Below are 113808 nucleotides of genomic sequence, written 5' to 3'. Positions count from 1 at the left end.
TAGCAGAATTAAACATTTTAACATATTACTAGGGTAATATATTTTATATATTGTATATTTTATATACATACACACACACACACACACACACTATATATATATATATATATATATATATATATATATATATATATATATATATATATATATATATATTGCCTTGGAACACATTAAAGATGTCCTGGTGTCCTGGTCAGCATTGTAGTCAGTATGGACAGGATCTGTAGAGCTGCAGGGGTCAGCATTGTCACCATAATGAGCCACATTGGTGGTTGTAACATTAGGTCCAGTTGTTATCTTCGTGCTGATTTCCAGATAACTGATGTTGGCACTTGGCGGTGCAGGGAGCTAGGTACTGTACAATCATCAACAGTTTCTGCACCTTTTAGGTGCTTTCTAGTTATCTAGTCATTTTTGCATTTTATCATAAATTGCTGATCTAATGCGTTTTAGTCTAGAGCAAGGGTCTCCAACCTTTTTGTGAGTGAGGGCTCCCTGAAGGGATAAAATAGTCTAGAGGGCTACTTTGTTTGATATACTCAAAAATATATAATTTGTTATAAATATAAACACAATGGTGCTTTTTTTTTTTTTTTTTAAACTTTCATTAACAACATTATGTCACGGGGATAATAAAAATATCTTGATATCCTGGCATTAAAAAAATGCTAATGATTTCTCACAAGCTGTTTTAATATTTTTTTATTAAACAATCATCCTGGAAAATATTCCAAGAAAATGTATGGAAATTTTGGCTTCGCCCTAAGTTGAACATCGGAGAATGCAGAAATGATTTCATCTCCATTCTTGTGATCTTTAAACAGTGTGTTCGCTATCACAGTAATTGCTCACTTGACAATTTCGATTCAATTAAATATTATTTGTATAGCACTTTTAACAATGGGCATTGTCTCAAAGGAGCTTTACAGAAACGTATAAACACAGGATACAGATTTTAAGTGTGTGAATTTATCCCTAATGAGCAAGCCGGTGGCGAGGAAAATCTCCCTAAGATGATATGAGGAAGAAACCTTGAGAGGAACCAGACTCAGAAGGGAACCCATCTTCATCTGGGTAACAACGGATAGTGTGAAAGTAAAGGAAAGTTCATTATGGTTTTCATATGAAGTCTGTTTGTTGAACTAGTCCACTGTTCACTAAAGGAGACGTGAGTGCAAAATTGCATGTGGTAATTGCAGTCCATAAGGCCATAGCAGCAACCATAGTCATAGCAACCACAGTGAAAATGTCCATGTGAAATTGAGGTCCAAAATCATTTCCATGGTACTTCAAGCAGCACCATCCTCAGCAATTTCCAGGCTGCACTGCTTGAGGTCATCCTCAGTGGCAGAATGTAGCCTCCAGTTGATGAAAGCTCCATCCAGAGGTAGGGCATCAGGATGGATCAGGCAGGTCCGGAGAGCAGAAAGCAGAGCAGAATTTCACCATCCGAGAACGATTTTTTGTGTTTTGTCAAAAAATTAGCAACCCTAAATGAAGCTTGGGTTGCAGCCTGTGACTTCTTAGTGGGTCTGGGAGAATAAATTATTGCTGCCTGCTTAATGTTGCTTTCAACTCGTTAACTTTTGCTTTTCTAAGTGATGTACCTGGTAGATAACTGCTGTTGAAGGTATCGTGGATTGTGGTGAAATGTCTCGCCGCGATGGATACCGCGGTGATAGCCCCACAGATGAGGCATACACTTTTGCCTTCAGCATTTGTGTAAAGAAATTCCTTCTCCCACTCCTCGTTAAAGTAATGTCTTTCTCTTTTTTGCAGGACCTGGTGCACCATCGGTCATAATTTATCCTTTGTTGTTTTTTTTGTTATAGTTGATTTCACCTTGTTTATGCCATCAGCTCGCTACCACCTCAACTCGCAGAATATCCTACGTCACAAAAAAACGTACGCTACATACGTTAACAATATCAGGCGTAAACTTTTACATTTTTTTCTTTTTTTAATGATGATTTTATTTGATGTTTTAATGTTATATGGAATGTTAACGGGCGCATGGTGGCTTAGTGGTTAGCACGTTTGCCTCACACCTCCAGGGTCTGGGGCTCGAGTCCTGCCGGGGCCGTGTGTGCGGAGTTTGCACGTTCTCCCTGTGCAGCGGGGGTTTCCTCCTCCAGTCCAAAGACATGCATGGTAGGCTGATTGGCGTGTCTAAAGTGTCCGTAGTGTACGAATGGTTGTGTGAGTGTGTATGTGATTGTGCCCTGTGATGGACTCGCACCCTGTCCAGGGTGTACTCCGCCTTGTGCCCGATGCTCCCTGGGATAGGTTCCAGGTTCCCCGTGACCCTGAAAAGGAGTAAGCGGTAGAAGATGGATGGATGAAATGTTGACACTTCTTCATTTTTTGTAAGTATAAATAGAAAAAAATATCAATCATTAAAATTTAGCCTATTTATAGGACGTGCTTGGCGGCCAACTCACAGACTACATGCGGGCTACCAGGTGCCCATGGGCATCATGTTGGGGACAACTGGTCTAGAGGGTGCAATTGCAAATTTTATACTACACAATCATCTCAGGTGTCCCCCAAAGCACACAGCATCATTACCAGTGCTGCAAAAACAACAAAAGGAACGAATAACTTGAGTTTGGTTATGCTATACAGTCATTAACTGCCTTTTAGCTGCCTAATGACTGACATTTCCGTCAATAAGAAGGCAGAAAAAATTGTATTCTGGACCAAGAAGCCGAATGGCTAATTTAGGAAACTACAGAGGAGAACACACACACACACACACACACACACACACTCTCACACACACACACACTCTCTCTCTCTCTCACACACACACACACACACACACACGAGGTCTGTGGCTGTTTCAAAACTGTTTACATGTTCATTCAGCCGCTCTAATGGAAATTTCAGTCATTTGACAACAACTTGGTCTAAAGCAAGGAGAGAGGAAACACGCCCTCGACAGTCAGATAGACTGAACACGGGGCAGATCGGAGAGATCCTGGAGCACATCACTGTGTCAGGGGGGCAGATCGGGCAGGTACCGGGGCAGATAAGGGCAGATTGGACTGATACCGGGGCATATTAGGGCAGATTGGACTGATACCGGGGCAAATAAGGGCAGATTGGACTGATACCGGGGCATATATGGGAAGATTGCACTGATACCGGGGCATAAACGGGCACATTGGACTGATACCGGGGCAAATAAGGGCACATTGGACTGATACCGGGGCATATAAGGGCAGATTCGACTGATACCAGTGCAGATAAGGGCAGATTGGACGGATACCGGGACAGATAAGGGCAGATTGGACGGATACCGGGACAGATAAGGGCAGATTGGACTGATACCGGGACAGATAAGGGCAGACTGGACTAATACCGGGACAGATAAGGGCAGATTGGACTAAAACCTGCAGGAACGTTGCGCTGCAGTTTGGACAGACAGACTCCGAGCAGATCAGTGCGACAGATTGGATTTATAGCGGGTCGGTGTGTCGTGGTGCAGATTGGCATCGGATGTGTCTGGATGCTGTGAGACTGACTACTCCAAGGGTCTTATTTCACACTGAATCATGGGCGATGTCTCTGCTACGTGTCCCGTCCCGGAATCGGCGGTGGTGGTGGTGGACCCGGCGGCGGGGAGCGGGACTGAGAGAGACCGGGAGATGAACATCACTGACACCGTGGAGGGAGAAGGTAAGTCCGTCAGTCTAAGACTGTATCTGTGTTTACTTTCAGGAATAATTAGGATAAAGTCGTACCTCCAGATGACTGAAGCATCACGCACACCCTTCCCAAGCTTTCTTTAACGCACAGTCTCCAGGTGAACCCTAATGTCACCTTCATTTCAGTTATTTAAACGACATAACAGCTCATTTAAGAGGACACAGAGCAGGGAGATTCACAGAAGTAGGTGTGGGTGTCTGGAAGAAATCTGCTCTTTAACTCTGCAGCTGAAATGTCACCCAACATTAATCCCCCAAATGTTTAGGAAACCTAATATTTTACTTCTCATTGAAGATGTCAATCTTTGCATGCTATTGATAAAAAGTAGTAGGTGCCATGTTGAGCCAGAAAATCTGTCTAAAAAAAAACTTGTTATAAATATCTTCATGTTTCAGGCACCATGTATATACTGCACGTTCTATTCCTTAAATTATAATTCCTGATTTACATGTTGCATGGTTACTCCACTTTGTTAGGAAGCACATGCCGACATATCAGGGTGGAAACTGCAAGGTAAACTTAGCTGTGGTATCAGCAAGTCATTGTACATAGAACAAGCGTCGACCTTGAACATATTTTGCATCTCACATATCTGAAACTTAGCCAATTTTATTGTTTTCCTGTTTAATTCTGCCTAATAGTGGAATGTGTGAGAGTGAAACATGCAGGCAAGCGTTATAAAACATAAAACGGATAAAAAATTAAGGTATTAAGGTGTTTTTAACATACAATACAAATCAAATGTGATGTCTGTTCATTACAGCGCTGTGATTGCAGGCCGGGTTAATTTTATAAAGCAAAAGTACTATAGACTGACAGATTAAATAGGAGTATTGGAGACAGACCCAAAACCATGAACGTGTGAGATTGGGCTAATTCATATACTCTATTTATCTTTTTAAATATTGCACATTATTATCACATTCATTCATCTTAAGTAACTGCTTTGAGTTTCATCAAAGAAAGCATCATCGGTAACACTGACAAACACATATGCACTATACATGTTTAAAAAAGGACAGCAGTGCATAAAATACATTTTTATGTTATTATTTACTTGTGTATAAACAAACAATAAAATATATAGTAGAAATTGAATATTTTAAAGCAGTCTAAACCACATACAAGGAACGACCTGTATCCAAAAATCTCTGGCACTAAATGTCAGGAGTGCTAACATTTCAGGCAACGATAACCCAAGTTTAACCCTTCAACTTTCTTAAGCATATTGGAATCACTTTTAATTTTGTTATTTTTCACTAATATACACTATATGGCCAAAGTTTGTGGACACCTTATCATCACACCCATATGTGTTCTTTCCCCAAACTGCTGTCACAAATTTGGAAGCACACAATTGCATAGAATGTCTTTGTATTCTGTAGCTTTACAATTTCCCTTCGCTGGAACTAAGAGGCCCAAACCTGTTCTAGTATGACAATGTCCCTGTGCACAAAGCGAGCACCATGAAGACATGGTTTGCCAAAGTTGGAATAGAAGACCTCAACCCCACTGAACATCTTTGGGATGAACTGGAACACTGACTGCACCCCAGACCTCCTCACCCAACATCAGTGCCTGACCTCACTAACGCTCTTGTAGCTGAATGAACAAAATTCCCCACAACCACGCTCCAAAATCTAGTGGAAAGCCTTCCCAGAAGAGTGGAGATTATTATAACAGCGAAAAGGGAACTAAATCTGGAATGTGATGTTCAACAGGCACATTTGGGTTTGATGGTCAGGTGTCCCCAAACTTTTGGTATTACAATACAAATACTCACATGTAATCACAATGCACAGTTACCAGAGCAGATTCATACAGTATTCTTTTCATCTGAGTCACAGTCCATGACGGTCAGCTCTCTCATTCATACTCAATGCCATGCTCTGCTTATGAGTGCGTCTGGCAACATTCTGTTTATCCTGCCTCGAGCTACTTGATTTGTCCCAGCTAATATAATTTAGAGTCTGTAAATGTAACATCAAAGGAATAGTATGACAGAGCCTGCTCTCCAAGGCCTTATATTTTAATGGCATTGCTGTCTCATTAGCATGGCTCTGTAGGCACTAGAGTCAGTCTGAGCCAGCCAAGGAGAAGATAAGAGGAAGATGAGAGTAGGACACAGCAGGAGCTCTGGCATATGAACTGGTAGAAAGCCATTTGTGGTAGAAAGCCATTTAAATAGAATAATGTGGTGTACTGAGAATAAGGTAACGACCACGACTGACATATCCAAGATGTCATTTACTGAGAACATTGGATTCATTTCCTTTTTATGACCCAAACTCATCACTGGACTGATCTTTAACCATCTTTGCTATCTTAACGTACAGCTTATGCAGATAGAGTCACTTACTTATGCAGGCAGAAATCGGGATTCCTGATCACCACCACTAAATGACCATCTCATCATCCTCCACAGCCTACATTAGTATTCCATGACCATGAGCACTGTGCTACAGTGTTGCTCTGTGGCACATGAAATCACCCCAAGCAATCAATTTGTGCCAATGAATAATTTATAAAGGTTTTTCATTTGCTGCTGATGTCTGGGCTACATGGTTAGAGGCGTCAGAATGGTAACATGACTGCGAGCCCTGTTGTTCGTGCATTTCAGAAGAGTGGCTGGTACAGGCAGGAGTGAAATCTTGTTTGAGAAACAATGTTAAGCAGATGTAACTGCAAATAAGACGTATAACAAAACTGCACTGTTCTGACATTTTCTGAAATGGAGATAAACTTGTTTGTACAACTGTGGAAAATTAATGCATCAGCGATCTGGAATCTGTTTTGTTTAGTTTTCTTTTCTTCAATGTCAAACCATATCAAGCTTAGGATAATTTCGAGGTGAATTAAGTCATGTGAATGATTTGAGCTTCTACCTGACTAACAAGCAGACCTAGGGAGTAGGGAATTAACTCTCAGAGTGGTTTCACACTAGGTCCAAATACATAAGTCTGCACCCAGAAACGATTCTGGGCTCATTATCTCAGGTTTGCATTCACGATGAAGAATTCCTTCCTAACTGTAGTTTCATTGTGCAGTTCCATACATCATATTCGTGCACACACAGGATTGTAAAATGGCAGGAGATTCATCTGTTTATTGTGTATTATTCTTTTCATTTGGTCCTTTGGCGATATTCTTTGTGCAACAGTCACACCACAAAAGTTATTACATCCTATGGACATGTGTTTTATTGCTGATACTCTTATTGATACATACTAGTGATGCATCATTTCTTCTGTTGAGTCTTGTCTTTCTCACTGAATCACATGCATTCCAATACTGCTAAGGTGTTTATTTTTTTAATTTTTTTTTTACTTTAGCTTGACACTGATCAACCTTGAGGCCTTTGAGTTGAAGCTGAAGCTACTCTCATATATATATATATATATATATATATATATATATATATATATATATATATATATATATATAAATAGTATCTCACAAAAGTGAGTACACCCCTCACAGTTTTGTAAATATTTGATTATATCTTTTCATGTGACAACACCGAAGAAATGACACTTTGCTACAATGTAAAGTAGTGAATGTACAGCTTGTGTAACAGTGTAAATTTGCTGTCCCCTTAAAAAAAAACTCAACACACAGCCATTAATGTCTAAACCGCTGGCAACAAAAATGAGTACACCCCTAAGTGAAAATGTCCAAATTAGGCCCAAATTGTCAATATTTTGTGTGGCCACCATTATTTTCTAGCACTGCCTTAACTTTCTTGGGCATGGAGTTCATCAGAGCTTCACAGGTTGCCACTGGAGTCCTCTTCCACTCCTCCATGACGACATCACGGAGCTGGTGGATGTTAGAGACCTTGTGCTCCTCCACCTTCCGTTTGAGGATGCATCACAGATGCTCAATAGGGTTTAGTCCATCACCTTCACCCTCAGCTTCTTTAGCACGGCAGTGGTCGTCTTGGAGGTGTTTTTGGGGTCGTTATCATGCTGGAATACTGCCCTGCGGCCCAGTCTCTGAAAGGAGGCTTCAGTATGTCACAGTACATGTTGGCATTCATGGTTCCCTCAATGAACTGTAGCTCCCCAGTGCTGGCAGCACTCATGCAGCCCCAGACCATGACACTCCCACCACAATGCTTGAATGTAGGCAAGACACACTCGTCTTTGTACTCCTCACCTGGTTGCCACCACACATGCTTGACACCATCTGAACCAAATAAGTTTATCTTGGTCTCATCAGACCACAGGACATGGTTCCAGTAATCCATGTCCATAGTCTGCTTGTCTTCAGCAAACTGTTTGCGAGCTTTCTTATGCATCATCTTCCTTCTGGAACGACAGCCATGCAGACCAATTTGATGCAGTGTGTTGTGTATAGTCTGAGCACTGACAGGCTGACCCCCCACCCCTTCAACCTCTGCAGCAATGCTGGCAGCACTCGTACGTCTATTTCCCAAACACAACATCTGGATATGACGCTGAGCACATGCACTCAGCTTCTTTGGTCGACCATGGTGAGGCCTGTTCTGAGTGGAACCTGTCCTGTTAAACCACTGTATGGTCTTGGCCACCGTGTTGCAGCTCAGTGTCAGGGTCTTGGCAATCTTCTTATAGCCTAGGCCATCTTTATGTAGAGCAATAATAATTTTTTTCAGATCCTCAGAGAGTTCTTTGGCATGAGGTGCCATGTTGAACTTCCAGTGACCAGTATGAGGGAGTGTGAGAGCGATGACACCAAATTTAACACACCTGCTCCCCATTCACACCTGAGACCTTGTAACAGGTCACATGACACCGGGGAGGGAAAATGGCTAATTGGGCCCAATTTGGACATTTTCACTTAGGGGTGTACTCACTTTTGTTGCCAGCGGTTTAGACATTAATGGCTGTGTGTTGAGTTATTTTGAGGGGACAGCAAATTTACACTGTTACACAAGCTGTACACTCACTACTTTACATTGTAGCAAAGTGTCATTTCTTCAGTGTTGTCACATGAAAAGAGATAATCAAATATTTACAAAAATGTGAGGGGTGTACTCACTTTTGTGAGATATTGTATATATATATATATATATATATATATATATATATATATATATATATATATATATATACATATATATATATATATATACCAGAGTGTTTATGAGTTGTGGCCCCTGTGTTTGAATGCATTCTTGACGCAAGAAGTAATGTGGCAAGTTAAACCAACACGTCCCATTTACATTTATTAATTTAGCAGACGCTTTTATCCAAAGCGACTTACAATTGAGGAAATACAAGCAAAGGAAATACAAGCAGAAAACGGTGAAGACTGTTCCCAGGTTCAAAAACAGCTTTCACACTTCTTCATGGTCCCAGATTCGAATAAACCTTAAGTGAGAAAATGATCTCAGATTTATAGCTTTGTCTTTAAGAGTTTGCCAGTTAATATTTTGTATAGGAGTGTTTCAATTTACCTTGTCAGGATTAGTAACGGATTTTCACCAATTAAACTATAATCTTATGTTGCTTTAGACACCTATATGTTAGCCTTGACTTTTGACTTGTTGGCGAGGAATAAGTATGTGCTTGTGTTCCAGGCGAGTTAGATCATGTGAGATGGGGAAGGAAGACGGGGGTAATAAGAGAAGGGGAGGGATCACATTCCTGAGTTTTCTTTTTCCATTTCATTCATTAAAAAAGTGCCAGCATTATGGTGTCATACTAATCCCAAGCCCCCTTAAGCATGTGACCACTACATATTTAATGCAGCTAGGGAGGAGAAATATACAGCTACCCAAACATCCATTAACAAGTCTGCTGCTGGGACAAAGAAGAGGCTTTGCATAGATAGTGGGCAATGTGTAGCTTGTTTTCTGTGGTTTCATTGCTCCACAGTTTATTGGATCACATCCCTTCGTTAACGTCTGTATGGAGAAACAGAGTGGATTGTTTGGCATTTTGGGCATCATTTGGAAATTACAGATTGCCTCAAAAAAGTGCCATTCGTTAGTTTTGTGTGGAATTTTAAAATGCTTTAATTGACTTGGACGTAGACTTGGAATTCTCATCTCTAGACATACCTTCCTATGATCGACTGACTTGGACTTTGCTAAACAGATGGAATGTTCTTCTATATGCCTGGGTTGTTGCTTTTGCTGTAAGTCACAGTTTTTTTTTAACCTTTCTGTTCTGGTCTGGTAAAATTACCCGTAAAAGTGGAACTGTATTAGATATATTACATTTCTACAAAACAACTTTTCCATTGTTACACTTTATGTGCATTAGGTACTTTTGTGTTCATACAAGATATTAGAGTCCATCTCATTTTGTCAATGTTCAGCTCATCTGATCCTAAGGGTAACAAAGTAAACTACTGTAAATATAGGAAAAAAGCTGCTACCAAGGGGGATCCCCAAAGAGTAGTGCTTTGCAACAGAACAAATTTCTGTTTTAGGCACAAACACAAATCAAGAAGCCCTAAATTTTGTAGCCGACCGCACGTTTCAGCTGATTTAACAGATCCATTTTGCTCCTGCCATGTTCTTCACCTCTGAGTTTACTCTTCACATCCCTCATTGAGTAGTGTAGACTTTCTTGGCTCAATCATGGGCCAGGGGATTGAGAATAAGCCCTTTACTTCTGTTGTGGAAAAAAAAAAGGGCAGGTTATTTTTAATGGATTTTTTTCACCTTTTGTTACAGGTTTATTGGAGAGCAGCATGCGTCTAAAGCCCCATGAAGCTCAGAGTTATAGGAAGAAGGCATTATGGGTATCATGGCTCTCCATTGTTGTGACACTCATCCTGGCAGTGGCGGCCTTCAGTAAGTTGATTCTTTTTGTTTCATCACTTTGCTTTTTGTGGTAATGGAAAGTTGATTGAGCACTGAAGACTGATTTGAATGTTCCTTAGACTGGGAATGGTAATTTATTTACTTGAGGAAGTATGAAGTCACTGGACTTCATTTATCAAGCTTGTGTCCTGAGTAAATTTATGCATAAAGGGTCACTAATGTTAACCTCAATTGTTCCTGCAATTTCATATAAAGATGATATAAATTTCATAATGACTTAAAAGTACACAATCCAAAAGAAATCCATAAATGAAAAAAAAAAAAAGACTAGCTATTTAATTATGACAAAAGTGAGTGTTCTATAACAGAAGGAAGAGATAGTGTGTTTCTATGATAACCAATGTGCTGCAGTGTGTGTGCTGCATCACTGGAAGATTTAGCATATGCAGCACTGAGGAGATGCTTTCTTCTCACCATTTAGTTGTCATTTTGTACTTTCAGCTCACTGAACCTTGGCTTTTACAGAGATTTGTGGGTGTCGTCAAATGTAAATCAGTACCTTGAACACTCCTGTGACTTTATGGGTGATTGGCATTCACTGTATCAATGTATGGGTTAATGTAACATTTGTAAATTTGGTGAGAATTTTTAGTTTGGTGTGGCCTTTGAAAACATTTACACACAACTTTACTGGAAGATTCATAAACGAGGCCCATTCGTTGTGCCTTCTCTCAAGCATACATTTCTTTTTAAAGAACTAGGCTAGACCAACTGTGTTTTGTTCTTGAAAACCATCTGTGTTTCCTCAAGATTACGTTTATGTAATAGTTCTTTTTGTAGATATGTTGTTGTTCAGGATAGCAGTTGGGAAAGATGAAAGGGGCTGTCCCATGAGATATGGGAAATCTTGTGGGTTGGAGACAAGGTTCTTTATCTTGTTAGTCAAGGACAAGCAGAAGCAGTGTATGCAGAAGTAGTGAATGGAGGCTTCTCAGTTGCTGGAAATGAAGCCCGGGTCACATTGGTGCATTATCTATCTCTCACTACAGGTCACATTGTTCCTTCCTAAATTGGCATAATCTTGAACATCTCACCATAATATTGTTATTTAACCAGGGGTTAAACTGAGGGAAGGCTCAAGGATTGCAGAGCTCCCCCAGCTTTAGTTTATGTAAGATATATAATCTGATGGAAATCTACATTACCAGATACAAGTTTAGGCACACTGTAGTCATGTATCAATTTCCTTCTTAATGTATTTGTTTAACAAATAGATTTTACTTAAAATGAGAAGTTTAAAAAAATAAATCGCTTCCCCAAATAATTAGATTTCATTTAAAATCCCTATTTGTTAACTTCTAGGTGAAGCTCCTCATGAAGCTGGTAAAGAAAATAAGAGTGAGAAATAAGAGGGTGAAAAGCTTCATCCATAATATTGTTAATTCTGTTAAATATAAAATAATTTTGATTTGTTCAACACTTTTTCTTGGTCTCTTATTGGTCTTGGTCTTGGTCTTATTGTGCGAGGGTGCATGGTGGCTTAGTGGTTATCACATTCACCTCACACCTCCAGGGTCGGGGGTTCGATTCCCACCGTGGCCCTGTGTGTGCGGAGTTTGCATGTTCTCCCCGTGCTGCGTGGGTTTCCTCCGGGTATTCCGGTTTCCTCCCCCAGGCCAAAGACATGCATGGTAGGCTGATTGGCATGTCCAAAGGTGTTCGTAGTGTATGAATGGGTGTGATGGGTGTCCTGCGATGGATTGGCACCCTGTCCAGGGTGTACCCCGCCTCGTGCCTGATGCTCCCTGGGATAGGCTCCAGGTTTCCCCGTGACCCTGAAAAGGATAAAGTGGTATAGAAGATGGATGGATGGATAAAATTGTGCAAATGAAGAAACCCCTTCTGTGTGCAGGTCCAAATCATGGTATAATTGTCACATGTCAGAGACGTTGATAGTTGCAGGTTAAGTTTCTTTAGTTTTACACATGCAAACAAATTCAAAATGTAGAGCAGAATCAGGGTTAAGAAACTGGCAGAAGTCAGAGTTACAAACGATAAAGACATAAACCAGGAACCAGAAATGGAGTCATAACCATAAACACAATAGCAGGCAAACATAAGGCTTGGTATAGACAGGTACCGGATGATAAGCATATATACTTTGCAATTAACTGGTACGAAGAGAGTCCTTAAATACAGCGTGCATGGAATTGAGTCCAGGTATGTGCAATCACAGTAGAGGTGAATGCGAACATGAGAGAGTATGTGATGGCTGTCAGGTGCTGTTGGCCTCAGCAGCCGTGATTGTAGGCCGCTCTGTGGTCTGGGAGTTGTAGTCGGCAGCCATTTTTGTAGGTCTTTCTATGTTACCTGACGTCTGAAGCAACGCAATATCCAGGGGAGAATTGACAATAATATTAATGGTGACACTTATGAACAGCTGTGTACAAAAATCGTTTGTTTTGCAAATTTATAGACAGGAGCAAAAGAATTAGGAAATATTTTAGATTATTTTCCTGCAAAAGTGACAAACAAGGAACACACAAATACCGTAATTTCCGGACTATAAGCCGCGACTTTTTTCACACGCTTTGAACACTGCGGCTTAAACAATGATGCGGCTAATTTATGGATTTTTATGGGCTAACGAGCTTCATGCCGCCAAAACATTTAGCCTCGTCACATCAGACCAATGAAATTACCGAACAGGTCACAGTGGACCAATGAAACTGTTCAAATTAAATCAAATGCACTCACACTAAATTCTTCAGAGCAGTCATTTTGCGCTTCATGCACACCCCCTCATCATGGAAAACACACAAAGAAATGGATATGATGCAACTTTCAAGTTAAAGGCGATCGATCTGGCTGTCGAAGAAGGAAATAGCATGCGAAGAGCAACTTTTGCTCAAGTCTGCCAGTGGATCCTAACAGCGTGGAGCAGTGTCAAAAAATCTACGATCACCAACGGGTTTCGAAAGGCTGGACTGCTGTGTGATGAAGAGGACAGCACAAGCTCAAGGGCGAATTTGCCTCGAGACGTAATTGACATTGAGAGTGACAACGAAAGAGAGACTGAGGAAGTGTGTGACGAAGTACCAGTAATTCTGTGGCTGTTCAATTCCAACACCGAAGATGACGACTTTAGTGGTTTTAGTGCGCAGGAGGAAGATGAAGATAGCGATCAATGACTTTTCCTGGTAGGCAACTGTATATTTTTTTTTTAACCAGCCGTGTTACAGGCACTGTTCAGAAAAAAGCATTTACGGTACGTATTTAATTAAAAGTTTAAAAAAAGCTTTCTGTGTAACATCTTTCTGTGTAAATATCTCATGTTACAACGTGGACACCTGCGGCTTATAGACAAGTGCGGCCTATATATGTACAATTTTTTTTTTCTTTTTAAAGTTAGTGGGTGCGGCTTATATTCAGGTGCGCTCAATAGTCCGAAAATTACGGTACTAAAAAGCTAAGATCTGGACAGTCAATTGTAGTTAGCTAAATTAAGTCATCAAAGAGCTTCCCCACCTCCTAAATCTGATTTAGCCTCCTAAATCATTATTGCAGCCAAACGATCAGCTGGAATGAGTCCTCAGACCAATCCTATAGTGTGTGCATGCCAATGTTTCTTCTGTTCCCCACTCACAACTTTATTTTCTACCTTCAGTGATTCCCATTTGCTGTTTTACTCACAAAATTGGAAGAAAAAATTTCTCATCCTGATATACATGTCTTATCTTTAACCCTTTCTTTTAGTGCACTGCCGTTAAATTTTGCTGGCAGAATGGAAATCAAAGTATCAGATTTTCAATCAGTGTATTCAAATGAATTGTTTTATTGCCTCATGTCCGTTATAAGATTAGGACACTGTTGGGTTTCTGCGTATAGAGTTTCGTGAATCTGTGTTTAGCTGCTGATGATCTCGGCGATGACAAAGTGGTGTGGTGTGAGCTCCATGCTGCGCAAGCAATTCACACCTCTCCACAATAATTCAAACATAATTTTTTGGCCTCTGGTAAAGAGTTAAATGTGGATAACATAAATCTCTGAAGGAAGTATTAGAGATCATTGGTGGGTCCGGTGACTGTATACACAGCACATGTATATAACACATTCCTAAATGTATTGTGGTACTTTGTAGTTTTATAACCAATCATCGATTTAAATTATATGAATTATTATGAAATGAGTCATAATATGTTCTGGCACATATGTAAATATGTTGTGATTGCTACTGTGTTTAAAGAGAATCTTATTTCTTTTTCTGCTGACTTCTATGAAGACGCTTCACGAGACTAATAATAAATGGATTACAAATGTGTTACTATTTAACAAAGAAAAATATCTAATTGTTGATCTGGTGAGGTTTTCTGTTTCAGGACATGTTTATATAGCATTTGATTTCTTGTAATTTAATTTCTTAACCAGGAACCACATTTTTTGAAAAAATTTCAGTCAGCCTTTAAACCAACACTATACTATATAAACATGTAGAATCTGCCCTCCTCAAGGTAGCCAACGATTTATTGCTGACTTCTGATTTTGGAAACTGTGCTGCTTACCAAGATCTTAGTGTGGCCTTTGATACGGTTGACCACAGAATACTTCTGTATCGTCTAAAGCGTGGTGTAGGCATCCAGGGCACAGCTTTAAAATGGTTTGTCTCCTACCTTAATAACAGGACTTTCTCAGTTAAGCCAGTTTTACACTGTGTGATTCCAGCGGTCTTTTACGATTATTACTTGTCACACTGTACGAGATGATCCTAATAAAAATCCTGTCGCAGATTGTATGATTACGTGTTCATGTAATTGTCAGGAGACATTATTAGGGCTGCAACTAACGATTATTTTCATAATCGATTAGTTGGCAGATTATTTTTTTTCGATTAATCGAATGGGGCGGGGCAAAGTTTCAGTGCCTTTTTTTTTAGTTTATTTAAAATAAAATCACAAACTGAGTGTTACAAATATAAATTCAGACTAAAACCTTACACAACTGTTTGTCACAAAGAGAAAAGAACCCAACACACACACACACACACACACACACACACAAGAATATATATTATTAATTTAGGACTGTAGTTTAATTCGGTGCTTTTTGTGAATCCATCAAGAAATAATGCATAAGTAACCGCTGACAACAAAAGTGAGTACACCCCTAAGTGAAAATGTCCAAATTGGGCCCAAAGTGTCAATATTTTGTGTGACCACCATTATTGTGTGGCCAGCACTGCCTTAACCCTCTTGGGCAATGAGTTCACCAGAGCTTCACAGGTTGCCATTGGAGTCCTCTTCCACTCCTCCATGACGACATCACGGAGCTGGTGGATGTTCGAGACCTTGTGCTCCTCCACCTTCTGTTTGAGGATGCCCCACAGATGCTCAATAGGGTTTAGGTCTGGAGACATGCTTGGCCAGTCCATCACCTTCACCCTCAGCTTCTTTAGCAAGGCAGTGGTCGTCTTGGAGGTGTGTTTGGGGTCGTTATCATGCTGGAATACAGCATACTGATCAAGCTCTGCTTCAGTACGTCACAGTACATGTTGGCATTCATGGTTCCCTCAGTGAACTGTAGCTCTCCAGTGCCGGCAGCACTCATGCAGCAACAGACCATGGCACTCCCACCACCATGCTTGACTGTAGGCAAGACACATTTGCCTTTGTACTCCTCACCTGGTTGCCGCCACACACGCTTGACAGCATCTGAACCAAATAAGGTTATCTTATTTATTATTATTTTTATTTATTTATTTTATTTGTATAGCGCTTTTTACAATAGACATTGTCTCAAAGCAGCTTTACAGAAATATCAACATGGTATACAGATATTAAAGGTGCAAATTTATCCCAACTGAGCAAGCCACTGAGTGGCGACGGTGGCAAGGAAAAACTCCCTAAGATGTTTTAAGAGGAAGAAACCTTGAGAGGAACCCGACTCAGAAGGGAACCCATCCTCATCTGGGTAACAACAGATAGTGTGAAAAAGTTCATTATGGATTTATATGAAGTCTGTATGGCCTTAGGAGCAGCCGTAGTCCCAGCAGTCTGGAATTAGAGAAGATTTGAGCTCCATCCAGAGGCAGAAAGGATCTGGATCTCTAGTATCTCCATAAATTCATGTGGGGCTCGGCGAAAGGAGAGAGGGAGAAAAAAGATTATTATGACTGCGAAGTAGTAGAACAGAATCTAGTCAGGGTAGGCTTGAGTAAACAAATACGTTTTAAGCCTAGACTTAAACACTGAGACTGTGTCTGAGTCCCGAACACTAATAGGAAGACTGTTCCATAACTGTGGGGCTCTATAAGAGAAAGCTCTTCCCCCTGCTGTAGCCTTCACTATTCGAGGTACCGTCAAATAGCCTGCATCTTTTGATCTAAGTAGGCGTGGCGGATTATATAAAACCAAAAGGTCGCTTAGATATTGTGGCGCGAGACCATTTAGTGCTTTATAGGTTAATAAAAGTATTTTATAGTTAATGCGAGATTTTACTGGGAGCCAATGCAGTATTGATAATATCGGTGTGATATGGTCGTACCTTCTAGTTCTAGTTAGGACTCTAGCAGCTGCATTCTGGACTAACTGGAGCTTATTTATATTCCTACTGGAACATCCAGACAGTAAGGCATTACAGTAATCTAATCTAGAGGTGACGAATGCATGAACTAGTATTTCCGCATCATGTAGTGACAATATGTTTCTTATTTTAGAAATATTTCTGAGATGAAAGAAGGCTATCCTAGTAATATTATCTACATGAGCATCAAATGATAGGCTGGAGTCAATAATCACTCCAAGGTCTTTAACTGCTGCATATGATGAAACAGAAAGACCATCCAGAGTAACCATGTGATCAGAAAGATTACTTCTAGCTACACGTGGGCCTAATAAAAGTATTTCTGTTTTATCAGAATTAAGTAGAAGGAAGTTAGTTAACATCCAATGTCTAATGTCCTTTACACAATCCTCAGCTTTACTAAGCTTCTGTCTGTCCTCTGGCTTCGCTGAAACATACAACTGTGTATCATCAGCATAACAGTGGAAGCTAATTCCATGTTTACGAATAATTTGACCTAGGGGTAGCATATATAAAGTAAAGAGCAGTGGGCCTAAAACAGAACCCTGTGGAACTCCAAAAGTAACCTCAGTACGCATGGAGAAATCTTGGTCTCATCAGACCTCAGGACATGGTTCCAGTAATCCATGTCCTTAGTCTGCTTGTCTTCAGCAAATTGTTTGCGAGCTTTCTTATGCATCATCTTTAGAAGAGGCTTCCTTCTGGGACGACAGTCATGCAGACCAATTTGATGCAGTGTGTGGCGTATGGTCTGAGCACTGACAGGCTGACCCCCCACCCCTTCAACCTCTGCAGCAATGCTGGCAGCACTCATACGTCTATTTCCCAAAGACAACCTCTGGATATGACGCTGAGCACATGCACTCAACTTCTTTGGTCGACCATGGCGAGGCCTGTTCTGAGTGGAACCTGTCCTGTTAAACCACTGTATGGTCTTGGCCACCGTGCTGCAGCTCAGTGTCAGGGTCTTGGCAATCTTCTTATAGCCTAGGCCATCTTACCATGTAGAGCAACAATTCTTTTTTTCAGATCCTCAGAGAGTTCTTTGCCATGAGGTGCCATGTTGAACATCCAGTGACCAGTATGAGGGAGTGTGAGAGCGATGACACCAAATTTAACACACCTGCTCTCCATTCACACCTGAGATTTTTTTTAAGGGGACAGCAAATTTACACTGTTACACAAGCTGTACACTCACTACTTTACATTGTAGCAAAGTGTCATTTCTTCAGTGTTGTCACATGAAAAGATATAATCAAATATTTCCAAAAATGTGAGGGGTGTACTCACTTTTGTGAGATACTGTAAATATAAACTAAATAAATAAGATATATATATATATATATATATATATATATATATATATATATATATATATATATATATATAGATAGATAGATAGATAGATAGATAGATAGCATTATTTTTTATGGATGCACAAAAAGCACTGAATTAAACTACAGTCCTAAATTAATAATAAAAACTCCCTTTCACTCCACTTTGTGGTTTCTGTTACTCACTGCCTTTAGACATATTATTTTACTTTTGATCATAGTGTTTTAAATAGACATCTTAGACAGATCTTACTCATCTAATCAGCAGCTTTGAACCATTCCATGCTCATAAAGGAAGTTCAGCAGTGGCTGGACCTTTTCTGTTGCTGCTCCGATATTGTGGAATAGATTACCATTGTTTATATAGTCATCCCCTACAACAGACGTTTCTAAATCTAATTTGAAAACATTTTTATTCCCCAAGGCATCTGAGACCTTGTAAGGTCTCCATCATCCTGCGTTCTGTTTTTGTCTTGTTATTGATGGTCTTGGTTTTGCTGTCTCCCTGTAGTATTATTTAATCTATTAGATTTCTTAATTGTGTTGTTTTTATTATATTTTATTCTGTCTTAATCTTATACTAATTTGATTTTACTTTGGTTGACACTTGCTTTTTTAATGTGCTAAATATTTTAAATGTGCTATAGAAATAAACAACATGACTTAATGATTAATTAATTAACTGAAACAAATTATGACATCATACTTTAATAAATAAAGACGTCATTTTTTTCAGCAAATTGTACAGTCACTTAATCAACTTTGTCATTACACCACTCAGTCGTTGAGTATTTTCCTATAACTACACATCCCGTGTGTGTTTTGCTCCTTACATATTAGACCTCATCAATGAGATCAATATACTAAGCATAAGAACCATCAAGCCAGTGGTGTTTATTTAGGTGACCGTTGGTGACTGTTTGGATAGTCATATTTTCAATTACTCAAATTTGTAAAACCATGGGCCATGGTCTACAGCATACCTGATGATATAGTGTAAAATTAAGCCATTGATTTGGGTGACATTCAGTTTCATTGGTGTCTTGTGCCCTCGCTGAAACTTAAACTTTGCCACCTGTAGGAATTTATGAATAGATATCAGTGTTTTATGTAAATATGTACCTCAAATGCTGTGATCTTTGGTGAACTTAACATTTTTCTTGCTTCCTTGCTTTGTTATGGCAGATGTTTATGATAGATGTTTATACTTTACTGGTACTATTGGTGCCTGGCTGTTTGTACTTGGTGACCATCTTCAGATTAAGTCAAGCCCAGCTGCTAATAAATATTCCATACAGCTATACTCTCGGTGTTCAGGATGCTATCTTTCTTATGCGTATCATCTTTGATTGATGAATAAATAAGAGCTATTTGTCTTTCTATTCATCGTCTAACATTTGCTGATGCAGCCAAAAGCTGCAAAAGATAAGACCTGACTCGAAAATATTTTAGAGTAGCAAGTAAAAAAGATTGAAGAAAAAAGCTGATCCAAGCAGTGGTTCCCAAGATCTAAGATCTAAGATAGTGCTTCACACCAGTTTGTTTATTTATAGTGGATTTTTACATTATAATTGAACACACCCATTTGCGGAGAAAACTAGGCCAGCTCAGTTGTCACATCCGTGTGAAATCAGCATCAGTCAAACACCCTCATGGCACAATGCCCAGGCATCTTGCTGTGTTCAAGTGCTTAGTCATTCTTCAGCCGTAACGTCACATGAGTAGATGGTGGGGGCTTGTGACTCCTCACCCTTCCCTCCAGTCTCGAGACGATGAACACCCTGCTTTGTTCTCCCCTTTTCCATGTTTCTACGCAAAGACTGTCATGAAGTTTTGAGGAAGTCATGTGATAGGAACTGCATCATCGGCAGACGTGATGGCATTCAGACACTAGTCTTGGCAAATCCGTTCTTAGTGGGTAACTCACGTGGAGGAGAAAACAACAAAGATGGAGTCAAAGAGAAAAAAAGTTGTCACAATATTTCAATACATTTATAGAAGCAGACAAGGGAGACACGCAGGCCAAAGTGCCTTGAACTGCATTCATCAGTGTAATGATTTCACCTGGATACATCAGTGTAATGACTTCAAGTCCTAAAAATCTTAGAGTGCTTATTGTTAGTTTAACATTCTTCTTCTTTTTCTTCTTGTATCATTTTCCCCTTCCAATTTTGATTCCTGATCCTTAAGTGTCTGCTAATACCTATTTCCAATCTCTTTCTCACATTCGAAATGTGCCAAACCCTGGTAATTATACCAATTAAGCTTTTCTTTTTTTCATTTTTGTTAAGGTCGTGTTTCATATTGCAAACTGACACTAGGCTTTAAGTTTACAATTGAATTTGAATTTCTGAGACATGAAAAATAATGACAAATAAAAATGGCTACAGTGTGAAAGCAAATGTTTATACAGCATTTTAACATTCATGTGTTAAGTCCAAATTTAACTAAAATGTTCTTAAGAAAAAGCAGCATTTCCTCTGGTTCCACCAGCATACCATTCCTCTTTTCGTCTACAATAAGAAAGGCTGAACTTAAAAGTTGGTTTGCTTTCAGTATTAGTGCATGGGGCACTGACGAATCAGGATTCCAGAGGAATCTAGAGTAGGTTTTTCAGTACTCCAATGGATTGCTTGATTGAGGAACTGCTGCCTCAGAACGATATACACACAGCACTAATGCTTGTATATCTGGATTCAGATTCAAATTCCACCAAGATAGATTATCTTTTTTTTCTGAATTATCACAGATTTATTTTAGCCATGTCAAACTGGACTATGACAGGATATTAATTCTCTAATATATTAGGTAATGTATGCTTGTTGCAAAGTATCTGAGTTGTGGAGTACTAAAAAAACAAATAAATCTACATTAATATACCTGATAATAATGAATTATGAGTCAAACACTGAAGTAGGCTATATATAGGTGCATCTCAAAAAATTTTAATATCATGGAAAAGTTATTTTTTTTCCCGGAATTTAATTCAAAAAGTGGAACTTTCATGTATTCTAGATTCATTACACATAAAGTGAAATATTTCAAGCCTATTTTTTGTTTTAATCTTTTAATCATGAAACGAAAAACGTTTCATGCTGAGCTGTGTATATAACAACTTAAACTATGTATTTTCCTATTTGTAGAGTTCTTAGCGGAAAAATAACATGTTAATCATTTCATTCCATGTTATAGATCAATAGGTACCTTGAATAAGAGTTTGTATCTGACCTCATTAAACGCACACTAATAATTTGATTAATAATACAATGGTTAAATTAGAATTTTCTATATTTCTGCATAAATATGACCTAAAACATCATCAGATTTTCACACAAGTCCTAAAAGCAGACAACAAGAACCCAATTAAACAAATGAGACAAAAATATCATACTTGGTCATTTATTTATTGAGGAAAATAATTAAGCACCACTGTATGCTTGCATAAGTGGGTTAATAACTGACCTGTCTTTATATCTTGACTCCAGTGGAGATGCATCAGCAGTGCGTAATCTTCTGTTCATCTCTTGATCGACATCTCTCTCGTTAATAAGAAGGCGCCTGAGAACAGTGACCTTGGGCTGTTCTAAAACCTAACCTCATGAGTAACTCCTCAAACGGCGGTAAAACAGAGAGGGTTTTTTCGAGCTAGATCTATTAATTTGCACTGGTACATCATGGTCTGCTGCGTAAGCACACACAGGTCATTTCAGCTCAAGTTGACTTTATATTCTGTGAAATGTACTGTTCCACATGGTATGCCTATCCTGTAGTCAATTAACTGGCATTTTTAGGGTTCAAATCCTTCATGGCCTTGTCTATATTCTATATTTCATCTCAGAATACTACATGGACTACCTAAACATGGTTCTTTGGAGTATTCCGTGTGTTCAAAAGTTGCCTCAATAGCCTCTGCAGCACATTTATGAGGAACTCATCCTCATCTGAGTGACACCAGAGAGTGGGTTTATAAATCAGTGTGGTTGTTGTGGAAGAGTTAGGACAAGTTTTTGTAAGGATGTTAAGCATACAGTGAATAAGAGTAGAGGCCTGGGATGAGCACAGGACAGTCTTTATGATTATAGCAGCAAGTCTATAGTATGCAGGTGAGATGATCCATTGAAGAAAACGTGAGACTTGGGCATAAACTGTTTTTCGGAATGTGAGACCATTCACAGCAAAAGAAGGTGAGTCACAAGAAAGCCCCATGCAGGTCCATGAAATGGTTTAGCTTCCAATACTGAGCGTTTCAAAGAGAAATATTCATCCACCAATGTAGTAAATGTAATAGTGCTCTAGACACATATCCAAACTCCAATAACAGCGATATCCTTCAGGCACTCCTTTATGTGTTTCCTACAGCCAAGGTAAAGCCGTTTGAAAGACAGATGGCTCATCAAGGACAACAAGCCAGATTTTAAGAATAAATGGGGATGGCATTGTGAATCCGGTCCTGAATGATTCCTCTTATTTTAGCCCCATTAAAAATACCAGGTTGATACATGGATACTAACACAATTTTTTGACCTATGAAGTACCTGTGAGGGTTTTCTTTTTTTAGGCCAAATGGTAGAAAGTTCTTCACCAGTAAAAACTATTAGAATAAGACCAAAGGCAAAAAAAAAAAAAGTCCCTGAAACAAATAGGAATTAAAATGGCTGCAGTCCTGACCGAGCCTCACAAGAGAATACACCCACATCTACTCATCTGTATAAGCTGTCGTCTTCAGTAAGTGGTTGATTAAGGATATAAAGCAAAATACTAAATTCACCACCTTATAAACTATAATAATTTGCATACAGTTTTCTGAAATGAGAACCAGGCACCACCATTAAGCTTGACAAACACCTCCTCTAAGATACATAACGAGCACATGCTTCATAATACGGCTGTCATTTGAACAATAAGCAAGACTTACTAATAAAGCACATGTGACATTTGTTCCATCTAATGAATTTTTATGAATGATTTGTATTTCTGGTAGTAGTAACACACCCATCAGCAAGAACCACAGGAGTCTCTGCCTACTGGTTTGTTAATCAATGTCACCATAGCAGTGCTATAGAGAGCACAGAGTGTAATCACTGTCATTTGGGATACATTTGTAATTGTTTTATCAATCAGTTTATGTATATGCTTTGTCTGTATTTAATTACACCAGAGAATTCTACTTCTTATTACAACCCCAATTCCAAAAAAGTTTGGACACTGTGTAAAATGTAAATAAATGTAAACACAAACGGAATGCAATGATTTGCAAATCTCATAAACCCATATGTTATTCACAATAGAACATAGAAAACACATCAAATGTTTAAACGGAGTAAATGTACCATTTTAAGAAAAAAATAATGGCCGCACCACGTCTCAAAAAATTTGGGACGGGGGCAACAAAAGGCTGGAAAAGTAAGTGTTACTAAAAAGAAACAGCTGGAGGTTAATTGGCAACAGGTCAGTAACATGATTTGGTATAAAAAGAGTATCTTAGAGAGGCAGAGTCTTTCGGAAGTAAAGATGGGCAGAGGTTCACCAAGCTGTGAAAAACTGCGTCTACAATTTGTGGAACAATTTCAGAATAATGTTCCTCAGCGAAAAATTGCTAAGACTATGAATATCTCATCATCTACAATGCATAATATCATCAAAAGGTTCTGAGAATCTGGAGAAATCTGTGTGCGCAAGGGACAAGGGTGAAAATCAATATTGCATGTCCGTGATCTTTGGGCCCTCAGATGGCACTGCATTAAAAACAGGCCTGATTCTGTAATGGAAATCACTGCATGGGCTCAGAAACACCTCCAGAAATCAGTGTCTGTGAACACAGTTCACCGTGCCATCCACAAATGCTGGTTAAAGCTCTATCATGCAAAGAAGAAGCCATATGTGAACACGTTCTATAGTGAATAACATATGTGTTTATGAGATTTGCAAATCATTGCATTCTGTTTTTATTTACATTTTACACAGCGTCCCAACATTTTTGGACTTGGGTTGTAGAAATGTATCAGACTCTACAATTTAATGTGTGTCATATGGTTTAAGGCTTAAACTTTAAGCTCTGATGTCAATCAGTAAGCTCAGAAAATCTACTGTAAGGATATCGAATAAGGTCTACAAATTTTTTCAGTTTTTCCTTAGGCTGTTTTTCATTCCAGTAATAAACTAATGAACAGTATGTCAGTTTTTTCTTCATCTCGATAATAAATTACATTATATGCTTGCGCCAATTACGTGGCATTAATGTGCAGCGGTAAATATGTATAAGTTACAGATCCATTTAATTGATCAGTATAGGGGGCTATGGAATTATCTTTCATTATAGTAAAGTGTATGTCTTTATGTAATCATGGAAACCGTATTTTTTTATTAGAAAATGCAAAATATTCAATAGGCTAAATATGCTAGAATGTTTGCCTATATAGATAATACATGTATAATAACAAGTCAGAATGGTTCCCATTTTTCATAAATGCTCTGTTTAGCAATCAAATTAATCAATAAGGAACCCCCCCCACCCCACCCCCACGCCCGCCCAAGTTTTCTGCTTGTAAGAAGCCGATAAAGTTAACTGCACTGCGACAGAAGGCAATTAAAGGCAAGTTATCCCAGTATTAAAAAGCAAAAAAGGATTAATGCTGGAATTTGACAGCAATCTGGATACTGGCAGACAGATTGAAAGAGCTTGTGGTGTCTGTAGATTTCTAATGACCACAGCCTTGGTGTTTCTAGAGGCACAAAAAACCCCAACCCTGACAGGATTGATATCTTCTCCAAAAGAGCAACCTTTTAAATGAGCTCCCATAGGAAATAGAAAGGGGACAAAGCTTCTCTGCCAAGCAGCAGATTGCTATACTGGGTAGATAAAACCATTTTGCTCATGTGGGAACATTATGATATTCATGTTTCTATAGTTATTTAAAATCTGGTTAATACAATACTAGCTTCTGAGACACGCAAATCCAACATCCACACACTTGTTAGGCTTGTGTCAGATTGGAAAGTTCTGCCTGGATAAAAATAGTCTGCAGAATAAAATCATGAATTTTTCAAAACTGTTGCATGCAACAGCATTGAGTGATAGGGACACAGTGATAATCTAATTAGGTAAGCTATCTAGGTGTCTTACCACACTAGAAACTCTAGGGAACATTATTTGTCCAATAAAAAAAAGAAACATTTGACCAATGACCTTTTATCAGATGTCAGTATGCAGTATGGTACTATATACAGGTCTTTAGGCAATATATATATATAGTTGCAATCAAAATTGTCCAACCCCCACTGCAAATCAGGTGTATTGTTAAATTTTACAGACTTTCAGCTGTTTGCAATGAACAAATCAAACAAAAGCAGTTGAAATGGTTCAACACAATGAATGCTTCAAGTGGTTTCCCCAAATTCAGCTGAAAATGCAACTTATAATGATTTCTCCAGTTTCAAAATTATACAACCTCTTCATGGAAAGCATATTTAGTACTAAGTAGAGCACCCTTTTGCTGTTATTTGACCTGCTGCAAACGAGATGCATAGCTTCTGGCAGCGTTCCTGAGGAATCTTAGTCCATTCCTCATGAGCAATGTCCTCCAGTTCAGTAGGCCTGCCAACTGCCTTCTTCAAATCCTAACAGAGATTGTCTATGGGGTACATTATTATACAATTTTGATTGCAACTATATATATATATATATATATATATATATATATATATATATATATATATATATATTCCTCATGAGCAATGGTCTCCAGTAATAATCTTGGGTTTGCATGCTGATTAGTTACATCGGGTGTGCTTGAGACAACACCTGTTTTGCATATTTGTGCTGTTGTGTGAGATTCTATTCAGGGGGTTTAATAATTTTGAGTATAATTTTGAGTAATAATTTTGCATTTTCAGTTGAATTTGGGGAAACCACTTGAAGCATTCGTTGTGTTGAACTACTTCAATTGCTTTAGTTTGATTTGTTCATTGCAAACAGCTGAAAGTCTGTAAAATTTGCTATTTGCAGTGAGGGTTGAATAATTTGATTGCAACTGATTTCATATTTATTTCACCTACATTTCTAAATAGGATTCAAAATGTAACGAACATGCCACAGGATATTGCCATGATAACAACATGAGAAAGGAACTCCAAATCTATACATATGGGCTACATGCAATCAATTTATATTCTTGGCATATTTGTTATATAGCCATTGGCAATTGTTTACAATTGACAATAGCATTATGATAAGCAAGTCACCAAACATACATAAAGGAAATATTATTTTAATCTTAAACTTCTATAATTCTTGGAGTATATATATAATTTTTTTATTAATTATTAACTAATACCATATTAAATCCATTGGCAACCAAAAACAAGCCTAGTGGAAACTAACTTATAGAATATTTCCTGTTGCAGTTTGCCAAGTATATATATATATATATATATATATATATATATATATATATATATATATATATACAGTGAGGGAAAAAAGTATTTGATCCCCTGCTGATTTTGTATGTTTACCCACTGACAAAGAAATGATCAGTCTATAACTTTAATGGTAGATTTATTTGAACAGTAAGAGACAGAATAACAACAAAAAAATCCAGAAAAACGCACATCAAAAATGTTATAAATTGATTTGCATTTTAATGAGGGAAATAAGTATTTGACCCCTCTGCAAAACATGACTTAGTACTTGGTTTAAAAACCCTTGTTGGCAATCACAGAGGTCAGACGTTTCTTGTAGTTGGCCACCAGGTTTGCACACATCTCAGGAGGGATTTTGTCCCACTCCTCTTTGCAGATCTTCTCCAAATCATTAAGGTTTCGAGGCTGACGTTTGGCAACTCGAACCTTCAGCTCTCTCCACAGATTTTCTATGGGATTAAGGTCTGGAGACTGCCTAGGTCACTCCAGGACCTTAATGTGCTTCTTCTTGAGCCACTCCTTTGTTGCCTTGGCCGTGTGTTTTGGGTCATTGTCATGCTGGAATATCCATCCACGACCCATTTTCAATGCCCTGTCTGAGGGAAGGAGGTTTTCACCCAAGATTTGACAGTACATGGCCCCGTCCATCGTCCCTTTGATGCGGTGAAGTTGTCCTGTCCCCTTAGCAGAAAAAAAACCCCAAAGCATAATGTTTCCACCTCCATGTTTGACGGTGGGGATGGTGTTCCAGGGGTCATAGGCAGCATTCCTCCTCCTCCAAACACGGCGAGTTGAGTTGATGCCAAAGAGCTCCATTTTGTTCTCATCTGACCTCAACGCTTTCACCCAGTTGTCCTCAGAATCATTCAGATGTTCATTGGCAAACTTCAGACGGGCATGTATATGTGTTTTCTTGAGCAGCGGACCTTGCGCGCGCTGCAGGATTTCAGTCCTTCACGGCGTAGTGTGTTACCAATTGTTTTCTTGGTGACTATGGTCCCAGCTGCCTTGAGATCATTGACAAGATCCTCCCGTGTAGTTCTGGGCTGATTCCTCACTGTTCTCATGATCAATGCAACTCCACGAGGTGAGATCTTGCATGGAGCCCCAGGCCGAGGGAGATTGACAGTTCTTTTGTGCTTCTTCCATTTGCGAATAATCGCACCAACTGTTGTCCCCTTCTCACCAAGCTGCTTGGCAATGGTCTTGTAGCCCATTCCAGACTTGTGTAGGTCTACAGTCTTGTCCCTGACATCCTTGGAGAGCTCTTTGGTCTTGGCCATGGTGGAGAGTTTGGAATATGACTGATTGATTGCTTCTGTGGACAGGTATCTTTTATACAGGTAACAAACTGATATTAGGAGCACTCCCAATGTGTGTGTGCTCCTAATCTCAGCTCGTTACCTGTATAAAAGACACCTGGGAGCCAGAAATCTTTCTGATTGAGAGGGGGTCAAATACTTTTTTCCCTCATTAAAATGCAAATTAATTTATAAAATTTTTGACATGCGTTTTTCTGGATTTTTTTGTTGTTATTCTGTCTCTCACTGTTCAAATACAACTACCATTAAAATTATAGACTGATCATTTCTTTGTCAGTGGGCAAACGTACAAAATCAGCAGGGGATCAAATACTTTTTTCCCTCACTGTATATATATATATATATATATATGGATTTTCTTTTTTTTTCTTATTTTACTTCTCTTGAAACAATTTCACTTGCTAACATGAGTACACTAGCTTAACTATGCTAGATGGGAATGGTTGGTGTTATCCTTACTAGGTAGTTAATAATCTTTTGTGTTTGAGCAAATAAAAAGCTTAACTAAAAGGTTTGAAAAAAAAAAAAAAGTTGACAATTCTCTTTATCTCTGCTAGGAAATACAGTGCCCTCCACTAACATTGACACCCTTGGTAAATATGAGCAAAGAAGGCTGTGAAAAATTGTCTTTATTGTTGAACCTTTGGATCTTTTGTTTAAAAAAAATCACAAAAATACTCTTCTCTCATGGATATCAAACAATTGCAAAGACAATGCAGGTTTATCCAAAAATAAATATCTTTGTTAAATATATTTATAATATAATATACCAAGGGTGCCAATATTAGTGCAGGGCACTCTATCCTACTTTACCCTGTTATGCTGTTAGAATGAAATCACTCATAGCTAGTGTGCTCATGTTAGCAAGTGAAAGTGTTTCAACAAAATGAAAACAAACAACAACAACCAAAAAAAATTCCAAGAAAATCTATACATGCTTTTGTACTTGGCAAACCACAAATCTACTTAGCTAGCTATTAAACATGATATTAGGGACTGATCCATCCACTAACCTATCTGTAAGTTAAAATAAATACAAAAATTAGTAAACACAAGTTAATAATTATTATAATTGTGTATAAGTGATTAGTTTGAGAATAGCAAGCATCTTTATGGCAGCTGCGTAGTGTTGAATTAGACATCACACTGAAACCATACTGACAGAGTTATCAGAGAAAAATGATTAGTAATTACTTGTATCTATAAGTAAAGGTTGCAAGGCTACAACCTCAATTTGATCTCATGCATGTGATATTACATTCATTTTGAATACATGCAATAAGACAGACCATAATTTATTACTGCATCAAACAGCATATTTGTCTTCCTGAAATAATAATTAAAGTGTAGTATAACTTAATCTAACAAAGGAAAAATCATCCAAGCATATACTGTATATAGTCCCAATTCTACGAGGACCCCATTATGAATTGTATGAATGGCAGTTGTTATGTCATTAATGTCACTCATTAAGGCACATTTATTGAAGGCTGTTTGCCTCGTTTGTTTCCGTGTCATTAAACATGCACAATCTTCATTTATTCCATTGTCTAATCAGTTATCATCATGATGTGCACTATAAGCTGTTTGCTTCACAGCACAACATCCTATACCCATTCATGCCATTCTAACTGAAGGAAAAAAATTTATTGACCCCAGATGATCACCTTTGGCTGACAAGGGTCTTATCTCAATATTAAGCAATTGATCTACTGTTAAGAATTAGATTTGTTGGCTTCTGAGTGGTGAAACATAAAATAAAAACGTTCATCCTGTTGTCTTGAAAGCGCGAGTTTGAATTCCAACAATGCTACAGCCATGCATGGCCAGGAGCCAAGGGAGCAAAACTGGCTTTGCTTGCTAACTGGGAGGTGTGGCATACTCTCTGTATCCAGTCAATCACAGTGACATTAGCCAATCATGGGTGCCTGTTAGTTCATGTATACAGAAGAGTGTAGATAGTGATTTCCTCTAAGTGTGTTATGTGGTTGACTAGCTTTATGTGTCTCAGAGGAAGCACATGTTAGCCTTTACGCTCCCTGGTTGGTAGCTGTCATATGATAAGGGAGAGCTTTGGTTGGGATTGGCAGGTGACAAAATTAGGGAAAAAAAATATTTTAAAAAATGGAAACAGATGTATTATTTCTGGTAAAATGTTTTTGCACAAATTCTGTAGTGCACTTCAAAACATCTTTAAATCTCCATCCTCAAATACAAAAATTATGCCAAGGTGACTACATTATACAGTTTCTCTTCAGTGGCCTAAACACTTTTCATTTCATTCACTTACCTTTTTTTCCTGCATCCCTTTTCACTTCTGTCAGATCAATACTTTTAAAACTATGCAACTTCTTGCTTGACACATTTCATTATACAACCTTAGTCCTCTATTGACACTGCATTGAGTTTTGGTCCTAATTATAAAGTGAAGTTTGAAAAACATTAAAACCTAAAGAGTGGATCAAGATTCAATTTATCTTTACAATTATCCTACAAGCTATAATCTGTCTTCTGTCTATCTGTTGAGGAGAATCTCAATGTATTCTGATTTATGTTACCAAAAGCTTAATTTGCCTTTATCCTAACATCCTAACCCACTCAATATCTATGCAGAAGGTGGGGGCAACACAAGCGCAATGCTAAGAGTTCCATCTAGGATAGTTCCTTTCACCTAGGACTGGAGAATGAGAGTCGATCTTGGCAGGAAGTTCCAGTTCCCTAGTGAGATCACCAACACAAGTCTCTGCCCTGATATAGTGATGTGGTCCAATGGCACCAAGACTGTGCTCCTCATTGAGCTAACTGTACCATGGGAGGAAGGAGTAGAAGCTGCTTTTGAGAGGAAGAGTCTGAAGTACTTAGATCTCATTGCTGAGTGTAAGGAGGCTGGCTGGAGAACCATCATCTACCTGGTAGAAGTAGGATAATACGGCTTTGTTGGAACATAAACTGTTCGCCTCCTGATGGATATGGGAGTAACTGGAGCAAACCAGTGGAAGGCCCTGAAAGACCTGGCTGAAGAGGCCAAGAAAAGCAGCAATTGGCCCTACGTGAGGAATTAGTTGTAATAGGCGGAAACCATATGGAACCAGTGGCACTGAGCATGCATTAACGGTGACAGTGGGGCTTGCTACAGCCTTAGTCACTGGGGAGGTTGTATGGTTTTGGTTGTGATAGGCATGGTGGCAAGGCTGAAGGAAGAGTGTTAATCCTATGGGCACCAGAGGAGTTGCAACACAGTAATTAAAACAATCGTTTTAATTATTTTTGTTGTTTTAATTAATTACCAATTGTTTGTAAAACAATTACCCCCCACATTTCCTCATCTTGCTTTTGTCTAGTTCTTTGTTATTGTTTTTCTAGTTTTTTGGGGGTCTTTCCCTGCATTGTTTTTTATGTTTCATTTAATAAAGAATCATCTGTATTCGCGTTTTCCTCCTGGAAGTGTTACATAATTCGAGGGCGGGTGCACTCTGGTGTTCTGGAGGGGAAATGTCCAGGATGGATGTTGTAGTTGCTTGTAAAAGCCTCATTTTAATATTCACAACACACACACAATAAACGCCTGAACAAAATCACATTTACATTCCAGTGATGACTGAAACCCGAATTTACTTCCGTCACATGATGTAACTTGTTTGGAACAAATCAGCATTAAATCCTCTAGGCCACTTCTAGCCTCTTTTACTTAGTTATTTATTTATCCATCCATCCATCCATCCTTTCTCTGTACCACTTATCCTACATAAGGCTGTGGGGAGCCTGGAGCCTGTCCCAGAGAACTAGGTTCACAAGGCAGGGGACACCCTGGACAGGGTGCAAATCCATCACAGGGCACAATCACACACCCATTCACACATCATGGACAATTTGGAAATGCCAGTCAGCCTACAATGCATGACTTTGGACTGGGGGAGGAAACTGGAGTACCCAGAGGAAACCCCTGAAGCACGGGAGAACATATTAACTCTTTACCAAGCCTGAACATGTGTTTTATAGCATGAGCGGGTTAAAATGTTTGTCCACTGTAGTTCAAGACTTTTCCTGAATGTTATTGAAAATGACCTCTTATTTTAACAGACCACATGGTCCTAAGAAAGTCTTGGAAGCTCCTCAAACTCACACATCAAACTCACACATCATCAAATAATGCATTAACAATGCATCAGTGAGAGAGTTTTTTCTCATTGACTTCCTCTGGGTGTAGGGTGTAATGAATACTTAAATAGAGAATTCTATATTTAAGTACTGGTTCCTCAAATGGTTAAGGTATTCAAATACTCTTGCACATTGTTATCATGACATCTCACTCTATCTATGTCACCTTAATTAAAATGCAAATTAGTATGGCTGAATAGGTATAAATGAGAGCTCATCCAGCAAGGTCTCATATTTATGACAAGTCATATATATATATATATATACACACTGTATACTCAGCAAAAAAGAAATGTTCTCTTAGATTCTTCTCAATCATCCTCTCACACTGCTTTTATTTACAGCAAATGTATTAACATGTGTAAATATTTGCATTAACATGAAAACATGTTAATGGGGACACATGGTTACATGTAATTTTCCCCTGCAAGGATGAGCAGCTGTCCTTCTTGTCTCCGTGTAGCACTGTCTTAGGCTTCTTACATTGCAGACATTGCAGTTTATTGCTCTGGACACATCTGCAGTCCTCATGTCTCCCTGCAGCAGGCCTATGGCATGTTCACACTGGTGAGCAGGAACCCTAGACATCTTTCTTCTGGTGTTTTTCAGAGTCAGTAGAAAGGTCTCTTTAACGTCCTAAGCTATTGTAACTGCGACCTTAATTGAGCTACCGCCTGTAAACTGTTAGTGTCTAAAGGAGCATATGCAATAATTGTTTATGGATCATTGAACAAGCATAAAAAACATTGTTTAAACCCTTTCTGATAAAGATCTGCAAATCTTATTTGGATTTTACAAAATTATCTTTAAAATACAGTCTCCTGTCACTTTAAAATACTATAGTTATTATAAAAGCTCCATAGTAAGACACAGCAGTACTAAAAATACTGTATATATTTAATATACACAACCCTGTAACTTTGCAGAGATTTTTTTTAGGAATATGGTGGTGGTTGAGACAGAGACAACTATGTTTTTAATTATTATTTTTCTTTTTATTAATGTTTAACTTATTGATTCACTCTTCTATTTAAGGTTTAATTTTGTGAAGAAAATATGCATCATAAAACTGTTTTCTGAGACATGGCTTAGCATTGTCTATACAGTAAATAAGCTGGTCCTATTATAAAACAATACCAGTGCTATACTGGTTATCTGCATCACTTTTTTCCCCATCGATTCAGTATTTATGTTATCCCTGGGATCAGCACAGCACTCAGAAAGCACCTCATTTCAAATAAAACTTTGAACATGTCTTTGTGAATTAGCAAATGACCAATAACTTGCTTTCCTGAATTTCCAATACCTGATAGCAAGTTATGATTTCTGTTTCCTTAGACTGGGTGTGTATGTCTATACTCACTCTATTTACATCATCATCATCATCATCATCATCATCATTGATGTACATAAAGTATTGAAAGTATTGAAACAGCAAGGCCAATTTTTTTATTTTTTATTTTTTTTTTTGCCATACAAGGAAGACATTTCAGTTTGAGATTAAAAGATGAGTATGAGACGATATATCAGAATTTCAGCTTTTATTTCTTGATATTTACATCTAGATGTGTTAAACAACTTAGAACATGGCACCTTTTGCTTGAACCCACCCATTTTTCAAGTGATCAAAAATATTGGACTGACAGGTGTTTCTTGACAAGAGTTAGTGACATCACCAACAACCTCAAAAGGGCATGGGTGAAGGAATCACAATCCAAGTTCAGAGAAGACTTCGAGAGCAGAAATATAGAGGCCATACCACAAGATGCAAACCACTCATCAGCAGTTAGAATCAGAAAGCCAGATTAGAATTCACAACGAAATACAGCGATTAGCCACAAATGTTCTGGAATCAAGATTAACCTCTACCAAAGTGATGGAAAGGCCAAAGTGTGGTGAAAGAAAGGATCATGATCCAAAACATATGAGCTCATCGGTCAAGCATGGTGGAGGTAGTGTCATAGCTTGGGCTTGCATGGCTGCTTCTGGAACAGTCTCACTAATCTTTTGATGATGTAACTCATGATGGTAGCAGCAGAATGAATTCAGAAGTTTACAGAAACATTCTGTCTTCCAATTTACAGAGAAATGCATCCAATCTAATTGGGAGGAACTTCATCATCCAATGACCCAAAACACAACTCCAACTCAACTAAGGATTTTATCAGGGGAGAAAAGTGGAAGGTTTTAGACTGGCCAAGTCAAATGCCAGACCTTAACCTTGTTTAGAATGCATTTCACCTCCTGAAGAGGAGACTGAAGGAAGAAACCCCCCAAAAGAAACAACAAATGAAAGAAGCTGCAGTAAAAGCCTGGAAAAGCATCACAAAAGAAAAATGCAACAGTTTGGTGATGTCAGTGGGTCACTGGTTGGATGCAGTTATTGCAATCAAGGGATATGCAACCAAATATTACGTGTTATTTACTTTAATTTACTTTAAGACTTATCTGCTCCAATACTTTTGCTCATCTAAAAATGGGTGGTCTGCCACCAAAGGTGCCATGATCTAAGTTGTTTAACACATCTAGATATAAATATAAGGAAATGAAAGCTGAAATATCTGATCTATCGTCTCATATTCAGCTTTTAATATCAGAAATGTCTTCAGTCCACAAAAGAATTAGCCTTGCTATTCCAATACTTTTGGAGGGGATAAAGTGAATTGTGGCACATAATAATGGAGAGTGTTACTGTACAATTAAAATTTTCTTTCTGTGTATCTCTTTCATTTATACCCTCAGCAAGAGTTCCGAATGGTTCCGACCTTAAGCATTAAGTTTGTGTTTTTTTCATAGATAGATAGATAGATAGATACAAATTTATTGTCATTGCACAGTACAAGTACTCAGCAACAATATGCAGTTTAGCATCAAGTATTCAGAGACACTAGGTCTTTAGGTGAGCAAAAATGCTGAGTCAGATGCTGCAGAGACCACATTTAAGAAAACATGGCTAAGGTTTCATGTTAACTTTAACCTGTAATATTAAGCTCAATTTTTAAAAGAAAAAGTTAGCAGTTGTGTATGGTTTGTTTCTTTGCATCGTGACAACTTTCATTGACTTTATTCTGCAAAACGACAACCCAACAGCTTGATACTTAGAAGCTACTGACTCTCAAGAGGTCTTCGTTGGCATCTTGAGATAGAGTAGCAGAGTGAATATAAAGAGATGAGAGCCGCACGTCACATGCAGGAGAGAAGAATTTGTTGCCCAGCTGAACAAATTCAAGTTTCAAATTCAAGTTTCCTTCACTGTAGCAGATAACAGAAAGGTCAAGGAGACCAGTGCTTAGCAGTGAATGTGAAGATTTTTTTTTTTTTAATATCCTTCAAAATATAAAGGAAATCAACAACAAGACAGCAACAGTGCAGCAACGGTTAGTTACTGTAAAACTGCAGGGCAAAGCCGCTCCACATCTGTTAACATTATGAATAGAATAAATGAATATTTACTCTCTTGTAGCAGACTGTATTATGAAGATATACACTCACCGGCCACTTTATTAATAGACTGTTATGTGATAATTGATGTAATTATTTAATCAGCCAATTATGTGGCAGCAGTGCAATGCAGAAAATTATGCGGATAAGGGTCAAGAGCTTCAGTTTATGTTCACATCAAATATCAGAATGGGGGAAATTGTGGGCTCTGACTTTGACCATGGCATGGTTGTCAGTGTGGGCTGGTTTGAATATTTCAGAAACTGCTAATCTTCTGGGATTTTCACCCACAACTCTCTCAAGTGTTTACACAGAATGGTGTGGAAAAAAAAAAACATCCAGAGAGAGGCAGATGATGCCAGAAATGCCTTGCTGATGACAGAGTTCAGAGGAGAATCGCCAAACTGGTTTAGTTAAATAATGGTAACTCAAATAACCGCTCTTTACAGCCGTGGTGAGCAGTAAAGCATCTCAGAACACAGTACATGTTGAACTTTGAGATGGGTGGCCTGCAACAGCTGAAGACCACACAATCCACAAGTATAATAAAAAATAATGATAATAATACTTTTACAGATACTGATTACAATACGATGCTCCAGTGTAACAATGAATAATTGAGTTTGTGTTTTTGTGAGACATCCAGATTAAAAAGTAAGGCAGCACAAACATTCAAAGCACATTAGCAAATATAATATTTTTAAAGACTAATCCATTTAGCAAATCCTTATTTCAGTCCTTAAAGCCATATTACCATAACTATGGATGAGAATGTATTGCGAGAAAACTCAAAAGTTCCCTTTCAAAGGGAACTTTGACGTTGCATTTAGCATAACAGTATGGGAAGCGCCCTTGCACGCGTGACCGGTATCTGAAGCTTGTGTAAAATCATGCCTCTACTTATAGGCCTGCCATGATCAGGTGACGTGGCAATTAAGCGCGTCGCATGATATATATATATGGCACCTGTGAACCACGCCACCAGCCTTATTATCTTCAGCGATTTGGGCCTAATGCACATGAGACCGTTTCAGTGGTGGCTGAAAAGTCGGGGGTTTCATCCAAGGATGAAACCTCTGAGAGTAATCAGTGTCACGCGGTGATGCCTACGTGCTCTGAGTATTTGGAGGTGCCCGCAGTTTCTAGCCTTGGGTCACACTCTAGGGGTGTCTCCTTACCGCAAGACGGTAATGACAGACGTGTCCCTCACGGGCTGGGGTGCAGCCTTAAATGGCTGTCCAGCTCAGGCTTTCTGCCCTCCTCCATTCCTCACACCGGAACAAGAGAGGATGCACCTGCTGTGACCAGTAAGGGCTGTCTGTACTTACGTCCACCGCTCTGGCCAGTGGCGTAAGTCGGAGCAGCTGCTGGTCTGCTTTGGCGGCGACAGTAAAGGTGATGCTGTGTCAAAGCAGCGCATCTCTAATTGGATAGTGGAAGCAATCTCTATGGCTTACGAGGCGCGCAGTCTCGCCACGCCTCTGGGCATAAGAGCTCATTCCACTAGGGCGGTCGCCTCCTCGAAGGCTTTGTCCAAAGGGGTATCCTTGCAGGATGTGTGTGCTGCTGCAGGATGGTCTACGCCACACACATTCATTCGTTATTACAGCCTGGATATTCATTCCACCCCGGGCTCGGGTGTTTTGCAGTGACCCTCGGGCTTAGGTCTTTTTGAACAGGCCGTACCCTTGGTATGACGGAGTGGGTATTCCCGTTCCCATACTGTTATGCTAAATGCAACGTCGAAGTTCCCTTTGAAAGGGAATGTCGGGGTTACGCATGTAACCCTGTTCCCTGAGAAGGGAACGAGACGTTGCATAGCTTTGTCATACCAGGGCAGGCCTGTGAATTGCGTCTTCGCTTCACATAATAGAGGCTGACGTTTTCTTATAACACATTAACACATTGTAATACAATTATAAGAACTTATTTATGTTGTGCATTTTTTGAGTGTATTTTTATTGAATACTTTATAACGTTTATTTGAGTACAAGAGAAATACTTAGCTTGAAAACATGTTGCTTTAAAAAAAAAACCTTCAAAACAACAAATATATGTTTTCACAGTACTTCTTTATAATCATTACTTTCAATCAATTCTTTTCTTTAGTGACTTATTTGTGGTGCAGTATTAAGGTACACTGACTCAAATCATGTGTTCTTTTATATTTTCTCAAAGACCATTATACTTGTTTGAATGAATGATTGAAGGAATGCTATCAACGACTTGCATTTGGGACATTTTTTGAACCAGAACCAGTTCTTCAACCTTTGTAGAAATTAGATATCATTCAGGAAAGTGGGTCACAAAATCCTTTCTTTCTGCATTTGTTGTCCTTCTTTCTTCTCTGAGGATTTTTTTTTTTTTTGTGGTAGAGAACCAAACCAGCCAGACTGTGTAACATAAAACACTCAACTGGGAAAATACTACAGAACAATCACAAAGCCAGAGCAATATAATTTACTGCCAACTGCAGAGATAGGCTACAGCTGCATGTGGATCCTGTTTGTTTTTGCTCCATAGTCAAATTCTGCAAATATTACTATAAAACAATTAGAGGATATCTGTTAGACATTGTTGAACAAAATACCTGCAGAAATTATGAATTTTCTCATCAATATGGAGGCTCTTCCTCTTAATATTAATTATTATGTCCGCTAATATTGCTTGTTTCATCTAACTCTTCATGAATCCAAACACTGATAACCTTCTTTCAGCCTGTTCCTAATAAAGATTTATTGCCTTCGGAAGGCAGCGTGAGACTAGAAAGTGCTGCCTAAAATCCATTGGCATGTCCTCCTTGGCTCCAGAACATGCACTCTTGACCTCCATACCTCATGACTGAAGCAGAATCCTCCTAAATGAGTTTTCTACTTTCCATAATGCATGTGTCCTTTCAGCTTTTAAATGATAACCAAAGCAAAGTTAAACACGGTCCTGGGCTATTTACAAATCTACATAGTATTTGAATTAACCTGCTACCTCAGGTTTCCATAGCTATTTTGTGAATTTTTTCATAGAACATAGTATATAAGTGTGCATTTTGAACACAAATACAGATTGCATGTGCCATACTCCCACCAAAGGGCTCCACACTTCATAGTGATGACTGAAGGGTCCTTTCTTTAAGGAGTCAAAGTAATGGCCATTTGGAATGTACCTTAAGGTTATTTTATAATCACATTGCCACACATGTACTGACACTTAAGATAAGTATTGTATATGGACTAAGCAGCAGCAGCAGAAACAACAACAACAAAAATCATGGTGCCACCAATTTTATTTAGGAGCTGCTGTTCATTGATTTCGTAAAGAGCTCATTTGCCACACCACTATTTTCAGCTGTTTCATGTTTCTTACTTGGACTTGACATACATTTATATAGTAGCTAAACGCTCAGCATAAAACCAGTGTGAATGAACCTCAAGAGCAAAGTGTCCATCAGTTGTTCCCTTTATAAACAACCATTTTGAAGGCCCTACTGAAGTAAATGCTTTCTTCCTTGTTTCATTTCCGAATGACTCTACAAATGGTCACCGTGGTCGTGTCCCCATTCGAAATGCCACATTCGCTGAAAATTTTCCACTGGGTCTTCAAATGCATGTTAAAGTAGCACCCACTGTGGGATTTTTAATGGGAGTTCATAGTACATTATTGGTCTCCCAATTCAATTGGGTTTTGGAGTAACCTAGCTATCTGGCACTTGCAAAAATATACAATATAGTATCATAGCCTGTGGTTTTGAATGTAATTATTTGTGCCATTTTATTTTGATACTGACACTTTTCCAAATAATTTAAAGCAAAGAGATACACTATATGGCCAAAGGTTTTTGGACACTTGACTATATATATATATATATATGGGCCTTCCCTAAATTGTTGCCACAATGTTGGAAGCACACAATTGTACAGGATGTCTTTGTATACTGTAACTTTGCAATTTCAATTTACTGGAACTAAGAGGCCCAAACCTGTTCCAGCATGACAATGGCCCTTTGCACAAAGTGAGCTCCATGAAGACATGTTTTGGCAAGGTTGCAGTGGAAGAACTCAAGTGTCCTATACCGAGCCCTGACCTCAACCCCACTGAATACTTTTGTGGTGAACTGGAATACCGACTACACCCCAGACCCCCTCACCCAACATCAGTGACTGACCTTATTAATGCTCTTGTAGTTCAATGATCACAGATCCTCACAGCCACACTCCAAAATGTAGTAGAAAGCCTTACCAGAAGAGTGGAGGTTATTATAAGAGCAAAGGGGAATAGCTCTGGAAGGGGTTGTTCAACAAGCACATATGTGATGATGGTATGATGGTCAGGTGTCCACAAACTTTTGGCCATATATGTATTTTAGGCAGTTTCTTTTCTTAGGACATTTGCATTGTGCAAATTTGCATTAAAATAAGTGAATGGAAATCACACTGTAGTGTCATCTCCCTTCATACACAAGCAGAGCTGAATGGGGAGACACAGAGGGATGGAGAGGAAGCAGATAACTCTGTCCTACTGGACAAGAAGCACTCTCTCAGAATGGCCCAGCACTGTAGGTCCTGAATTATTAAAGATGACAGTGAGAGAGTGCTCAATTTTTCACTTGCCGCATGCTGCAGATGCAGATTTGTCTGTCTGAGGTTCAGTGGAGATTCTTAATGTGACAAGGAATTGGAATGTGAATGGCTGGTAAATTTACTGATCTGGAGAGAGAGGCCTTTTCTCAACTAGTCAAACCAACAGCAAACAATTATTTCATATGGAATCCAACCAAATCATTAAGAATCATAGATATTATCTGTGCAATCTGGTTGGACAGTTGTTTTCTAGATAACCTATTTTTGGTTGAACTTACCAGTGCGCACACAATAGACAACATGAATGAATACTTCAGGTATCAGAAAATGATGATTTGGACTCTTACCTAGTACAATATGACACATTCGCTGCCCTAGGAAATATCTTACCCCAAGAAAATGAAATCATGATAATAATGGTTATCTGTGATTTATTGTTAGAAAAGGGATAATGCTGAAAAATCTGCATCAGTCACTGAAGCATAAGGATTCGGTTGAAATTCATTTCACACACCATGTTGTAATAGAAACTCCTCTCATCCCAGCCCTCTGCTGACACCGAGACTGAGGCTTACTGTCGTGGGCGACTTTCACTGTGGTCATTAACAGTCTTCACACAGATGGAGATCTCTCAACACACACACACACACACACACACACACACATGCACACACACACACACACACACACGATTGTTTTACTGTCCTTGTAATTCTCTTGGCATAATTGTTAATGCTGCTACCGAAATGCTATGCCCACACCCAAATCTTACCACAACCTTAATCGCAGTAACCAAAAGGTTAAAAGGTTAAAATAAAAGTTTTTAAAATAAAAGCTCAGCCCCATGTTTTCTTTCCTCATGAGGACCAGCTAAATGTCCCTGCAAGGTCAAAACTGTCAGATATTCCTGTCATTGTAGGGACATTTGTTCCCCACAAAGCTATAAAACAGTTTACAAAGTTGAGGTAAAAAATATCTACTTTAATAATCAAAATCCCATTATTCAGTGTTACCCTGAGACAATAGGTCTCTTTTCAATCTGGTTCCTCTCAAGGTTTCTTTCTCATGTTGTCTTTGGAGGTTTTGCTGCCACTGTCATAACTGGCATGCTCATTAGGGATTTAGATTTGCATCTGAATTTCTAAAACTGTTTTGTGACTGTCTGCTGTTAAAATTGCCATACAAACAAAACTGGATTTATTTTCTTCTTTGTGAAGCGCCCTTGGCAGGTGAGGGTGTTGTTCTACAAATACAAATGTTACAAATACAAGATTATTCTTCTTCTTATCATTTTTTATTCCCTGATCAAAGGATATATTTCCATAGATACATTGACTTTTGGACAGACCCTAAGTCTTAAGTCTTTAGCATTAATTAGGCCTCGGACAGCAAAAATTAGGTTGGGTGCTTACTTTCCAGACTTTCAAAATTCTTCCTAAATTTAAAGGGCATTACATGCATAATGAAAAGTAAAAACATGAAATGTGATATGCAATAAAGAAGCCTGCATACTGTAAGAGCAGAAAATACAAGAATGCCTTAACACAACAAAGGCATCATTATTGGTTGTGAAACAAATTTGTGATGAATATGTGAAGGAAACCCACCCAAATTAGATATAAGGAAGTCAGTACCTGGAACCTAATAAAACTGACATTTTGAGCAAATGATTGTGCTATTAAGAGTTAAAGAAGCTGACAAAGCTTTCTTCAGTGCTTTCTTGCTACTCGAGGTGATTACTCTGGGTGTTTCATCTCACCAATTACTTGCAAAGGGAGGATTTATACTCAAGAGAAATAGAAAGTGAAGATAGAAATACTCTTTTAGCTGTCCAGAGCTCTCGGTCCCAAAAGCTATTCACAAAAGGTTTTTTTATTTATTTATTTATTTTATTTATTTGGTTTTTTTTTTTACTGCAATAGCAAAGTATTTCTGAATATTTCAAGAGATTTAAAGAATCTTACATCAGATTTGCTGTACATGTAGCTGATGTTTTGAAGGGATCTCCTAACCAACAGTCAAAAATCTATATTGGAAAGCCACAAACATATAAGCTGACTGAAAGACTGAATGTCTTTTTCATTGATTCTCCGGCTATGGACATCCTCATTCACCGTTTTGTAATGAGACATGGCTAAACAAACACCATTGGATTTATGCATGCACCAGCTTTGCCCATGCATCTATTGCCTAGATAAAATTCTCTTCAACATTCAGAGCTTCATTTGTATGCCAGAGCAAGTATGCCAGTCAAGGCCACACATTACACCATCAGTCAGGTTTTGAACAATGCAGAGAGGATGGAGCTGCTCTGGGGCTGCATGCGATGACTGGCAGGTGTACTGCTATGACTCATTGTACTCTGCCTGTGGATTTAGAATTTACAGATCAATAGAACTGGGAACTTCTCTCCTCACAAGAGAAGAGGAGAAACAAACAAAGCACTCTGAAGGAGACATTTACATCTGTAGTAAGCTATGTTAAATAGAAATACTGGTGGAGACAGAAAGAGCTAGAAACAGAAGCAATCGATGGTCTTGCTCATTTATGGTCATAATTATTGCACTATTTGCCTGAATTGATTCATTTAAAACAATTCATCGTGTACACACATTTCCCAGTACAGTTACTGCGATTTTCCCATTCCACTTTTTGCTTGTGCCAGTAGACTAGCATCTTTAGCCAGGAACCACACAGTATTGCTATCGTTCTGGATCCAGTACCAAAAATTGCGCATCTTAGGGAGCCCAAACACTTTAGACTGGTAGTCTTAACTTCTCACCTGATGAAGTCCATGGAGAGGAATGTACTGCAACAACTTCGGACCCTGGTTAGCCCAGAGCTCGACCCCCTATAGTTCGCTTACCAACCAGGCATTGGGGTTGATGGCGCCATTATTTATCTAATGCACAGATCACAGCTATGCCTGGAGAATACTGGGAGGATTGTGAGGATTTGTGAGGATTGTGTTGCCATGTGTTGACATTGTGAGGCTCATGTTGTTTTGATTTTCCCAGTGCTTTCAATACAATTCAGCCATCATTACTTAGGGGGAAGGTACTGGGAGCTGGAGTTGACCGCTATCTGGCTGCATGGATAACCAACTATCTCACTGATAGACCACAGTATGTGAGGCTCCAGCACTGTATGTCTGATCTGGTAGTTAGCAGCATGGGAGCATCACAAGGTACAGTGCTCGCTCCCTTTCTCTTCACCCTGTACACAGCAGACTTCAGGAATAAAACTAGCAGCTGCCATATGCAGAAGTTCTCTGATGATACTGTCATTGTTGGATGAGTAGCAGAAGAGAATGATCAGGAATTCCAGGAGATCATCGCTGACTTTGTCAACTGGTGTGAGTTAAACCACCTTTGCCTCATTGCCAGCAAGACAAAGGAGATGGTGGTCGACCTCTGTAGGAGGCCACCACGGACTACACCAGTGAACATCCAGGATGTTGACATCGAGAGTGTGGAGACGTACAAATTCCTGAGTGTTCACCTCAACAATAAACTGGACTGGTCCATAAACACAGCTGTCCTGTATAAAAAAGGGCTAAAGTCGTCTCCACCTGCTGAGAAAACTGAGGTCTTTTGGTGTGTGCAGGACTCTTCTAAAATCTTTCTAGTACACTGTGGTTGCTTCTGCTATCTTCTATGCAGTAGTCTCCTGGGGAGTCAGGAGCACAGAGAGGGACAGGAAACATCTTAACAAACTGGTGAAGAGGGCTAACTCTGTCCTGGTCTGCCCTCTGGACAGCATAGAGAGGAGAGGAGGGGCAGAGGAGGATGTTAACAAAGCTGCCATCAATCAGGGGCAACTCTTCTCACCCCCTGTATGAGACATTGGGTCCCTGAGCAACTTCTCCATCAGCAGACTGCAGCACCCTCAGTGTATGAAGGAGCGCTACCGCAGATCGTTCATCCCTATAGCAGTCAGACTCTTTAATGCAAAAACAACATTTTGTGGCACTGCTAGCTGTTTTTGCATCATCAGCCAACACGTTCACAATATCCTACAATATGAACATTTATTCATTTATTACTTCCTATTGCTCACCCTCTACTGTGAACTGTGCAATATTCCAATTTTCACTTATCTGTATATAAACGAGGTGTTACTCATCTGTATATATTCATGTTCTTACTCATCTGTACTTACATTGAGGTGTTCATAGTGTACATATTACCATTATTATAATTTTTACTGCTATTATTCATATATATATATATATATATATATATATATATATATATATATATATATATATATATACACACACACACATAAATAATAGCAGTAATAGCATATATATATATATATATATATATATATATATATATATATATATATATATATATATATATATATATATATTTTTTTTTTTTTGACATTTTTTCTATTCTAGTCCTATTTAATGACTATTCTTTCTTATCTGTTTTTTGTGTAATTGAGCTGCTGTAACAAGGGAATTTCCCCAGTGTGGGATCAATAAAGTTTTATCTTATCTTATCTTATCTTATCTTACTGCACCTTTCCGCTTTCATTAATATAATGGACCTTGTTTTGGTGAAGAATCCATTCCCTCTCTCTCCGAAAGCCAACAACTTGTTAACTTTACCATTATCATATACATATAACATTATCACCAGGTTTTCCACTATGCTTCTCACAGGGTGACTGGCCTATTGCTTTTTAAGATTTTGAGATTACTTGATGTCTTTTTCCCTGTCCACTGATTGAGTGACTCTAATGAGTCGGGTACAGGAGAGCTGCAGAATGTAAACTCCCACTTGGAACATGATTATTAGCGGAAGAATAATCAGAAATCATAGTTACTAGAATCCAAAGCTGGGGTTAAAACCCAGGCAGACGAAAACAGAACAGAATGATCATTAAAGGTCCAGAAAGACCTACAAGGAAGAAACTAAAGCCTAGTTGCTAGGCACTTTGTATCTTGATGTAATTCACACATCTAATACTTTCCCCTGCAAACACTACATGAACATGTAAGAAGTCTAACTAATTAACTGGGTGTGTCAGTAAGAGACATGACTAGAAAACATAAGCAACATGTCAAATAGCATTAAATAGGATTGGATTATTGATTAATTGATTGATTTTTTGATTGATTGATTTCCACAGTATATTTGTCTCAGGTATATTGTATTAATATTTTGTAATCATTCTTTGTGAAGTGTCTGTGGGTTTAAAAAAAATACATTCAAAATGAGTTCAGAAGACTTGGAGATCTGGTACAACATACAGAATGACCACCATCACTAAACCAGAGGACACAGCTGACGGTTCCATTTCACCTCCTTATTCACATTACAAAACTCAGTCTCATAATGAACTTCGAAAAGAGCTCATTAACACTGAAAGATTTATTGAGACTGCTAGGAACCCTGTCACCCCAACATGTGGTGGACATTACTGCTAATCGGATTCAGCCAGGCCATTACGTGCTATACTGGACCCTGCTTAGGATGCTAGGTGGTAGATAGTGGGTGATGGGAGCAGCAGCAGCGGTAGTTTCCTTTGTCTTGCTGTAAACCTAGAAACTTTCATAAGTCAGCCTATGACTGAACTCAAAATAAATTAGGCACAAACATGTCCTCATCTCAGTGAGAGGGGCACAGGCTCAAGCTTCCTGGTGATGCAAGGCCTTCCTAATGCAATGTGTCTGCTTGAGAGTGGTGGCCTATTGGATAGAAATAGTCACCACAAATGTCCCCCTCACAGGTGGTGTGTGGCCTCATGGCATGAGATCAGACCATACAAACCAACTGAAATTGAGGGTGGTCCATCTAATCCTAATATGTTTTTTTCCAGAGGTTCTGAGACATCATAACATACAAGTCTGCTTAGACAATGTTGTGACAGTCATTAAACAATAAAGGCGAAAACAAGGTAGGACTGCTTTCTTTGCCTTGCATGGAAGCTCTTCAGGTAGACCCACCCATGGTTACCATCACTGAGAGTGATTTACCTACAGTGGGACAAGTTCAGAAAGGCAAAGATGGAGCTTTTCACCAATACTAAGTCAACATATTGCCAACTGTGTTTATCCCATCAGAGCCACACAACCTGTTGAGACAAGATGCACTGGCCCACATCTGACCCCACTGTCTACTGCATACCTTTCTGTCTCAAGCACTGATTCTTCCCACCTTGCACAGAATTCAGGAACTAGGCCTTGTGGTGCTGAAATGACACCTTGGCAGCTTCTTTCCTGAGTAGACCTGGAAAGTTTTAGCACTGCCAGCCAGATCTCCTGTGCCTGTCAGTTTGGCTCTTTGGGATGAAGCAGGGACTGAGGATTAACTGAGTGATTTAACAATCAAGGAAAACACTCCTAAATGCAAACACCTTGAGTAGGGTATACCTTGCATACCCTTCAACGGAAACTGCTAAACAGCTCCTCATCTACAGTAAATATGTGTGAGTGGTCATTGCGCCACATCACTTCACTGTTGATGGTATTGCTCTGGGGGTTCATACACTTCTTCTGACAAAAGGGTGACTTGCCTACATCCACCATAATTATTTGAGAGGGATATCGTGATTCCACCTTTCCTATCAGTTGACTGTCAGCGGTGGCTCCTGCTTGGTCAGAATGAAAACCTGAATCTAGATCGGCTCTTTGTGGATAAGACTGAATGCCTTTGGTTTATGATAAAATACCTTTAAGATAAAATGTGCGCAAGAGAGCTCCTTTCTTCAAAACAACACACAAACAAAAAACATCCTAATTTCATCAAAACAAAGATAATGTTCCTAAAAATAGATGTAATATGATAAGTACTCATGTGTTAACTGTCTCTTTGTTCTCCCCTTTTGTTTAGCTGTATCCTTCATGCGACACAGTGCATCAGCCTTTGGATTTGCTGTAAGTTCTCATTAATTTGCATTTAATATGGCTAGCTAATTTGTTAACTTGTGATGGGTACAAATTTGCCATTGTAACTCACTTACTTTAATTACAACAATGTCATGCTTACATTGTTCATTTGTCAGTTGTCTCGAGCAGGATTTTTGAAACTGACAGATTTGATTAATAGAGTTTAACGAGACAAATTCTTTCATCACGGGTGTCGAAGAGTTTTATATCATGGTAGTGGTAGTATTATTGTGGTATGTGACATCAGGACATAAGATCAGACTCTTTGAAATATTAAATAATGCTAGTTGTCCTATTTAGAGATCATGTCATCATAAGAGTAATTTCAATTAATGTGATAAAATATAAATATATAGTATACCATTTCAAAAGTGCTTAAAAAAAGATACTATCACAATGGCAAATAATGAGGCTTTTGCATACTGTATGTGTCACATTCTGCCAGCGTGAAGTCTCTCAATGTTAAGATTCTAGGTCAAAAATCCTATGTTAAGCCTATCTTCTTCACAAATGGCTGACCATTTGAATTTCAGTTTGATGCCACATTAGACGTGCTGTCATCCGTCATCGTGCTCTGGCGCTACAGCAACGCAGCTGCTGTGCATTCAGCCCATAGAGAGTACATGTAAGTACAAAAAGCTACAATATTCCAGAATTAAAATAAAGGTAAACATTATGCACATCTGCCTGTGAGGTGTAGGGGAATTTGAGAACTGTGTAACACTTGGGTAATATGGAATATAGAATATAGAATAGTAATATAGAATATAAGTTTGAAATCAAAGTGATTTTGTTGCTTAAGTAATAGCATTAAAGAATTTAACAGGGATGTAAACATTAAATATTTTTATATCATGATACCAGTCAATCCATTTTTTTTTTCCTCAGACATTTATAATTACTGCTATTCTAGTCTTTTTGGCCCATAATGACTTTAAGAGGTGTCGAGTATACAAGTTAAAGACAGAGAAAATGTCCTTTTCTCCCAAATGAGGCAGAGTGAGAGTGGAGTCGTAATGGAGAAGAAATGAACACCAGGCTCCGTCCTGAATGCTGAACAGTTGGTGCTCATTGGCTGAATGTCACAGACAGGATATGTGCTTTTGGGCTGCTTATTGAGAGCAGGACTGATAGACCTGTGTCCAGCATATCCAGCTTTTTTTTAATCATGGAAGCAGTAATACTTTAAAATAGGAACAAACGCTAGCAGGGGAATGCAGGGGAATTCTATGGAAAATGCTTTACGGCTTTGATGATCTAATTGTTTATTGTTTAATTGTCCTGCTAGGATTTAGTCATTTTAAATGAATTTTATCACCATCATCAGAGCCTGTGTGATACTGGGGGTCATTTTCATCTTGTCCTCCATGTGTATCCTGGGCAAAGCCATTCATGATCTGTCCACCAAGCTCCTGCCTGAAGTGGTGAGTGAATAACATATCACATTGCATCACATCACATCACATCACATCACATCACATGTCCTTCATTTTAAACCTGTATAAAATAGAATAATAATTACAAAATAAAACACGAAGGAAGCGATCTGCATAGGACTGAATATATTAAATGACTATTGTGTAACCTGCAAATCAGGTTTACTGTCAAAATTTACAGACTTTCAGCTCTTTGCAATGAACAAATCAAACAAAAGCAGTTGAAATAGTTCAATACAATGAATGCTTCAAGTGGTTTCCCAAAATTCAACTGAAAATGCTTTCTGCATATAATGATTTCTCCAGTTTCAAAATTATTCAAACCCCTGAATAGAATCCCTCACAACAGCACAAATATGCAAAACAGGTGTTGTCTCAAGCGCACCTGATGCAACTAATCAAGGGCTTCATTAGTTGCACCAGGTGTGCTTGGGCTGGAACACATGAAATACTTGAACTGGCTAGAGGCAGAAAATGCATGAAATACCTGGGTGGGGCAGAAAAAGGAAGCTATCAACGGCTGCAACCAGATTTCTGAAAAGGCAGGTTGTGAAAAACCCTCGAGCGACCTGCAGCAAGACTTGGTGGCAACAGATACTGAGGTTTCAGTGAGCACAGAAAGGCGCACACTAAATGCAGAAGGTTTCCATGCCAGAACTCCAAGATGTACAGTAAACCATTACTGACCCAAAACCACAAGAAAAGTCAGCTCAAACTTATATACATAAGCCACAGAAGTTTTGGAATTCTGTTTTGTGGAGCGATGAACAAAATTGGAACTTTCTGGCACAATTGATCAGCGGTATGTCTGGAGGAAGAAGAATGAAGAAAGAACACTCTGTCCACAGTCAAGCATGGTGGTGGCTCGGTGATGCTCTGGGGCTGCTTTGCATCCTCAGGCACTGGCAACCTGCAGCATGTGGAAAGCAAGATGGATTCATTGACATATCAAGAAATCCTAGGAGAAAACTTCAGGCCATCTGTGAGGAAGCTGAAGCTCGGGCGACATTGGACCTTCCAACAGGACAATGATCCCAAGCATACCTCAAATTCCACCAAGGCTTGGTTGCAGTAAACCTGATTTGCAATGGGGATTGAATAATTTTGATTGCATTCAGGTGCAAACATTTTTCTGTAAAACTTATATACCGTGTGTGTGCACGTGTGTGTGTGTGTGTGTGTATAGAATTATATATATTATATATATATATATATATATATATATATATATATATATATATATATATATATGCATATATATGTATGTATGTATATGTGTGTGTGTGTGTATATACATATATATATATATATATATATATATATATATATATATATATATATATATATAGTATTTGTGTTGTATCATATTCCTCTACTTGGCAACCAGTATTTTGTAGTACTAATTGCCTCCATACAAACAAGTTCTCATGTCTAGCCTCAAAGGTTTGGCATTTCTGCAGTGTGGCTTAGCAATCCAACACCAGCTGCAGTTTTGTTATGGCCTAAAACCATCTAATTAGTGATGCAGCACAACTCCAGGCATTCAAAATTCATTCTCTGGTTAGTGTTTGAAGAGAGAAAAAAAATAGGCATAATGGTATATGTGAGAAAGAAAGCAACAGAAACCTGTTTTCATTCCCAAAGCTGCTGCTCAGACCAAGCAAGAAAACAAAACAGGGTGTTCTTTGCCCACATTTGGATAATTTAAAAGCTGAGACTAAATATAGCAACAATATATTACATTCTTTTTCTGAAGTATGGGACACATTTTTTTCCTACACTCCTTTAATCTCCTCAGACTATTAAATGGTAATGAGAATGAGATGCAGTGCTCTTGAGTCAAAGAGACTTTGCTACAGCAGTGCAGATCTGTCTTCATTATTCCAAATGAGTCTTTACCTTATTAATTCATCAGGCCATGATCCCAGAGAACCTTGTTTCATCCTAGAGTGATCAATGAAGTTTCCACCATTTTGATTTAGTTCTCTAGATGGAGAAGGCAGTCTTGTTATCTCGATTGATTCTACATTGTGTTCTATTTTCTAATATAATACATACTGACAAATTATAGATTATAAAATATTTCAGTATGTCTCCAACAGAATATAGTGAAGGCCATTGCACAAAGTGATAATGAGCCTCAGAGTCACTCAATGAAGGTTGGTTTAGTAAACTGTAAATGGAACAGTAAAACTAATTTATTGTAAGTTGTAAGCACCAATACTAAATTTCTCAGTGATATTGGCCGATACCCATAGTTCTGCTTTTTATGCCTTCTTTTAAATTAATAATAATTAATTCCACAATTCTGAAGGAAATGCAAATAAAAACTTTATTCTCTCCATTTCAACAAGTTGTTTCACAGTAACTGGTCTCATAAACAGAAAACACATTACTCAAAATAACATTAACACATGAAGTAAATTCTGAAGATTAAAGTAAGACTTCTTAATTTATTGAATGTTATTAATTCATATTAACATTGACTGAATTGTAAAAAAAAAAAAAAACCTCCTGTTAGGCTTCACACTCACTCACCACAAACAAAAGCATTTCTACATCATTGATATCAAACTGGTAATATATATCATCAACTTTTTTTATATAATAACATTAACTGGATATGAAATACACTACTCTACAAATATATTTTTCTCTGCAATATATACTTTTTTGTCAACTCATCTTCATTTAAATCTTTCAACGGTGTACTGGCCCTTTAATGCAGCGTGGCAAAAAATAAATAAATAAAATTAGACTCGACACTGATACTCCCGCTTCACTGCTGCTCACTTCCGGTGTAAAATTTTAGCAGTGCAGAGTTTATAGACCTTACAAAGTTCAGTTTTGTTGTCATTCCACACAAGAGACAAATTCCTTACAAACAGCACGAAATCGATGTGTTTTCCCGCCCTCTTTTTATTGACAGGATATAATCAGACCTGATCATCTGATGTTTTTAAACTATCAGCCAATGGTTGATAGCATGAAAAATAGCCTAATCGGTATCAGCCGATACATCGGTGCATCTCTAATTTTAAGCACTTGAAATTAATAAATTTAGATTGTTGAATATTGAGGGTAGGGGTAGGGAGGGTATTCCAGTCGAAAAATATGCTGACTGGCATTTTCAAATTGTCTGTAGTGTGTGAATGTGTGTGTGATTTTGCCCTGCGATGGGTTGGCACCCCATCCGTCCCCCGCCTTGTGCCACGAGTTTCCTGGGATAGGCACCCCGCGACCCTATGTGAGATAAGCATATGGAAACTGGATGGATGGATGGAGGAGTTTGCATGTTCTCCACGTGCTGTGGGGGTTTCCTCCGGGTACTCTGGTTTCCTCCCCCAGTCCAAAGACATACATGGTAGGCTTATTGGCGTGTCTAAAGTGTATGAACGGGTGTGTGAGTGTGTATGCGATTGTGCCCTGTGATGGACTTGTTTCAGTAAATATATTTCCAATGAGGAGATTCACATGAAATTTTCACGGGACTTTGGTATTAACTCAAGAAATACACACATATAAAGGAATCCAAACGTTAAAGTACATAAATGAAATTACGTGTAATAAAGTGGAATGACACAGGAAAAACGTATTGAACACGCTAACTGAAACTTATTTAATACTTAGTGGAGAAGCCTTTGTTTATAGTGACAGCTTCCAGATGCTTCCTGTATGAAAAAATTAATCGGCTGCAGTATTCAGGTGTGATTTTGGACCATTCTTCTAAATATATTGTCTTTAAATGTTGTTCAATTGGATTCAGGTGATTGACTGGGCCATTCTAACACCTTGATTTTTTTCTCTGAAACCAATTGAGAGTTTCCTTTGCTGTATGCTTTGGATCTGTGTCCTGCTTGAAGGTCCGCCCACATCTCATCGTCATCATCATGGTGGATGGCAGCAGATTCTTCTCAAGAATCTACCGGTAAAGGTCTACATTCATCGTTCCTTCAATTATATGAAGTCTGCCAGTACCATGCAATGAAAAACAACCCCACACTATGATGCTTCCACCTCCAAACTTCACTGTTATTATAGTGTTGTAAGGGTGATGTGCAGTGCCATTTCTTCTCCAAACATGGTGTGTAGTATGACAGCCAAAAAGTTCAGTTTTGCTCTCGTCTGACCAGACTACATTCTCTCAGTATTTCATAGGCTTGTGCAAATGAGTTGTAGCAAACTTTAAACAAGCTTCGAAATGCCTTTTCTTTAGTAATGGAGTCTTGGGGGTGAGAGTGAGAAGTGGAGTGCATTGCCTATTGTTTTCTCTGTGACGATGGCACCTGCTGCCTCCAAGTGTTTCTGGAGCTCTTTCTGAGTGGTCCTTGGCTCTTGGGCTACTCTTCTGTCTATTCTTTTGACTCCCTGGTCAGAAATCTTGCGAGGAGCTCCTGTGCATGGCCAGTTGATGAAGGAGTGATGTTGCTTCCACTTGCAGATAATGGCCCCAATGGTGCTTATTGGAGGATTCATTTGTCTGTATCCGATTCCATCAATATGTTTTGCAACAATAAGTTTACGGAGGTCTTGGGAGAGCTCTTTGTTTTCTTTCATCTCTATGACCTTTTATTTTTTTCATTGTAGTGTGGCTGGACAATTGCAAAGCCTTAAGTGTCCAAATAATCAACATCAAATTTATTCCACCATTATAGCTTGATGGCAAAGAGTAGGACAATTTAAATGTCTCTATCAGTGCCCCAATTTTTCATCCATCGTAATGTACACATACACTATATAACCAAAGGTTTGTGGTAACCTGACCATCACACCATATGTGAATCTTCTCCAAACTGTAGCCACAAAGTTGGAAGCATACAACTGGAACCAAGAGGCCCAAACCTCCAGCATGACAATGCCCTATGTACAAAGTCAGCTCCATGAAGACATGGTTTGCCAAGGTTGGATTGGAAGATCTTGATTGTCCTGAATAGAGCCCAGACCTCAACCCCACTGAACACCTTTGGAATAAACTGGAACACCGACAGCACCCCAGATCTCTCAGCCAACATCAGTGCCTAGTGGAGTCTAGTGGAAAGCCTTCCTGAAGATTGGAGATTATTATAACAGCAAAGGGACTAAATCTTGAATGGGATGTTTAACAGGCACAAATACCTATGATGGTCATGTGTTCACAAACTTTTGGCCAAAGCGTTTTAAAGACTACAAACCTGAACAGTGTTTTCATTGCGAAATTAAACTATTCATATTTTTTCTTGTGTGTAAAAATGTCTGATTTTTTTTTCAAATTATATTTTTTTAAAGCAGATTTTAGTTTCCTGTTACATTTGTTATTGTTTCATCCCCTTAATCTTCTAAATTAAAGGCTATTACAATGCCAAAATAGCATGCAAATTGCAGCAATTCCTGACCAGGCCTCTTATTCATTGAAACTCCCATTAAACCACATTTACACAGGCTACTGAGCATGATTGAGAGTCCTGCAGAATAGCTGCAACCTCAGCCACTTCAGTTCTTTTCATTTGATTAATCCAAAATGCCTCTCTATGTGACACTGAATGTTTGGTTGACATAATCAATGTGTTATGTATTGAGCGACATGTCAAAATGAATCTATTGAATAGCTGTTCAAGACACTTAATCAAATTGGAGCGGATTTATTTATTTAGACAAAGTCTTCTCAAGACTGGTTCCTCTCGCCTGCTTGGAGTTTCTGCACTAGTGACACACTTTTTTTTTAATTTCTCTGGATAGTCTGACATGGATAGACTAAATATTTGCACTTCCCAGAAATGTTTATTCCCAAGTCTCACCCTTGATTCACAGGATAATCTGAACTGCATACTGTTGACTTGTACCTAAGAGCTGCTGCTGTAATCATAAAGACAGTGGTGCTCATACTGTAATTGGTTATAATACCACTATCTAGTGTCACCCAGAAGAGGATGGTTTCTATTTTGAATCATGGTTCCTCTCAAGGTTTCTTCCCTATTTCTTCTCAGGGAGTTTTTCCTTGCCACCTTCGCCTCTGGCTTGCTCAGTGGGGATCTAAATCTACAGCTACACACATCTGGATTTCTGTAAAGCTTTTTTGTGACATTGTCTATTGCTAAAAGTGCTATACAAATAAAATTGACTGATGTATTGAAATAATAATAATAATAATAATAATAATAATAATAATAAACTCATAAAAGAGAAATACCTTGCTTAAGAAACAGTTAGACCTCCAAGTTTGGGACAGGTTTGTAATAGAGGGACATCCAAAATAAAATAAAAAAGAAGTCTTGACATGAGCATTTGAGCTAAGTCTTTGTTCAGTTCAACAAAATTACTTTTTTTTTTTTTTTTTTTTAACCACAAACACAAGTATGAAAGCCTGCCAGACAAGACTCAGACTCAGGGAACAACCTAGTGCAGATTAATAAAGTAGGACTGGAATAGGTTTCTTGGCTGTTGTGTGGGAGGGTGGTAGACACATTCGTTCAAGCTAGGAGAGACGACAGGGGAAAACAGCTTACTCCCACAGGGACTGTGATTTCAGATTTTGATGGATGTGCTGTAGAAGTAAACCAAGTACCTTTGCTTAGTTGTGTTTAATGAGTGTTAATCTAGTTCATTTTGACACATCATTGTCAACCATGGAGATTTTCAGCTGTTAACAAACAGATTTCACTGGTCCTTTTTCCTCCTTACCAGCAATCAGCCTTTATCACATCAAGGTTGTGTGCTTCTTGTTATGCTGTCTTTCTTCAACACCAGAGGATTCGCACTGATAACAGCCTCTTCTGTATATTCTTTATCACCTTTTGGCCCAGAGAGATTTACAGAGGTGTTGAGTATACAAGTGAAGGACGGAGAAAATGTGCTGTCCTTGCGTATGTTTCAGCGCAAGAGATAAATGGAGTTGTAATAGAGGAGAAAGCAATGCCGAGCTCTGTCCCAAATGGTAAACAGTTGGTGCATGCCAAAGAATAGGTAGATCAATGTTATGGATGGATCAGAAACAAACTACTATATATACTTTAGGATTCTTTTATATTTTCTCTTTCGTGACATATATTTTAACAGAGATGCATTTAAGCCTGTGTTTGACTGCAACTGTAACACCCATATGATCAACTGAGCGTCCACCTCCACCCAAGGATGGCAAGTGTACATATATGAAATGCAAAATACTATCCTGTCATAGCAAAAAACAGGATGTAATTTACTTTAATATTTGCAGACTTCTTTGTATTTAAAACACATACAGTATAGTGACATCGTGAGAACTGCAGATCATACAATTTTTACAGTAGGCACTCGCACCAAATCTGCTGTATGGCTAGAACTTCTTTGCAGCACAGATGACTTATCAAAGGCAGAACTTTCAGCTTTTAATTTGTCTCCATTTCCTCCCAAGCTGACTAATCTGGCAGGACATGGAGACAAATGGAACAGCCAATTTGTAAAACCAAACATTCAGAAGCCAGTATCATTGATTGACATTCATTGATTAGACCACAAGTGGGGCTCCTTAAGAATACCTAATATTAGCATTACCCATCATCAAATGCTAATATTATCAACTGAAATAGCACTTGATACATATCATACATATAATACATATTTCTGTATTATGAAATCAGTGTGTTATTTCAAAACATTCCTCAGTTGCAATATTTTGTGGGTTTTTATTTTGTTCACAACCTTTATATGTTCACATTCACATAACTATATTGGCGGGGTCCAAAAGACTGAGACCACATTAAAAATCTGGGATTTATTATTACAAATTTATTTTCATTTAAATTTGGAAAGTATAGAACTTTCTGTTTCATTTAAACAGAAAGTAGAATTTTGAAATATGTAAATCAAAGAAAGTAAATATTTAATATTCAGGATTCTGCATTATTTCTCGGTCCCTATTTAAATGTAAGGAAATGTGTGATATTGAGCGTGTTAATGGCTTTGTAAAAAAAAAGCTCAGATTTTCCTCATGTCTAATCTCTACTGCTGAAGCACACTTTCAGACGACACTCTGATCGAATTTAGATTTGATCTAAAATGGATCATAAGGTTTTACACAAACGTGTGGACTCACTGTCATTAAAGGAAAAAGGGGACGTACCAAATATTAAGAAACTCAGAAATTCATGTAAATATTCCAAAGATTTTACTTTTCACTCAAGCTGTTGTCAATAATATAATTTGTCATGAAAATTGTTACATTAAATTAGAAAAGAATGCAAAATAGAAGAATTTTCAGACTTGATTAGTTATTGATAGCATTTTGTCCATTGTTCATCAGTTTATCATGTTTTTTACATTGATATAAATGCTAGATAGTGTCATGTATTTACTGTAATGGAGGTTAGGACAGATGCAAGTGTAGATAAGAGCTTTTAATAATCATCCAAATCATAAGATAATAGTGTGGTGAAAAACAGGCAATGGGTCAGGCGATCTGCAAACAGGCATAAACGAGGCAAGGCAAGAATCGAGAACGAGAAACCAGAAACAAGATCAAAGAACATGAATTAAAATGAGGAACAGGGTACAAACGCGTGGTATGGTGATAACACTCAATACTTCGCAAAGAGTTAAAGCCTCGAAAGTCCTTTTGAACTGTGGTGTGATTGTGTGTGAGATTGGTTGCAGGTGTACGTGATTAGAATGAATGAGTGTTCTGGGAATTGCAGTCCATGGCGGCCATGTTTGTAGGCTGCAGTGCAGGATGGGAAACGTAGTCACTGGTTTGCTGTGGCATGACAGGTAGTCTAAGTGGTTATATTTCATCCTTAATATTATACAATTTGTTTTTTTTTTTCTCCTGTGCCAATATTTCTTTGGTGCTACTTGGAAAGCGTATGTACAGTAAATCAATAAATCTGTCTGTCTGCCATGGTTATTGTGGTACAAACATATAATACTAAATAAAATTTTAAAAAGCAAGCAACCAGAACAAAACTGACTAAATTGACTGCTGCCTTTCGTGACCCTGAAATGATTATTGAGCTCATGAATAATGAGATGCTTTAGCCTTTTCTAACAGCTAACAGAGCGAACAGGAAACTTTAGGAAAGGAAAATTAACAGATGTCAGTGTTTTTAAACTCTTCTCAGCAGTGTCAGCTTTCTGTGCATGCCTTTTGTTCCTTCTGTATCTCCTCCAACACTTGACTCACCTCATTAGTCCATTAGCCTCTTTATGAGCAGGGAGCAGGGAAAACTAATATGTGAAGCAAAGCAAGAAATATCAAGCAGTGTGGAATCCTTAAGATCCATTAAAATCCATTAGACATCACACATCACATTAATATGCTGCAGCAACTGATATAGATATTATGTCATACCTCAATCATGTACATTTATACACTGTTTTAGTGCTACATAAAAGTCAGTAAAAGACTAAATATATATTTTCTTACTTTCAGGATGATTTCCTCTTCAGTGTATCTATTGTTAGTGGGGTACTGTGTGTCATTCTGGCCATTGCCAAATTCATGCTGGGGAGGGTGTTGACCAGCAGAGCTCTGATCACTGACGGTAGGTAAAAATATGCGCACACACACACACACACACACACACACACACACACACACACACACACACACAAACTACAGCAACTACAACTCCAGCACTAAAACACGAAAATGGAATTACATTTTTCACTGTACTGATTGTGTCCCTCACAAACCTCTTCCTCAACCACTAGTTCACAGTTAGCTGTACCCTCAAAAATTAACACTCTCTCTGTTCTGACACCCTCACTCCACTCCTGATCCTAAATTTCTCTCAAAACCTCAAGTATCCAGTTACAGAAATGAGTAGTTAACCTACTTAGGGATAAAGCAACAGCTCTTGGTAATGAAGGCTGGTAACACTTTATTTAAAGAACATGTGTTAATTAAGGTCTTGTTCTTCGTTCAGTAAATTAGACAGTTGTAAATGATTTAATAACTACGAATTAGACTTTAATTTGAATTAGTCATTAATACTACAATGTTTTCTATGTCCTTAAAGCAGAGTTTTAGTTATCCCTAATTAGAAACTAAAAAGCACAAAGGAAGTTTATACAGTGTATACTACATATTATTAGTATTAGTGCCTTCAGAATACTCGACTACATTAGAACATTCAGGCGTAACATGTTGCCAATTATACACTAATAAACTGAATAATGAATTTTCACACAACACATCCTCAATTATTAACCAATACAAATGTTCATGAACAACAGTTATGAATTAGTTTAATTCAAATGCTGTTCAGTATGCATTGCAACACACTGACTGTTTTATGGTGAGGGTGGGAGTGGTGTTACATGATTGCAGAGAGCTTGGCCAGAACTCTGCTCTCCACCAACATCTCCACTGTGTCCAGTCTAGAGTTGAGCCAGCCCTCTTAATGACCTTATTGAATCTGTTGGTGGCCTTTCCTGTGATGCTGCTGCTTCAGCACACAAGTGCATAAAGATGCCACAGAATGTGCACAGCAGGTTTCCATGTACACCAAAGGACCTCAGCCTCTGCTGAATATACAGTTGGCTCTGGCTCTTCTTGTAGTGTCTGTCCATGATTACTCTCTATTCCAACTTGTCACTCAGTGTCTCAAGGTTCTCATCCTGGATGCTGATTGGGGTTGAAGGAGACTACTTCTTTCATGCATAGAAAAGAAGAGAAGCATGCTACTGCAAAGGGTACTGAAGGAGGAAGTCTTAACAGGCCGTAACAGATGTAGCCGGTGGAGCTGGGCAGGAGGAGGGTAGGATACCAAATGTTGTAGTTTGCGCCGTCCATAGCTGATGAGTTAGTTGGGATAATAAAAGGTTACGTGGGCGGAGAAGTATGGCTGATAGGCTGCTACACTTGACATTTCAGCCATGGCAACTCTCAGAGTGAGATAATGAGCTTTTATAGATAGGTATGAAGTGTAAATAGGTTTAGTCTTTCCGGACTAGTGTTAAACAGGGTTTTCCGGCATTTAGCCGATTTAACAGGCATTATTGGCATTTACTAGCCCTTGCCAGCATTTATCAGCCATTATCATATTTGTTCAGTTGATCAGCTATTTTGAGCATTTATTACTGATTATCATGTTTATCGACCTTTATGTTCTAGCATTTATGGTCCTTTATCATCATTTGCCAGCGTTTATCAGTGTCTAACGCCCATGTCGGTCATTGGCAGCGTTTATCAGCATTTACCATTGTTCATCGGCCTTATCAGCATTTACCAGTGTTTAACAGTGTTTATAATCAATTATCTGAGTTTATCAGCCATTATTGGCATTTGCTGTTGTTCACCGGCCTGTAGCCTTTACATCAGTTTGTCAGCGTCTACCAGCGTTTATCACATTTACCAGTTTTTATCAGATTTTATGACCTATTATCATCAGTGCTTTCCGGCTTTTATAAGCACATTACCAGGATTTACCTGCACTTATCAGCCATTATTAGCATTTATAAGCATTTACCAGCCATGATCAGCATTTATCAGCCACTAACAGCAGTTATCAGCATTTATCAGCTATTATCAGAATTTACCGGTCATGATCAGGATTGATCAGCATTTATCAGCTATTGTCAGCATTTATCAGTGTTTACCAGCCATAATCAGTGTTTTCAGTGTATACCAGCCATGATCAGTGTTTATCAGCCATTATCAGCTTTTATGGGCCACTATCCGGCCTGTATCAGCACTTACCAGAGATGATTAGTGTTTATCAGTCATTATCGCATTTATGGGCCATTTTCAGGATTAATCAGCACTTACCAGCGATGATCAGTATTTGTCGCCATGATCAGAATTTACCAGCTGTAATTAGTATTTAACAGTATTATCCAGCGTTTATCAGTCGTAGACAGTGTTTACCAGCCATTATTGGTGTTTGTGAACCATTATATGCATTTTACCATTATCGTGTATATCAGCATTTATCGGCAATTACCAGCAGTTGTTATCAGCGTTTGTCAGCCATTATCAGTATTTTCCAGCCATGATCAGTGTTTATCAGTATTTATCGAAATTTACCAGTCGTAATCAGCATTTAAAAGTGTATACTGATGTATGTTGAATTTGTCAGCTGTGATGGGAATTTGCAGGCGATAATCGCCGTTTGCAAGGCGTTACAGTTGTTTACCATTAGCAGTGAAGATTAGCCATTATTGGCATTTACCGGCCATAATGAGTGTTTATCCATCATTATTGCATTTATCAGTGAGTATTAGCATTTACAAGTGTTGTTTATGAGCATTTTATAATGGATTGTCAGTGTTTGCTGGCCTAATTTCGTAGCGAGCGCAGGCCATAGCCAGCAAGTTAGTTGGGATAACAAAAGGTTACTTGGGCAGAGAAGCATGGATGATAGGCTGCTACATTGGTGTCGAGGGAGCCAATCAGCACATACTCATGGCTGAACTAGTTTCATGGCTGAACTAGGCATTTCTGTTATGCTACTGGGGAACAGAAGTGGTCTGAAAGCTTTTTTCATCCAAGAAATATGGTCATATGCTATGGTCCTAACAAAAGCTTTGTTGCAGTCCTAAGAGAAATTGTGGTATTGAAAAATGCATATCTTTCTCAAGGACAATAGTGAAGTTAGCAGACATTCGGCCATTCGGAAAGAAGAAAGGCTCTTCAAGAATGATCAAAAAGAGACAGAGTCTTGCTGTTTCAGAGCTTCTTTTGATGAATGAAGTATGCAGTGTGCACAGTGTATCAAGGCATCACTGTATGAAGACAGCAAAATAATAATAATAAAAAATCTCAACACCCCTTTGCCTGATGCACATAAACAATAAAATTGCTGTAATTCCAACAATTCTCAAAATAAAAAAACATAATCCTTTGCAAAGCTCATAGCACATCAACAAATGCAGAAAAAAAGAAGAATTTAGACAAAACTGCAAGCAACATAAGTGTCTGAGATGTCTTTAAAAGGCACAGATATAAGAAAAAATGGCATAACTTCCCCTGTCTAGCAAAAAGAAGGGTAAAGGGCTGAAGAAAGACTGGTTAAGGGCAATTACTTATACCAGTCCTCACCCCAGAAGAGGAAAGAGTACTGGGGATACTAGGCTTAACAAAAACTGAAGGAATCTCTGGAGGGGTAGATGTGTGCTCAAATGAGTTCCCATCTACCCTCACAACCTGCGTCCCCTGAACAACCTTCCCCTGCTCCAGGCCTGGGTCATCTCCTGGGGCTTCCTATGCAGAGCCCAGTCAAAGGGCTTCACCTGAGCAGACTACACCATGAAATACTTGTGGGTGTCTTGAAAAAGAAAGCAGGTAGAGAAAGAGCAGCTCTAGCTGAAACATGAAGAGCTACAACGGTGGAAGAGGCACCATGAGGAGCTAGTTCAGTTGAAGAAGGCCAGACTTTATAGCTAAATGTCTTTCACTGGTGGTGCTACAGTTTTCCAGGCCTTCCATTTCAGTGCCAATTATATTGCCCTCTGAACAGGTGAGTTACTTAACCAAGTAAAAATGAGAATATTGAATAAACAATAAACATAACAATACAGGAAATGGCATGGAGTGTTTTACAAAACAAAAGTCCAACAACAAACACAATTCACATATCACAAAAAAGAGTAGGCTACACAAATTAGGCATAAACTTTTCTCACAATATGCCCTCATGTTTCCAAGCCAGCCTGGTCAAGTTCGTCTTTCCTCTCTCCTCGTAGTTTAACAGGAACATTTTCTTCCTCTGTCTACTCATCTTCCTCCTCATCTTCCTCTTCGTGAAGGTGTATGCCAGCATTCACTGCAGTGTTGTGTAGCATAGCACACACAACTGTAATGGCACAGCTAGTTTCAGGTGAAAATCTCAGCACCTTCGAGGATTTCTGTAGGCACTGAAAGCTCGCTCTACAACACTGCATGTCATCCAGTGTGTGCTGTTGTATCACTCTTCAGCCTCAATTTGGGGATTCAAGACCACAGTGAGTAAATATGTACAGAGTGGACATATGCGGTCATCCAGTAAGTATCCACCAGCGAATGCACCATCCTTTGTCATCTGACACATCAGAATTGGTCCAGATGAAGGAGTCATGTATTCCCAGACCACTTGGCCACAATGTCTGTAAAGAGGCTTTGGTTGTTGCATATGACTTGTGCATTTATTGCTCAGACGCCTTTATGGCAGATATAGAAAGGGCTCAAGAGACTGGGAGTATTTCTGTGGATCAGTGTACCATAAACTGCACCAATAATGCCTGGAATGTTTCCAATGGCATGAAAACTGACCTTGGCATCATACAATCCATCCTCAGTGTGTGGAAATTTTATGTACCTTTGTGTATAGTGCAGCAAGGCTTTTGTGATTATATGCACAGATTTTTTTATACTGCAACTTTGCTAAGGGCTTCAGTCTGCAGTGGCAGACTAGTGCCATAAAATCAGAGGACTGTCAGTAGTTGCACAGTGGGATTAAGAGCAAGATTTTCCCTAGGTTCTCTTGCCAGCTCCTCCTGCACTAGGCGAAGGTGGGCCATGATCTCACCCCTGGACAGACAGTCAGCACATGGTCACTAAGATCAAGGGAATTATTTATTTAAAAGGAGAGCAGCATTAAGACAAACCACCCAAACTTGTGGATGATGTAGTCCTATTAAACAGCATCTTGGATTTAGAAAGATGATTCTTTCTAGAGAGGGGTACAGTGGCTTAGTGGTTAGCACGCTTGCCTTGCACCTCTTCGGTTGGACGTTTGAATCCTGCCTCCGCCCTGTATGCGTGGAGTTTGTATGTTCTCCCTGTGCTTTGGAGGTTCCCTCCGGGTACTCCCGTTTTCTCCTCCAGTCCAAAGACATACACTGTAGGCTGATCGGCATTTCTACATTCTCTGTAGTGTGTAACTGTGTGTGTGATTGTGCCCTGCAATGGGTTGGCAGGATAAGTGGCACAGAAAATGGATGAATGGTTTCTTTCTTGAGCCACCATCATCACCACATGATCACCATCATCAGCCTTTCTCTATTTATAGTTGCAATCAAAATTATATGAGCCCCATTACAAATCAGGTTACTGTCAAAATTTACAGTCTTTCAGCTGCTTGCAATGAACTTCTTCTTCTTTTCATGTCGAGGTTTCACTTCATAGTGGAACCATCGTGGTAGAAGGATTAGCCGCTCAGTAGTATGATACTGAACATTGCCCAGGGTGCGCCAGGGGAGGCTCCTTCCGTACACACACATTCACACACCCGTTCATACACTACGGACACTTTGGACATGCCAAACCACGTACCATGCATGTCTTTGGACTGCGGGAGGAAACCAGAGTACCCGGAGGAAACCCCCGCAGCACGGGGAGAACATGCAAACTCCGCACACACAGGGCCATGGTGGGAATTGAACCCCCAATCCTGGAGGTGAATGTGCAATGAACTAATCAAGCAAAAGCAATTGAAATAGTTCAACACAACGAATGCTTCAAGTAGTTTCCCCAAATTCAACTGAAAATGCAACTTATAATGATTTCTCCAGTTTCAAAATTGTTAAACCTCCTGAATAGAATCCCTAACAACAGCACAAATATGTAAAACAGGTGTTGTCTCAAGCACATCTGATGCAACTAATCAAGGGCTTCATTAGTTGCCCCAAGTGTGCTTGAGCTGGAATATATGAAATAACCGAACTGGCTAGGGACAAAAAAATCATGAAATACCTAGACGGGGCAGAAAAAGGAAGCTATCAATGGCTGCAACCAGATTTCTGAGAAGTCAGGTTGTGAAAAACCCTCGAGTGACTGCAAAGGACCTGCAGCAAGACTCAAAATCATATAAATGAGCCACAGAAGTTTTGGAATTCTGTTCTGTGGAGCAATGAAACAAAACTGTAACTTTGCGGCATGATGGATCAGCGGTTTGTATGGAGGAAGAAGAATGAAGAAAGAACACTCTGTCCACAATCAAGCATGGTGGTGGCTCAGTGATGCTCTGGGGCTGCTTTGCATCCTCTGGCACTGGAAATCTGCAGTGTGTGGAAGGCAAGATCAATTCATTGAAGTATCAGGAAATCCTAGTAGAAAACATATATGTTTACACATGCCATATGTGAGGAAGCTGAAGCTTGGTCATTACTGGACCTTCCAACAGGACAATGATCCCAAGCATACGTCAAATTCCACCAAGGCTTGGTTGCAGAAGACGTTCTGGAAGATTCTACAGGGCCATCACAGTCACTTGACTTGAACCCCATAGAAAATCTCTGGTGGGATTTGAAGAAGGCGAATATTACTGACCTGGAGGCCATTTCTCATGAGGAATCTGCTTAGGCTCCTCAGAAACGCTGCCAGAAGCTATGTATCTCGTTTGCAGAGGGTCATAACAGCAAAGGCGTGCTCTACTAAGTACTAAAGATGCTTGCCATGAAGGGGTTGAATAATTTTGAAACTGAAGAAATCATTATAAGTTGCATTTTCAGTCGAATTTGGGGAAACCACTTGAAGCATTCATTGTGTTGAACTATTTCAATTGCTTTTGTTTGATTTGTTCATTGCAAACAGCTGAAAGTCAATTTGAAAAATTTTAATGCAACTGTATATGTGTAAATTATTAACCAGCCAGTTTGATTATAAATAAGCAGTCTATTATTACCAGATCTCTATGGATTTTTCTGTAGAGGTTTCTGCTTTTTTGTGGTAGAACTGCATGCAAGCTCCAAAAAACAACATTCTTATTGTATAATGAATGTGTCAGGTTACTCATTATTTTAAGTTAACATACATTACATTAAGTTAACATACAGCATTAGTTATGAGAGGTTTTGGGAAATATAAATTAATTAAAGAATATTCTTATTAACAAGATAACAAAGATAAACCACATGTTCTGTTAACTAAAATAAGAAGGGACAATAACACTTAGGAGAGAATATAATTTTTTTTTTTTTGCTGCATATTCAAAAACCAAAACTTGCCCACACGTTGACCCAATAGAACGTAAGGTTCTTGTGTATTTTCTACCAACAATAAAAGTGACAGCAGCATCATTGCAGTGATCAATAAGTATGTGTATTACACAAGAAAAGTTTTAACATTGTTCTGATTAGCTAATTAGTCCATTTCTATTGGCTACAAAGAAATTACTGACAAAAATACAACTACAGTATGTGTTACTGCTTATTTGAGCTTCATTGCACAATGCTGTTTTTTAAATGGTGTTACATGGTGCGTGAAGATGTATTTCTAACCAACCAACACCAAATAGCTCACCTAGCCCTGTTCCTGAGTATCAACTAAAACTTTCGGTACTGGAATCTTGGCTAATGGCACAGTTCCACTTTTCTGCTTCAAAAGATTATAACAGGGTGTGTAGTCCAAGTAAATAATATAACAATTGACACTGTGCGTTAGGAGATGTGTTTAAATGAAATGTAAGACAAAAACAATTTAAGATGTATATAAACAGGATATTTAATTTCAGATTTATGATTTATAAAATATTTGGAAGAGTGTGCATTTTTTACTCGGTTAGTCTTTTGGAGTATACTATATGTCTTTTGGAGTATACTACATGAAACATCTTGTTTAATATCTTTGAGTTTTGTATTCTATTTCTATAGGTTTTAACTCCTTGGTTGGAGGCATCATGGGCTTCTCCATCCTAATCAGTGCTGAAGTATTTCGCCACGAGCCCAATGTATGGTTTCTGGATGGCACCGCAGGGGTTCTGATAGGCCTCATCATTCTAGCTTATGGAATAAAGTAAGTGCTTAAAATTTTCCTTCATGAGCATGCACAATTTAGAGCTGTTTTTTTAAGTAAAAAAAATCATTTGGCATATTAATTCCTAATGAGGTAGAATGCTGTAAGACAATAAGGACTAAATAGGCTGAATAGTGAATGCCATTGTTTTCGCCACAGGTTGTTAATTGACATGGTACCACGCGTAAGACAAACCAGGAACTATGAGCGCTTTGAGTGAGCGAGTTTGAGGAGAAAACAGCATACTCACACCATCACCACCAACAAAGAAACACACCTATCCGCAAATACTCCAGGCAAGAATACTGATTGTGACACCATTGGCATCTTGGCAGAGGTTACAGGACTAATTACCACCTCGTTATCATCACCAATTTTCAAATTCAGTCTTTCAGCACAACACACCTCAGAGAGAGGAGAAGCAATGATGCAGACACAGCAGGAGATGGTTTATGCGTTTGCTCCAGGTAAATGAAGCAAGGAACTCAAAGCCAGCAAATCCTGGTTGCTGGAACAAAGCCTTGGAAATACAAACTCCTTGATTTATGATGACCTCCACTGCCAGGTGTGGTGTGTAATGAAGTATTTGAGATTATGATGGGTTTTTCTCTGTCACCATTCACCAATTATCCATGAGCATAGATTGTTTGGACTGCTCCAGATTAGGGATGTGTTAATACCAACAACAAAAATAACCCAGTATGTTGTTCTTGATGGTCAGCCATTATTTGTCCTTGACAATGAGCGATTTGGACACAGTGAAGACAATTAAATGTACTTTAATTTGCTGTATGGATACGATATTCCAAAGTGAAACAAAATCCAAAATCCCCACACCAACCTTACTTGATCCATGGTGGAGTTAACTAATTCAATTCATTTAAAATAAACTCACAAACATTATAAAGAATGAGCCTAGTATCCTAAGAAATTAATATGCATGTCTGTACTTTTTCATACCTGCTATTAAAATGAGGGAAACAGATCTAAATAGAGCTTAATAACATGTCTTCATACTCAGTCTGAAAAATGGTATCAATGCATCCCTATCCTTGATAATCCCTCCACACAATTCCTATGAGGTTGATAGAGGTCATTCCACTGAAGGTCAAATGGGTGTCTAGCTGTATTTAATTTTTCCCACTAACAAAGCCATGTTGCGTCAGAGAAATTAACATGTTAAAAAAAATAAACATTCATCAAATACTTTGAGAATACAAACATTAGATAGCTTCCCAAAATCCATTCAGGGTCCTTATTCCCAATATGAGGATGAAGGGACTAATATGTTCATCATAAATACTGAGTTATGGTTTCTGTCATATAAAAAGCCATAACCCAAGGAAGTGTTATTTGTAGCAATGCTGGTAGTTCTAGCACATATTTTGTATTGTCAAGTTGTCAGATATCGTGTAGTATAACAACAGGGAGCCAACGTTAATGAACAGTATGACATGATAAGTGAAATGAAATGTAAGGGCAGCTCTCTTTGTTTGCTGAATATGAGTATGTATGTATCATTACACTATATTTACAGTACCAACTATTTCACTACCAACAATACATATATAATACAATATATAAATTCAATCTTTAGGTTATAGTCTTATTTGCACAGTAGGTATTGTTGTACCTGTTTTCCAGTTTCCTTTGGAGTCCCAGAACCCAGATACAAAGAGCTTAAAGAATCCACTGGTGCTGAAGCGACCATTTTTTTTTTTTTTGTAATATAATACTAACAAGACTAAAATTAAAAGCCAGAAATAATCATCCTAGAGCTTGAAAGGATGTTTATTCATATGTACGTAGATAAGTGAGGGGATGAAAGATTTTTAGTGGACATTAATAATTTTTAAATAATTTACAGTTTGTGTTTAAAATTTAGTTTATTTTTAAATTCAGTATGTTTTATGTTTTAGTTTAGTTTATTTTTAAATTCAGTAGGTTTTTATGCCACTTTCTGCTATTTTTAATGAAGCACAAGTCTCTGAAACTGCCTACTGCAGTATTGACATTTCCTCAGAGCTATTTACTAGTCTTTTTGTTAATAATTTCAAAATTGTCCAAATCAAACAAGAAATTAATTTAGTGCTTCCAAACTTTTTTATGTACCACCAGAAAATATTGACATTTGATAGCATTTCACTCCTAGATTGCAGTTTAGGTCAGTTTAGGTTTTCGATTAAAACAGTATAGCACCTGAAAAGCTATCTGAAGAGAAACACTATCTGAAGGTACTATCTATAGCACCTGAAACGCTATCTGAATTATAAAAACTAATCTATACCTCAGTTTTTTCCATCCATCCATCCATCCATGTTCTATACTGCTTATCCTACACAAGATTGCAGGGGAGCCTGGAGCCTATCCAGGAAACTCAGGGCACAAGGCAGGGGACACCCAGGATGGGGTGCCAACACCACAGACAATTTGGAAATGCCAACCCGCCTACAACGCATGTCTTTGGACTGGGGGAGGAAACCCCCAAAGTGTGGGGAGAACGCCAGCACACACAAGGCGGAGGTGGGATTGAAACACCCAACCCCGGAGTCATGAGACAAACATGCTAACCACTAAGCTTACAGATTCCAGAAGAACACTGCACATAACATATAGAAATACCATGTACAGTGTGTTGTCACCATTAAAAAAAAGCACACTGCCTAAGCAAGCACAGTCTTACTGACGTTTTGCTCTATCAACGTAATCTTGCACATAATGGGTCAAGCACATGATGGGCCAAGATGTTTTCGCAAAGTTTATTTCAAACCTTATCATTTCTATGTATATGAAACATTACACACATCACACAAATGGTTATTATGGGAATCAGAAAGGCCATTAAGTTACATAAGGAACATTAAGTTACATGTTAAATCACAGTTGCATGTAAACAGTTTAGCTTTGTATAATATAGATAGTGAATTCTATTTCACCCCTCCTAACAACTAGATGCACTGAGAATAACCTGTATTTCTTATCGTACACATGTAAACACATGCCGAGACCTTCCAACAAAGTCATGTAGTAAGATATGACACAGTATTTTTCAATAAATACCTATGTCATACTTTGAGTTTTTTTGTAGAACACTTAAAAATTTCAAGTGTGCCTTCCCTTATCATTGCTACTCACTGTGCTGTTTGCAACAATCTATGAACTTGTACTATTGAATTATTTTCTCTACACTCACTAAATGGCACTAACGCGGATGAATGTTTTTCCCCTCTGTAAAATGTGCTATTCACTGTTGAGTCTTCAAAGTTTGGTGGATTTCCAATAATGCTGGGACCCTTTTCCGTTAGTCTCTTCCCTTGGATCAGATTTTCTCCTTTTTTCATGTTACATCAAGTAGTTTGTCAAACAAGCCATGCAACACGACTCTTGTTCGAGCAACTGGTGTCTGAACCCCTTGTAAGCTGGTTCCCATGGGCACCAGCTATGTGCTAAGTGCCTCCGCAATGACCATCTTAAGGATGCAGTTCCTCAGATGTCTACTCAGCTGACTGCATGGTAATGCCGATACTGATGCTTTGCTCAATTGACTCAACCGCGGCCTAAACAGTCACAAATGCCGAAATCTGGTGATGGCTAATGAGCATAACGATGAGCATAACCATAAGAAGCCGTCCTTGTGGCTCAATGGCCAGTCATCTTCTCTTGTCATTATTTCAAAGAATGTGAAGATGCCATGTCTACAGCTGCATCAGGGAAATTCTTACCGGATGATAATGACCTAGCAGTTGAACTGCAGTGAACTATTGCCTAAGGGGGATTTGGACAGACAGCTTACTCAAACTCACTGGTGACGGTTCTAGTAAATGTGGAAGATCATGAGCAGGTAGCACTGGGCCACATGTATTGCTGGTGGTCTCACCATACAAAGCCATATGCTCAGATGTGTGCTGTCAAAACACTGAATGCAGACACACTGATGACAACATTGCGCCAATACTAGTATTACAATGGCTCTGTCATACCATCACTCCAATCTACAGAAGCCAGTCACTCTTTGAAGGAGCTGAGTGACACCTTGCTCCCAGTGGTAAGAAGCACAAAATGACTTGGTTCATGCACGGCATCAAGTGTGGCTATCACAATCTGTTCTGGAGTTGTGCTACTCAACTTAGCAAACTCTGCCCTGTATGCCACCAAAAAGCCCTGGATAGAAGAGCATAGGTTTTAGAATCCTGAATGGACCTTTTGCCACTTTTCGGTCACAGCAACCTGTTTCTGTGTTACAATGTCCACAAGGGTCTGGCCTGTCTTGCACAAGCTTTAAGCATGGAGAGTCATGCTCTCAAGACCCTAGCAGGCATCTGAATGCCCCCACCATCTCTCTCATGGGGTAGACCATAAACAGTACCCACCACCACTGAAGTACATCCATAAAGGCTGGCAGCAGGATGTGGTACAGCTGAAATACTGCAACTCCATCTGGTCTGTGGGTCCTGCTGACAATATCACAGGTATACAAACTTCACTTGCACTGCTAGTACCCAACCTTCTCTGGGGTCAGGCAGTAGTAGAAATCGGACCCCTACAACATTGTTGCTCTGACACAAGAAATTTGTTCTCTTATGGACAGAGACGCAATCAGAAACGAAGACCCTACATTTCAATACAACTTCAGGAGAAGGATGGTGGTTGAGAGGGTTTAAGACCCTCACTTTTCACATGAGGAGTTCTACAGATATAGTCCAAGTCATGAAACCACAGGATTGGTTTACATTGGTTTACATTATTTTCATGTACCTATTGCCCCAGAACTCAGATCCATTTTTAGGTTTGCCTTCCAAGACAGACATTTCGATTCAAAGCCCTACCTTTCAGCTTCTTCGGCAATGGGTATTTTTCAGATGTATGCAAGTAGTCTTGTCATCCCTGATTGCCAGTGGCATCAGGATACTTTCATACACAGCCAACTGGCTCCTGTGTGCTCCCAGAGCAGGCCATTTAGGACACATCCACACTCCTTGCACACTTTACAGCTCTTGGTTTCGTGGTGACGTCACCATAGAGGTGAAGGAGGCCACATAATTCATTCGCATAATGTTAGCCATCCCTTACTCAGACAAACTATTTATTTGAAACAGAGGAAAGACACAAAGGACTCCCTTTTCTATGGAGATGCTGGCTCACTGTGTGGTGGATGCCATTACATGTGCCAGATGCCCAGCTCCTACTGTAACATGCCAATTTACAAGGAGCATCTGCTCCTCATGGGCATGATTTAAAGATTATCAAGTGGCATGCCACTCCAGGAACTCTGTTTTGCCTATACCTGGCCATCACTACTGTCATTAGAGGTGTGAGTGTGGAAGTCATCTCTTAACACATTTCCAGTTAATCCTTATGTGAGTCCTGTTCCTCATGATATTGTTGGCATATGATATCCAGGTGATTCTTAACCAGGATGGTGGTTTGGAGGGGTGAAATACAACAATCATTATATATGCAACTGTGGATCTGTAAACCCTGGATAACCTACAGGGTTCATCATTCAGAACTGGTGCCGATCTGGCAAGAACTCAATGAGAAGGTTCCAAGGAATTTAGAGATATTTATTGTGTTTAGTAGAACACAAGGCAGTTACGCAGGGTACTTTCAACCACAGTTATGCATTTAATGCTTAATAATATGGTTTCCAGATAACAACAATGCACATTATTATATAAGTTTAGGTATTGACTGATAATATGTATATTTTCAAAACAATGTGGATGTATACATGTGTCTGTATGTTAATAAAGTAGATTTCACTCTGTAATCCAAGATGTTATTATATGATGTAACTTGAATTGAGTATGATCTGCGACATCTCAGCTCACCTTCAGCACACTGATATGTAGCGCCACTACTGTTGGATGACAATCAAGGACAGAACATAACAACTGATCGCTCACTGTAGCAAAGCCAGTTTTGTTTTTATGCAGTATTGAGGTCACTAGTTTAGCGGTTTATTTGTATTCATTTATTTATTTATTTGGAATGGTTTGGGGGTTTTTGTTTACTTAAAGTCTCTATCATGATGAAACGGTAATCTCTGATTATTGATCTTAGCAATTTATTGTGTTTATTTTGACAACAAAAGAGCTTATGGAATCAGTCAGTATTGTCAAATAGGCTGCTGATGTAATGTACTATATAATGCACCATCAAAAGTCGTAGTGTTTACATCATTGCTGCTGATTAGCCCACCATCAATTCGTACATGTAATCTTTTGTACTTGTATGATGGTTTGCGATGTTGGCTAGTAGAGATCCAGATTCCAAGTTGTTTTTTTGCATACTTGTGTTTTTTTGTTTGTTTTGTTTTTATTATTTCCCTTGTTAAATCAAAAGTAAGTATCTTGGGTGTATGCCCCACTGGCAGTTAAGGACTGCTGCTGTCTATAGCTGCAATGACTGAGTGATTGTTTTTGTAAATCATATATTAATTTTGCTATTAATTTTATGACGTTAACTTATTTAATTCTGCTTGTGGTTGTTACTGTAAACAACGTACCCAGAACCTAAAGATTCTGTTGTCTCTTTGTCTAATACTACTCTATTTAAAGTAAAGCCAACATTAGCAGTAACATTCTGTATGCTATAGTGTTAGCCTTGGCTGGGTATTTAGCAATAGTTGATGCTTAGCTGAACCATTTCTGCTTTGGCTTTGCATGAATAACAAATGTCTGGTTGTAAAAAGTTCAGTGGTACTGCTGAAAATGTGTTGTATAATAGAAATCAAGACATAGATAGCTTCGTTTTGACCAAAATTATTTATGGAAATAAAATCTGCATTAGTAACTATTGTCTCCTTGACTGATTCTTTAATGTTAGTCAACATAAAGTCAAATTAAATTGTTATTGTCACTTTAAAAATCACAGAGAAACAGATGGCTTGCCAAGTCAACTATCAGTTAAAACCAGCTCAAAATGTCCCTTAATTCCATCATGAGTAGAATTGCAAAACAAATTGCAATATTTAGAAGCAAAATTGTTATTTATTAAAAATAAATAAATAAATAAATAAATAAAAAGATTAATTGCATTTCTTTTTCTTTGTATTTTGTATGAAGAGATACTGACAAAATTTATTTTAATTCATGTTAGCCCCCCTTTTTTTGCAATTTATTATATTCCAATGATGATTAAGTCTGCAGCTGCTTTGTTATTTTTGCTGATTTGGTTTGTTACCAAACTTCAATTTATTGTGATCCCAAGCATCAGAACAAAATGAGATCTTTCTTTATTGTATAGCAGAGCTCATTTGGATTTTGTTCATTTTTCTGCAGTTACAGTAAGAATGACTAATTCAATGGTTCAACTGGTGCAACTGGTACACATAGGGTATATTGTCATAATAAAATAATAGTTATAATAATATTATAAATTTTTTAAGGAGAATGTATTTGGAATATATGGGGAACCTTGGCTGGAAGCCAAAAGACAGCCGCTAGATGAAATGTGACTGCCATCTACTGGACACACACACACACACACACACACACACACACACACACACACACACACACACACACACACCTAAGAGTAGATTGGCCACTTCACTGAGCACCAAACTAGACCACAACATAAAAGAAAAAAGTAAATAGTAATGAGCATGCAAAATGAAACCATAATCCGTATAATGAAGTGGAAACGCTACTGATTAGAAGTGAAAAAAAAAACAAAAAAAACAAAAGAAAAAACAATTGTTTAAATCAATATAAACATTGACTTGTGTTTTACTTAACAAACAACATGTCTTAATATATCTGAATATTTGAGTTGTTGGGAATAATGCTCAAAAACATTCATAATATATTGCATCTATTTCTATGCTGCTATCTGCATCAGTATCAGCAGTAACGAATGAAAATGTGTTTTCTTGGCTATTGAACTGTTCACATTTTTTTTTTGTACAACTTTTCAATATAGGCAGGTGATTTTCATCATCTGTCCAATTCTAGACAAGACAACAATCTCTCTGAGCCTTTCTCTATCCTCTACACAGTACTGAGACAGCACTTCTAAGAGTCACAAATGATGGATGCTGGTGCCATCAGCATTTTTATTCTGTTAGATCTTCATTGCTGATTTTTGACATGGTTAACCATGACATTCTGCTTTCCTGCCTTTCCTCTCTTGGTATTTTTTGGCTTGACTTATGTCTGGTTTGTATTTTATCATTTATATAGATACCACTTTATAACCATTGGAAAACATAAATCCTCTACTGCCCCTGACACACAAAATGTCTCTCAAGGGTCAGTCGACAGTCCCCTTCTTTTCACTGTACATCTGCTTCTCCTTGGCCAGGATCTTTGGCAAAATCTGTCTTAGCCTCCACTATAATGCAGATGACACTTCAGAAATCATGGATGGACTCCAACTTTAAGGTAAACTCTGACAAAATGGATATTGTATTTGCTGGACCCAACACTCATCTATCTTAAATTACACCATTTTCAGTTATAGACGGGATTACTGTTAACCTGCTACAAACGTTCACAATATTAATATAATTTTTGATGCTTTCGTTTGTACTGAATATCAGTTCACTCACAAAAATTGCTTTGTATGTGCTCCCCAACATTGTCCAGCCATAATACTTTGGCATGCCATCTGCCAGGACCTGTATAACCACACTTCCTTCTTTCATTTAAAGAGAACTTAAAACTTACCTTTTCTCCAAGTACTTTTTCCTACTAGTATTTTTTTTTTTCTAGTATTTTTTTTGTACACCATCCTACAAAGGAATACATTATCATTAGGGTGTAGTTCACTTTACTCACCACAAAATGGCACACTTTCTACACTTACAGTAGTGTAAAAGCAAAAACATACAGTTGTCAATCTACAGGGTTCTTTCTCTAACTGTGTTCTAGGCAGCAGCTTTATGATCACTTTAAATAAGTGCAATTGTACCGATGGTTCTGAAAATACCCTTATATTTTCACCTACAGTACTAGTACAGGCTACATGAAGCTCATGCAGGGAATCATTTGCCAAGCAGTAACATACTTAATTGGACATAAATAAAGATATGGCCTTATTGTTTTTGTTTGTTTTTGGCGAAAGGATTGGTGTAAATTTTTGTTAGTAATGTGACTTGAATCCTTTCATTTTTAATGATAGTGTGGGTTACCCAAGACCATTTGACTGAGTATACAGTGCCCTCCACTAATATTGGCACCGTTGGCAAATATGAGCAAAGAATGAGAAAGAAAAATTGTCTTTATTTACCTTTTGATCTTTTGTTTAAAAAAAAAAATGCTGCTCTCATGGATATCAAACAATTGCAAACACAACACAGTTTTATACATAAAAAGCCTTGTTAAATATAGGTGTGCAACAATTATTGGCACCCCATGAATTCATACAAGAAAAATATATTTGAAGTATATTCCCATTTATATTTTACATTTTTTTTAGTCCACCTGGGTGACTAGGAACAGGAAATTGTTCAGCTATGACTTCCTGTTTCACAGAGGTATAAATATGAGGTAACACATCGGGCAAATTCCTTTAGTCATTCATAACAATGGGTTAGACCAAGGAATATAGCTGTGATGTGCAGCAAAAGGTTGCTGAGCTTCACTAAATGGGAAAAAAATGGCAAAAGATATTTTTTTTTTGATAAAAATAAATATCTTTTGTGTTTTGTTTGCAATTGTTTGATATCCATGAGAGCAGAGTATTTCTGTGATTTTTTAACAAAAGATCAAAAGGTTAAACAATATAGACACAGCCTTCTTTGCTCATATTTACCAAGGGTGCCGATATTAATGGAGGGCACTGTATGTTCTTGACGTGCTGCGGCTTCAAATCCAAATCAGGTTCAGCTGGTGTGTAAACTGAGAATAAGTGTTTCATGTCGAGTCCATTTCCACGTCTCTCACATGCCACATGCTTATGATCACAACATAAAAAAGACGTAACGTGAGTAATAAAAACAGATAATGAAAAGCCTACATTTATTTTTGCTTACTGGATATTTATCCATCTTTGAAGGAACTGTTTGCTGTTCATTATTATTTCATCAGATGTTATTATCTTTACTAAAGGCAAAGAAGTCAGAATAACAAATTCATCACATCCTCTGATGGTAAATGGAGTCTGCTGTCAATCCAAAACATGTTCCAGAGATGCAGGCAGAAAATACAATCTCTGAAGAGTTTTGAGGACATAACCCATGCTTTAAGTGAAATAGCTTGGACTTCCAGAATGGTCCGTATTCACAGAGCTCAGTTGCAGTTCAATTCTAAAATCTCATTGGTTAGACGTTATTGATTCATTTTTTTTTTTTTTTAAGAACAGCAGCTCTGGCAGAAATTCTGGCTGTAAGGTTTATATTAATGCGCTCATTTGTTATCATTCCTATAGTAGCAATTAACACAAGGACAAGCACATAAACAGATTAAAAAATGTGTAATTGTTGATATGGATATAAGTTTTCTGAGGAGATTTTCATTTAGCATTTTTTTGTAGGAGTCTCCTGTGTCAGTGGTTTGTAATAGACAGATAAAGCTATAAGTTTAAGTTTGCTGACATAGGAAATTCTTTAGGACACAAGGGTTTTGTTTGTCAGTGACATGACACTGGTGCGGGAATGATTGTTCATAGCTGCTATGTAAGTATGTAAGTGATAACTGTCTACCTTTTTTTTTAAATGATCAAACCTTAAAGGTCTTGATAAAAACAGTTAAAAAGTATGCTGTGCCAATCATTACTGAATAAATATGGTCATCATTGGCACATTGCTATGTTTGAGGAATAAAACACTTTGGGTCATGCTAGCCTTGGAAAACTCCACTTTGTATTGGGCTTCATTACACCAATACATCACCAGCAGATCATGAGCTGACAGTGTCTCCAAACCACTTGGCCAAACAGCTCAATAGATCAGTGGATTACTTACAGTTTGGTAGACTGTCTCAGTAGATCTGTGTAATTCTGGCCCAGGCATTGGACTACTAATTGGAACGTTGTGCGTTCACATCGCCACCAAGCTGGTCCTGCTGGGCCCTTGAGCAAGGCCCTTAACCCTCAACTGTTCAGTTGTATGAGATAAATGTAACGTCATTTCACACTTCTGTAAGTCACTCTGCATAAAGGCATCTGCCAAATGCCACAAAGAGACAAAACACTGTTTTAAAATGTGATTTAAATAATTCCAGACTTTTATAAAATGCAATTTTATCATCAACCCAAACATAACCATTCTAAAATTCATGCAAGTTGACTCTTGCAAAGTCTTGAATTTGCAATGATGAGTGCCCATGACAGCCATTTCTCTCTTTTACCAGTTCTATGTATATTAAATGTTACTCATTTTACTGTCTGTTAATCATTTATTTACAGTCAGATTTCTTTCGCTTATCAGGAATGGACAATATTAGTCATTAAAAAAAAGGTTTTGTTTGACTACCTGGACAAAATGCCTTGATAACCCTGAGTAGCTGGGAGTAGATAACATGCTGAAAGAGTTGGTTTTCCACTTCATTGGTTAAAATGCATGGTTCCATTGCGGCAGCAGTGCTATCCTAGCCCATTCAGTGGAGTTCAGAGAGAAGTTCTGACGAAGCTTCAAAGCCAAGTGGAATGACTGGAATCCAGGGTTCTCGGTAGTTCTACAGACCTCCCCCACAACATCAGGCCAAGTGTAAATCCTTTTCCGACATGCTTCAAATGACTCACCCAGCTGCTCTGTGTTACTTACTCAGAGTGTCTATAAGTGTCAGATGCGCTCATTATAAATATTCCCGACTTCTTCCATGCTGTTGTTTGAAATGGGAACCAATTTCGCCCCACACTGAGAAGCAGGAATGAATTTCATAGCTTCGAGTCACATTTCACATGCAGTCAATATGGTTAAGGTGTTCAGTGACAGGAACAACTAAACAGATTGTAATAACAGATCAATTATTCATATGTTGATGATGTCACCTGCCTGTCACCCACAGATGTCTGGTCATGCTTCATAGACATTAATCAGAATTAGTAGCCATTTTTATATTTTGTAGATCATAGCACCGATCACAGCTGTACACTCTCAGAAATAAATTTACCAAATGGCACTTTCCATTGTTGCACATGTATTGTATCTAGTATGTATAGGCATGTGGTCTATTAATGAGATTTTAAAGGAGTCATTGGACTCATTTCCTCAAATGCTTTTTGAATAAAGCTTTAAAAGGTAAATCGGTGGTCCTTAATCTCTAGTTATGGACCTTGTAATATTTTTAAAGGTATAATTATTCACTTTTCCAGATGAAAGATATATACTAAAGGTACAGCACATGTATTCTTCTACAAACAACAGCAACAATGAACCACGCAGTTTGGTATAGAGAGTGCACTTGGTTTAAACAGAATACTAATTTTTCATAGCAATAAGCTTCATGTAACATGTTTTTATGATAACAATACCATAGAATTAGAGGTATCTGCTCAGCTGACTTTTGTTCAACCAGAAGCAAAAGGTAATAGTGAGCAAAAAATAAAAAAAAAATACCTCATGTGCCTAGTATTTTGATGGAAAAAAATACTTATATGCCCATTAGTCAAAAATGCAGAGCTGCTGTTAAAACGTGTGAAACTCAGCAGCTGCATTTCTACTACTACTTCCACTTTTCTTTGAGGAAATGGAAATATTTGACAACTAGAAACAGATATTACATGTGCATTGTCTACATTTCCTCAATATTTGAACCATACATCTGCTGAGAAACTGAGGCTATCACAGAAAGCATAAATTCCCAAATTTGAATTATTATTATTATTATTTTCTTTAATATGGGGAATTTTTATGGCGATAACTTTGTGAAGCAATTTGGACATGTATACAGGATCTGATTAATTAGGACTAGTGGTCAATGGATTCAAAGTGGTTCACATTACAAGTCTCAATATGCTCCTCATGTGGAACAGCTAAAGTAACTCTAAACCTGTAAAACATTCTCTCTGTGTGAGTAACTTCTGAGAAAGAAGAACATGAAAGCAAAAGCTGAAGGGCAGCCAGAGGTGGGTCTTTGTTCACTGAAGGTAAAGTCATTCTTCCTCGATCCAAGCTCATATGAGCTTTAACTCCCATCTGCAGATTTCCCATCTCACCTTGCCTGACCCTGACCATGAAGCTGTAGTCATTAGGAAATGGAAAACAGGCGACACTATTGACTTTTCAGTTCTGTTTCCTTTTGCACGTGTATTCCTATTCTTCCAATCTGTCTTTCCTGGTTTTGCTTTGTTTTTATTTATACATATTATACATGCACACAAAAAGCTTATGAAAGATTACAGTGGAAATGAGTATTGAATGCATTAACATGTATTTCAGTAAATATATTTCCAATGAGGCTATTCACATGAAATTCTCACCAGACATCAGTATTAACTTAAGAAATCCGGAAATATAAAGAATTCACAACATTAAACTCCATAAATGAACTTATGTGTAATAAAGTGGAATGACACAGGAAAAAAAGTATTGAACACGCTAAGAAAAAGCAGTTCTCCAAGGCAAGGTAAGGCAAGGAACCAGCTGAAATCCAAATTAATGCAAATTAATATCAGCTGGGTTAATAAATTGATGGTCTATAAAGAGGCTTTTGGTTACCAAGGTGTCACACAAGAAACCTTTCAAGATGGGTAAAAGCAAGGAGCTCTCCCAAGACCTTTGGAACCTTATTGTTGCAAAACATATTGATGAATTCAGATACAGACATATTTCAATACTTCTGAATCTTCCAGTAAACACCATTGGGGCCCTTATCTGCAATTGGAAGCAACATCACTCTGTCATCAACCGGCCATGCACAGGAGCTCCTCACAAAATTTCTGACCAAGGAGTCAGAAGAATAGTCAGAAGAGTAGCCCAAGAGCCAAGGACCACTCGGAAAGAGCTCCAGAAACACTTGGAGGCAGGTACCATCATCACAGAGAAAACAATAGGCAATGCACTTCATCGCCATGGCCTCTATACACATTCAACCCGCAAGAGTCCATTACTAATTGAAAGGCATATTTAAAGTTTAAAGCTTGTTTAAAGTTTGCTACAACTTATATGGACAAGCCTATGAAATACTGGGAGAGTGTAGTCTGCTCAGATGAGAGCAAAACTGAACTTTTTGGCTGTCATACTACACACCATGTTTGGAGAAGAAATGGCACTGCACATAACCCTTACAACACTATACCAACAGTGAAGTTTGGAGGTAGAAGCATCATGGTGTGGGGTTGTTTTTCATCGCATGGTACTGGCAGACTTTATGTAATTGAAGGAACGATGAATGTAAACCTTTACCGGTAGATTCTTCAGAAGAATCTGCTGCCATCCACCATGATGATGAAGATGAGATGTGGGTGGACCTTCAAGCAGGACACAGATCCAAAGCATACAGCAAAGGAAACTCTCACTTGGTTTCAGAGAAAAAAAAAATCAAGGTGTTAGAATGGCCCAGTCAATCACCTGACCTGAATCCAATTGAACAAGATTTAAAGACAGTATGTTAAGAAGAACAGACCAAAATCACACCTGAATACTGTGGCCCATTAATTTTTTCATACAGGAAACATCTTGAAGCTGTCATTACAAACACAGGCTTCTCTACTAAGTTTTAAATAAATTTCAGTTAACGTGTTCAATACTTTTTTCCTGTGTCATTCCACTTTATTACACATAACTTCATTTATGGACTTTAATGTGTGGATTTCTTTATATGTGTGTATTTCTTGAGTTAATACCAAAGTCTGGTGAAAATTTCATGTGAATAGCCTCACTAGAAACATATTTACTGAAAAAAATGTTGACGCATTCAATACTTATTTCCTTCACTGTATTAATCAAACCAGGTGTGTTTGAGTAAGGAAAATAGTATGCACATTTGGTAGGGTGGCCATAGAAGACTGAATGTGATGTAAAACCCAGATGTGTGACCTTAAAATTGATTTTCTGTTTGACATGGTAAGAGGCTTTTTTTTTTTCAGCCTTTTTTTTCTACAGAAAGTCTAAACAGGTATGTGATGGTTTGCGGTTTCATGATACATTTTACCTTGACTTGATATACTATATATATATATATACGATATGTAAACCATCGCCATACAGCTTTGAGTATTCAGATGAACACTCCAATATGACACACTCGGATTCCAGCAGCAATGACCATGGGAACTGGATAAAAGAGAAGACTAGAACAGCTGCTCATCTCAATCAGCTATGAGAGAATACACTGTAGAAGACAAAAGAGCTGTGGGTGTCATTATAAGGTCATCTCTAACATAGAGGTATACGTTTGTTTCTCTTTTAAGTGTAGATTTTTACTCAGTGATGAATAATAAGTTAGGACAACATTTGCAAGTGGTTAGTTTGTGACTGATCTCTTTTATGAGCAGCAGATTGCAGGTCATCATGTTTCTTCATGAAGTCCATTGTCATGTTTAGGTTTTTTGTTTTTTAAAAAAATCAAAATTCCTGACTTCCCCAAACCATTTCCCCTCGGTTGAATCACTATTTCCACTTTAATGTTCCATTACTCATTGTCGGAACAAATTATGCTTGATAGAAAAAAGAACTTCACTGCAGATGGCACGGCATTGCTGATACAATTTGAGCTGAGTACATTTTACACCGAATAAATGGGAAATAAAGCTGTTTATAAGGGTTATATTTTTTAAATATGTCGCTTTACTACATTCAAACAGGGTTTTATGGATGATGAATCAAAGCAGGTGTGTTACAATATACCTACACATGCTATCTATACATCTAAACCATCCTTCCATCCATTCTCCATGCCGTTTATCCTACACAACGTCTGTAGTCTATCCCAGGGAACTCAGGGCACAAGGGGACAACCTGAACGGGGTGCCTACCCAAATGCAGGGCAACAGCATGTTACAGACAATTTGAAAATGCCAGTCAGCCAACAATGCATGTGTTTGGACTGGAGAAGGAAACCAGAGAACCCGGAGGAAATCCCCAAAGCACGGGGAGGAAACCCCCAAAGCAGACTCCACTCACACAGGTGGGATTTGAACCCTCAGCCCAAGGAGGTACGAGGCAAATGTGCTATCCACTAAGCCACCATGCCCCTAACATCTATACCATACCAATCCAATCCAAACCAAACCAGCAGATCTGTTTTACTGGCCAATCCTCCATATGTGCCTGTAGCAATAAGTTCAATAACTAACTTCACTGATAGCCACATGCTATGGAAAACCTAGGACTCTGCATAGGGTTAGGCTAACATGGAACAGGTGTGTGTGGTTTCTGTTCATCGGAAATATCCAATTGCTCTTACACACACACACACACACACACACACACGCACACACACATACACACTCACACACACACTGCAGTGGATTTGGCATTAGAAGTAAAATGGTTTGTGGTTCACATCATAACTGAAGTATCACTGCTTTAGGTAAGTCGTTTACAGTAACAGTTTACAGTTACATTTACAGTAAGTCGTTAAACCTCTGATTCATACACTGATATTTGTGTCAGTCGGTTAAGTAGGCAACACACAGGCACGTGTGTGAGGCCCTGAATGTTAGAATATCATGTCTAGCCATGTTAACATCTCACTCTGTGACTCTGTGTGTGTGTGTGTGTGTGTGTGTGTGTGTGTGTGTGTGTGTGTGTGTGTGTGTTCGTGTTCCTGGCAGCTGGCAGACTTGGCAAGATCAGCTCTGATTCAATTAGAGGTAGTGAAGACTTGTTCTCACACACATACACACACACACACACACACACACACACACACACACGCACACTCATGAATATGCACATTCACCCCACACTATTTATATGCATTATTACATGGCTGATTAATTATTCTTTTTTGATTCTAAGATGTGTTAGTTGCGTTGTCTCCTCAGCTACAGTAGACAAAGTATGAACAGCCTACACACACACACACACACACATACAAGGGTGCCCACAGACCAATAATTCCATTATACACACTTTTTATTTATTTATTTTTAGTTGTACTGAACCATTATATCACAAAATAAAACCATAAAAGATCAAATTGTGATCACAAATTTACAAAGTACTAACTGTGTGTGTATGTATGTGTTTGTGTGTGTGTGTTTTAATTAGTGTGTGCAGAAATCCCTCAAGAGGCGTCCTAACATTTTGATGCGTCATCTATGTTGTGCAAGTTGGTGCATGCACTGCAGTTTTTCGGAACACGTGATACACCCACACCCACACACACACAAGCACCTACGCATGCAGACAGACACACACCCTTAGGCTCAGAGAGGGAGTCCTGAGCCAAAGCCAAAGCAATTTGCTTGCTCTGGAACGCGAGTAAGAGCTTCAGCCAATCAGGGATGGCTGGGAAGCCCTTGTTGCCATGGCAACAGCCCTCGGCTTGCCTTATGCAGGGGAGAGGATTAAAAAAATGTGAACGTAAACAAATAGGAACCTAGATTTAACTGACACATCCCATGCCGGTGGGTAGATGTGAGTTATTGTACTTACTAAGTTTACTTTGTTCATCATACTTTTGGTGTAACATGAATCTATAAAGCATATCTTTGTCCTCTTGTTTAATAAAATATTAATTTCATTTCCTTTTATTAATATAAGAAAGTTCTGATATAAACTATAGTATCCTTTTACAAGACATCTAACTTATCAAAAACTTTTCTCCCCATTTTGTTGTTAGATTAAATGTGAAGAATAAGGACTCTTTCTGAAAGATGCTATGGCTTGAAAGCTAAAGTTTAAAGAGAAATGAATTCGACGTATATTTGTATATTTGTATATTTCCTGGCAAAAGGTACACAATGTAATACCAAGAGGATATTGCACATGTTTGTCAGTGGCACCTAGAATAATTACTCTTGGCATATCTAAAAAAAAAGAGAGATATCAGCTTACTCAAGCACAAGATCGTAAGATGGAGTTTATCATTAAAGTGTTCGCTAATTCTATGTGTGTCAGTTAACCTGGTATCATTTCATGTTAAAAGTTAAATCATTCGGCAAGCGTATGCTTTAAGACACCACTTTAGATAATTAACAGATTTCACAATTCGTTAGTAATTCCTTATGTTTTAATGGCCTTCTCTTAAAAATTCCACCCATAAAACAAAACTACAAACCAACATTATTGTATATCCATACGATAACTTAAGATATTCAGTGTTCTGTAAATTGCACTAACGTACAAAGTTAAGAGCATAAAGATAATCATATAGCATATAGTGTTATATAGCAGTACATAAGAAAAAACAAACAAAACAAGACGAACAAATCCTAACCACTAGGCATATGAAAAATGCTCCAGGCCCGGTAATTTACATTGTTAGTCAGTATTACCTATTTGTGTACGTAGTCAAACATTTGAATGCACGTACCCAATTTTCATCCAAACAGACAGCTTATTAGCACCATAACATCGATATAACTGTTTCTGTAATGTTGCATATATTTATGTTATATTTATATGTATGCCTGTAAAACACTGCCTAGCTTATATAAAGAGGCTAACCTCATTGAAAACTATATTAATTCTTAATGAGTAAGTCCATTTCATCACTTTGATCTGGTTCTGTAAAGGAATTACTTGAACCCTTGCACTGCCTCTGTAGTGTTATATACTACTATATATAACTTTCATGGTTGACAGGAGTGGAATCCATGGTTTTCTGCTGTTGTAGCCCATCCACCTATCATGTGAGTTCTGAGATGCTTTTTTGCTCACCACAAATAAATTTTTATTATTTGTTTGTTTTTCACACCATTCTGTTTGAACTCTAGAGACTGTTGTGTCTGAAGGACTTACCAGTTTCTGAAATACTCAAACCAGACTGTCTGGCACCAATAGTCGTGTCACAGTGAATGTTACTGTGATCACATTTTTCCCATTCTGATGTTTGATGTGAAGATTAAGTGAAGTATGTGGTCTGTATCTGCATGATTTTATGTATTGTGCTGTGGCCAGCTGATTGGATAACTGCATGAATATGCAGGGGTAAAGGTGTCCCTATTAAAATGGCCAGTGAGAGTATTTGTCCTCTATATGGTATCATATATGGTTATTATAGCATGAATTTTTCATATTTCCACTTCTACATCATACACATTGGAGGTGCACGGTGTCATTTATATGCCTTTTATAGGAGATATATACAGTGCCCTCCACTAATATTGGCACCCTTGGTCAATATGAGCAAAGAAGGCTGAGCAAATAAAGCACAAAAATACTCTGCTCTCATGGATATCATACAATTCCAAACAAAACACAGGTTTATCCAAAACTATATATCTTTGTTAAATGTAGGTGTGCAACAATTATTGGCACCCTTTTAGTCAATACTTTGTGCTACCTCCTGTTGCCACGATAACAGCTTTGAGTCTTCTCGTATAATGTCTGATCAAGTTGAAGAATACATGGCAAGGGATCTGAAACCATTCCTCCATACAGAATCTCTCCAGATCCTTCAAATTTCGAGGTCCACGCTGGTGGACTCTCCTCTTCAGTTCATCCCACAGATTTCAAGTCAGGGGACTGGTATGGTCATGGCAGGACCTTGATTTTGTGGCCAGTAAACCATTTTTCTGTTGATTTTGATGAATGTTTTGGATCATTGTCCTGCTGGAAAATCCAACCATGGCCCATTTTAAGCTTTCTGGCAGAGGCAGTCAAGTTTTCATTTAATATCTGTTGATATTTGATAGAGTCCATGATGCCAGGTATCCTAACAAAATGTCCAGGTCCTCTGGCAGAAAAAAACAGCCCCAAAACATTAAAGACCCACCACCATATTTAACCGTGGACATGAGGTACCAAAACCACCTCTGGTGTTTATTGCCAAAAAGCTCTATTTTGGTTTCATGTGACCATAGAACCTGATCCCATTTGAAGTTCCAGTAGTGTCTGGCAAACTGAAGATGCTTGAGTTTGTTTTCGGATGAGAGTAGAGGCTTTTTTCTTGAAACCCTTTCCAGTTGACTGGAACTAAGTGCCACAGAAAGGTAAGGCAGGGTGTGCACATATTTAGCAAGAAAAGAATATTATTTATTTACCGTACATAGTGCCTCAGCTGGAACAAATCCTGGAGGCTAAGAAGTGTTATGTTCACACTTGTTCTCATACCCCTCAAGGAAGGTAGACTGACATGTACACACTCGTCATTACTTGTTTTTGCATCATTTACTCAGTAATGCAGCTCATCAGCTACGATACACACACACTAACTCTTCCTCCTTTTACAGGGTACCATTTCTTTTGTCCTAACTGTATCGCACTAGCAGTCTACTTTATCTTAATTGATTGATTTTTTTCTTTTCATTCAAAGCATTAACAATTAACATTTTGTCAAGGTTAGTCGTTTCTCAGACATAAAGTGTTCATGCTTTTAATTCAAAGCATTTTCCTTCAAAGCATTAACACTGTATGTCTGAGAAACACTAACTTTGACGAAACGTTAATTGAAATTGCATATGTAATTGAAATAAATAAGCGATTAAACTTGACAGTGTAATCCGTATATTAAAAACTGGAATAACTCAAGTCAGTTCAATCGAGGTTCAAATTAGTGAGTCCCCTCACATTCAGGAAATTCAGAAAATCTCAAATGTTTATCGAAGTAATAGGATTTTCATGAATACAACACCACGATTTGCAGGAGTAAATGCTACTGCAAATGATTTACAAATGAATTAATTTGTATCCACATTGATAAATGAGCCCCCAGTGTTTGTATTATTCCTATTGGATCACCAGCAGCACAACATTTCATACAAAGTAGCCTAGTTTAGACAACTGAAACATGTCCACAACCTTCTAAGCACTGGGAATTCATCTCAAGAATAGAATGAGAAAGGGTTCTTCATTGGTTCTTTGGATGGTGAACAGTTCTAGCTTCCTAAAGTGGTTTTTACCTTTGAATACATTTAAACCTCCATTGTATGATTCTACATGGACAAACCCAAAGAATGCTTTAGGGTGTTGCCCTGTCAGTTTTAGCACATCTGGGCTACAAAAGTGGAAAGAGATGAGATTTATGGAAATAGTATTTACCAATGCTTAAAGCATCTCCACTTTTGAGAAACTCAGCCTCTATTGCACAAACATGTATTTAGGACTTGGCGCAGGCCGGAATTACGAAGCTGCTTCCTGTTTGCGTAATGTGATGTTGAGTGAGCTACACCCAGTGGAATCCTGGCCAGCAGCTTAAAACTACACACTGAATGCCATGACACACACATATCATCAAATTAAGGTAACTTCTTATATGGTTTACTGATTGAGTCATCCATAAGCCCATATGAGACACAGATCCCATCAGACAGATCTGTGAAATATTGTTATACAGGAAGAAATTTATACAGGAAGTATAAGTATACTTAAAAGTGTGCATTACAAAATTGTCACAAGTTGTTTTAAGGTTTTTTAATTTGCTTTTGTTGTCAGTTCCAGCTATCAAACATGTGACCGAAACAAGGATCAGTTGCTTTAAATTATGTATTAAAGTGCCCCATTATGCTTTTTTCAGCTATTACCTTTCATGTAGTGTGTTATATAGCTGTTTGTGAATGTAAAAAGTCTGCAAAGTTTCAAACATCAAAGTGCACGACAAATGGAGTTATTGACTCCCAAAAGAAGGAACCGATTCTGAACAGCTGAAACCAGTTGTTTAGTAATTCCAGACTTACTACCTGTACAAACCTATGTAGGTTTGTAACAAAAAACCCTGCCTCTGGTCTTCATCAGCTGCTCGCAAACAATGTGTACTTTGACCCACCATCAAACACTACAGTACAGTAGTTGCCCTGATACCCTAGCAGTTCAACTCTGACTTTCGTTTGTGTTCCCGTTATTTCACTGACAACTGCTTCTCAAATCTAGCTGAAGTCAACGTGGGATTTGTGAAATGATTATTTATTAAAGATAGGGCTGTACCCACTTTATTTGGACCATCTTGCACCTCTTGATCAGAACCTTTAAGTATGATTAATTATTATTGTATATATTTTCTACCGGGTGTTCCAAATGCGTAGTTTTGTGTTGTATATGTGTACAGCCAGTGCACAGCTGTTAGCCTGTTAGCTGCTAGATTCCGCTAACCGGCTAACTCACGTTGTTGGCAACTACATATAAACTTACCACTGAGAAATGTCCTATTTTTGTTGTGCTTGCGATGGTGATTCGGGTTGATCTTTTGATGTATCACTATCGGACTCGGACTCAAATTGATCAGGTAAAACCAACAACATTATTACTGAGCTGAAATTTAGATTAAAATTTCGTGTTTTGCCCAGTTTTTTCCCAGTCAGACCATAAAAACTAAAAAGCTGTGGCATGATAATTTACTGCATTCAGACTCCCCAGTGCAGTCACTGGCATCAACTGCACTGTTTTCTGGTAAAGGATTTAATTAATTTATGTGGTGATTTAGTGTAATTCTTGAATAATTCTGCCATAAATCTCACTAATAGGGCCAGAGAGTATATCACAGATAAGCCAATGTAGTTATGAATCCTGCTATTGGGTTGTATTATTTATTTAACTAAAAGATTAAGATTACATGGAGGAAGGATCTTATAAAATATCAGCATACCGGTACAAATAAGGACAAAAATTTATTTTGTGCTTTAATTTGTAAAGCTCTCTGACCTGTTTATGTCTTCTAGCCTTTGGGAGTTGAAACAAGTCTAAACCCATTAAAATGCAGGCTAGAATGCAGGCAAGGCCATGTCCCCAATGAAAAACTGTTGCATGTACCAAGAAAACATTTGCTGAATGGAAAGTGTTTTTTTTTTTTTTTTTTTTTTTTTTTTTTTTTTATATTGTAAATCGTATCCTCACAAATGTTGACTGAGAAACAGAAACACACCTTTGTTTATGTGCAGATAGGGATGGCTTAGTTTTGAAAAACACACTGTGGAACAGCTGAGCATGCCAGAGCACGTCCAAGAATTCGCCTAAATGTTCATACACACTCAAACACACACCAGCACCTGCAGTTTACTCTTCTATTCAATCACTTTGTTGCTTCCTGTAGTCCTCATTTGCTGTAAAGCATGGCTCAGCTCCCTCCTGGTTTACCCTGTAATGAAAGACCAGATGAAAGAGCCGGAACCCATTCAGAGGCACCATGAAACCTCATCATAACAGCTTTCCTTCTCTAAGTGCCCATCTAAAAAACAACATAAAAAAACACATAAACATTCTGCTAATTCAGATTTGGGTTTGTTGTCCCTGCTACCAGTACAAGTTAAATCACCATTTTTAAAAATCAAAGACAATAGTTTAATTCCGATCGAAGCCAAAGTCATAAACAGCAACTTCTTCTTCTTCTTCTTTTTCTTCTTCTTCTTCTTCTTCTTCTTCACATGTAACTCCCTCAGGCTTTTAAGATGCTTTTTAAAAGTCACTTGAGTAGGAAAGTGCAGTCCAAGTCCCACTAAAGCACAAAGCCAGAGGGAGAAAAGCTCATTAAGCAAGCAGCCATGAAAGCTTGCTTGGCCAGGATTTACGTTCTCCAGCTGGGGAGCCCTGGCACTGACCTTTGACCTTTCAGCCCCACCCAACCCTGAGCAGGGGATCTGGAGCCTAAGCGTATGTGTGTGTGGGAATCGCTTCCTGAGAAAGCCAAAAAGAGCTCTTTGGTTGAGAAAGAGCGCAGACAAAGAGGTTTTTGTGCTGCCCATCTCACCAGTCTTTTTTGTGAGATTGAGTTTCATTGTCCGGTACACCTGAGAGGCCTCGCTTCAACTGGTCACGGTACTGAAACACATCAAATGAAACCCTTTCATGATTTATCTTTACGTAACACTAAATTTATCATGGGACCTACCAGATTTCACAGCAGAAACTATTCGGACGGGATAAGAATACATAATGTATATCTGTTAAGTAAAGATGATTCTCAATGGATGATCAGTCTCTGTATAAATCACAGAGATTCATTATGTACACATGGCTGTCACACTAAAAATGCCATGGGTACGTGGTGGAGCAAGATGTGCTTGATTGTTAGTCAGTCACATGTATGGAGGCTATACACTGCCCTCCACTAATATTGGCACCCTTGGTAAATATGAGCAAAGAAGACTGTGGAAAATTGTCTTTATTGTTTAACCTTTTGATCTTTTGTTTAAAAAAATCACAAAAATGCTCTGCACTCATGGATATCAAACAATTGCAAACAAAACACATGTTTATGAAAAAAAATATATAGGTGTGCAACAATTATTGGCACCCTTTTAATCAATACTTTGTGCTACCTCCCTTTACCAAGATAACAGCTTTGAGTCTTCTCCTATAATTCGTGATGAGGTTGGAGAATACATGGCAAGGGATCTGAGACCATTCCTCCATACAGTATCTCTCCAGATCCTTCCAATTTCGAGGTCCATGCTGGTGGACTCTTCTCTTCAGTTCACCCCACAGGTTTTCTATGGGTTTAGGGGACTAGGATGGACATGGCAGAACCTTGATTTTGTGGTCAGTAAACCATTTTTGTGTTGATTTTGATGAATGTTTTGGATCATTGCCCTGCTGGAAGATCCAACCACAGCCCATTTTAAGCTTTCTGACAGAGGCAGTCAGGTTTTCATTTAATATCTGTTGATATTTGATGAGTCCATGATGCCATGTATCCTAACAAAATGTCCAGGTCCTCTGGCAAAAAAAAACAGCCCCAAAATATTAAAGAGCCACCACCACATTTAACCGTGGGCATGAGGTACTTTTCCATATGGCTACCTCTCTGTGTGCACCAAAACCACCTCTGGGGTTTATTGCCAAAAAGCTCTATTTTGGTTTCATCTGACCATAGAACCCAATCCCATTTGAAGTTCCAGTAGTGTCTGACAAACTGAAGACCATCAAGTTTGTTTTTGGATGATAGCGGAGGCTTTTTTCTTGAAACCCTTCAGAACAACTTGTGGTGATGTAGGAGAATTCAGATTGTTGTTTTGGAGACTTTCTGACCCCAAGATGCAACTAACTTCTGCAATTCTCCAGCTGTGATCCTTGGAGATTTTTTTGGCCACTCGAACCATCATCTTCACGGTGCATTGAGACAACATAGACACACGTCCAAGTCCAGGTTAATTCATAACATTTCCAGTTGACTGGAACTAAGTGCCACAGAAAGGTAAGGCAGGGTGTGCACATATTTAGCAAGAAAAGAATATTATTTATTTACCGTACATAGTGCCTCAGCTGGAACAAAACCTGGAGGCTAAGAAGTGTTATGTTCACACTTGTTCTCATACCCATTTTAAACTTTCTGGCAGAGGCAGTCAGGTTTTCATTTAATGTCTTTTGATGTTTGATAGAATCCATGATGCCATGTATCCTAACAAAATGTCCAGGTACTCTGGTACTCATATTTATACCCCTGAGAAACAGGAAGTCATGGTTGAACAATTTCATCTTCCTAGTTACCCAGGTGTAACAAAAAAATAATAATAATGTCAAAGAGATTATTCTTTGAATATATTTTTCTCATATGAATTCATAGGGGTGCCGATAATAGTGGCACACATACATTTAACAAAGATTTTTTGGGATAAACCTGTGTTGTCTTTGCAATTGTTTGACATCCATGAGAGCAGAGTATTTTGGTGAATTTTTTAAACAAAATATCAAAAGGTTAAATAATAAAGACAATTCTTTACAGCTTTCATTGCTCATATTTAACAATGGTGCCAATATTAGTGGAGGGCACTGTATGTGTGCTAGGAACTCAATAACTTAACTAAAACCTCCAGAAGCATTGCTTCTCTGACAAAAACCTTTTAAATGTCATCTATGTTTATTGTTCTGCAGTTTAACCCTTATTTCATGGTTTCCTTTTGGGTTTGTTGGTAGCGATAGAAAGGAGCACTAGCTAAAGTTTCTCCATGCTAAAAAAAAAAAAATCCAAAAATGTAAAAAAAAAAAAAAAAAAAATACAGAATAACTTGATATATTTTATGTAGGGTTAATTCCCTTGGTCATTTTTAGAAGGTAAATTACAGCGTAATCTTTCTAGAAGTATGCACACACAGTCCTGTAAAAAATACTGTGTGACAGATTCAGACAGGACTAAAATCCTGGGAGCTAATAATTACACTACCCCACCTCCCTCTGTAAAACTAAACCAATCCAAATAGGGTTTTCTGAAATTTCTGCAAAATCACACATTCAGGAATAATTCACAGAGTCAGATTGGAGACAGGTGCAGTAAATCAAATCAGTTCACTTAACACAGCCACAGCCACTGATTTTTAAGGTATTACCTGCTGTTTCTGCCATTTTATGTTTGGATGAAAAAAACATGGTAATGAATTACCAATGAATTAAGCACTGTTATACTCTCTCTCTCTCTCTCTCTGATAGCACTAAACAAAAGATGTTTTGTGCGGCACAAATACTGAGTGAATTTTGTGTGGTTGTTTGCATAAGGGAGCCTGTAAAAGGTAACCTGCCCCTTGTGTAATAATACCAGCCAAGCCAACAAATACCCCTATAGAGGCCATTATTATATAGGCCATTATTATGAGGTTTTTCCCTCACTCTGGACAAATGTTTGCTCTGGCTTCTGATTTGTCATATTCAGTCAACCTCAAAAGTTAAGGGCTGCTGGTCTAGCAGGTTTGTGAGCATGTTCTGTGAAAAAACTACTGGTTTTAGGAGACTAGAAAAGTGGTTGGTGAAAGTAAAAAAAAAAGGTGCAATATCTCAACTAAACAGTTGACCAAACACTACACACTCCCACCCAAAACACTGCTTCTGAAGTGTAAACCTTCATAATGGTTTTTCCATGTAAGCCAGCTACAACACTGATATATACAGTATGTGTGAACACACGGAAGAGGGCCTGGAGGCTTGGTCTATAGTCACAATGTCACTGAAAGAACACTGAGCACAGCAGACGTACTATATAACATGACATGGTTGATATCTTTCAGCACCTTTTTCACCATTATTGTGAGATATAGACATTAACACAATGGTCCTTAGATGAACATAAAAGCACTTGCAGAAAATGAGTTTAAATGACAGATAGGTTTTTTAAAAAAGTATGTTTTGCACACAGCTCAGCTGACTGAAGTTAAATAAGGCATTACAGTTCCAGTGAATAAAGTCTTAGTCATTTGCAAGTAGAGAATTTCGAGAACCCTGATAAGGCAGAAAGTGTGTTGATGTGGAAAGAGGATGAGATGGAATTCTTTCTATATCAAAAAAGCCACTTCATGTAGTATTCCACTTTATTATTCCCTGATAAGCTTCTCAGAAATTTGAAATGTTTATTTTATGCTATACTGGAATAGGATAATATGGTAATAAATCAATAGAGACCTATATTTTAAAGAACATAACAGGTCACAATGAAAGATAACTGTTTTTGATCAACTAAATCCTCAGTGAACAAATATTGCAGTTGGCCTATTTTTAAAAAAATAACTCTAGTGTTGCTGCCATGGTGTTACATGGCATTTAATGAAGAAAAATAAATTGTAAGCAGATACCACAATATAATTATACTGTGTTCTGTGAACTTTTTAATCTTGTTCTGGTCCATCATTAGAGAGATTAAAAGATTAGACAAAAGTTGAACAAAAAAATGCTAACGAATACTTCAGTCCATGACTAACACAAATGAACAAACCAGAAAAGAGCTGGAGCCAAAGCCTTCTCTGATGTGTGACCTCACTTACAACCACGCAACCTTAAAACATCTGTAAACCAAAGTCAACAACACTGGCGTCAGCCAGTTAAGATCTGTTCACGCTCAGCCAATTTTAAATATGGGGAAGAGGTCACTGCAGGGCCTTGCTCAACTCAGTTTGCAAAATGTGACGAATTTACAGAAACCACATTTAGAAATCAGATGACGTTAGCAGAGTGACGATTACATCTTGCTTGCTATTTGAGCTCCTAATTTATCTAAGAAAGATAGATTTTATTATAACATATAATTTGAATTACAGTAGGTATATATTTATATAGAAACATTTTCATAATATAGGTAGGTAGGCATCACTCACCAGTATACTATTCATGTCTTTGCTGAAAGTTTTAAAGAGTTTGTAAAATTACACAGGACTACATGCATTAAAGTTATATGTTTAATTAAATTGATGCATGATGCTTGACTTTCCAGAGGGGTCATTCTAGCCTTCTAAATCTTCATCCATTAATCATGCTAGTTCAGCTAAGCAAATGATACTTGGCCAAAGAACCACTGCTGAGTCAAATCCAGAGCGTGGCTTTAATTAAACTTCTAATGAGCATCTCCTATGAGCTCAGGGGTTCAAATGAGGACACTGACAGCTCTTCCACAATCCATTTTATACAGAAAAATGGTGTGAAGAAGGTAATGCAGTAAAACAGTTAGCAAGCAGGATGCGATATCTTTTTATTTGAAGGATATTGTATGTGCATTTTTATGTTGTATTATGCTACATTAACTATGGACATGACACACATATTCACATTTAGAGCTAGAAGCTAGTTTCTTAAGGAGTTGGCCTTAACAGACATGCTGTCCTGCTGTTCTTTTTTTCAAGAATGTAAATTCCAATTCATTGCACAGACTCATTTCATACATTTTTATATTGTCAAAGAAGTGCTGGAAAAGGTTGTCGGGTTGGAGTCTAACAACTGAGGGAGTATGGGACATCGCAGCGCTTTTCAGCGTTAACTCAGGGAAGTCAAATAATTGCTTGCCCTCTGTGAAACCCTTCAACCCCCTTGAGACAGCCGGACCGTGACCAGATGGACTGGTTGCCTTGTCAACCTCGCCTTCTTTCACAAGACATAGATGACCAAAACCAAAGTCTTTGACTCACTGCTCAGCTCAGCCCACCCCCACCCCCACCCCCACCCCCCCAAACCCCCCACACACACACTTTATTTTGCTGAGTGTACACTTGGGCTTAGGACAAAAGACTGTATCGACTTCGAAATCCTTTCAGTTTCATTTTCCTCGGATTTTCCCATAGATTTATAAATCAAACTTTGATTCTTGCAAAACACTCCAGTAGGTCAGAAACAGCTAGGTGAATCATATAATATCAAATAAGTCACTCACTTTACACAACATGGCATTGTCATGTCACACATGTATTTGTCTACTTACTACATTTTATTATTTATTTACTAACCTAAGAATTCATGCATTGACAGGAATAATTACAAGAATAATAATTCTTATTTTGACATCAATTTCTGCATTTTAAAGTGTTTGGTATTCACATATTTGACTGTTAATGCTATTTCTAAGACAGAAATACCTCAGACGACCTGTAATTAAGTGCCCTTTTCCCCTCAAAAGTGACTAATTATCATACGGGGAACTGATTCACATGACCTCGTATGTCCTAAAGTGACCCTAACCCATGTTAACCCATGTGTAGGAGGCCCACTGGACGAGTCATCACTCTCACTTCTCTTCTTTCCTATAAATAGTTAATCTCAAGCAGAAAGTAATAACTGCTTCCTGTTCTATCCTGCTTCCGTTGTTGAAGGTGTGAAAACAGTTCTGTGGCCTGAGAGTTCTAGATTTTGATCCAAGTGTTTTTGTTTTTTTTGGTTTCCCCACAGGAACTGCCTGCTGTCACTATGAAATAAAGACTTAATAAATGCTGCGTAAAGCAACACACAGTCTGGGTGATTAAAGAAACACCCGCACACTGCCAAACATAGTTTCACCAGAAATGGGTTCACTCAATGCTACCACCACTAGCTTTTAAATTTATATTTAAATAAGAAAAATAATAATTGCCCAGACTCCAAATTAAAATACTTTTGAAAGATTGCAGACCCAAAAGCCTTTTCTCTTGGCCTTTGTGCTCAATATCCACAACATCATGAGGTCAAGTGGGGCATTTTTATAGAGCTAACAAGTTAAAGAGATCACAGACTTGTCATCAATTATTTATCCATTATGTGGTCTGAAGCATCCTGAGTCTCTGGAATGCCCTGGAGATTTGGATAGAACAAATGCGTTTCCACTAGATATATTCATTGTGCCTCATTTGCAGTGGATTGCATCTGTAAATTTTCTTATTCACCTGCAAATGAAGTGCTTAAAAGTAATTAAATTAAGCTTCAATACTTTAATTTTTATTTTCATGCAAACAGTGTTATAAGATTTTTAAACCCCTTTTTTTCCAAGTGAGGAAGCTACTGTGTTACTGTGTTTGCACGACTTGGTGTACGTGGGAGTACCAGATGGTGGTGGTCTACCACAAAAGTCTTTGGAAGGAAACTGTGTTCAGCCGTCTGGCCCGGTGTTACTAGCATTCCTTTTTTTTTCCTCCTACCCCCCTTTTCTCTTGTACGGATGAAGCCAATGTTCCACTAGACCAAACAATGACTAGGATTTTTTTTTATTGTCAATTGTGTCTCATACTTCTAGCAGAAATGCAAATCTTGTCTCTGGACAGTTTTACAGTCTGCCATTTTAAAACACTGCTTCACTACTCTTTTATGTTGCATCCTCATGTAGAATGGCTTTACGTGGAGTTTTTTGTGACATAAAGCAGACAAAAAAAATGCATACTGCATTTTAGAGAATATGGCAGATAATTATTTACCCTGATCAATGTATCTAACGAGTGGAATAGTTAATTTTAAAGAAAAGCTTAGTCTTGATATATTTTCTGATATCATTTTTTCTTGCTGACACTGAAGTAATGGTGAATGACTCTAACCATTATGTCTAATATATGTAGTCCACCATGTCTAATACAGTGGGGGAAATAAGTATTGAACGCGTCAACATTTTTTTCAGTAAATATATTTCCAATGAGGAAATTCACATGAAATTTTCACCAGACTTCGGTATTAACTCAAGAAATCCAGACATATAAAGAAAGCCAAACATTAAAGTCCATAAATAAAGTTATGTGTAATAAAGTGGAATGACACAGGAAAAAAGTATTGAACACGTTAACTGTAATTTATTTAATACTTAGTGGAGAAGCTCTTGTTTGTAATGACAGCTTCAAGATGCTTCCTGTATGAAGAAATTAATTGGCCGCAGTATTCAGGTGTGATTTTGGTCCCGTCTTTTAAACATATAGTCTTTAAATCTTGTTTAATTGGATTCAAGCCAGGTGCTTTACTGGGCCATTCTAACACTTTGATTTTTTTTCTCTGAAACCAATTGAGAGTTTCCTTTGCTGTATGCTTTGGATCGTTGTCCTGCTGGAAGGTCCACCCACATCTCATCTTCATCATCTTGGTGGATGGCAGCAGATTCTTCTCAAGAATCTCCCGGTAAAGGGTTTAAAAAATATATGGTGCCATGTAGTGCAACGTCTGTCCATATTCTGTATAGAATGTATTATCTGTTCATGTATTTGTATTCAGTCACATCCCTACTCCGTAGTCTACTGTCTTTTGGTTTGTCATTTTCCTGCCCAACAGTGTGTTTGCTTGGCCAGTCATTCATAGACTTTAACCTTTCACCTCTGACCACTCTAACAGAGCCTTTCTGTTGCTAAACAAATAGTACTGCTTGATGAATTCTCCAGGTCCCTGGTCTAGAACCAGCCTCTCTAACTCAGATCATTTACCATATTCTGAGAACTTAAAACATTGATCTCAGATCAGTAACTGAGTCCAGTACTGATTTTGGAGCTTTCCTGGCCCTTTATGGGGTAGAATAGCATGTGCAATATTTAGCATATGGCTCTGAAAGAAGTTGAATCAATGTAGAATTGGACATGAGATCATCTTTGCTAACAGCTGTTAGGTTACAAAACTTTCTCATCCTGGTTGAAATAGTTCAAAATAAATGCCAAAATAAATGCCTAGGTATGTGAGTGCAAGGCTATCAGAAATATGATCTTGTCAGGAGTCCTTCACAGTAATACACTGATCTACCTAAACAAGTTCACTGAAAAACAACAGACTTTTAATAATGAATTATGTACCCTGATTGTCATATATATTTTATATTTAAGAATGTTAAACACCTCATAAAGCTAACTCTTTGTTTAGCAGCCGACTCTTCGTCTCCAGATTTCCATTCAGGATTTTCCCCAAAGAACACATAGACCTTTATTTTGTCATCCCAAAAACACTGACCATACTGAAACAAAGACAGACTAAACTAAACAAAAGCACTGTTTGAAGTCACAATATATGATCATCATACATCACTGACTCATCTTCCTTTTATCTATTGTTGACTCCTCACCTTTTCTCTAGAGTTAACCAAAAGCAGACACCGCAGAACCTCCATCATTAAACAAAAAAATCCAGTGGTGGAGGTTAGTTGGCAAGTTTATCAGTTACCACCCACATCTTTTAAGGTGTCTGTGAGTACAGAAGCTTTCAATACCAATGAGTTCTGAAGCAGTTCTGATGATAGGTTTGCGCCATCACACCCAAACGAGAATGGTTTCCCAGTGAAAAAAGCTCACACAGATAAGTGCGAGAAGCTACAGCTACTTGATGGATTTCACAAATGGTCCGTTTCCTTGCCATTTCTCACACTGGGTTCCACCCAACACCAAGGTCATATGAAAACTATTCTTTCTTGATCTGAGGTCAGTTCATCCTGAAATGTAACATTTTATTCCATGAAATTGTGGATTCTACTCCACCATATTTTCCTATATTAAAGACAATGGCTTTTTTTTTTTAGCTTCTAATAAAATAAAATCATTTAAATGTCAGAATATTGCAGAATTGATATATGATATATTGTAAAATTGGGGATAAGAAGACAGCCTGGAAATTTTTCTCTACTTTTACCAATAAATCATTTAGTAATAGTACAAAGATAATATTAATACCAAAAAATCTTCTTGGCTAGTATATACAAGTTAGCAGGAGTGATCCTGCTTGCTATCTTGTTACAGTACTTGCGTGCATAATTCACTGCAACTGCATTTTTTGAGTGTATCATAGTACATTTACTTGAGTTTTCATTTTAAATAAAATATTCAGCTGCATTACATATATTTTTGTGCACTGTTACTGAGTTAAAAGTAATAATGCATTTAACCCCAGAAGATTATAAGCCAATTAAAATACAGTATATGGGTATTTAAAATTATTACATTTTGAACTATCAGAATAGTTGCTAAATGCGTTAGTCAGCAGCAATATCTGAGACAGTGGAGATAGATGAGCAATGCTTGCCCAATTTATCTGAAATCTTCAGTTTTAATTAAAGATATTGCTATTTCACAGCTCAACTTGTATAGCTAAGCAATTAGACAGCTGAGCAAGCTAGACTAGTATTAAACTTAATATGTCATTCTGATGTTAACTAAGGTTTACCTGTTGTGTTAAATATATCTAAATGTTGCCAAAGCTTATTTAATAGGATAATGTGTAAATATGTAGCTGGAAACATGTCAGAATTTACATGAGCTAGGTATATAACTAATGGACAAGCTAGTGAAAACCCAAGAGCATTTATCCAAGTTAGCTAATCAGCTATGATTACTTATTACTGTATATATATATATTGGCTCGTTATGTAACTGTTCGAAAACACACAGTTTTGTTACCTGCAGACATAAAGTAATTCCATAACATAATTATTCACTCAATACTTTTACTCAAGTGAATTATTAATACAGTAACTGTGTTTTTGTGTGTTTTGTAGGCTTTCCAATATTGCAAGTTCTACATATATTGGAAAGTTGAGCTGCATCATTGAATGAATTACATCATCATTAGGAGTTTCCCAGTTTTGCAAGATCCTTTTTTACTTTCGAATGTGCCCTGGAGCACTTGCTGCACACCTACACTTGGAAAAGAGTTGACTTGCCATATATTGCCTTATTCAAAGGTAGATTAATTCATGATAAATAAGTGTCGTATTAGGATAATGTGTCAATACAATTAATTTTCAGTATGCGGAACTGCTATACTACTGTACATGTAATTGGACAAACTTTTTAGATTATTATAAAATAAGACTGCACCCGATTAGACCTTTTGAGAACTCTAGACAATAAGGGAACAGATAAATAGGGAAGCAGAGTTTAAGAAATTTTTGGGATTCCCACAATGGAAGCGCAAAACAGCAAAAAACAAAACAAAACTATCATAAGAGAAGTGAACTTCAGTTTCACCAGTGCACTCTCTACTGAGGCTCAGTAGGTCACGTGTAAACAAATGTCCTGTACTAGTGGAGATATAGTGAATAGTGAAGGTGGAGGAGGGATAAAAACAACCAGCATTGAAGCCTCAGAGAGGGCGAGACAGGGACACAATCACTGACTATGAGTAATGAAAAGAGGAGGCAACAAAAAGTCTGCTTCATTTCCATGAGAAAGAAGCTGAGGAATAGTAGGAAGAAATCAGTCACGCCTTAGTTGCTGCCTCAGGAAAAGTGGAATGGTGCTTTTTAGTCAGATTGGAAACTGAATTCCTCACAATTTTTACTAAGCATAAAATAAATACTTTAGAAGTATTTTCAGGTAAAAAATAATGCAAGCTGCTATTAAGGAAACTGTAACTAAAGAAACTGTAAATAAATACTGCTCAACTCCAACTTGTTTTTCTTTAGTTAGCAGATGTTATTAATCCAATCAGTTAAACAAGTAATTAAAGCCAAACAAATTTCCAATAATTTCACTTTGGGGATCAATAAATTCTGTCCATCCATCCATCCATCCATCATATATCTCTAAATGCATCTCCTTATATGCACAAGCAAACATTTAGAGAAGTTTAGATATTTACTATATGGCCAAAAATATGTGTACACCTGACCATCACACTCATATGTGCTTGTTGAACATCCGATTCCACATTTATTCCTCCATTGCTGTTATAATAACCTCCACTCTTCTGGGAAGGCTTTCTACTAGATTTTGGAGCGTGGCTGTGGGGATTTGTGTTCATTCAGCCACAACAGCTTTAGTGAGGTCAGGCACTGATGTTGGGTGAGGAGGCCTGGGGTGCAGTCAGTGTTTCAATTCATCCCAAATGTGTTCAGTGGGGTTGAGGTCAGGGTTCTGTGCAGGACCCTTGAGTTCTTCAACTCCAACCTTGGCAAACCATGTCTTCATGGAGCTTGCTTTGTGCACATGGGCATTGTGATGCTAAAACAGGTTTGGGCCTCTTAGTTACAGTGAAGCGAAATTGTAAAGCTACAGCATACAAAGACATTCTATACAATTATGTGCTTCCAACTTTGTGGCAACAGATTCAGGGAAGGAACACATGGGTATGATGGTCAGGAGTTCACATTCTTTTGGCCTTATAGAGTATCTTGTCCTATTTTCCATTGGCAATTAGCAAAGGTTTCTGGTGTAATCATGGTTTGAGAAGACAAGGAATGCATTGGGCTGGGTTTCTGCTTTTGTGTACTGTTAGCCCATCCATGCCCATTTCTATGGGTCATTTAAGGCATTCCAATTAGTCCATCCCTCCTTTTTAACCACTCCCCACTCCTAACAGGTTCTCATTAACTTCTACAATTTTTAGGTTCTAAACATCACACACACACAGCTTTGTGTGCCAGTTTAAGATACTTTTATGTGTATGTGCAATGCTCAGGTTACTACTCGCAACTTGTTCGCGTTCAAATTAGCTCATGGATACAAAACTTCCATTTGAGAACACATGGGAAGTGATGTTATGAACTACAGATTTCATTCAATTTGTTTTCCATTCCTCCAAAACCATACACTGGAAGACTTCTATAATTAATTATTATGTATTAGATCTATTATATTGTATATAGGAATAAAACAATTTAGAACATGTTGGTATAGGAAAATAATCAACAATGGTGTGGTGTGATATGACCCGAAATGAGTTACTGTTACCACAACAAAGTTGATTCTTTTCTTATTATAGCTCTTCCTAAAAGTGTTTTTTTATACCTCATACCACAGCAATGTCAGTGATTATGCTTATTTATTAACTGAAAGACACGTCCTAATTTTTATAGTTTATAGTTTATCCATTTATAGTTACATTAAATGAACATCTGCCAAACAAGTTAGTTCCTGTTATCACTTATGTTATAGCACCTATGAACAGTTATTATTTCATCAGCTTCTCTTTTTTTCCCTCTAAGTTAACAAGAAAAAATACATAACTTGTCATGTTACCAAGAAACCACAAAGTGCTTCGACTTTGAGACTTATTGAACAGCTTTACTTCTGACTGTTACAAAGCACGGACAGTAGAGGCTCCAAATAAACGTCTTCTTATGGAAAACCTCAGCATATCAACAATTACTCATTTTATAATCAGTTCATGTGGAGCGTCCACAATACATGTCCCTGTGTTCGTTTTTACTATTGAAATAACAATGTATTAGAACATATATTACTTACTGTCAGCTCTAGAGTCAGAGCTTCAGCTATAGAAAATTAATCAACACCTATACGATTAAAAAAAATCAACAACACTCTAGTATAAAACAGTTTTATCCAGGTGAAGCTGAAGAATTTTGGCCAATTTTGGAGTTGGTATCATATCAGCATTAGCATTTTAGCATCTATGACTGTTGACTGTTGATAGACAACATGGCGGGACTGTTCTCTCTCTGTCTTGTCTTTCCCTCATCTTCTTCACGCCTTCTGTTCTTGTTCCTCTGTTTCCTCTCCCTGGCACTGCAGTGCTGCTCATGTAGTCTGTGTTTGAAGGCGCTTCCATTATTGGATTACATGCGAAATTCATCTTTCCACAAATGATGCTGATTTTCATCTTTTCTTTCCCCTGTTCATTTCCCATAGATTAATTGTGCTGTGTCTGTGAGAGTGGAAGGAGTGCGTGCTGTGGGGTGGAAGATGGATAGGCTCGAGTGGAATATTCCAGAAGCTTCCGTTTCTGTTTCTGGACTACAGTGAGCGGGATAACAAATGCATTAATCAGACATGTCACTGATCCACCAATGAGGGCTTGTTGAGAAAATGACACAGACGCACACACACAAATACACACACACTCTCTCTCTCTCACACACACACACATACACACACACACACACACACACAGACAATACTGCTGAAATACAGATGCAAAACCAACATAAAGTGGGTTACCAAGGTGTTGAGCCACCATGAGCCATCTGAACAGCTTCAATTAACCTTGGCGCAGATTCTATAGATCTTTGTAACTCTACTGGAGTGATCACAGACATCATTCTTCCAAAAGACATTCCCTCAAATAATATTTTGATCATGTTGATGGACAGCGTCACTCTAACATGTCACTCCAAAATCTTCCTATATGTGTTCATCAGGTGTTGTGAAGGCCAGAGCATATGATTTACATCATTTTTCATCCTCATCTGTCAATTCAGTGACGCCTTGTGTCCTGCGCATGGGGGTGGGGTCATCCTGGAAGAGACCACTCCTATCAGCATTGAAATGTTTCATTTTAAGATCTAGAAGAACTTTGTTTTGATTTCCAGTGGTTTTTTCCATCTATGGGGACAAGTGGAATCAAACAATGCCAACAAAACAGTAGCATAACAGAGCCACTGCTTTTTCCTTTAATTTGTCAGATGTCTGTACTGTATGTCACACAATTATATAAATCACTCTCTCCAGCTTGTGTACATGCTGTAATCACCCAGGTTAATCTGCTACAGGCTTACTTTAGAGTTCCCTTTCAGATTCTTCAAACTTGTCCTAATTCTTCACCTGATCACAGTTACAGCTGATCTTGGACTAGCTTAGCTGTGTGCTCCATCTTATGTTATTTAAAACCAGAATAAGACTAAATATGATCTTTAGAGTCAAACGCAAGAGCCCTGAACTACCTAGGCCTCATCAACAGCTTGTACGAGGCACATCCAAACAGAGGTAATGCACAAATGGTGTCATTGGAGGACTGTACCTTGATGGATGACGTTTGCTCACTCCAAGCTTTCTGATCACCTCAGAGTGTTTAGACGCATGCTAATAGCAACAAACGCCTATGTTGCTGCATAGTCACAGACTTAAGAATCGAACACAATACTCCCAAAAAGCTGATTTATAATTCAACACAAAACAATGGCAGGCTGTTTTGTAGTATTTGTACCTAAAACCTAACACTAACAGTGTTTAAAAGCTAATCACATAACCTGTCTTGTTTTAATTTTTTTTACCATGACTAGCCTTTCTGGGTAAAGTAGTTCCTTAAGGCTAAAACAAATATAATTCAGTGTGGTTTCCAAACCCCGAGGCAATCTCATGGGTTTTGTGGTTAAACATTTTGTTAATCATTTACCACTCATTCATATTCATAACGCTGTATTCAGAGGCAGGAAGACTACAAGTCATATCCGAATCGAATGCTTGTAGAAAATGCTGCCTGAGTAGAAATATAATTTTTTTTTTTAAATAGTCCATCAGTAATTTAAAAAAGTAGTCGACTTGTTGTCTTTTCTGTAGTCAAAGCAAAAACTGTTACAGGACATCGCTAGTTTTAAGCTCAACCTGCGCTTCAATTAACAGCCAAACACAGGCTACAAATTTAATTTCCAGAAACACTGCTAACGACAAAAGTAAATAAATTTGTTCAATCAATGTGCAAATGAATGCATTTGTGTATCATATTAAATTATTTAAGGATATACCAATTGTTGGTGGGGTGGTTGTGGCGGCTGTGGCTCAGGTGGTAGAGTGGGTTGTCCACTAATCGTAGGGTTGGCGGTTCGATTCCCAGCCCACATGACTCCACATGCCGAAGTGTCCTTGGGCAAGACACTGAACCCCAAGTTGCTCCCGATGGCAAGTTAGCGCCTTGCATGGCAGCTCTGCTATCATTGGTGTGTGAGTGTGTGTGTGAATGGGTGAATGAGACACAGTGTAAAGCACTTTGGATAATAGCGCTATATAAGTGCAGACCATTTATGATGAAATGTGCTCATGTGGATGCATCTGGGAGGTTTTTCAGCCATATTCAGCCCCAGCCTTAGTATAGCATCTGAAAACCAGTCTGGATTAGACTACTTGAGCTGCCATGCACCGCTGATCTAACTCTAAACTAGCTGAGGGGTTATGGAACGTGATGTGCAACACGTGGCTCTGATAGCACTCTTAACACAACAGAATTCACTCTTGAACAGTGCAAGGATTTTATTTGTTTTAGTTTTAAAGGACTACAAAAATAAATTGACTCCATCTAGTCTGAAATATTTTCCTATAAATCTCATAATCCTGTGCATCAGCCAGTCAATAGAGGAGTTATTTATACATGGTTTGGCTGGACATTCAATTTTTAGCTGGAAAAAGAGACAATAAAAATGAGACACATGGCAATAATACTGTAAGTTCGATAAACATCACTACACATTCTGAATGTTAGAAAATGTGTGAGGAAGGGAAAGTGCATGTAAGGGCAAGATTATGTTTTAGAAAAGTCGAGAAAACTTTAGTACAGAGAAATTAACAATAGTTCTAAGAGCTGTACTAGCTGTACGACAGTGTTAGCCAAGGGTTAAAATGACATTTTTGATCATGTGATGTTCCAATGTTCTGTTTAGCTCCTGCATGAGTAAGCTGCTGTATATGTGTGCGCGCGTGTTGCTGTCTGGTTAAAATAGCATGGCAACAGACATAGCACTGTTTCACTCCTGCAAAAGCAGAGAACAGCATTCACAGGCTTAAGGATATGCCATTGAGACTTCACAGCTTAGTTACTTCAGAATGTTTTAGCAACTATTATCCTGACTTCCTGGACAAAGCTCTAACAATCTGTACACTTAATCATCCTAATAGATATCAAAGTTGTGGTCCTTAATTTTATTATCTTTTTAATAGGATGAAGATCAGTAACAATATTTATAGAGTTCATATCAGGACTGTTTAGTTTTTGTCGTTAGAAGCATGAATGGTCATGTGAATGGAATGCGTTTTGTATAGAAAGTTGCTTCTTTCCTAATCTAAATGCAATTGTAATAAAAGTACAAGAAGTGCTACAATTAAATAAACAGATCACAAAGAGTCTGATTCAACGAGAAATTAATAGTTTCGTTTTGTTTGCTGTATTTAATTTGGCTTGGTTTCATACACATGTACACATAATTAAACAACAACAACAACAAAAAAAACATTGGCTAGAACTGAAAATGTGTTAATAAAACTCTTTCCTGTCATTCTCAGTGCAACCTGGATATTGCTGAGGATGGTGCTGCTTGAAGTACAATGGAAATGGTTTTGGACCTCAATTTCACAAGAATAGTTGCGCTGTGGTGCTGGGACTACGGTTCCTGCGATGGCCTTAGGACTGCAATTACCACACACAATTTTGCACTCAGGTCTCCTTTAATGAACAGTGGATTGGTTCAACAAACAGACTTCATATAAAAACCATAATGAACTTACATTTACTTTCACACTATCCGTTGTCACCCAGATGATGATGGGTTCCCTTCTGAGTCTGGTTCCTCTCAAGGTTTCTTCCTCATATCATCTTAGGGAGTTTTTCCTTGCCACCGTCACCACTGGCTCAATAGGGATAAATTCAAACACTTAAAATCTGTATCCTGTGTTTGTTTCTGCAAAGCTGCTTTAAGACAATGTCCATTGTTAAAAGTGCTTTACAAATAAAATTTAATTTAATTTAATTCTTAGGTCAGACCATGGAGAACATGAAGTAGACACTCAATAAAGTACTAGATAATTATATAAATATGTAGTTTAAAATTATTTTGTGCATCACAAATCCAACTTTTATTTTCTCTTTTTGTTCATCGGTCCAAATATCCAGAACATATGAAATTTCTGTGCTAAAGCGCTGTCCTTTGGCTCAGTTTGAACCTTGTAGCTAACATCTAGCAAAAATGCAGCCCATAATCCAAAATATACAATATGATTGGTTCACTTCCTGCAGATGGATCAGTTTCTGATGATAATCACTTTCTTGCTGTAATCAAACTGCTCCAGAGTTTCAATGGAACTGGACCGAGGTCACTTTGCTCAGACACTCTTGGATCGGTTGTTTTGATCCACACCCGAGTGTTATTGATGTGCTTTCACCTGCACAAATGAACTGCAGCAAAGAGGAAAAAGAAAAAAACCACCACGGCATATGTGACGCCATATGTGATTTTGCTGCAACATGCACAGTTATTTTGTCCTTTTTTCAGAAAAGTACTTGAATTGGCAAAATTGCAATTTCACGTAATTGTTTTGGACGGTTATATTAGTTGGCAAATGAGACCTTTTAGCTGTACTCATGGTCGACGCATGTGAATTGAAGAGAGCTTTGGCTGAATGGGTGTTGTGATGATGTCACAGGACACATCTTGACCCAAGTCTTCAGAAAATCTGTGTTAATTTTGAAAAATCGCAAGCTCTTCCGAATATTGTGGAGTTTGCATGATTTTGTGTTCATTATATTCCTTAATGCTAAAAATCTCAGCAATTCAATTTGTATAAATGTGTGGAGGCCTAAATGGCAGTTGACCTTGTTGATGTTTGTTCAGTACCAAACAAACAGTATGCGTGTGGCTCTTTCGCTAAAGTCAAAATGTAACTTTAACATTTTTGTCATTCTGAGGCCACCATCTACAGAAACCTGAGTATCTGGCTCTCTCAGAAAGCCATTAGTGATTGTCTTGGGCTAGCAGAGGGTGGTGAATACTGATGAACAGATCAAATTGAGAGGAGGGAGTGAATGTATCACTCCCACAAGGGACTGTAAGATGGAGACTTCATAGGGGAGGGGACTGATTCAAACTCGTTTACTGGAGATTTCAGTTCTCTATGTCCTATACCCACTAGGAACCTCTGTGTGTCTGCCTGCCTCGACCCCTACACACACACACATACACACACACACACACACACTTCTTCCCCCACCCTACAATCTCTGGATTGAGTCACCCTTCCCCCTCTCAAGGGAAATGTAAACACACACACACACACATCCCATTTGGCGCTCTCTCGCTCTCTCTCTCTCACACGGTCACACACACACACACACACACCATCAACACATTTGAATTAGCGGAGCTAGTAGAGGGCCAGAGGCCAGGAGTTGATTGACATGCAAGCTGCTTTCACCCCGATTGGAGGTTGGAGGATCCTGAGGTTAGATAATGTTCTCTTGCATGTATTTCCATTCAATTTAATACAAGTTATCATTGAATAGCTTCATAGCATTAACCATTAGAGTTTAGACAGAGAACTGAACATACATAAAGATGCCTTTGCTGGGAAAACAAATACACACCTAGAATATTTATAGTAAGGGCTTGTATTTACATGACTACTAAGAACAAGAGTGTTTGTGTGATTTGGAAAAGGGGGGGAGAAGAAAACTCTCGTACACAGAAGAATGCATGCTGCTTTGTATATATATTTGAAAGACCTACAAAACACTGAAAGCTCTTTCAACCAAACCGAGGAGACAAAGTGGCAGAAAAGTTCATTGTGGACACACACACATGGTTGACTTGTCCTAGTAAGGACCTTCCATTGACATTTATTAATATGTTATGTACACACCTAAATTAAACTCAGACCTTAACCTCAGTAACCAAAAGGAAAGATGTTGCCTGCTTTATTATTATTATTATTATTATTATTATTATTATTATTAAATAATAAAAGCTGGAAAAAATCAGTTTTCCATGTGGGGGACCAGTGAAATGTCCCCACATTTGGTCCCCACCAAGATATAAAAACATGCCCCCCCCCTACCCAAACACTGTGGAACACAAAGAGACCAGCTTAAAATGGAAACCATTCAGACAGCTTACCTGGAAAAGAAAATGTGGTCTAGCCTTATAATTACCTGAGTCTTTTGTAGGCTTGTGATCTTAGCACGCAATGTGATGTTATCATTCTTTCTCATACAGTATTATTATGAAATTGCGTAGACATGAGTGGAGATTTGAGCACAGTGAGTTGCGAATAAACAAATCTACAATGGATTCGGTACAATTTTAAAATAAGCAGATGATGAATCAACTTTAACTGTGTGGAAACATGTCCCTTATTTACGCATCATCTGCATACGATACAGTCCAGTTTTACCCTCATATGCATGTAATTTACATGAAAAGCACCATAATGTATGCATGTGTTGCGATAGTGAGACAATAAAAGGAAAGCATTCAGCAAGCTACCAGTGTTGGTAATCAGAGGAAAAAAAGTAGATAGAGATGGGAGAAAATATATTACGGTGAATTTGAAAAATGGCACAAAATAAAAACTTAACATTTAATCAATATATTAACACTGCTAAATGGACAAGATGGTCAAATAGTTAAGCAGTTCTTTGTTTTTTGCATCATGTAATAAGTGAATATACAGTGGGGGAAATAAGTATTGGACACGTCAACATTTTTCTCAGTAAATATATTTCCAATGAGGTTATTCACATGAAATTTTCACCAGACTTTGTTATTAACTCAAGAAATCCGGAAACATAAAGAATTTGCAACATTAAAATCCATAAATAAAGTTATGTGTAATAAAGTCGAATGACACAGGAAAAAAGTATTGAACACGCTAACTGAAATTTATTTAATACTTATTGGAGAAGCCTTTGTTTGTAATGACAGCTTCAAGACACTTCCTGTATGAAGAAATGAATCGGCCGCAGTATTCAGGTGTGATTTTGGCCCATTCTTCTAAACATATAGTCTTTAAATCTTGTTCAATTGGATTCAAGTCAGGTGACTGACTGGGCCATTCTAACACTTTGATTTTTTTTCTCTGAAACCAATTGAGAGTTTCCTTTGCTGTATGCTTTGGATCGTTGTCCTGCTGGTCCACACACGTCTCAGCTTCATCATCCTGGTGGATTGCAGCAGATTCTTTTCAAGAATCTCCCAGTAAAGGGATCCATTCATCGTTTCTTCACTATATATTCTGCCAGTACCATGCGATGAAAAACAGCCCCACACCACACTGTAAAACCAGATAAGTTCATTTAACTCAAAATGTTTGAGGAAACTAATTACCTCAAAATTTTTAAGTTGTTAAATCAATTTCTTTAAGCCAAATACACTTAAATATAACAAGTTTGAGTAAATTTTTTGTTATATTTAAGTGTATTTGGCTTAAAGAAATTGATTCATCAACTTAAAAATTTTGAGGTAATTAGTTTCCTCAAATTTTTTGAGTTAAATGAACTATCCGGTTTTACAGTGTGGTTCCTTGCCTTACCTTGCCTTGGAAATCTTGCCAGATTTCTTGAGTTAATACTGATGTATGGTGAAAATTTCATGTGAATAACCTCATTGGAAATATATTTACTGAAAAAAATGTTGACGCGTCCAATACTTATTCCCCCCACTGTAGATAATTATGTAAATGTGCTCTGATTTTTTAATAAAGTTGTGTAGGTTCAGGTAGATTCTGTAAAAAAAAACAGGTAGTTATGTGAACTACGTACTTGTATACATAGCTAGGCTTTTAACCAGATTAGAGCTCTACTAGGCCAGATTTAACTACAGTCAAATAAATCTGAGCCTGAACACAACCATGTATTCAAACCACCCACCTTCCCGATACTCCACCTCCAGTTCAGAGCTTCATGGTGCCTTTTAAACACTAATGCACCCATTACTCAATTAAAGGACTTATAAGCTGATAAAGCTCTCAGTTTGTGCATTTTGTTTCATATTTACCAGATTACATGTGGACACTAAGCCCCATTTCCTATATACATATTAGTTTGCTGTTTCTTTTTGCATGTTCAATTTTCAACTGTATTTTTATTCATTTTCAGTGAGTGTTTTATCCTGGTCATGGTACAGCCCGAGATTATCCCCTGGAAAACTGGGTGTGAGGAATACAGGAATACACCCTTGTTGGGACGCCAGTCCATTGCAGAGTACCATTTATACACACATTCACATCTAGTACCAATTTAGTGTATCCAAACCAACTTACTGGCTTGTTATTTGTGAGAAAATCAGAGAACCTGAGGAAACCCACAAGGACATGGGGAGAACATGCAGAGAAACTCTTCGTAGGCCCCGGAGCTGTGCAGGAGCAACGTCCCTTATTTTTATTTTTATTTCTCATACTAATTATATCCCGCAGACTTGATCATAGAGATATACCAAAGATGAAATTGATGAATAAGGAAACTGTCTGTGGAATCTGTGTATGCTCATTTTACAGTCAGATTTGTCCCTATGCCCTTTGATAAATAAGGGCTATTATGCTTAATAGACTGCGTTGTCTAACACAGTGGTTAATCACTCAAACTTGGCAAGTACAGGACAAAGAAAGCTAGAAAGAGGATAGTGGTAGGGTCAGGAGTTTTTAACATTTCACTGTGTCAGAGTTGTTCTAGCACATATTGTATGGCTATATAATAATAAACAACAGTTACACAGCTGCTGCAGTTCAGAGAATGCTCGACTAAACGATAACAGGAATTTTGTTAAGGCATGTTTTCTCCCATGCAGTATTCACACATGTTTTTGTAAGCCAGTATGCCTTTGTCTGCAAAATGACCTTAGGTTAATTATATGACACAAAGGGAGTGTTAATGCTGTAAAATGGCCAGAACTTAAAAAAAAAAGGCCACCTACTTAAACCACAAAATGTTGGAAGGGTCATATTTTGCAGCAGCTACATTTCATTCAGAATTTCACAGGTTTTTGGATTATTTTTAAAGCTCAAACTAAACGTTTAGCCATTGTTTTTTTTTTTTTTTGTTTTTGTTTTTTTTTTTTGTTTGTTTTTTTACAACTTTTGAGCCTGTAACGAAACATGATACATTTCTAAATTTCTAAATACAATTCTAAAGGATGATGAAACATTGTGTACCTAAACTGCAGTGTCCACTTGTTAGATTAGACATCATTTGAAATTGTAGAGTAATCTATCAGCATATACATGTAAAAACAAAACGAACTATAGCACAATGTTTAAACCACCATGACTTAGTACATTAGGATTGTCAAAAGGATGCAACAAGAGCAAGATTTTGAAGGATTTCCCCATTATTTCCTGCATGCTCTTTTTTATTTGTAATATGTTTGCTCTTTATTACAAAATGAATTAATATATATCTATATATATTTGTCAATATTAACAGTTAAATGATTGTTCATTGGATCTGTATTCAAGTGAAGACCACCACTACATGAAAAAAAGCTCATTCTAAAAGCTGATTATCAGATGTGAAGCACTTGAGTCATATGCCATATCATTACATTCCCCAAATGAGTCATCTCCCAGAGGCACAGAGGTGCCTTTGAATGGCTCTGAGACTGGCCAAGTTTAGAGGATCAATCTTCATGAAAGTTTAATGCAGAGAGGGTCCCTCGACGTCTGCTTCTCAATCGCACCCCCAACCCCTCACAAAAAACTTTCGCTATCAAATTAAGACGACAAACCGCTTCTCCCCAATTATCCTCCGCTCATCAAAAAGTAATCCCTCCATTAACAGATGTTTTGCCATAGTTCACAGCTGCGGAAAGTCATTTCTTTGCCACTTAGCACGACTTTGTTAATTAAGAAATTAGCTTGGCAGAGTGCCGGTAGGCAAATAATTAGTGACTGATCTGTTTTTTTTTTTTTTTTTTTTTTTTTTTTTTTTTTTTAAAGATTTCTATGAGTGCTGGTGTGTGACGTGAAACCAGGTTTTGTACTTGAGGCCAGGCATGATTGTGCAGGTAATTTAAAAGACAGTCTTTGCACAGTCCTTTCCTTTTTTCTAACACTGAAACCTAAGAATTACATGGAGACTGAAATGCACCTTTGTTCCTTTGACAGAGCAAGACCATAGAGTAGGGCTACAGATATCTGTCAAGCAAGACCACGTAATTGAATCTAATGGGACGGCTGCAAATTATGGCAAATTAGGTTACAGAGACGAAAGAAACTCCTACAGCCTTAGAAATACTTTTGTAAAGCTGATAAAGGATTTCCATTCAAATCATTCTGTATCTTAAGAAATTATATACTAAACCTGTAATAGGTTGGAAAATAATTTGGTCACATTGCTATTGCATTTGAATGGATTTAGTGTTGATTTAGTGATGGGACACTCAATACTGACTTTTCAAAGCCGTCTTGAGCATTTGAAGAACTGGTGTTACGCAACAGTGATGCGAGGTGTGGTTCACACTCTCATGTCAAACTTGATATTCTTGCAAGTTTATGGAAGGTGCACGAAGAAGACAACATTCTATGGTGTGGACTTACAGTATTTCCACCAATCAAAGAGAGTCCCAATCAAAAGTTAAATGTACAATTATTGTTATCAAATAATTATGTCAAATAAGTACCATGACCTGGCATGAGTTCATCATACTTTATTATTATTAATGTTATTAATTAATAACATTATAAATAATATTTCTAAATAATTATTTGTTATTATTATTAATTAGTTCGAATGTCAGTAATAATACTCAGTGTTAATACATTTGGCCAGAGGATGTTTCACCATTCACTATGATTTTTCATTAAAAAATGGATTTGGGGACCATGGGATGGTTGAAATAGTGAATGGGAAGACACAAGTTGCTACTGTAGCATACTGTATATATGTTCTAGAGAGCATTTAATTGGATGAACACAAGACTAGTATAGGAATATGCAGTCAATTAAAAAAATTCTTGGAGATGGCAAACATTAAAATTACAGTGAGA

General features: G+C 38.1%; 1 protein-coding gene across 2 annotated transcripts; it reads left to right on the top strand.

Annotated features, from left to right (window-relative positions):
• Positions 1 to 238: 238 nt before the first annotated feature.
• tmem163a (transmembrane protein 163a) lies at positions 239 to 73217 on the top strand. Of its 2 annotated transcripts, XM_053626456.1 has the most exons (9): positions 239 to 2366; positions 3491 to 3681; positions 10379 to 10498; positions 47146 to 47189; positions 47735 to 47826; positions 48529 to 48625; positions 58017 to 58128; positions 66157 to 66298; positions 66458 to 73217. In XM_053626456.1, the coding sequence occupies exons 2-9, from the start codon at positions 3558 to 3560 to the stop codon at positions 66516 to 66518; spliced, it is 792 nt and encodes a 263-aa protein (XP_053482431.1). In that variant the 5' UTR covers positions 239 to 2366; positions 3491 to 3557; the 3' UTR covers positions 66519 to 73217. The 2 variants fall into 2 exon arrangements, with proteins under 2 accessions (XP_053482431.1, XP_053482432.1); XM_053626457.1 differs by lacking the exons at positions 239 to 2366; positions 3491 to 3681 and adding an exon at positions 8910 to 9834.
• Positions 73218 to 113808: the final 40591 nt, after the last annotated feature.

This window comes from Ictalurus furcatus, chromosome 6 (genome assembly GCF_023375685.1).
Source record: "Ictalurus furcatus strain D&B chromosome 6, Billie_1.0, whole genome shotgun sequence".
Classification (NCBI taxonomy): Eukaryota; Metazoa; Chordata; class Actinopteri; order Siluriformes; family Ictaluridae; genus Ictalurus; species Ictalurus furcatus.
This window is presented reverse-complemented; position numbering and strand designations above follow the sequence as displayed.

Bases quoted from the DNA above. Each gene is read 5' to 3' on its own strand.
- tmem163a (XM_053626456.1), top strand. From the start codon at position 3,558: ATGGGCGATGTCTCTGCTACGTGTCCCGTCCCGGAATCGGCGGTGGTG. The intron at 10,499-47,145 runs GTAAGTTGATTC...CCTTTTGTTTAG, and splicing joins CCTGGCAGTGGCGGCCTTCA to CTGTATCCTTCATGCGACAC. The intron at 47,827-48,528 runs GTAAGTACAAAA...CACCATCATCAG, and splicing joins TCAGCCCATAGAGAGTACAT to AGCCTGTGTGATACTGGGGG.